Source organism: Cetorhinus maximus, chromosome 7 (genome assembly GCF_964194155.1).
Source record: "Cetorhinus maximus chromosome 7, sCetMax3.hap1.1, whole genome shotgun sequence".
In the NCBI taxonomy this organism is placed as follows: domain Eukaryota; kingdom Metazoa; phylum Chordata; class Chondrichthyes; order Lamniformes; family Cetorhinidae; genus Cetorhinus; species Cetorhinus maximus.
The window spans coordinates 24,647,397-24,791,575 of NC_135885.1; the positions used below are offsets into that span (position 1 = coordinate 24,647,397).

Sequence of the window (144,179 nt, forward strand, 5' to 3'; positions counted from 1 at the left end):
GCAGTGACAGATGTCTTGACTTTTTCCAGGGAGCCACTGAGGACATCACTAATGTTGTTCTGAATTTGCAGCTCCTGTAACGTTTGGGTAATTCTATCACACTACATGATGCTGAGGCAACCAACTAGCGGTGTCACAGATTTAGTTTCTGAGTAAGCTGATAGCTAGGATATAATGGGGCCTCAATATCACTGGACTAGGCAGGAAAATATTGGTCAGGGTTCCGACGTCTGATTATTATCCAGTGATCACGGTTATATGGATGTGTGACCATCAATTGACGAAAACTTCAGACTTTACTCGGATTCCACCCCCTGCTTCCCACACTTTCTGCCCCAATCATAAAGCTTGCCAACTCTTGCTGTCCAAGTACATTTATTATAGGGGCTGCTGGTGTTTGCGAAGTAAGTCAACACGAGTCACTGTCTGCAGATTACAGTGCTTTAAAATATAAAATGATTTTCTGCAGAAAGATGAGGATGCAATTGATGTTTGCTTAATTAAATAGACAGAAGAGGCTGCTAATTTAATATTTTGTGCTTTTTAATCTTTATAGGCTGTATGATGTTTCATCACTGTTCAAAATTTGCTTTGAGTTAATTTGGATAAATCCTGATCCTTATTTGAAGTTTTTGTGAGTTGTTACTCTATTGGCTAAAGGTAACTATACCTCAGGCCAACCAAACATGATGATGTCATTTTTTTTTAGTCTTCCTCGGTAGGGCTGTGGAGAGAGATAATCAGCTAATGTGGATCAAACTAAAGAGAGGGACTGCCAGCTCTTTAAACAATTTACACAAGGATTAAAAAGTCTTATCCTGTCAATGCAATGCTAGTAGAAATTTTAATAGTTACATTGAGTACTATATAATGGATAATTACAGATTTATATTTGTAGTTTGAAATGAGGGACTGCTGAATAGATTTTCAAACAGAGTCCTAAATGGATGTCAGGGAGCCCACATGGCCAGCAGTTTCCCATTAGCATATTCTAGTATTTCCTCTGTATTTGTTGACTTACGAGATCTTTGGATATGCTAATAAAATAAATTTTCTGCAATAATAGCACTGATTTACTTAGGATAGTTGACACTATCTTTCAGAAGTTATGGGGATCCAAGAATATAAATGCATGTGGTGTACTTGAGGGTAAATTTGGTTTGAATTAAGGAACATATAGGAGCTATTACAATGTTGGGTGTATACAATAGGGCACCTAATAATGGGAAGGAGAAAACTGCAGGAGGATGAAAGAACGTTGGAGTAGTGATAATAGAGTAGTGATATTGTCATATGCATATCTTGAGGGGGAACAGTTTCTCACTACTTACCCGTCCATACCCCTCAGGATCTTGAATACCTCTATCAAGTCTCCTCCCAGCCTTCTTTTCTTGAAGGAAAAGAGTGCCCTCCTCTCCAATCTATCCTCATAGCTACAGTTCTCCACGCTTGTGAATCTCCTCTGTACTCTCTCCAAAGCCTTCACATCCTTCCTCAAGTATGGCACCAAGAACTGGATGCAGTATTCCAGATGAGGCCTAACTAGTGTCTTATACAAGTTCAACATGACCTCCTTACTCTTGTACTCCATGCCCCTATTGATAAAACCTAAGACGCTATATGCTTTATTAACTGCTCTATCAACATGCCCTGCCATCTTCAATGACCTATGTACATATACACTGAGGTCCCTCTGTTCCTGCACCTCCTTTAGAGGCTCTCCCTTTATTTTACACTGTCTCATCATATTTTTCCTGCCAAAATGAATTGTCTCACACTTCTCTGCATTGAACTTCATCTGCCACTTGTCTGCCCAATCTACCAACATGTCTATGTCCTTTTGAATTTCAAGGCTATCCCCATCATGGTTGACAACATTTCCAATCTTCGTATCATCTGTAAATTTTGAAATCATACCCTGGACACCACAGTCTAGGGCATTAATATATATCAGGAAGAGCAAGGGTCCCAACACTGACCCCTGGGGAACTCCACTACAAACCTTTCTCCAATCTGAAAAACAACCATTTATCACTACCCGCTGGGAATACCTTGAGATCTCTTCCCTAGATCAGGAAGGAAGGTACTGAGGGTGGAGGTGAAACTCGAAGGCCTAAATGTTTCCTTTGTAATAAAGTAGGACACATTCGTTCAGAATGCTGGAAGTTGTGAGGGAAGCCCATGAGACTTTTTGGAGTTTGTACGAATGAGTCCAAAAAGGAAACTCAAAAAGAAAATGCCACGGGTCAAATTGTAGCTTTAGTTTTCCCTACAGAAAGTTCAATGAAAGCTAAAGTATTGGTAAACGGGATAAGTGGAGAGTATTTCCCGGTTCCCTTGTACAAAGTGCAATTGGAGTGTGATATGTTGTCTGGACTGGTGGTTGTAGGAGTGGTTAAGAAATCACTTGTGGATGGACTTGATTTACTCCTGGGGAATGATTTGGTAGGAGTAAAGGTTATAGCTTTGCCCATAATTACGGAAAGGGAGGCTACAGAGATGGAACGGTTACAAGAACAAGTTCCTGGTATTTTTCCATCATGTGTAGTGACCAGAGCAATGGCTAAACAAAGACCATTAGTAGAAGTCAAAGTAATACCATGAGCAGATGTTAGAGTAGCCAAAATTTTCTTTAAGGATGAGGATAATTCAAAGGAAGTGTTTGGCAGGTCTTCATTAATTGAGGCTCAGAAAGCCGATCCAAAGTTAAACAAATTAGCACAGTTAGCTCACAATGAAGCTGAAGCTGAAGGAGTTCCAGAGTGCTATTGCCTTAAAAACGGAGTTCTCATAAGGATGTGGAGACACCCTCATAGACCTGCAGATGAGGAATGGACAGTTGTTCATCAGATAGTGGTACTGCCCAAATGTCGTAAGGAGATATTGCAAGTAGCAAATGAAATCCCTATGGCAGGACATGTAGGAATATGGAAAACCCAAGCACCAGTTAACAGGCATTTTACCTGGCCAAGATTTCATAAGGACGTAGTGCAATTTTGCAAAATGTGTCATACATGCCAGGCAATAGGTAAACCTCAACATGTAATCAAACCAGCATCTTTAATACCCATACCAGTTTTTGAAGAACCATTCCGTTGGGTATCAGTAGATTGTGTAGGACCATTACCCAAAACGAAAGCAGGACATCAGTTTATCCTTACAATCATGGATATGATTATCTGATTTCCAGAAGCTATTCCTTTAAGGATAATTACAGCTAAGGTGGTAATGGAAAAGTTAACTCAATTTTTCACTTGTTATGGCCTTCCCATTGAAATACAATCCGACCAAGGTTCTAACTTCATGTCTAAAATTTTCCAGGACATAATCAACAGTTTGGATATCAAACAAATAAAGTCTACCGCCTATCACCCACAGACACAGGGAGCTTTAGAGAGGTACCATCAGACTCTCGAAACCATGATTAAGACCTATTGCCATGAATACCCAAAGGATTGTGACAAAGGATTAGATTTCTTACTATCTGCTACCAGAGATTCTCCGAATGAATCTACTGGATTTAGTCCATTCAAATTGATCTATGGTCATGAAATAAGAGGTCCATTAAAAATGATTTCGGAAAAGTTCCTAAAGCAGAAAGGCGAATCCTCCATGTTGGATTACATGTCCATGTTTCTAGAAAGACTCACAGCAGCATGTAAAGCAGCACGAGAGCACTTAAAAATTTCCCAAGCCAAAATGAAAGAATAGGCAGACAAACATGCTACAACTAGAACATTCCAAGCAGGAGACAAAGCATTGATATTGTTGTCTTTGCAGGGTGAACCCCTGAAAGCGAAATTCAGTGGCCCCTACAAGATAGTTAGGAGAGTTAGTAAAGTGACTTACCTGATAGATACTCCGGAGAGCAGGAAGAAGAAATGGTTATGTCACATAAACATGTTGAAGCAATATCATCACAGAGAAGATGATGGGAAAGAGCAAGTATGCCAGGTGGAGGATGACGGAGAAAGTAAGGGTAAGATAGAAGGAGAAGTAGACAGTGCTCAAAGCAAACCTCCTACAATTCAACTAGCCAATACGATAATACTGGGACAGTTAGACACTGTGTTCTCATATTTAGAGGAAAGACCAAGAAAAGATCTAATAAGGTTGCTTAGGAAGTTCTCTACAGTAGAAAAACAAACTCTAGCATTGTTGTTGTCTCTTCAACACTTTGAAGTTTATGTCCAACACAATAACAAAGAAACACTAAGCTACACTGACCATAATCCGTTGCCGTTCATTGAAAAGTTTAAAACGCAAAATGGGAGATTGTTTAGATGGAGTCTATTGTTTCAATCATTCAATGTAAAGATTGTTCACATTGCCGGCAAAGATAATGTGATCATGGATGCATTGTCCCGGGTGTAAAATATTTAAAAAATTAAAGGAGTAAGAAATGCTGAAGATATATAAGATTGTGTAAGGGGGAGGAAGGATGAATGAATGTAAGTCTTGTGTTTTCTTCTCCATGTGTCACATGCTTTGTCATGAAACGCATTTTTGAAATGGCATTTCATCTCTTTTAAGGGTGGAGGCATGGAAGGAACCTATCTTTTTATTTCTGTTTGACTGTTGTAAAGGACATACCTTTTTATTTTCTGTTGGACTATGGATTAGAATTGTAATGGCTGCAGTTTGAGGGATATATCCACTGGAACAGGATGAGAGATATAGACAACGTTGCAGTCCTAGAACAGAGTGGGCCATAAAAGACAGGATGGTGCCGGAACGGATTCCTGGACCAAGGGAGCTGCCTGGCAACAGTGTTTTAATTGGCTCCTGACCAGGTGACCAGGTTTTTGTTTGAGGGCAGTGCAGCTGAATAGCTCCTAGCCTGATAGGAACAAGATCTAAAACCTCTTTCTCTTGTGTGTGGAATTTTCCAGTAATTCCACAATAATCGCTAGCTGGCTTTTCTCCTCATATCTCTATAACCTGCTCTGTCTCTGAAAACCCCTGTCAAGAGGCAAAGGGGAAAATCACTGTTAGAGACATTGAAAGGCAAGTGCTCAACCAGTGAACTAAATACTGAAAGTGCTGGGAGACCACCTCGTGTCATCAACAAGAACTGAAAGGAATTTGGAAGACATTGATCAAAATCAACTCATCGAATCTTGTACTCTAGTTTGGTGCTATTGAACTGTCTTATCCCACCTTTAAAATCCATGTTTTTGTGTATCTTATGTGATGTGAGTGTGTGTGTGTGTGTGTGTGTATAGGGATTTAAGAAGGGGCAGAGTTTAGGTTATAGAGTTAGATGTTAGCAGTTCATATTCCTTTCTTTTGCCACTGGTTAATGACAGTTTGTTCAATAAACAGTTATTTACTTATTATAAGTTTACAAACCCGGTGCTCGTATTCTGTTAACCTAAACTAAACAGTTAGGTAGAATTGGGGCACTCTGGTGATTTAATCAAACTTTTCACATTTGAGGCAGCTCGGGGAACAGTGGGGCTTGATATTGCAGTGCACTATCCCCAGTGAGTCGTGACACCCCACTAGTCACCACCTGCCACTCCAAAAAATACCCGTTTTTTCCTACCTTGTTTCCTGTCCGCTAACCAATTCTCAATCCATGCCAATATTTTAACCCCAATCCCACGTGCTTTAATTTTACATATTAACCTCTTATCAAAAGCTTTCTGAAAATCCAAATACACCACATCTATTCTGCTAGTTACACCCTCAAAAAACTCCAGTATATTTGTCAAACATGATTTCCCTTTCATAAATCCATGTTGACTTTGTCTAATCCCGTTGATATTTTCTAAGGTTGTCTTAGCCTCCAAAGCAAATAGGAGCGTGGGGATCACTGCTGCCCAATAGCATATGACCTTGATCTCGGATTTGAGATTCTGGTCCTCAAATACTCAATACTGAAATACCCGTCCAACTCAGTCTCAGCGCTACCTCAATACAGAGAGAAGTTGAAAAAGCCATCTGACAGCTGAAAAATAACAAGGCCTCTGAAGCAGATGGAATCTCTGCCGAAATTCTGAAACATGGCGGAGATATGCTTCTGGCATGGGTGCACAATCTCAAATCCCTCATCTGGAAAGAGGAGTGCATGCTGGGGCAACTTGAAAGCTGTGATTGCGAGTATATTCAAGAAGGGAAACAAGTTTGTGGTAACTACAGAGGAGTCTCTCTGCTGTCTGCCACACGGAAGGTCATTGCAAGGATCCTCCTCAGCCATTTCCTCCCAGAAGCTGAAGAACTCTTTCCAGTCTCAACGTGGTTTTCACCCATTGAGAGGAACTGCAGACATGATCTTCACTGCGCAGCAGAGAAAAATTCAAGGAATTGCACCAATCGCTACATATGGCCTTTTTCAACCTCACAAAAAACATTTCACTCTGTCAACTGCAAATCCATATGGAGCATCCTCCTCAAATTTGGCTGCCCTCAGAAATTTGTCACCATCCTCTGCCTGCTCCACAATAACATGCAAGCCCTGACCCTCACCAAGAGAACCACCACAGACCCTATCTCAGTGAAGACTGGGGTCAAACAAGGTTGTGGCATTGCACCAACTCTCTTCTCCATTTCCTTCGCTGCAATACTGCACCTCACCTCCAACAAATTACTCAAAGGCATGGAGATAACTACAGAACAGATGGAAAACTATTCAACCTTTGCCTCATTCAATCCAAAATGAAAATCACTTCAACCCTGGTCATTGAGCTTCAGTATGCAGACGATGCTTGTGTGTGCTCATTCAGAAACTGAGCTCCAGGTCATTGTTGACTCCTTCTCTGAAGCAGATGAGAAAATGGGCCTTTCACTAAACACTCAGAAATCTAAGTCCTATCCCAACCAACTCCCATTGCACAACATCTTCCCCCATTGATTAAGATCAATGGCGAGATTCATGAAAATGTGGACATTTTCCATTTCTTGAGAACCTCCTCTCGATGAAGACACTCATAGATGATGAAATTCATGATTGCCTCCAATGCGTTAGCTCAGCCTTCGGCCAACTAAGGAAAAAAAGTATTTGAGGCCATTGTAGGTCAGCATGGACAGGGGTAAAGAATGAGGCAAAAAAGAAATGGACTCTCCTTTGAAATTAGAATACTCCATTAGTGACTCGTCAACCCATCCTGCACTTTTATTACTGGAGTCACACCAAGTATCTATTCTTGGTCCCAAATTCTTCCTCATCTACATGATGCCTTTTTGTGATATGATCAGAAGATATGGGGTTAGATTCTATACTTACACTGACAACACCCATCCCTATACCTCTGCTACCTCTCAACTCCTCCACTACCTCTGTGTTGTTAGCCTGCTTGCCTGATGGCCAGTTCTGGATGAACCACAATTTCTTCCAGTTAAACATTAGGAAGATCGAAGCCATTGTCTTCAGCCCTGCCACAAACCCCATACCTTACACTGATTCTATCCCCTTCTTCAGTAACTGTCACAGGCTGAAACATACTGTTTGCAACCTCAGCTTCCCATCTGACCATCAACTGAGCTTGCAACTCCATATCCTCTCCATCACTTAGATACCTGTTCCCACGACCTTAATATCAGTCTAGCCTCAGCCCATATGCTGCTAAAACCCTCATTAATACCTTTGTCTCTGCAGACTCACCTATTCAAACACTCGAGCGATATACTGCAGATGCTGGAAATTTGAAATAAAAACAGAAAACACTCAGCAGGTCAGGCAGCATCTGTGGAGACAAAAACAGAATTAACTTTTCAGGTTGATGACCTTTCATCAGAGTGCTCTTCCAATGCTCTACTGGCCAGTCTCTGATCCTCTAACTTCCATAAATTCAGCCCACCGAAAACTTTTACCCATCCTGTCTCAAACACCCAGCTTGCTGAACCATATTGGTTCCCAGATCCCCAACGTCTCAAATTTAAAATTCTTATTCTTGTTGGCAGACGGTAGCATCTTGGTAATGTCACTGGACTAGTAATCTAGAGACCCAGGCTAATGTTCTGGGGTCATGGGTTCAAATCCCACTATGGCAGCTGGTGGAATTTAAATTCAATAACTAAAAGCTGAAACTTGAAAGCTAATCATTGATTGTTGTAAAAACCCAGTATTGGTTCACTAATGTCCTTTTAAGGAAGGAAATCTGCTGTCCACGCCTGGTCTGGCCTACATGGGACTCCAGATCCATAGTAATGTGGTTGTCTCTTACCTGCCCTCTGAAAGGGCTTAACATGCCTAGCAATTAGGGATAGGCAACGAATGCTGGCCTTGTCAGTGATGTCCACATCCCATGAAGGAATAAATTAAACGAAAATCCCTTAATGACATTGCCCTTCCTATTTCTGTAAACCTGTCCAGCCCCACAACCCTCCAACTCTGGATTTTTGTGCACTTTAACTCTTGCATTGGTGATCATGCCTTTAGGTTCTAAGCTCTGAAAAGTCTTCTCTAAAGCTCTCTCATTCTACACCTCAGTTTCCTTCTTTAAGAGCCTCCTTGAAACTCACCTTTTTAATCAAGATTTTAATCATCCTTTTTACTATTTCTTTGATTCAACCCTTTTTTTCTGTGAAGCAGTTTGAAATATTTTTCCATGATAAAGGCACCATATAATGCAAATTGTTCTTGTTGATGATTTGTGCAATGAATATTTTATTGAGATGCCATCACAAACCTGATATAGAAATCATGAGATGTGTACATTGAAATTATGAAATGCGTTTGTAATTTTTTTCCTTTCTTATCTTTAAGCTGCACGTGATGGATCAAAACACACTACCATTTACCTCTGTTGGTGTTCTGTTAAAACACAAAATGCTTGTGTAAGCTATTTTTTAGGTCTGACTATAGGGAAATTACTTATTTATTTCACCATGAGTAAAATTGCTCATGTTTAACTTATCATCCTCTAACAGAGGCTTAGAGGTCCGCAACAATTTTCTTTCAAGTTGGCAGGGTTACTTTAGAAACCATTCCTTAGTATGGGAAGAAAGTCATGATTAACAAAAATAACGTAAGGTGATTTTTACTGGTCTTATGCAAATGATTAATCAGCAGTATTAAAAAAGACCTTATTGCATTACTTGGAATGTTTTGTTACATGAATTCTACTATGCATATACATATGTATGTAAATTATTGCTCTATGATTTAGTGCCACACCACATATGCATTTACCATAGTTGTCAACATCGGTGGCAGAGCTAGTTTTTGCCAACTATGGTGGTTGGGAATGTGGTAGAAACTGAACTCAAGGTTTGCTTGACTTGGCAGAAAGGGACCAAGCATGGTAACCGGGAAATGCTGACATACCTTTCAAAGGCCGAGATGGTAGACTTGCAGGCTGAACCTGGAGGCTAAAGACAGGTGGCCGAGGTTCTTAGGAGCAAAATAGAGGCAGTTCACCAAAGTCATGTTGGCTGACCTCAAAATGATCACAACCCCTCCACTGGCTCTGCTACCAGTCAACATTCAGGAAATGTTAAAACTGACTCTTATAATAGGTAAAAATAATCCATTAAATCCATTCAAAAGTATGAAACATTGCTTATTTTTTAAAGAAATGTAGATCATAATTGGTCCCATTGTTATATCAATATAAATAGTTGTCACTCTGAGTGATACTTGGTAGGCCTGCTTTCACTGACTAAGTCATGAACCCCGATTCATTTTGTCTGTGCCTTCTTTTTAATTCAGTCACAGGATGTAGGTGCTGTTGGCAAAGTCATCACTTATCGCCCTTGAGAAGCTGAGGGTGAGCCACCTTCCTGAACACCCACAGTGCTCTTTGGAGGGGAGTTCCAGGATGTTGGTGCAACAACAATGAAGGAATAGCAGTATGCTTCCAAGTCAGGATCTTGTGCGATTTGAAAGGGAACTTGAAAGTGGTGATTTTCCCATGCACCTTCTGCCCTTGTTCTTCTGGGTGGTAGAGGTCAAGGGTTTGGAAGGTGCTGTCAAAGGACCCTTGGTGAGTTGCTGCAGTGGATCTTGTAAATGGTACACAAGGCTGCCACTGTGCAAAGGTGGTGGAGGGAGTAAATGTTGAGGTGGTGATTGGAATGCCAATCAAGCAGACTGCTTTGTCCTGGTTGGTGTCAAGCTTTTTGAGTGTTGTGGGAGCTGCACTCATCCAGGCAAGTGGAGAGTATTCTATCATACTCCAGACTTGTGCCTTGTAGATTGTGGACAGACTTTGGGGAGTCAGGAGGTGAGTTACTCACCGCAGGATGCCTAGCCTCTGACCTGCTCTTGTAGCCATAGTAGTTATATGGCTAGTCCAGTTCAGTTTTTGCTCAATGGTAAACCCCAGGATGTTGATAGTGGGGGATTCAGTGATGGCAATGTCATTGAATGTCAAGGAGCAATGGTTAGGTTCTCTTTTGTTGGAGATGGTCATTTCCTAGCACTTGTGTGGCATGAATGTTACTTGCCACTTGTCAGCCCAAGCCTGGATATTGTCCTGGTTTTGCTGCACTTGGACATCTGGTTCAAGAAGACAGCTCACCACCACCTTCTCAAGGGCAACTAGAGATTATCAATAAAGGCTGGTCTAGCCAGGAATGCCCACATCCCATGAGTGAATTAAAAATACATGAACTGCTTTGGTATCTGAGGGGTATATAATTGTCTTCAGTTGTTTAAGATTGTCTCAGGCTTCCAGCACAGTGATGTCAAATTGTTACGTCACTCTGATTTTCTCTGGTGAACATTTCTGGGAAATAATCATGATGTTTGTTTACTATTTCTATTTCAACAATAGCAGCAACAACCCAGATTTATATAGCACCCTTAACATAATAAATGTCCCAAGGTGCTTCAAAGGAGCATTTTAAAGCAACATTGGACTTTGAGCTACATAAGGAGATATTAGGTCAGTAGACCAAAAGCTTGGTCAAAGAAAGAGTTTTTAAGGAACATAGCAAATAGGGGAAGGAGTAGGCCATTCAACCCATCAAGCATGCTCTGCCATTCAAACAGACCATGTTTGATCATCTCCCTCTATGCCATCAAGCATCCCCACTATCCCCACACCCCTTGATTTCATTGGTATATAATTTCTGTCTTGAACATGCTCAATGATTGAGCTTCCACAGCCTCCTGGGGAAGAGAATTCCAAAGATTCACCACCCTCTGAGTGGAGAAATTTCTCCTCATCTCAGTCTTAAATGGCCTGCCCCTATTCTGAGATTCTGTCCCTGGTTCTAGACCCACCAGCTGGGGGAAACATCCTATCCACATCTACCCTGTCACGCCCTGTAAGAATTTTGTAAGTTTCAATGAGATCACCTCTCATTCTTCGAAGTTCTAGAGAAGACAGGCACAGTTTCCTTAGCCTCTCACAAGACAATCCCACCTCCCAGGGATTTGTCTGGCGAACCTTCTGTTACACTCCCTCTATGGCAAGCAGATAAAGAGACAAAAACTATACACAATACTCTAGGTGTGGTCTCACCAAAAATTAATACAATTGCAGTGAGACATCTTTACTCCTGTACTCAAATCCCCTCACGATGAAGGCCAACATACTATTTGTCTCCTAATTGCTTGCTGCACCTGCATGCTAGCTTTCAGTGACTGTCAGGGGGCTAAGACCTCACTATATTTTTATCATATATATATCAGCATGGCTAATTTGTAAAATCTTTTAAATTGGACAAAGGCTTTAAAATGACTGAAGCCATGGCTGGCTATGACTCATACAAAAGGAATTTCTGAACAGCAGCAACCTCATTATCTCTAAAGAGGCACAAATGTCTTTGAAGACAAAAGGACCGTGAATCCTCTGTTGAACTTATTAATGGGTGAAACATAAACCCTCTCAAGAATCCAGACAATAAATATACACCCTTTGTTCAAACTAAGGCAGAGAAGTGGGAGCCATGTCACATGACATCCCCCGCCGCCTCCCCGCCAATCCAAGCTGCTAGAACCTGTACTATTGCCTTGTGGAACTGAAAAAGGCAGACTGCCATTTTCCATTTACCAGGCAGCAGCAGAAAAAGGGCTCTGTCCAGGTTTTTTTGAATTCCTAGCTCCCCACCTACACTGTTTCTAAAGGAACTTCTGAACTTTTGTACCAGCGCCCACAAGACTAAGTCATCTCTATGTGCCTATCCCTTCGGGGAAGTCATTTGTACTGGAAAAGTGGATTATCCAGCATCTGTCTTCAACCTGCTGACTCTGAGAAAGAATACATCATTGACTTTGATTCTGGACTCTTCATGTGAAACAATAATTCTTATCTTCTCTGTGGTCTTTGCCCTGTACCTCTTTATTTCCCTTATCACTCTTTTATTATATGAATGTACCGGGGACTACATAGTGGCACCCTCTCCCGCGTTTTGAGTGTGTGCAAAATAAACTAAGCCTTTTAGTTCACCCTATCTCAAGTTTCCTGTGCTCTTCTCAGGTGTTTGCCTCATCCTTATCCAGACATACCCTGTACCGTTTTCATTGGTTATTTAACCTGGCATTGTCATAATTTGTTTGTAGTCATGTTTGCATGGTCCAGACTTATTAGTTTTGGTATACATTTATTTAACTTGCATATTCTGTTTGCTCTCAAATGAAGTTTTCTTGCACATTGTCCCTCAATTAGCTTAAAAGTTTCCCTCATTTTCTGGAAGTTTGGTCCTTTTAAAGTTGTGCATCTGGGCATTGGTTTGTGATATTGGTTTATCCTGGCTGTTGTCACATTTAATCATGTTCCACTCACAGTTGCTAAGAGAGGCACTAATTCTATTCCCAGAATCTGGGTCACTTACCATTATCAAATTGAAATGTGAGTTGCCTCTCATGGCACGCCTGATACATTGGGTCAGAAAGAAGCCGTGCATTACATTTACTAGCTCAGTTTCTAGACCACTTGGGTATTCTCAATATATACTAGCTGGTTCAAATTCCCTATTACCATGATTTTTTTGTGGTTTCCACATAGATTCCTCATCTTTTCATAGAGTAGCCTGTCCTTTTTTTTTTACGTTGTAGTCTATCAAATCCCTAGTTATCTTCTCTCCCTATAAATTATGTATTTTGAGCCAGCTTGTAGGAAAGCTTATTCTGTACCATTGTGTCACCTTCCTTTATGTCCCAGGTATCATTGATAGTAGAGTGATTTCTATTGCAACATCGACAACAGCTTGAATTTATATAGCATCTTTACTACAAAAAAAATCTCAATATGCCTTCCATAGGTATAAAGAAAAACAACATCTTTCCTTTCTTATCTGCTTTCTCTACATATTAAAGTGTCAGTTTGTTCAATGGTATCACTCTCACCTGAGCCACGGAAGATATTGGTCCAAGCTGCTTTCTAGAACTGGAATACATCATCTAGTTTGATACTTCAGTGCAGTACCAAAGGAGTGCTGCAATGCTGTAGTTGCTGTCTTTGAATGAGATTTTAAAGCAAGGCCATCCATGCCTGCCTATGTCGATAGCACCAAGATGTAGCTTGGCTGGTGGTGAGAAAGGCCCTCCCCATCAGATCCTTCCTACGTGCCCAGAGTGGGGAAGATACTGTTGTCTATCTCCTTCTAGAATGGGTTTTGTCGCGGTTCATCCTGAGCAGCTCCTGTGATGCATGATTCTGTGCTCTATGGGCTGTTCCCAGGGAAGCACACCAAGATAAACATCAAATGCGGCTGGAGGACCGTCAACCTGGTGAAAGATGCTCTTTGGTCTGCCTGAATCTCACTGATCTTCCAATGCAAAGAGTTATCATCGACTGAGTGCTGTAGACTGGCACATTCCAAGGCCCAGGACTATGTGCTGAGGGACGCACTAAAGCTGGGGGCAACTGCCACAGAGGTGGAATGGGGAAAGGTTGTTGCATCTAAGGCCTTTCAGCCATTGTGCACCAAGGGTCTAGAAACTGTGTAGAACCCCTTGGCTGTATGCCTGAAAAGGAATGTTTATTGTAAATATCAAGAGTATTGAAATTGTATTGAGTCACCTCAGAGTGGAACATGCTGTACGGAGACAAGTTGAATTCTACTGCATTTCCTGTAATCTTTAATTTGAAATGTTTTGTCCTCAGGATGTATGCCTGACGTGGGAAGTATATTGTAAATATCGAGAGTATTAGAATGTATTGAGGCATCTTAGAGTGGAACATGCTGTAAGGCGACAAGTTGAATTTTATTGCACTATCTGTAATTTTCAAGTTGAGTTTTTTTGTAATATACTTCTATAAATTTTATGAATAAAGTATAGTTTTGGAAAAAAAACGTAGATGTAAAACATCCCTCGGTATTATTTGAAGAGTTGACTTGCCCAAAATTCATCTCTCAAGCAACATCACTAAATAGATTAACTGGTGATTTGTCTAATTTGTTTGTCGAGCCTTGCTTTGCTCACATTGGTTGACTTTTTGCCTACAAAACAAGTGACTGAATATCAATTAATTTGCTGTGAAGCAGCTTGAGACACGTTGAGGGCAAGAAAGACACTTTACAAGTACAAGTTCTTTCTTTCTAAAGCCCGTAATATTGTACTTTTGTCTAAAATCACAAGTTAGCCTATCAGTTTCTGAGATTCCACAAGTTTATTTATCATATTACAGATGTCTCTCACATTTGTTATTTGCTCCTTTATTTTCTTTTGTTAGCCTGTTACTTGATCTTTGTCTCTGCTTTTCTGTGTTTTACAAATTATAAAGAGCCATTGATCAATTAAGTGAGTAGGTAAAACTGTGGCAGATGGATTTCAATGGACATAATTGTGAGGTCATCCAAAACAAGATAGATCTGAGTATTATTAAATGGCGAAAAGCTAGGAACAGTGGAGTTCCAAAGTGATTCAGCAAAATACAGGAGTCCAGGTACACAGATCACTAAAAGGCAATAGTCAGGTACAAAACTGAATCAAAAAGGTTAATAGAATGTTTGTCTTTCAATGTAGGGCTAGAAAATAAGGGGAAGAAGTGCTGCCACAGCTATACAAAACCCTGGTTAGATCACATCCAGAATACTGAGACGGTTCTGGGCACCTCACATTAGAAAGGAAATATTTCCCTTCGACAGAATGCAGTGCAGATTCACCAGAATGTCACCAAGATTCCAAAGGTTAGATTATTTACATAGGATCATTGATTATCACAAGAGATTACATTAACCAGGCTTGTATGCCCTAGAATATAGAAGATTAAGGGGTGATTTCATAGAATCATAGAGTCTTACAGCACAGAAGGAGGCCATTTAGGCCATTATGTCTGTGCCAGCTCTTTGTAAGAGCTGTCCAATCTAGTTCCACATAACCCTGCAAATTACTCCTCTTCATGTACATGTCTAATTGACTTCTGAAAGATCCTATTGAATCTGACTCCGCCATCCTTCCAATTCATGCATTCCAGATCTTAACAACCCTCTTTGTGAAGAAAAATTCTCTTCCTTTCCCCACTAGTTCCTTTGTCAATTATTTTAAATGTATTTGTCACCTCGCTATTGACCCACTTTGCCAGAGGAAACAGCTTTTCCCTACTTGCTCAATCAAAACCTGTCATAGTCTTGAAGACCTCTATTTTGCCTTCTTTATCTTCTCTGTTATAAGGAAAACAGTCCCAGTTTCTCCAATCTCTCTCAAGTATCTTTCTGGTCTCTCCCTATAGTCTCTCCAAGGCCTGGACAGATCCTAAAGTAATGTGATACCCAGCATTATACTCAACATTGTAGCTGAGGCCTAACCAATGATTTGTAAAGGTTTAGCATGATTCCTTGTTTTTGTATTCAGTGCCTCTATTAGTAACCCATTTATTTTCTTAATCACCTTCTCAAACTACCCTGCCACCTTCAAAGATTTGTGAGTATGAATCTTCTGCTCTTGAACCCCCTTAAAATAATCATTTAGATTGTAACTATGTCTCCATGTTTACTATTCCAAAGTTTAACAGTTACCCATATTAAATATAATCTGCCATGTCGTTCCCATTTCTCTAGTCTATGTTCTACTGAAGTCTGATAACATTATTCTCATTATTTACCATGGTGCCGAGTTTTGTATCATCTGCAAACTTTGAAAATGTACTTGGGTAATGCACCCTCTGCATTTCGTGTGGTGCATGTCTGACTGGTTTAAATGCACAGGCCCTTTAAATTTTTTGTGTGGCTTGTGCAGGGCCTTCATGGGAAATTTCGTACAGTGCAGCTAAGGGAATTTAGAACACGGGAGCACAGCCTCAGGATGAGGGGTTGACCATTTAGGAAACGAGAAATTTCTTCACTCAACAAGTTGTGAATCTTAGTAATTGCCTGTCCCAGAGGGTTGTGGATGCTCCATTGCTAAGTATATTCAAGACTGAAATCGATAGAGTTTTGGTCTCTCAGGGAAGCAAGGGATATAGGGAGCAGATGGGAAAGTAGTTGAGGTGGATCAGCTATCGTCATATTGAACGGTGGAGAAAGCGTGAGGGGCTGTATGGTCTACTTCAGCTCCTATTTCTTATGTTCGTATGCTTTTTTGTCTTATGTTCTTACTCTCTGTCTTTTATGTCTTAGACAATTATGTAATCAAGTTACCAATTGTTCTTTTAATACCATTTCTGAATAAATCAGTTATGTGATATTTTTCCAGTGAAAACTCCTAATTTACAACATCTACAATCATTTAATTGAGGTATTTAGAATCTTTAAAGGAATTCATTGAAATGAAAATATAGAAACATTGAAAATTTACAGCGTAAAGGAGACATTCAGCCCATCATGTCTGTGCCACACAAAATCCTGCCCAAACACACTTTCAAACATTTGTTCTGTTGTTTTGTAAGTTATGGTACTTCAAGTGCATATCCTAGTATTTTTTTCAATGTGATGAGGGTTTCTTCCTCTATCGCCTCTCAGGCAATGAGTTTCAGATTCCCACCTCCTTCTGTGTGAAAAGATTTCTCCTCCACTTTCCTTCAGTTCTTCTGCCAATTACTTTAAATCTACCCTCCCTTGTTATTTACCACTCTGCGAAGGAAAATAACTCAAATGGCTCAGGAAACCCAAGGGAAAGTAGGGCAATGTGGAGAGAAAGTTATCCGGCGAGGTGACAGGTCACAAAACCATTTAACAAAAATGAGCCTGTCTTATTGATCTTTGTGTGCGCCTCAATCCAACTGAGAGTTTAACAGCTGAGATACAGTCAGTTCCAGTAGCTACCGCCCAGTGCCCCGTGATTACCTCTACTGATGTTAATCCAGCTCCTTCACACTATCACTCAGTAGCCCCAGTGGCCTGTGTTACTGTCTGTATCCGTAGTGATGTTAATCCAGCAACCTCACACTTTCACTCAAAAGCTCCACTTTTTTTCCCTCACTTGTGGGGGAGTCTATGACAAGAAGACATATTCTTAAAATAAGAGCCAGACCATTCCAGAGAGAGGTTAGGAAACACTTATTCACCCAAAGGGTGGTAGAAGTGTAGATCTCTCCCATGTAACAATAGACGCTAGCTCAATTCATAATTTTAAATCTGAGCTTGATGTATTTTTGCTAGCTAAGCCAATTAAGGGATATGGAAACTAAGCAGATGGATGGAGTTAGGATACAGATCAGTTAGGATCTCACTGAATGACAGAACAGGTTTGAGGGGATGAATGGCCCACTCTTGTTCCTATGTCCAAATCATGAAGGGTCTAGACAGATTAGGTAGAGAGTAGGTGGTGTTGTGACGAAAGGTCACAGACCTGAAACATTAACTCTGTTTCTACCCCCCACATCATGGGATGTGGGCTTCGCTGGCTGGGCCAGCATATATTGCCCATCCCTAGTTGCCATTGAGAAGGCGGTGGTTGAGCTGCCTTCTTGAACTGCTGCAGTCCATGTGGCTTAGGTACACCCAAGGTGCTGTTAGGGCGGGAGATCCAGGATTTTGACCCAGCGACAGTGGAGAAACGGTGACATATTTCCATGTCAGGATGGTAAGTGGCTTGGAGGGGAACTTCCAGGTGGTGGTGTTCCCATCTATCTCCAGCCTTTGTCCTTCTAGAAGGTAGAGCCGTGGGTTTGGAAGGTGCTGTCTAAGGAGCCTTGGTGAATTCCTGAAGTGCATTTTGTAGATGGTACAGACTGCTGCTACTGTGCGTCTGTGGTGGGGGGAGTGAATGTTTGTGGACGGGGTGCCAATCAAGCGGCCTGCTTTGTCTTGGATGGTGTCGAGCTCCTTGACTGTTGTGGGAGCTGCACTCATCCACGCAAGTGGGGAGTATTCCATCACACTCCTGACTTGTGCCTTGTAGATGGTGGGCAGGCTTTGGGGAATCAGGAGGTGAGTTACCCATTGCAGCATTCCTAGCCTCTGACCTGCTCTTGTAGCCACAGTATTTATATGGTTAGTCCAGTTCAGTTTCTGGTCAATGGTAACCCCCAGGATGTTGAGAGTGAGGGATTCAGTGATGGTAATGCCATTGAACATCAAGTGGCAATGGTTGGATTCTCTTTTGTTGGAGAAGGTTATTGTCTGACACTTGTGTGGTGCGAATGTTATTTGCTACTTGTCAGTCCAAGCCAGGATATTGTCCAAGTCTTGCTGCATTTGGACATGGACTGCTTCAGTATCTGAAGTCCCCCACCCAGAGTACATTCTGCATCCTTTCCACCCTCAGTGCTTTCTCCAAGTGGTGTTCAAAATGGAGGAGCACTGATTCATCAGCTGAGGGAGGATGATACATTGTAATCAGCAGGAGATTTCCTTGCACATGTTTGACCTGAGACTTCATGGGGTCCGGAGTCGATGTTGAATACTCCGAGGTCAACTCCCTCACGACTGTATACCATTGTGTCGCCACCTCCGCTGGGCCTGTCCTGCTGGACAGGATGCTGATGGTGGTAGTGTGGGGCACTTTTTGTAAGATATGATTTCGTGAGGATGACTATGTCAGGTTGTTGCTTGATTAGTCTATGAGACAGCTCTCCTAACTTTGGCACTAGCCCCCAGATGTTAGTAAGGAGGATTTTGCAGGGTCGATAGGGCTGAGTTTGCCGTTGTCGTTTCCAGTGCCTAGGTCGGTTGATGCCGGGTGGTCTGTCTGGTTTCATTCCTTTTTTTGAGATTTTGTAGTGGTTTGATACAACTTAGTGGCTTGCTTTCAGAGGGCATTTAAGAGTCAACTACATTGCTGATGCAATGTGCTGAGCTGAACTCACAGACTCATTGCTGTGAGTCTGGAGTCACAGGTAGGCCAGATCAGGTAAGGACAACAGATTTCCTTCCCTAAAGGGCATTAGAGAACCAGATAGGTTTTTACAACATAGTCATCTTTTAATTCCAGGTTTTTATTGAATTCGAATTCCAACATTTGCTGTGGTGGGACTTGAATCCAGGCCCCAGAGCATTCTGGGTCTCTGGATTACTAGTCCAGTGACAATACCACTATGCCATAGCCTTCCCCCAAACACCATCGCTTCCCCTAGTCTTCAATACTTTCAGCATTTTGTGTTTTTCATTTCATATTTCCAGTATTTTGCTTTTGTAGAGGGAAACTGTTCCCATTGGAGGACGAGTCAAAAATTAGAGCACACCAATTTAAGGTGATTGCAAAAGCTGCAATGACAACATGAGGAAAAGATTTTTTACGCAGTGGGTGGTTAGGATCTGGAATGCACTAAGAGTGTGGTGGAGACAGATTCAGTCGTGGCTTTCAAATGGGAATTGAATAATTATCTGAAGAGAAAAAAGTTGCAATGCTACTGGGAAGTGGGACTAACTGAATTACTTATACAGAGCTGGCACAGACGAGATGGGCAAAAGGGTTCCTTCTCTGCTGTAACCAATAAGTGTCTTTCTCTGATATAAAATGCGTTATCTGAACTGACCCACAATCGGTACAGATTCCCTCTCGGCTCTCAGATTCATGTTGTTCTTTTCTCCTTTGTGTTTCCATTTTGCTCAACTAGTTAGACCTGAGTCTAAGTGCACACCAAGGATAGGCAATGCATCATTAATAGATTTAAATAAAAATAAATTTAATGGATTTAAAGTATTTTCCCTGTGTTAACTTTGAAACAAATTCATGAAAGCAGAGGTAGAATGAATGACGAGATGTAAAGGGAAAAAAATCGAATAAGTAAAAATTGTCTTATCAGGTTAAGTGCTGCAACATCCATCCAGTCGTCCCTCCAACGAACAGGGGCAAAGATCGCTGAGTGACAGGTGACGTCACCCCGTGGGTGAGATGGTAACGTGGCGCTGCGCCTGTGCGCAGGTCACTTGCCGATCAACCAAACACGAATGCGGGTCCCGCCCCTCTCCTTCGCCACCGATTGGGTGGATGACGTCTAGACGTCGCGCCGTCCCTCCGGCTCTACATCTGTTCATTGGCCAGTCGGGTGGTCAATCAAGTCTCCCCACAGCACCACCCCCCCGCTTCCCCCTCCTCCCTCCACGGGAACAGGAAGTCTTTTCCGGTCATCAAGCTTAGGTTGTCGAGCGGTGGTCAGTATAGTAACCGTGAAGAGACAAGCAAAAAAAAAAAATTGCTTGTGTTGCTCTGTGAGTGACGGTGCCCGGTGGATAATTAACAAAAGAATATATATATATATAGCCAGTCGAATCGTTTCTGAGTTAGGCCTATAACGGTTATAGATTTTAAAACATTATATTCCGGCGGCGCTCGTGAGGGGAAAAGATTTTTTTTATATATATTTTAAATTATTTCTCTTCCGCGCGATGACTTCGGGAGGCGATTTCGGGAATCCGCTGAGGAAATTCAAGCTGGTTTTCCTGGGCGAGCAGAGCGGTGAGTAGCGCCGGCTTTCAATGCCATCATGTTCTCTCCCTCCATTCGGGGCGACAGGATCGAAGGCTGCACCTCAACAGTGTCTCTCCCCCCCCCCCCCCCCCGACCCTCTCCCTCTTTTCTCCACCCCACCCTCTCCCTCTTTTCTCCCCCCCCCCCCCCCGACCCTCTCCCTCTTTTCTCCCCCCCCCCCCCCCCCCCCGACCCTCTCCCTCTTTTCTCTCCCCCCCCCCCCCCCCAACCCTCCCTCTTTTCCCCACTCCCCACGATGGACACACCTTCGACCTGAGGCCCTGGGGGAAATGGGGTTTTGGGGGGGGGGTGCAGAAAAGCATGTTTTAATTAAATAGACTGTTGAACCCTTTTATTAAAGGTTTTGATTGCAACACAGAACACCAAAGAAAACACGCATGCATTTTTAAAAAAAAAACATTCAACCTTTTTTTTTGGCTGTTGCATACATAATGGCTTTTTGATTTGCACTATTGTTGTATTTATTCGATGCACTGCTGCAAAATTTTATCTGCTTAAGTTTTATTTTTATTTATATTACTACTTTTTTTCGCCTAGGATGTCAATGTGGCGGTTGCTACGCAAACCTTTAATCAACTTGTCTTTCGCAGGTATTATTTCAGTGTTAAAACCCACACGGATCCATCCGCATTTCACTGCTGTGTGTTGCTGTGCACCAATTTTACTATTGACTAATCCTGTTTACACAATAAGGGCGTTTTTTTTAAATGGCTCATTGATTGAATCGTAATTGTCCAAAAGCAAGACCTGGGTTTTGGCAACATCTTTGTGCAACTGATTCTGCTGCGAAGGGTGAAATATTTTGGAGGAGATTATTTTACAGGGCTCAAGCCGGACTGATAGTTAATTGAGATCTGGCCTAGTAACCAGTGTAGCGTTATCTTGAGATCCAAACAACCGCACCTTGATTTTTTTTTGTCCAGACCTAGAGTAAGTAATCCCATAATTCTCCTGTAAATGATATTAAACCGCCTAATTCCCACAAACCTTGAATTCTGTAATAAGTGAAATGTGCCTCAGTCACATTCGGCACAGATAATCTGCATTTTTATCAGCACATGAAACGAGCGAAGCTTCCACTGATGTGAAGGCACATCTTTATTGCGAAGCTCGATTATGCAGCAAAGGAACTCCATATTAAATAGACAGATTAATTAGGAAGTAAATATTGCGTTTGATATGAAGCCTCAATATTTGTTTCCGAAATATGATTTGCGGCTCGTAAAATAATATATAAACGTATGATTTGATTTCGATAAAGGTCATTATGGAATGGAAATGGCTTATTGATTTGGGAGTAGCGCTCGCCACGTTTTAATTTTGATGAAACGGTGTGCTGGGTTTTGTGTGTTCACGATGCAGACATTTGTTGCCGTCAGACGAAGTTGAGTAAGAACAATTTTGTACAATTAAGACATGGCCTTTTTCATGAATTGCCTCTCCGACAGTTATTCAGCACAAAAGCCTCGAACGCCTAGGTGTAAAATCGTTATATGTTACCGTTGAAGTGTGTTTTTTTTAAAAGTTTTTTTTGTGTCGTAGTGTGTAGCAATCTTAATATAAAATGTTGACTGTTAAAGGTGTTGAAAATTTGTATTACAGAAGCATTAAAGGCTTCTGGAAGAACAATACTGAAAGCCTAACGTTCACTGGTTACTTTGATTAAAAGAGCCCAGATGACTGGAATCTGGGCGTGGTGAGCTAGTCTCCATCATTCATAGCACTGAATGCACTAGCGCAGGTCGATATTTTATTGTTTCTAGACACTAAAACTAACCACAACATTGTACATCAATGTGCCCTCGATTTTGAGTATTATATCTGAAGGCTGAAGTGTTTCATACCAATGAGATGATTTTAGCCTTTCTTTTGAAATAGGTTCTTATTGCGCACATTAACGCTTTGCAAAATTGTGCAGTTTGGGCAATTTTAGTCGAGTCAATTACAATAACTGATCCACATTAATATTTTCCATTGTACTATAAGAAATGCTTGGAGTTCCAGACAGTTGAGTTAAGTTTACTATAATTTCCCAATTTTTACTCTTCACATAGATTGTAAAATCATTTGTGAAGGCAAAGGGGGAGAAACAGGGGTAGTCAGGGCCTATGTACCTCAACTATTTGTCAAATCATCTTGGGCTGGAGTGGTCATCTGATGGGAGCCTCATTTGATTTGTGTTGATAATATTTATTGTTTTTTCTTTTTGGGTTACCATACACACACCATGAAATATCAAAAATGCTCTTGCTGTGAAGCAATAGGTTGACACAGAATAATCATTTCTTCTATGCAATCTCAGAAGTTAACTCTACATGTTTCAATGGGCCAGTAAAAAATAATACATGTTTACATTGACGCCATTTTGTGCATGGTAAGTGCATTGTTGCTTTTTTCATGAACAAGTAACAGCCCAACCAAAGATCATTCTTGCCCAAAGTTCGGAATATCAGATGAGTGCATGAAAAGCTGCAGAACTTGCTTGAGCAAGGTCTCCATGCAGCACACAGCTTGGTTCTAGCTGCAGGAAGAGACACTCCCTACTCTGCTATAGTGCAGGCTCAATGTTTCCAAGCTTCTGATTCTATGGGCCACGTGTATGTAACGTGGAGCCACAAGAGACACATGTAAAGTTTAAATGAATTTTCACACATCTCAGGCAGCTGATTAGGATTTATTTGTCTGTTGCTTTGCAGTGCTAAAAGCAGCCCTTTCAAGCCCCTCAGCCCAGAAGATTCAAACAGCATCAATCAGCCAATAAATAAATATATGCATAAGTAGAATTGAATTGCCTCGGCTTTGGGGACAGCTCGGACACTTCTGGTGTGGCCCTCCAAACAGCAAGCATGGTGAAGCACCTGTCGGACACATCCTAATCCAAACCAGTTGTTTCACCTGAACTTGCTGGAGGACTTGCAAGCCAGCTCTGAACAAACTCTTTCCTACACACAAAGCCATGTCACAAGAGGAGAAAGCATAGCTGTAACAGTGACTAACCTACAGATGAACAAGGCAGCAAACCCAATCAAAAGAACCATAAATAGGCAGGACCTCTGCCTTCTCAATTCCATACGTCAAAGAACAATCTGTTTCTGCCCTTAATGCATGTTAGTTTCCTAGTAATGGCTGCAATTCCAGGCATAATCTTTTAATGTTCTCTTTCTGCAAGACTACATAATCAAAATATGTAGTGAGTTTACATGTTTGAAATGTACATTTGACAAACTTGAAAAGAAATAAGCATATAGCAAAAAAAATGATCCTTGTTTGGTCCTAGCTAAATAAGTGATTTCTCCAATAACTTAAATTAATGTTGTTTCCTAAGCTTTGCAGCAAGGCGTAGACTTGAACAATGCAGAAAGACATTAATTGATGAAGCTTTCTTTCCTATTAACGTGGCTGAATCTTTGGACACGCAAGGCCATCTTGAAATGTTAGCAGAACTGTGATCTGCTCAGTTATTTAAAGCAGAATTTTCAAGTATGTGATTTTACTGCAGCAGTCATTTGTTTGATCCTGCTAAAATCAACCCAATAGCTCCATTGGTTAGTTCTGAACCTTTTTAAAATTTTAATTGATGGTATTGAAGAATAGTAAGATATGGGCTTGTCTGAAGCTTTCAATTGTCTCTTTGTAGCAAGAGATACTGAATTAAGGGTTGTGACATCCCTTGTGTAGAATAAACTGCAGGCCTGGCTGTCAGAAACTAGCTTGATACTGTATTAGTCAGGACCTTGACACTGGTCACTTGACCAGCCTCTTGGGTGAACTATGGATAAACAATTTCACATTGGAGTGACAGTTCTGCAAAATATCTTGCATCCAAAATACTAACCTGCCTGTGCAGATGCTGACCTACTTAGTGTATCTTCAGTATTTTCTATTTTTGTTTCAGATTTTCACATTTGGCAGATTTTGTTCGTGACATGTATAAAAAGCTATTTTAGGACTTGCTTTCACAATGGGATAAACAAACTTTGAATTTATTTTTTAATGCATGGATGTGCTTATTTTAGCCTGCTTGGTGATTCTAAATTGTATAGTACTTGGATTATTTTAGTTTCAAACTATGCTTGGCAGTTAACTGTCAATCACCATTAACTGATGCATTCTCCGTGGCATCGCCTCTAACAATCAGTGTCCACTTGCCAACCAATCAGCACTCTCTTTTCACACAGTATAAAGTTGTTGCTTCCCCTGACATTGGTATTCTTGCAATTGTCCTGATGAGTGCAAGGTGAAAAGCTTTGACACAATTTTAGTATGAAATAAGACATTTTATTTGTTCTTTTGGATTTAATGCTGAGTTGTGCAGATGATTAAATGCTAAACAGTTGTTTGGATCTCTCAAGGGCTTGGTCTTCACCATAATTGTCAGTGTTTTCAGTGTTTTTTGCCTTTCATTAAATGTCAATTTACTAAGTCATTAGTTCTCATCTCCAGTTGTTTCTAGTTGCATATTTAGGGATAATGGAATCCCAGATCCTTTTGATGTTACAGTCTTAATCTTATCGCGTGAGATTAATCAAACTTTGAAATTCCTGCAGAGGACTGGGACGTGGTGAATGCTGCCTCATTGTTCAATTAAAAGGTTAAGCTTCTTAACCGATGATTTAGTGCCACTTAGTGATAAGAAAACTGCTAGAAACTGTAAAACAGTAAATAGTGAACACTTTTTTAAAAAAAGCTCTTGAGATAAATACATAACTTTAACATGAATTTGTCATGCTTCACTAATTTCAGTTGAATTCTTCAAGGAAATAAGCAAATGCATAGACAGAATTCTATAGATGTGGTATATCTGGACCTAAGTGCTTGTTAATAATATCAGTGGTATTAAGGCAAAGAGATAAGATGGGTAAAAGATGAAAAGAATAGGGGTAAATCAATGTTTATCGAATTGGTGGGATATAATTGTCTTGTGGCCCAGGGGTCCAAAATTTGCCTGCTTTACATACATAAGCACATGGCCAACATGAAGAATGCAAAACAGTGTGCCTGGTTTAGGAAGTGGTTTGATATTTGATAAATGTAGTTCCATGGATGAATGTATAGTATATTTTGGGAGAAAAATTAGAATAAAAGTGTCTTCTGGATGGTAAAATTGTCATTGAAGAAGAGGAACAGATTTATGTGGATGGAAAAGCCATAAAATGGCAGGTAATTGTAGGCTTTTTAGGAACATCGAATATAAAAGTAAGGAGATAATGAGTATGCATGAAGCAATGGTTTGGTCTCAGTTGGAGTATTTTGTACAGTTTTGGGAACTCCATTATAGAAAGGATAATGGAGCCATAGAAGAGGTATAGCTCATTCACTAAAATGATACCAGTGATGAGAATATAGTTATGATTCAAGCCCTGGGAACACTAGGGTCAATTCAGTGGATCCGAGAATGTTGAGAGGGATCAAAGCTTGAAAGAGCCTTAGGGTAAATGAGAAGATATTTCCAATAGTATCAGATTTTATATTGAAGGCACCTGAGCATAAAATTGGTATTAGCAGCATAAAAGGAGATTAAAAGAAATGTTTTCATCTGAAAACTTTTTAGAATGTGAAATTCAGTACCACAAGTGGCTGTTGAAGCAGAGCTCATTGTAATATTTGAGCGAACTGGATAAATACAAAGTAAAATACAAAATGGTATGAGGAAAGAGCAGTGGAATGGGATTAAAATAAGATCTCTCCAGTGTAGAGAGAACATAGTGATTACATTCTGTATGAACATTTTTACTTGTGATTTTCCCTTTATAAATATAGCCTGGTGCTTGAACACTGAAATTTGAATACATGATGTTTAGACAGACATTATCAATACTTTAAAATTCCTGTGACTATCAATGAATATTGTTGAGTTGATTGTACAGTTGGAACAAGAAAAATGTTAGCTTTAATTACATTACAGTTCTCTGAAGAGAGGAAGGCCTGCAGACTTATGAAGATTGCTTAGATACTGCCTCAAGTGTTTATTTCCCCAGTGCACTGGATGCCTTAATTTTATTTCTGAGGCATTTTACATTTATGCTTGTATGGACCTTTACTACACCTGCCTGCCAAACACTGATGAAGGGCTACAGTCAGAAATGTAGTTGAAATTGTAACTCTTGAGCTGTTACAGGTACCAAGGTGCTTGTGCTCAAACTGGTGTTTAGATGGGTGACCTATAATGCAGGTGAGGTGAATTCTAAAGTAACAGCAGTATCTAATGGTAGAAGCAGTCATAAATTGGAGCATGAGAAATTGAGAAAGGAGCCCTGCCACTACATCAGTCCTGAATGTACAAAAGAGCTGAATGCCAGGGATGAGGTGTGAATGACTCCCCTTTACAGCAAGACAACAATTGACCGCACATGGCGTTGAGGAGCCCTGGGAAAATTGAATTCATTGTGAATCGGAAAGAAAACTCTCCACTGGCTGAAGACAAAGGAATATGATTGTGGTTATTGGATGGCAATTATCTCAGCCCCAGGACATTGCTGTAAGAGTTCCCCAAGGTAGTGTCCCATGCCCAGTCATCTTTAGCCGCTTCATCAATGACCTTCTTCCAGCCTAAGTTCAGAATTGGGGATGATTGCAGCGTTCAATATCATTCGTGTCTGCACCCCCCACCCAGGGCTTCAGTTGATAATTGGCAAGTAATATTTATGTCTTACATGGCAGGCAATAACCATCTCCAACAAGAGAAAATCTAATCATCTCTCCATGACATTTAACAGCATTACCATTGCTGAATCTCCTACCATCAACATCTTGGGGGCTAGCATTGACCAGAAACTTAACTGGACCGGCCATATAAATACTGTGGTTAAAAAAGCAGGTTAAAGGCTGGGAATTCTGCACACAAGCGACACAACTCCCAACTCCCCAAAGCCTGTCCACTATCTACAAGGCATAGGTCAGGAGTGTGATGGAATACATCTGGATGGGTGCGTTTCTAACAATACTCAAGAGGCTTGTTTGTTTGACTCCCCTTCCACCACCTTATATAATAATAATTCCTTCCTTCCACCACTGGGACAGTGGCAACAATGTGTGCCACCTACAAGATGCACTGCAACAACTTGCCTGAACTCCTTTGACAGCATCTTCCAAACTCTCAATCTCTACCCACTCGAAGAGCAAGGGCAGTAGATGCGTGAGATCATCACCACCTGCAAATTCCCCTCCATGTCACGCATCATCCTGACTTAGGAACTATAATCAGTGCTCCTTCACTGTCACTGGGTTGAAATCCTAGAACTAACTCCCTCCCAAACAGCAGTGAGTACCTAAACCATATTGACCGCAGTGGTTCCAGAAGGCAACTCACCACCACCACCTCGGGGGAAATTGGGGGTGGACAATAAATGATGCCCTTGCCAGCAATACCCATATCCTTTGAACAAATAAAACTGTCAGAAAGGCCAATGTTTTAAATTAATAAATTGAAAGTTAGATTGAAGATATTCTATTTCCTGGAAATATGCAAGGCACTCTGGATTTATGGCCTGGAGTCACATCTGATCGCTACAGAAAAATTGCCATTGCACCCTCAGTACGTCACGTCATGTTCAGCAAATGGATCGCTTATGATGCTCAGTCATTTAAAGTAGACAAATGTGAATGGATTTGATATTTTTGGCAGTGTTGTTTTGAAGGATGAATGTTGGAGCTGACACCAGGAGAGTTCCAAGATCTTTTATGTTCACCTAAACGGACAGAGCAAGTCTGTCTTTAATGTCTCATTTTAAAGGTGGCACTTCTGATAATGTAGCACTCATTTACTGAACTCCATCAAATTAGATTGCGTCCCAGTTCTTCTGACTCTGGTAACAGTACTAACAATAAAACAAGCTGACAATGATTTGAAGTATTTGAGCTGATTTTTTTTTTCTTGCTCAAGCTCACTTTAATAGATGGAGGGTATTGAGAGAGGGAGAGAGAGAGACAAATGGAATATAAACTGGAGTCAAAATGAAAATGTTTTTGTTTCTTGTCTTGAGCAGTAATTGTTTATTTGAGATGTATTTAAATATTTCTCAATTTAGTCCCTAGATCTCAAGAAGTGTTCCTTAATTATTTTCATGGGATCAATGGAGTTTTAAAATTTCTTACAAAGAATTTGAAATATCAGCACTCTCTTCTCATACAGTATAAAGTTGTTGCTTCCCTGACATTGATATTCTTGCGATTGTCCTGATGAGTGCAAGATGAAAAGCTTTGACAAAATGTCTTTTTTTCAGCAAAACTCAAATTCATTTAAAATCAATATGGTACTTAAAATTATTTAAACTTTCCAGCATGTTCATAAGAATGTGGTCAAATTTTAGCTGACTTAAATACACTAATATGAAATGAGGTATAGTTGCAATCAAAATTTAGTGTTAAATTTTTAAGATTGTGAGATAGGGTGGTGCAAGAGGTTAATTTGTTTCCTGAGGCTCCTATAAAATTACAATATAACAGACAAGGCTACACAAGGTAAAGTATATCTATACAGTACTTATCTCATTAAACCCTGTGGTAGCCTTTAACTCGGTCGTTTTTAAAGTACATGTAATGTGGCCCCACCACTTTCTTGGGGCAACTAGGGACACCAGCTATAACCATATCCTAACAACAAAGAAAACAAATGCTGTTTTTTAAAAAATAGGGCTTAAACTTTAACTTGCTGTTTCCTTTATTTCCCCCCACCCCCAGCCCTTTGCGTGCAGACTTATGTAGCACCTACTCTATAATTGAAACGTCTCTAGACTTTCCAGACAAATTACTATTGGAGCGTGGTGACTGTTTGTAGTGGCAGTGTTCCGTGTCTTTAACATCCTGCCCAGGAGCTGTAAGACTAAGGTTAGTTAATATTTCATGGTGGAGGGAATAGAGCTAGCCAGAGTACTTTCTCCTTTGATTAGTGCTGTAGAACCTTTAATGTTCACTGGAACAAGAAGGTGAAATTTTCATTTGATGTCTCCTTCAAAGGAGGGCTCTTCTGGCACATTTCACTCCTTGTTTGACAAAGGTTAAAAATTTAAAGACAGGCAATTTTTGTGGCCTCACTTATCTGGGACAAATGTGAGCATCAACACAAGAGTCATTCAGCGCTGTTCATAACCAACCAATCTTGATGATTAAATATTAATAAGAAACATACTTGAATGAATCTAAATGGGAAGGCCCAAATAGGTACCAGGACTGGGTTGATTGTAAGGAGCCTGATTATTTACATGCATGTTGGCATTTCGCATGTAACTTTTTAAGACTGCTTGGTGAGTTGGCTACAACTGTTTTATTTTTCACTAGTTTGGTAAACTTTTTATATTTGCAGTTCAGCCTGAGCTTCCTTGCAGTTAAGCATAAACACTGAAAATGTCCATAATGCCAAATATGGTATTCAACAAAAAAAATAAACTTCATAATTTAGTTTTTAAGCATTAATACCATGAGTGGTTCAGATGTTTGAATGAAGGTAATAAATTTTGTTTTGTTCAATTTTAGCATCATCTAGCCTCAACAGAAACATGTGTTGTGTAATTCATTTACTTTCAATGTATCTAACATCTGCAAGTACATTTGATGTCTCCCATTTTCCTCTGACCAACATCAGGAACCATGGCATAAAAGAGAAATTTAAGTTTGCCACTGAAGGGAATTCATGAGCAGGAGTTATATTATAGTTGTGCTTGTCGCTGAAAGTATCAGCGTGTTGTGTAAGTACGAGGCTGTGTAAAGAAAAACCTTGCATTTATGTAGCACCTTCCCGGGCCTTGGGACTGCCCAAAGTGCGTCACAGACAATGCAGTATGCAGTGCATATAACAAATGATCTCTGCAATCTGTCATTCTGGAAGCATATTATCATGTGATTTTTGTTCAATCTATATAGGATCATCTTTCCTTTTTAATGGTCAGTTTCAAATAAGTTCTAGGAAACAGACATATATTGTTTCAAGTCCTTGGGCTATTTTTAAAGAACAAGTAAAACTAAATTGTAGGTGTTGCTTATATCACCATGAGCTACATAACTCTTGGTTACTGATGATGTTGGAGCAGGCTTTTAACTAGGGTACTGCCACTGTGCTTTTTATTGAAATATGATGCAAGTTCTGATGGTTTTTTCCCTAGGCATACCTTGCAGTGGGAAGTTATTTAAAATTGCATAATTTAAGCAGCCTGAGTAGTTAGAAAAATTTTGAATAAGTGGACGGTTGCCCTGTTAATTTCGTAAGAAAGTGTTTACACAAATCTGTTGCCTTGAAATAGATGAGGAAAGAAACTCAAGCATGATGAAGCTGAATTCTTGCTGTTTGTTTTGTTCTGATATTTCAAAGAAGCAGCTAAAATTAGACATGACTTGTCTAATAGTCTCTGCTGATGCTTTGAAAGAGTACCCACTCAGTCTTACCCTCCTGGACTTCCCCATATCCCTCGTGTTCTAGCAGACTATTTCTTCAAAGTATAGAGACCTGAGTTCCTGACCTTGCTCCCTTAAAAACCCAAAAGGTGTGTGCCCTTTAAATTGTCATTTTTTTGTCTTTAGACCTCTCTTCTTTAAGGTCCATTGGGTACAAGCTTGAGCACATGAGTGCCTACCAGTCTAAGCCATTCATCGCTAAATCTGGCATGCCCGCTTCAAATTCTACTGGGACCTGCTGTCTTCTGGCAAAACAGTCTACTGTTCTAAGATAACCTTGGAGGGCATAGATAGCCTCAGGCTCCTTTTGTGTGCTACTCCCTGCCTGTCAAAACTATTCTCTCCTATCTCCAATGACGTGAGCAGCTCAGGAATTTCTTAGTATCCAAAATGGAGACAGTTCATTCAGCTACCTGTACTGCTGTTTTATCTTTCCCTTGTCCATCAAGCCAAATCTTTCCCCAGTTCCACCCTCACCTCAACCCTGAGCCAATGTACCTTGGATTTCTTTTCCCCATACCTACTTATATCCTCTCCAGGCTCATCTTTACCATGTGACCTATCTCTATTCCCTTAACCACTATACTCATCACCTATTTTTACCTCCCTGTTCTGTTATTGTCATATCTTGCACCAAGTTCTCCTTGGCCCTTCATCCCCTGTCCCCACAGCTCTGTTTAAAATTCTCAATCCATCTTGCTGAACCTTTCTGTCCTACTCCCTTGTCCTTAAATAGAACCCTTTTAGGTGCTGTTGTATTAATGCCTATGTGACCATGACAAAGGTAAACTTACCCTCCTTGTCCTTCTCAACCTGCGTGTGGCCTTTGACATGGTTGACCACACCATCCTCCTCCAGTGCCTCTTTGCTGTTGTCCAGCTGGGTGGGACTTCTGTCACCTGGTTCCATTCTTATCTGCCTAATTATATCCAGAGAATTACTTGTAATGGCTCCTTTTATTGCACCATTACCTCTAGTCCTATCATTTCTTGGCTCCTCTCTCTTTCTCATCTACGTGCTCTCCCTCGGTAGCATCTGAAGGCATTAGTTTGCGCGTGTACGCTGACGACACACAGCTCTACCTCAACACCGCCTCTCTCAACTCATCCATTGTTGATAAATTATCAGACTGCTCATCTGTTTGGAAAGACTGAAGCCATTGTTTTCGGACCCAGTTCCAAACTCTAGCTACTGACTCCACCACTCTCCCTGGCAACAGTCTGAGATTAAGCTCATTTGTTCACAGCTTTGGTGTCACGCATCATCCTGAGATGAGCTTCTGGCCTCATTCGTGCCATCACTAAGACCGTCTATTTCCACTTCTGTAATATCACCTGACTTTGATCCCCTCAGCTCATCTGCGGAAACCCTCATTCATTCCTTCACTACCTCTAGAAACGACTATTCCAACTCACTCCTGGTAGGTCTCCCACATTCTATCCTCCGTAAACTTGAGAGCTTGCAAAACTCTGCTACCTGTGTCTTGACTTGCAACAAGTGCCTTCCCCTATACTTATTTTATTTACCAATGTTGCACAAATTCTTAGCATTGATGTTTGATCAGTTAAGCAAATAAATGTTGGATTGTTCAATTTTCCAGATAGTAAGTTTGGAAAAAATGTTCAGACATAACCTTCTTCCGTCAATGAAGGTTGTTTCAACTTCAGGAAGAAAATCTGTTTGAGGCAACAATTTTTGTAGGGAATTATCTAATGAGGATGTACCAGTTAAACGGCATTCTTTGTTAACCTATTTAGGTAAAGATAAACACTGATAGCTGCAGGGCTCTGTACCTTGCAAGATGCTGGTTCCTCAAAATAATTAAAATAGAGTTTGCTCAGTAGGTGAGGTCTTATTGATGGACCTTGTACAGGACTGATGCAGTTGTCATTGCTTTGGCTTCAGTTACAATTGATATCAACTATGACAGGATGACTCAGTACTTGTTACAGAACCCACTCTTGGAAGTCTTCCTACTGCAAATACAACAGGAAATGGGCAAATCGAAGATGTTTCTTGTAGGCAATTATCTGAAGATGTTTAATGTATTGTTTTCTGTTTAAACCTGTTTGATTTAATGCACAGTATTGCTTAACTATTAGTTTGTCTATCACTGTTGACTCTTAAAAATATCTTGTTTTTTATCTTGCTGCTTTATTTGGTGATGACTAGAATAGTTCAGTGATGAGCAGACATGGGTGTGTTAGTGAGGGAAAAGATAGTGACTGTTGTACTACTTCCCCAAAGTGTCTGTGATTCTATGAGGACAAGGCAAAGTTTGGATGAATTTGCATCTTTGGCTTCCCAGTAAACTCCATTAAATCTGTTTTTCTTGGACTTGTTTATATTTGAGTTCTAAGGTGAATTTCATAGCAGTATATATTATCTTGTGATGTTTCTGATTAACTAGGAAAATATTGAGCTTGTTCTGCCCAATGGTGTATCAATATGCAGTGACTTTCATTTAACTTGGTTAGTTGCCTGTACAGAATTGCTTCAGCATTGTCTTCAAGTTCATGCTGATGCAGGTTTCGATGCATCAACTTGATTTTGCATATTTAGATACTCAGAAACCCTTGACTTTATTCTGCCATGCTTTATAATCCTAATTGCATGTAGAGTCAAAAAAAAGTTGCATTTCTATAGCATTTTCCACAAACTTGGGACATCCCAGTGTACTTTGTATCCAATTAAGCACTTTTGAAATATATTCATGCTTGTAGGAAATGTGGCAGCCAATTCAAACGTGCCATGGTTCCGCAAACAGGAATGAAAGATGACTAAGCACTCTTGTTTTAAGTAATGTGATGCTGATTGGGGAGGTCTTGTGGTGCAGTGGTAGCATCTGGGCCAGAAGCTCTGGGTTCAAGTCCCACTTCAGGACTTGATGGCCATGGATGGTGTGTTTATAACATGGCCAAACAGGTTGACTATCTGCCTGTAAATCCTTCCAGTATGCCTGATGGCAGGTGGTAATAGTTATTGATCAGCCATATTGCAGAAGGCAACAGCAAACCATTTCAGTACTTGCCAAGCATAACCATGGACCAAGCCAATGAAAATCCATGGTTGCCAATGAATGCTCTCTTAGGGCATGGTACCTGAAGGAGGAGGCGCATGCTGATTGAGAGAGAAATGTTGACCAGGCCGCCAGAAATCTCTTGTTATTCGAATAGTGCTGTGGGATCTTTTACATTCACCCAAGAGGGCAGATGAGATATCAGTTTAATGTCTCATCCAAGGGACAGCGCCTCAGGCACTGAAGTGTTTTCTTGCACTTTAAAGCACCAGCCTAGATTATATGCTCAAACCTCGAGTGGAACTTCAACAAGCCAACTTCTGACTCTTGAGAATGCTACCGCTAAGCCAAGGATGACTAAGTGGACAAAGAGCAATATTAGATTACATCCCTGCTCTACGAATGGGATTTAACTCCACGTACCCTTAACCATTATAACCCTTCAATTCTCTTACAGGTATGGTGGTGCTCAGAACTGGCAATTTATTTCTGCTTCAAGAACAATAAGGCTTTGTATGTGATAGGGTGAGGGCACCTAATGTTATAGGAACATGGGAGCAGGAGTGAGCCACACGGCCCCCTTGAGTCTGCTACGTCATTTAACTAGATATGGGATCATCTACCTTAGTGCCATTTTCCCGCATGCCCCCATATCCCTTGATATTAGTATCTAGAAATCTATCGTTCTGTCTTGAGCATCCTCAATGACGGAGCTTCCACAGCCCTCCGGGGTAGAGAATTCCAAAGATTCACCACCACCTGAGAGAAGAAATTCCTCCACATCTCAGTCTTAAATGGCTTGCCTCTGATTCTGAGACTGTTCCCTGGTGCTAGACCCCAAGCTGGGGGAAACATCCATCCTTCATCTACCCTGTCTAGCCCTTAAAAAATTTTGTAAATTTCAATGAGATCACCTCTCGTTCTTCTTAACTTGAGAAAATACAGGCCCAGGCTCCTCAATCTCTTCTCATAGGACAGTTCCCCCATCCCAGGAATTAGTCTGGGGAACCTCCTCTGCACTCCCTCCATGGCAAGTGTGTCCTTGCTTGGATAAGGGGACCAAAACTACACACTGCTCCAGGTGTGGTGTAACCAAAATTGAAGCAAGATATCTTTACCCATGTGCTCAAATCCTCTTGCGATAAAGGCCAACATACCATTTGCCTTCCTAATTGCATGCTGCACCTGCATGTTAGCTTTGTGACTTATGAACAAGGATACCCAGGCCTCTTTAGACATCAACACTTCCCAGTTTATCACCATTTAAGGAGAACTCTGCACCTCCGTTGTTCTTATCAGTGGATAACCTCACATTTTTCCACATTATGTTCTATCTGCCATATTCTTTCCCAGTTACTAAACCTGCCCAAGTCCGTTTAAAGCCTCTTTGCATCCTCCCCACAATTTGCATTCCTATCTAGTTTTGTGTTACCCGCAAACTTAGAAATATTACATTTAGTCCTCACATCCAAATCCATTGTTAAAGATTCTGAACGCTTGGGCCAAAGTACGTATCATTGTGGTACCCCACTAGTCACAGCCTGCCAACCTGGGAATGACCTATTTATTCCTACTGTTTTCTGTCCATTAACCAATCCTCAATCCATGCCGGAATATTACCCCCATCCCATGTGCTCTAATTTTGTTTACTAACAACCTGTGTGGTGCCTGATTAAAATCTTTTGAAAATCTAAATACACCAGATATGCTAGTTCCCCTTGATCTATCCTGCTAGTAACATCCTCAGAAAACGCCAATAGGTATGTCAAACATGATTTCTCTTTCATAAATTCCTTTTGACTCCCTGCAGTTGTTATTTTGTAAGTGTACAGTTATCACACCCTTTACAATAGATTCTAGTATTTATCCAACTACTGGCGTCAAGCTAACAGGTCTGTAGCTCCCCATTTTCTTCTCCCCCCTTTCTTAAACAGTGGGGTTACATCTGCAACCTTCCAATTTGCAGGCACCTTTCCAAACCTATAGATTTTTCAAAGATGACCAATGCATCCACTATCTTCATAGCTGACAATTTCAGCACTCTGGGATGTAGATCATCAAATCTTGAAGATTTATCAACTTTCAGTCCCATTAATTTCACTAGTACATTAGTCATAGAGGTCTACACAGAAAAAGGCTCTTTGGCCCATCAAGTCTGTGCCAGTCAAACAAGTACCCAACTATTCTAATCCCATTTTCCAGCACTAGGCCCATAGCCTTGTATGCCATGGCATTGCTTGTGCACATCCAAATACTGCTTAAATGTTAAATTAATGAGGGTTTTTGCCTCTACCACCCTTTCATGCAGTGAGTTCCAGATTCCCATCACCCTCTGGGTGAAAAAATTCTTCCTCACATCTCTAAACCTCCTGCCCCTTCCCTTAAATCTATGACCCCCCTGGTTATTGACCCCTCCACCAAGGGGAAAAGTTCCTTCCTGTCTACCCTATCTATGCCCCTCATAATTTTATACACCTCAATCATGTCCCCCCTCAATCTCCTCTGCTCCAGGGAAAATAATCCCAGTCTATCCAATCTCTCCTCATAACTAAAACTCTCCAGCCCAGGCAACATCCTGGTAAATCTCCCTTGCACTCTCTCTGCATTCTCCAATTCTAAGTTTATACTAATGCTGAAGCAGATCATATCCAAATGCATCAAGACCTGGATAAAATCCAGGCTTGGGCTGACAAGTGGTAAGTAACATTTGCACCACACAAGTGCCGGGCAATAACCATCTCCAGTGAGAGAGAATCTAACCATCGCCCCTTAACACTCAATGGCATTACCATCGCTGAATCTCCCACTATCAACATCCTGGGGTTACCATTGACTGGAAACAGAACTGCACAAGCCATGTAAATACTGTGGCTACAAGAGTAGATCAGAGGCTAGGCATCCTGCGGCGAGTAACTCTCCTCCCTGACTCCCCAAAGCCTGTCCACAATCTACAAGGCACAAGTCAGGAGTGTGATGGAATACTCTTCACTTGCCTGGATGAATTCAGCTCCAACAACTCAAGAAGCTTGACACCATCCAGGACAAAGCAGCCCATTTTATTGGCACCCCATCCACAAAGATTCACTCCCTCCATCACTGACGCACAGTGGCTGCAGTGTGTACCAACTACAAGATGCACTGCAGGAACTCACCATGCTTCCTTAGACAGAACCTTCCATACCCATGAGCACTCCATTTTGAAGAACAAGGGCAGCAAACACATGGAAACAGCACCACCTGGAAGTTCCCCTCCAAGTCACACACCATCCTGACTTGGAAATATATTGCCGTTCCTTCACAGTGGCTGGGTCAAAATGCTGGAACTACCTTCACCACGTGGACTGCAGCGGTTCAAATAGGCAGCTCACCACTACCTTCTCAGGGGCAGTTGGGGGTGGGCAATAAATGCTGGCCTAGCCAGCGGCGCCCACACCCCATGAATAATTAAAAAAACAATCCCTTCAGTTCCTCATTCTCACTAGTCCCTTGGTTCGCTTTTATTTCTGGGAAATTTTTTATCTTTTGCTGTGAAGACCGATACAAAGTAATTATTTAGCTTCTCTGCCATTTCCCTATTCTCCATTATAAATTCTCCCATCTCTGCCTGTACTGGACCCACATTTTTCCTTGTTAATCTTTTCCTTTTTACATAACCTATAGAAGCTTTTACAGTCCATTTTGTCTCTTGCTAGTTTCCGTTCTTACTCTATTCTCCCTTTATCAGTTTCTTGGTCCTCCTTTGTTGAATTCTAAAATGCTCCCAATCCTCAGACTTATTACTTTTTTGGCAACTTTATAAGCCTTTTCCTTTCATCTGATACAATCTTTAAATGTCTTTGTTAGGCACAGTTGACTCACTATTCCTGTTGGGTTTTTGTACCTTAAAGGACTGTATATGTAATTGCCCATGTTCTTTCAATACTAGCCATTGTCTGTACACCTCATACCTTTTAATGTCTTCTTCCAGTCCGCCACAACCAGCTTGCCCGTCATACCTTCATGGTTTCCTTTGTTTATATTTAAGACCCTAGTTTTGGATTGAACTACATAGAATTTTCTATTAAATTTGTAAACTACCATATTGTGGTCACTCTTTCCTAAGGGTTCTTTTTCAACAAGATTATTAATCAGCCCTCTATCATTGCATAATACTAGATTTAAAATAGCCTGTTCCCTAGTTGGTTCCTCAACATACTGCTCCAGAAAACCATCTTGTACACATTCCAGGAATTCGTCCTCCACAGCATTAATACTAGTTAGATTTACCCAGCCTATATGTAAATTGAAGTCTCCCATGATTACTGTTTGCACCTCTAATTTTCAGATTTATACCATGTCCTACATTACCACTACTGTTTGGTGGCCTATAAACTACTCCTACTTATGTTTGCTGCCCCTTGCAGTTTTTTGGCTGTACCCAAACTGATTCTACTTGTTCTTCTGATCTAAGATCCTCTCTTAAATCGTGTCTCACTAATGTACTGATCTCATCCCTTATCAGCGCTACCCCATGTCCTTTTCCTTTTTGCTTGTCCTTCCTAAATGTCGAATATCCTTGAATATTTAGTTCCCAGCCTAGGTCACCCTGCAGCCACATCTCCGTAATGGCAATTAGATCATACCCATTTACTTCTCTATTCGTGCTATCAATTCCCCTATCTTATTGCGAATGCTGTGTGCATTCAGAGTGTCTTCTGTCTTTTTAACGTTATTCTGTATTTTGACTCTTTGATGCTGGCCTTTGTTTCTGTTGCCTTCCATTTTAGTTACTACTTTTGTACTTCCCATTGCCAGCTTTGTTTTTCTCCTATCTGAATTCCCTCTTGGGTTCCCATCCCCCTGACGAGCTAGTTTTAAACCCCCCAACAACACTAGCAAATCTCCCTGCAAGGATATTAATCCCAGTCCTGCTAAGGTGTAACCTGTCTTCCCTGTACAGGTCCCATCTGTCCCAGAACCTATCCCAATGCATCGGAAATATAGAGCCCTCCGTCCCACACCATTTCACCAGCCACGCGTTCTTTTGCTCAATCCTCCTATTTCTGTGCTCACTAGCATGTGGCACTGGGAATAATCCTGAGATTACCTTAGAGGTCCTGCTTTTCAGTCTCTTTCCTAGCCTGCAAAAATCTACCTTCAAGACCTCATCCTCCTTTTTACCTATGCTATTGGTACCAGTGTGGACCAGGACCTCTGGCTGTTCACCCTTTCCAAAAGAATGTCCTGCAGCCACTCGGTAACAAAAGACATTATGGAACACTTTTTAAGAAGACTCTATTCTTGGTATACAGCCTTGCAAGATTACAATTTGATGTATTTGGAGGGGAAGTCTTCTTACTGAGGAAGATTGTACCTATCACAGGGAATCTATTTCTGTTGACAGATTGGAAATTATATGTAAAATTAATTTAAGCTATTGTAGCATTCATGCTGTCTGCCAAGGCTGCCATTTTACATGTTGGCATGCTGAGCAAACTATAAATATATTCCTTCCCCATCTGCAGGCCGTCCCACTTTATAGTTAGCATGTGGTTCAATGACAGTTGCAGAGGCACATTAAAACCATTTGTGTCTCTAGCTGACTTTGAAAGGAGGTGGAATTAGGGGATCAATTCCCTATTTGCAATGCATATGTGAAAGTGCTCAAATTTACATTTAGAAAATGTATGTAGGTGCTTTAGAATGTGATTATTATCCTATCAAAAATGCAGTAATTTTTAAACTTAAGTCATGAAATTGTGCAATTTCAGATTTAAAACAATGAAATGACCTGGATGTGTTAGGAGTATGAAGTAACTTGATTGCTAGTTATCAAACATTTCCATTAACATTGCCAATAATTTGGTCGGATATTTTCTGTGGTTATCAGTTTTACAGTGCTTGATGTATCAGTGGTTTGGACAACATTTTGTTTAATGGTTCGAATATAACACTAATTCTTTCCAAGTCATAGAACAAAACCCCCACCTGTGTTGATTCCACAAATTTCATTTACAACACGCGTGTTATTAACAAATAAATTCTTAAGACCTCTGATTTTCAGACTGTTGCTCGGCAGAAAAAAATAGCCCATTGATTTCAAAGGATCAAAATCAGTTAGCTACTACAGTTAAGAGCAGTAGTTGACCTTTTTTTTTTAAAACTGTTGCTTACATTTTCTTTAAAGGCTTCTGATAACTAAAGTTGAAGAGGTAGATGGGAGCAAGGAATGATATTAGAACTTGGAATTTATGCCTGACTAGTTACCGCAGCAGTTCACATTTGTTTTGTTTCCTGATTTTATTCTATTTCTCTCTTTGGCTTTTTTGGATTAAACTCAAGTCAAGTGCTTGCTTTAGTTTCTGTTCAGGTACCAGAGAGATTTGTGGATTCAGGTACATAACTCTTTAAAAATTAGAATACAAGAGGAGTCCAGATAGAAATCCTCAAAATTGAGGTTTTAAGAGGGAATCTATTACTACTTTGTTAAGTTGGCATAAATTTAAGATTTTTTATTTATTGGGCAGGGTGGGGTGTAGGGATTTCTGGCAAGGCTAGCAATTGCAGCCAATTTGTAGTTGCCCTGAGAAGATGGCAGTGTGGAGAAGGTGTTCCCACTATTTATTCTGTTAGGTAGGAAGTTCCAAGAGTTTGGTCCAAGGACAATGAAGGCATCATTGGTTTAAGGTGGGATAGTATGACTTGGAAGTTATGGTGTTCAAATGTGCCTGCTGCCTTTGCCCTTTTAAGATGGTGGACATTGTGAATTTGGGAGGTGCTGTCAAAGAGTCCATGGAATATTGCTGCAGTAAATTATGCAGCTATAATAGCACATATTGCAGCTATAATGAGGTGGGGGCGGGGGGGAGGCAGTGCAGGGTGGTAGCAAAGATACGCATTTGGATTTGTGGATTAAGTGCCAGAGCTCACTGCTTTGTCTTGGATTGTGACGAACTCCTTGAACTTTCAGCACTACATCCAGGATGTTGTTGGGCCTTTTGCTGTGTTCTGTGTGCTCAGCTGTTTCTTAATGTAATGTGGAGTGAATTAAATTGGTTGAAAACTGACATCTGTAATGGTGGGGGCCTCAGGAGGGGGCCATAAAGAATCATGCACTTGTGACTGAAGATAGATTATGCATATTCCTTATATTTTACACTTGAGCTGGGATTGTTGAAAATGATATAGCAATTTTTCTTAGTTGCTTATTTGTCTACTGTCATTCATGATAGGATGTGGTAGTGCTGCAGAACTTTAACCTCATCTGGTGGTGGTAGGATCGCCTGGCTCTGTCCATGTTGCTTTTGCTGTTTAGTATGCATGCAGTCTTCTGTAGCTACACCAGATTAGCACTCCATTTTCATTCACAAGTGTAAAGGCCAGAAGAATGAAACTAAAACACCTAGATACAATGTCCTGAATGGCTGTTTGATTACCTTCAACTTTCACCACAGGTGCACTATGCTGCAGGGGTTTGCAATCTGCAAGATGCACTGCAGCAGATTGCTTCAACAGCATCTCCTAAACCTGTTCCCATAATCTCCTGGAAGGCACATGAAAACACCACCACTTGCAAGTTCCCCTCCAAGTCGCACACCATCCTGACATGGAAGTACATCATTGTTGGGTCAAAATCCTGGAGTTCCCTCCCTACTAGCTCTGTGATATGTACTTTCATATGGACTGCAGTGGTTCAAGAGGGTGGCTCACCAGCACCTTCTCAAGGGAAGTTAAGGATGGGCAATAAATATTGGCCTTGCTCGTCCCATGACTTAATTAAAAGGAAGGCTAAATCTTTATTAGTTTACAATGGGAAAAGAACATACTATCAGCTTTCTAAGCTGGGTCTTGGAACTAGTAACAATAGGTGGTTACATTTGTTTCAAATTTATTTTTAATGTAATGGTATAATGTTTATCCTTTCTCTTTAAGCTAAAGCCATGTTTTGGATGCTGTTGAATTTTTGAACAAAGTCTGAAGTGTCAGATGGTGGATCAGAGGCACAAATGTTATGAATATCTACAAAACCTTAATCTTATAAAAACTATTGATCCTGAGGTTCAGATTTACATCCAAGGAAATTATTTGTCCTGGTTCATTTTTAGGTTGTTCCTCTCTCGATGTCAGGCCTCTTGTATAGATGAAGTATCTGCTACTAATCATGCAAAAACTTAATTATCTCCACCAGGGTGATTTACATGAATTTCAGCATTTGTAACCTGGTTGCCAGTGGTTTTGATCAAATCAGTCAACTTGTGACAATCTGGTCTGTCCCGAGTGGATTTTAACTTTTCATCGTTAGTGCTTTAATTAAGCCTCCATGTTCATTGTAGAAACTTAAATTGCACATAGGCTCTTCTGTGGAATACTGACCCCTGACTGAGACTTGAACTTTTTGTTTGTAAAATTAACTGGCTGAAGTATATTTAGATTCAGGATATAGTATTTGCCTGTCAGCATCCCAAGTCTGTTCTCTCTGCAAATATCGTATTAAATGCAGGAAATGCTTCTTTTTACAGCTATATCCTGGTGCACCTTTTGCATATTAGCTTTCAAAATTAGGTGAATACTAAACATCTTGAATCAGCTTTTTGTGGGGGTTGGCAGTGGTTGGGGAATGTGAATAGGAGGAGAGAAGGGGTGAAAAAGGACTGTTGCAGCTAATAAAAGTAAAATAATTTGTAAAAAAAGAACTGTTCTACTTCACTCCAGCCAATAGTCAGCCTATCACCTGTTGAAAGGAACAAGCAATGTCTGTGTTTAGCTGCATAAATTTCAGGACAATTGCCCCAATGACTGTTTGTTTGTTTCAAAAGGTTATATTTGGTAATGAATGAATGCCTTCTAAAACTTTAGTTAAATTCACAGCAGCTTCTAAAGCTGTGTAGGAAATTCAAATTGAGTTTCAAGGTCTATTGGCTCATTGTGTGGTGCAGTCGATTAAGTGAATTGAAACTGTTGTTTGTGTCTGAACTAATTTTCCTTGTCGAAGCCTATCACAGCTTCTGCTTTTTTCAACCTTGGAAGATGGCATACTTGGGCTTCTGATCCATGCCTACCTTTAGGTTGTTGGTGTTATGTTTAACTGGTCTTACCATATGGATGTTCTACTAAACAGTGCTCTACCTGAAAACTGATAAATGTGCTGAATAGTTTCTGATTGAATTTAACCAAATGGCTGAGGATTTGAAATTTTATATTTTGACTCTAGTAGCAGTTAGGCATTCAATTGCTAAATGAATCATTGTTTTTACAAGTTTCAGCCTTCGCTCACTGATTGTACTTTTGTCTAAATCAGAAGGTTAATTTATTATTCATTCTTGATGTGTGCATTACTGGTAAGACCAACATTTATAGCCTGGCACTAATTGCCCTAGAGAAGGTGGTGATGATAGCTGCTGCCTTGAATACAACTGAGTGACTTGTTCTGTGGTTTCAAAGTGCAATGAAGAGTCAACCATATTTCAGAATAAGGGATTGCCTAATAAAGGCAGAGATGAGGAGGAATCTCTTCTCTTATAGGGTTGCTAATCTTTGGAATTCTCTACTCCAGAAAGCAATGGAGGCTGGGCCATTGAACATTTTCGAGGTTGATTTGATGGGTTTTTGATCTACAAGGGAGTTGAAAGCTATGGGGGAGTAGGCAGTGGCGTAGTGGCGTCGTCACTGGACGAGTAATCGAGAGATCGGGTTCGATCCCACCATGGCTGTTGCTGGAATTTGAATTTAATCAATAAAAATCTGGACTTAAAAGTCTAATGGTGACCATGAAGCCATTGTCAATTGTTGTAAAAACCCAACTGGTTCACTAATGCCCTTTAGGGAAGGAAACCTGCTGTTTTTGCCCGGTCTGGCCTACATGTGACTCCGGATCCACAGCAATATGGTTAACTCTTAAATGCCTTGTGAAATGGCCTAGCAAGCCACTCAGTTGTATCAAACCGCTAGAAAGTCAATAAGGAATGAAACTGGACAGACCACTCGGCATCGACCTGCGCACCAGAAACATCTAAAGCAAATTCAGCCCTGTCAACCCTGCAGAGTCCTCCTTGGTAATATCTGGGGGCTTGTGCCAAAATTGAGAGTGTTGACTCACAGACTAGTCAGGCTTGAGATTGTCTCTAAGATATGATTCTGAGAGTATGACTATGTCCCAGACACCACTATCGCCATCCCTGTGCTATCAGCAGTATAGACCCAGCAGAGATGGTGGCACAGTGGTATATGGTAGGGAGGGAGTTGTCCTGGGAGCCCTCAACATTGGCTCTGGAGCACATGAAGTCTCGTGGCATCAGGTCAAACATGGGCAAGGAAACTTCCTGCTGATTGCTGTGTACAGCCCCTCCTATCCCCTGCCATCAGCTGACGAATCCTCCATGTTGAACACCACTTGGAGGAAGCACTGAGGATGGCAAGGCCACAGAATGCACTCTCAGTAGGAGACTTCAATGTCCATCACCAAGAGTGGCTCCGAAGCATCACTACAGACCGAACTGGCTGAATCCTAAAGAACATAGCTGCTAGACTGGACCTGCAGGAGGTGATGAGGGAACCAACCAAAAACATACTTGACCTCATCCTCCCCAACCTTTCTGCTGCAACTCAAGACTGGGCACCCATGAGGTGCTGTGGGCCATCAGCAGCAGAATTGTACTCGACCACAATCGGTAACCTCATGGCCAGGCATATGCCCCATTCTATCATTACCATTAAGCTAGCGGATCAACCCTGGTTCAAAGAAGAGCGCAGGAGGGCATGCCGGGGGGGCGTGGTTTGCTAGAGCTGTTGGGGGTTTAAACTAATTTGGCAGGGGAATAACATATGGCGTGGAGGTGTAGTAGGGGCTGATGCACAGACAAGTATAGAAGAAAAACCAAGTCAGTCTGGAAGGCAGAGTATATATAGTTAAGGCACAAGGGAGCATGGCGAGGCTGGATGCCATTTATTTTAATGCAAGGAGTCTTGCGAGAAAGGCAGTTGAGTTGAGGGTGTTGATTAACACCATGGGGATATGATATCACTGCTATCATGGAGATGTGGTTGAGGGAGGGGCAGGACTGGCAGCTCAATATTCCGGGGTATAGTCTTCAAGTGAGATCGGGGCGGGGGGGGGGGTGTTGGGTGAAAGGTGTAAAAAAGGAGGTAGTATTGCAATATTGATCAAGGAGTCAAATACTGCAATAAGGAGGGATGATATCTTAGAACGTTCCTCAAATGAGGCCATTTGGGTAGAACTTAAAAACAAAAAGGGGCAATAACGTTGCTGGTAGTGTACTATGGACCTCCAAACAGTTGGAGAGATAGAAGGGCAGATATGTAGACAAATCTCAGGTGTAAAAACAATAGGGTAATAATGTGGGAATTTCAACTTCCCCAATATTTAACTGGGTTAGACAAAGTGTGAAAGGCTTAGAGGAGGCAGAGTTCTTAATGTATCCAGGAGAGCTTTTTGAGCCAGCACGTAGAAAGTCCTGCAAGAGAGGGGGCAGTGCTGGACCTAGTTTTAGGGAACAAAGCCAGGCAACTGGTAGAAGTGTCAGTGGGGGGGACATTTCGGTGATAGTGACCATAACTCAGTAAGATTTAAGATGGTTATGGAAAAGGACAAAGACCGGAAATAAAGGTTCTGAATTGGGGAAAGGCCAATTTTAATTTAAGACAGGATCTGGCCAAGGTGGACTGGGAGCAGACACTTGTAGGAAAATCTACATCAGAGCAGGAGTCATTCAAAAAGGAAATAGGGTGTTTGCAGGGCCAACATGTTCCCGTAAAGGTGAACAGTGGGACCAACAAATCCAGAGAACCCTGGATGTCGAGGAATGTACAAGATTGGATAAGGAAAAAAAGGGAAGCTTATGGCAGAAAGTGCGCTCAAACAGAGGAAGCCCTAGAGGAGTATAGAAAGGGCAGGGTGTTTAAAAAAGAAATTAGTGAAAAAGGGGTATGAAAAAACACTTGCGGGTAAAATAAAAATCCAAGGGCGTTTTGTAAATTTAATAGGGGCAAGAGGGTAACCAGGGAAAGAGTCGGGCCCATTAGGGACCAAAGAGGCAATCTGTGTGAGGAGCTAGAAGACGTAGGTGCGAGTTTTAAATGAGTACTTTGCACCTGTATTCACTATAGAGAAGGACTATGTAGATATAGAAATCAGGGAGGGGGACTATGATATACTGGAACAAATTAACATCGAGAGGGAGGAGGTATTAACAGTTTCAGCGGGATTAAAAGTGGATAAATCCCCAGGCTCAGTTAAGATGTACCCCAGGCTGCTGTGGGAGGCAAGGGAGGGGATTGCAGGAGCCCTGAGATTAATTTTCAAACCCTCTCTGGCCACAGGAGACGTACCAGAGGACTGGAGGACAGCTAATGTGATACCATTATTCAAGAAGGGTGGCAGGGGTAAACCAGGGAACTACAGGCCAGTGAGTCTAACATTGGTGGTAGGGCAGCTTTTGGAACAAATTCTGAGGGATGTTAATTTCCACTTGGAGAGGCAGGGATTAATCAAGGATAGTCAGCATAGCTTTGTCAAAGGGAGATCATGTCTAACAAATTTATTTGAATCTTTTGAGGAGGTGACTAGATGTGTAGATGAGGGTAGTGCAGTTGATGTAGTTTACATGGACTTCAGGAAGGCTTTTGACAAGGTCTCACATGGAAGACTGGTCAAGAAGGTAAGAGTCCATGGAATCCAGGGCAATTTGGCAAATTGGATCCAAAATTGGCTTAGTGGCAGGAGGTAGAAGGTGATGGTCAAAGGTTGTTTTTGTGACTGGAAGCCTGTGTCCAGTGGCTACCGCAGGGTTTGGTGCTGGGTCCCTTGCTGTTTGTAGCACACATTTATGATCTAGACATGAATGTAGCAGGTTTGATCAGTAAGTTTGCAGATGACACGACAATTGGTGGTTGGTAAATAGTGAGGAGGAAAGCCTTAGACCATAGGATGATATAGACGGGCTGGTCAGATGGGCAGAACAGAGGCAAATGGAATTTAATCCTGAGAAGTATGAGGTGATGCATTTTGGGAGGGCTAACAAGGCAATGGAATACATGATGAATAGTAGGACCCTAGGAAGTACAGAAGATCAGAGGGGCCTTGGTGTGCATGTCCATAGATCATTGAGGGCAGCAGGACAGGTAGATAAGGTGGTTAAGAAGGCATATGGGATACTTACCTTTATTAGTCGAGGCATTGAATACAAGAGTAGGGAGGTTATGATGGAGCTGTATAAAACACTAGCTAGGACACATCTGGAGCACTATGTGCAGTTCTGGTCACCCCACCAAAGGAAGGATGTGATTGCACTGGAGAGGGTGCAGGAGATTCATCAGGATGTTGCCTGGGCTGGAGTGTTTCAGCTATGAAGAGAGACTAGGTAGGCTGGGGTTGTTTTCCTTAGAGCAGAGAAGGCTGAGTGGGGACCTGATTGAGATGTACAAAAGTAGGAGGGGCATAGATAGGGGAAAAGTTTCTTCCTATCTACCCTTAGTGGAGGAGGAACTAACCAGGGGCTATAGACTTAAGGTAAGAGGCAGGAAGTTTAGAGGGGATTTGACGGAAAATGTTTTCACCCAGAGGGTGGTGGGTATCTGGAACTCACTGCCTGAAGGGTGGTAGAGGCGGGAACCCTCAACATTTAAGAAGCATTTAGATGAACACTTGAAATGCCGTAGCATACAAGGCTTCCAACCAAGTGCTGGAAAATAAGATTAGAGTAGAATAGGGGCTTGATGACTGGTGCAGACATGATGGGCCAAAGGGTCTTTTTCCATGGTGTAAAACTGAGTCTACAAACCTGTGGTGAGACCTCACCACCAGACTCCCCAAAGCCTGCCCACCATGTACAAGGCACAAGTCACAAGAGTGATGAAATTCTGTCCATTTGCCTGGACGAGTGCTGCTCCAACAACACGTGAAGTTTGACACCAGCCAGGACAAAAGCAATTTGCTTGATTGGCACCCCATCCTCAAAAAAAAAAAAAAAAAAAAATTCACTCCCTCCGAATTGACGCACAGTGGCAGCAGTGAGCACCATCTACAAGATGCACTGCAGCAACTCACCAAACCTCCTTAGACAGAACCTTTCAAACCTACGACTACTACCATCTAGAAGGACAAGGGCAGCAGACATGAAGGAACACCACCACTTGCAAGTCCCCCTCCAAGCCACTCACCATCCTGACTTGGAAATATATTGCCGTTCCTTCATTGTCGCTGGGACAAAATCCTGGTACTCCCTCCCTAACAGCACTGTGGATGCACCTACACCACATGGACCGCAGTGGTTGAAGAAGGCAGCTCATCACCACCACCTCAAGAATAATTAGGGATGCGCAATGAATGTTGGCCTAGCCAGCAGCACCCACATCTCATGAATAAATAAAACAAAAAGTAGGAATGTGGAGTTAAAGCCACAATTAGATCAGCCGCAATCTTCTTGAATGGTGGAGCAGGCTTGATGAGCTGAATGGCATACTCCTATGTCTTATGTTATCTATAGTCTGCTTAGACCAGATCTGGCAAGGTTGACAGATATCCTTCCCAAAGACATTATTGAACCAGGTGGATTTTTACGACAATCTGGTAGTTTAATGGTCACAGTTACTGATGTTATCTTCCATATTTTAGTTGAGTTTATATTCCCCAGCTGCTGTCATAGGATTTGAACTTGTGCCACTGGGCTATTAGTCCATTCTTCTGGATTATTAGTCCACCAATGTAACCACTGTTACTGAGGGAGTACTACACTTTTGATTGTCTTTGGATGTAGTATTAAACCAAGACTCGTCTGCGGTTAATATAAATGGTGCCATGACATTACTCAAAGAAGAGCGTTTAGAATGTCAAAGCACTACCAAAGCAGTTTAGTCACTTATCTCACTGTGGGATGTCATTGTACAAATTGGCTGTTATATTTACCTACATTACAACAGTGACCATATTTCAAAATGAATGTGGAACGTCATGAAGGTGTGAAATGCATTGTATAAATTTTTGAGCTAAAAGTTTACTTTTGTCTCACATTTGCACCCTGTTTTTTTTAAATAAATAAACAACCCTGGCATTTAGTAACCTAAGGTTTTCAGGAAGGTTACCTCTGGGAAGAAAAACACTATGCACCGTATTTGGAGGCCTTTGCCTACAAAAAGCCTTAAGCTTAAGTTTTTGAGTTTTGCAGATCCACCACTATAATCAGCTGTTTACATCAACTCAAATTATTGAGAGATTGCAGTTTATTCCTGTTCTATTTTATGCAAAATAAATTACTTTTGTTTTTCCTATAAATAGTTTTTCAGGAGGATTTCGTCCTCAATTTTCCATCAATACACAAGAGTAGAGGAGGCTGAAGCCCATGGCAGTAAGCACTGTCATGCCTTCCGAATGTCTAGTCTTGCTCCCCTTTTTTTTTAAGTATCTTGGATACCATATCTACTTGAATCTCTTCAGATATTGTTTCTGACCACTGGCTCTTGAAAGCCTCATAAATGCAATTTCTGGCTTCTGCGAAGCACAGATCACCAATTTACAAATAAAGTGGCATTGGTGTCTTGTTCATATATTTGCTTAATTTTCTTGCAAATTGTAGCTTTTTTCTACTGTTTAATATTTGTGTGGGGTTTAACATCTTCAGTTTAGCAGAAGAGCTAAAGGGGGCAGTAAAAAGATTTTCAAAATACATTTGAGGCAATTTCATAGATTCAGCGTTTTGATAGCTATTTGCTGACGGCCAACTTTTGATTGGAAGCTTGTTGAAATTGGTGACCTGTAATTTTTGTGCCTGTTCATAGAGGTGTTCATATTTCTGCCTTTTATATAAGGTACATATGGATCACTAGTTTGCTATATTTGCTTGGAATGTGGTAGAATTATTAATATATTGTCCTGGAGAGCTCACAGGGCAACATATTTTTTGAGCTGTTGCAGGCCATTGGGCTGTGAATGAGTTTAAATCCCATCCCTAATCGACTTGTACTCTACCATAAATGGATGTGTTGAGCATTTTCTCGCTCTAGAAAGAAATTTCTAGAAAGAAACCTATGCTTACCCCTTTTGGGTGAAACTCAGTCCTTAAGGCTGCCTGCTTAAACCCACCACTAATTTGTTTCTTGAGTGTATGTTCTGATTGGCACAGTGAGTTATATTTTAAATTTATTTGGCCTGACTTAATGTGATCCGAGGTTTTGCATGCAGGTATTCTGGTAAGTCTGCAGAAGACCATGGAAGGAAAAATACATCACAAACCCAGCCCAACATGCAATAGAAGAGACATAATGTAGGAGCCATACATACTCGTGTAAAAGCCTACTCTAGTTTTTCAAGGATCCAACTATGATTTGGTTATTAATGACTTGCAATTACTACGATTCATAAATTTAAAAGGCCCTTGCAGGAACTTTTTGATTTTCCCTCTGCCAATTTTAATAGCAGTCTCCCAACCAATTGAAAAGACTAATGTGTCACATAATCTATGACAATGCCTTAAATAATAACAAGCGTACAGCTCAATTTAAACTGGAGAAAAAAAGTCTAGAGTGGGTTAACGAACATCAGCAATATCACCTCTGTAGCCATCAACTCAATACCCTCAGAAGTGAAAAAAGATGGTATTCCACAAATTCAGATCAGTGCCAGATGGTGCACAAGATTCATGAAAAGGCATGATTTAGTGCTGCCAGAAAACAAAAATACACAGTGCCTGCCACCTGATCTCAACGATAAACTCACCAAATTTCAACGGTTTGTCATCTGACATTGAGAAAAGAGTGTGTATCGATCTGCATTAGAAATATGGATAGAACACTGATGACATGACCATGATTGGTGAAGAAAATTGTCCTTGTAAGGAAGACTGGCCATGAGAAGTCGTAGTTCACAGTTCATCTTGTATGGAGGATGGCACAAAATTAAAGCTAATGATGAAATTCAAGCGAAAAATTCTCCCCAACGAGAGATTTCTGAAAGCGTTGTCATTGGCTCGATGGATGAAGGTAGTTGCAATGAAGAATCAAAAAGTATGGAATTTGGAGCACTGAGCAAAGAAAAAAATTTGCTCACCTGGGACATGTTCAATCCCACCTCGTCAAAGATGTAGTCAGTGTTGTGAGATTGACCAACGCTGTGACAGTTATTCCTTTCTGTCTTGCATGTTATTCAGCTCTTGGATATGTGTACAAGTGAACCTCAAGGACAGTATCCGAAAGATGTGGAACAATTGGATGTTGGAAGGTGAAAAAACATTCACTAAGGGCAGAAATATGCGAGTACCTCACTAGCAACATTGTGTCAATGGGTCATAGATGTATGGAATGAACTTGATTGCAATATTGTAAAAAAAACACTTCTAAAATGTGAAATATCGAACGTGCTCGACAGTACAAAGGGTGATTACTTGTGGGATGATGCCAAAGTTAGTAATTCGACTAGATAATTGGGACGTATTGTTTGATGATTTGGATGGTGATTGGAGGGATTTCAACATGAAGTTTTGTGGTTAATCTGTTATATACTTGCATTTCATACATCCATCCAATGCAATATATGTAGTTTGTAATGTTACATGGTATATGTAAATAATAAATTTTTGTGTTGTTGGTTTTTACTTTATTCCATTGTGACAGTCTTTTTTGGATTTCACTTGGACCCACACGTCAACCCCTCAAAAGCATTACCTGTGAAAAGTCAACCCCATGATTTTTGGCCTAAAGAATTGGCCTCAAAAATTTGACTCTTGCATGAGTATTTGCTGGCTAGATGTAATTGGATGTCATTGGTAAGAAACCAGATCAACCTTTTGGTAATGCTTTTTATAGGCTGTAAATGTACCTGATGTAAATTGTGTTCAAGATGTACATTGCAGGCTATGTTTGAAATACTTAGCAAAAATGTAAGGAATTGTTTTGACTTGGCTTTTTATTTTCTCGGTATTTTCATTTCAACAGGAATTGTGCTTAGTTTGGGAATTTGGATTTTTTAGCCTAGTAGAGTCTCCATTTTTCACTGAGGTGTGTTTCCTACCTAGGAATTGGAAGTAGAATATTGTACTATTAGAGGAGTTGATAGTTCAAACCAATCTCATCTGCAGCCCTTGCGTTGGAACTTTCCAAAGGTTTCTGCCACAGCAGTGAAATCAATGTCTCATTTGTTCCCTGTGTGACTTGTAACCAGGCTGCACTATCCCTCCTTATACTTCGGCGAAGCTTTAATAAATAGAAACTGTTTCCACTGGTAGAAGTGTCCATAGCCAGGGAATGCAGGTTTAAGGTAGTTAGTAAAGGAACGAAAGGGTGATGAGAATTTTCTTTTGAGATGATCAGGAATGCACGACTTGCAAGTTGGTGGAAAGGGTTATATAAATTAGGGAAAAATGTTGCACAACAATGAGGAAAGAGCAGGAGAGTGAGTCTAATTGCTTCACTCTTACAAAGTGCCAGTACAGGCACGATAAGCTGATGGTATTCTGCTGTGCTGCTTAGTTCTAAGAATATTGACCTGACTGCAGCCCTTGTGCTTGCCCATACACCTTCCTTCAACATCTCTTCTCCATTGACCAACTGAGTAAGACTTCTCTTGCCTGATTCCATTCTTATTTATCCAGTCATAGACAGAGAATCTGGGTCAAAATCTTGGAACTCCCTCCCAAACAGCACTTTGGGTGTACCTACACTACATGGACTGCAGCCATTGAAACATAGAAATTAGGAGCAGGAGTAGGCCATTCAGCCCTTGAAATTGGAGGTAGAAGATGATAACTCACCACCACCTTCTCAAAGGCAATTAGGAATGGGCACTAAAATTGCTGGTTGAGCCAGTGATGCCCATGGCCCATGAAAGAACAAAAAAATCTCTTGCAGTGACTTCCCATGATTCTCGCACCATTACTTCTGGTGTCCTCTGTGATTCTACCATTAGTCCCTTCCTATTTTTCCTCCACCTGCTGCCCCTTAGTGACATAATTCAAAAACATACGGTCAGGTTCTGCCTGTGTGCATAACACTGTGCTTTACCTCACTGCCATCTCTCTTGACCTGTTTATATTGTTAGGTGCTTAGGCTTAAATATTTGACATCCGGTACCTGATAAGCAGAAATTTCCTTCCAAGTGAACATGGGGGAAGCTGTGAAGCCATTGTTTTCAACCCTAGCCACCAATTTCATTCTCCGTCCCTTATCAATATTTTAAGCTGAACCAGACGATTACAACCTAAGCATCCTATTTAACTTGGAGCAGAGCTTCTGGTCCCATACCTGCTTCATCACCAAGATTGGCTGCCTCTACCTCCTTAATATCGCCCATCTCTGCTCCTGCCTCAGCCCTCTGCTATTCAAAATCTCATTCCACACTTCTCTTACCTTTAGACTCAACTGTTGGTTGCATTCCTGGCTCGCCTCCCAGCCTTCACTCTCCATAGACTAGAGCTCATCCAAAATTGGTGCATATATTGTCACTTGCCACAAGCCCTGTTCACTCACATTTATGCGCAATCTCAGCCCCCATCTCTTTGGCTCGGGGAGTTGGGGGTGGTGCCTTTCTTAACTCGAGGGGGGTGGGGGGTGCAGGGGGTGCCTTTCTTCGAGACTTAGTGGGGTGGGCCACCTACACTCTTGGGGGAGCAGGGTGGAAACTTCACTTTCACTCTTGGAGTTGGGTGGGTGTGAGGGGGGAACTTCACTTCCATTCTCAAGGAGGATGCTCTTGCTCTCATTGGGGAGGGGGGCTGGGAGATGATGGCCCTTCTCACCTTTGTTTTCAGTAGGGGAGTGGCAGGGGCGCTCCCTTCCCTTTTGTTGTCAGGGGGCCCCTCTTGCACTCGGGGGTGGGGTGGATGCCTTCTTGTCTTTTGCGCTCAAGGTGTTGGGGCATTCTCTTTTTCTTGTGTGGGTTGGGGGAGCCCCTGCTCTCCCAGTGGTCCCTCTTCTCTTTTTCACCCTCTGCGGTGGGGGTGAGGGCCACCTCCTCTGCTCTTGAAGTAGGGCACCTTCTCTGCCCTTGGAAGAGGGGCCCCTTCTGCTCCACTGTCTAGGGGGAGATGGGGGGGTTATTGTTGGGCCCGGAGGAGTGGGATTATTAGGGGACCCCCTTCCTTTTTGCTTTCAGTTTGGGGTGTGTGGCCCCCCCTCCCATTTGTTCTCGGGGCGGGGGAGTGTCCTGCCCCCTTTTCTTTTGTTCTTTTCCTCTTCGTTGTGAGGAGGATTAGCAGGAACCCATTCTCTTTGGCTTCTGGGGTGGGGGCTCCTCTTCGCTGTCGGGGTTTTTTGGGGCGGGGTGGGGGGATGCTGCTGTGATAGGGGACCCTCTTTCGCTTCTTTGGGGTGGAGGGCAGAGGCTGCCCCCTCTTGCCACAGCCAATTAAAGTGTCCAAAGTTGGGAATGCCTGTCTTTATATACTTGAATATAGTTTTCCTTTCATTAACATAAAACAGTGTAATAGCTTTATTTCATTCTTGGTTTCTGCTGTTAGAGGAGTTTGAAAAAGTACCTGTCTATAATTTGGAATCTAATGTGGTAAATGGATCCTTGCACATTACATCGTGATTGCAGTGGATTAATTTTTTTATATTGCAGAGTACTTTTTTGCCATTTTTGTCTTGCATGCTGTTCAGACATCTTTCATTATATATTAAATATTTATGAAGCTCTCCTTTCAGCCTGCTGGCCTTTTTTATTTGCTCAGTTGATATATGCAACAGTCACAAAATAATACTGTGAACAGGCTTTTCTACTCTTGATTTCTGCATTGAGTAATGTTGAATAGGTATACATTTCTCTAGTGTTGTGTTACTGAGTACTTTCATAATGTTTGTGTGCTGAGTTACCATTTGTCTCTGTTTCACTTGTTGGTTAAGAATGACATCTATGAAAAGATGCTGTGATGACTGGTTAATGCTTGATTTTTTTTTGGAAGGGTGGGGACACAAACGCAACTAAAAGCATCTTGTATGTAGATAGCATCCACTTAAAATTATGATATTGTGAAATGGATTCCAAATAGAAGTGCTTGGTGTAGGCAGTAAATTTTAAGGTGGGGTAATTGCTTTCATGTTATTGAATTCCTCATCTTGGTGCAATATCTTGCTTCACTTTGCCTTTGTTCTCTTCTAGCCCTCCTGCCTACCTCAAAAAAATTTTAACTGTTCACACCACATGTTGATTCATTCCTAAATGTACCATTGTTAAAATGAATCAAAAGCCTAATTTTCTGTAACTTATATGTTACTTAAAATTACTTAATTTCGAGATGTTTTCCTTCTTTTCCCATTGGCTTTTGCCAGGCTACTAACAGTGCGGCTTGCCACATGGCGATGTACAAGTGTGACCTGGAGTTAACAGCTAAATTGTTCCATTTTCCCTGTTGGGGTAATGCCTGTACTCCACTAGGTATTTTCCAGTTAGAGTTGCTATTCAGTACATGGAAAATTCTACATGAAACTTGTGACTTACCACTCCTAGGTGCAGTGCACCAAGATAACTAATTTGTCATACTTCATTTATTGTGTATTACAGGATTGCAGTAAGTTATCTCATACTAGGATACTGAATGACCTCTCTTACTACCTGCTGGTCTGATCTCAGTTGTATTCTTCTGGGTTGTAAGGAGGAGACTGTGTATTTTGTGGAATATTTGAAGGATAGAAAAATAGCTTCCTTTTACTTTGATCAAATTAGTTTGTGAATGGCTATGGTACAAAATGGTATCCAAAATATGAAGTTTATATTTAAAAAATTGAGTTGTAATCATGAAGTTCAATTATGGGGAAGCATAAAATTCAGCAAACTGTTTTGTCCCACTGATTCAACAGAGAACCTATTAATACAGCAATAACACTGACTAGCGCATTAGATTTACTCAGGATTTAGTTGTATTAGAAAATCTTGCACAATTTAGCAAATACTGTTAAACCATTATGGGTTATAAGCATTTGGTCCTGATCTCCCTACTCATTATAACATTACTGTAGAACAGTGCTTCATGAAATGAGAAATTGCTTTACAACAGAACTTTTAACCAATCTAATGAAGACTGGACAATTTAGGTAATCATGTGCTAGTTTTAGACCTGTAGAATACTAGTAGTACACTAACTTTAGTGTTAAATCTGTTTGACATTGCACTGGGTTTCCTAGGATTCTATTACCTTGAATATTCCATACCATCACTTCTTTTAAACTTTTTTATAACAAGATCACAAGCAACTGCCAGTTTTCATGAATTTTGGAAGTGCTCCTTCTCTCCTACTTATTTTCTGGTGAGGATTGGGAGAAGAATTGAGATTTCCAGTTATTCACCAATTCTAATAAACCAGTAATATTTTTAGTAGCACAGAAACCCAACTGTCTAGTTTCTCTTGCTGAGATAACTACTATGAAACATGACATGGATGGATTAAAATAACACCTAATGGTCCAGCTAAGGTTGCAAATGCCAATCTGTGATTTTGGCACAGTGGAGCATGTATCCCATTTATTTGTAAACATGCTGTCAGGCAGTGGTGTAAACAAGCTGTTGGATCATGTGGATTCTTGTCGAATGCTTGTTGAGTGGTGACCGAGTTGGTGCTATTGATAGAATTGATCAGACACTTCTTAGGTAGAAACTCTGTTTATTTACAAAGGTACTCAGCAGCAACTAAACATGTGCCTACACTTCAAACTCTATCCTTGCACTACTAAATACTAACTACTGAGGTAGCTCACACCACTCTACTATTGGATACTAAGATCATGTGATCTTCCTTTATAATATTCTTAGAGGTATATTACCAGATAAAACCATAATTACCACATCCCTCCCCTTTTACTCAGAAATACCCTTTATATTTACAATTACAATTTTCTCTAAAAAGCAGAATATTTACACTGATAAGTAACTTACAAATTGAGTCTTTTTGGGGGTTTCCTTATGCGTGTAGAGGGTCTCCAGCTCTACAACTTCAGATGCCTTGTCAGGGACCTCCTTTTCCAGAGTTGCCTGAACATCAGATGCTTCATTGGACACCCGCAGATCTGTATTCTCCACTCTTGAAGGAACATCAATTATGCCTGTACTGGGTTGAGTTCCCTCAACAGGAAGGGCTGACCCGGTCGTGAATATTGGTGGAATCATTTCTTGGTGCATTCTTTCTCTTCCTTAGATGATCCACATGTCTCCGTGTGACTCGGCCTTCCACCTCCACGTGGTAAGGTAGAGGCCCAGTCACGACACTTATTTCACCTGGTAACCACTTTGGTCCTTCTCCAAAGTTCTCATACCATTTCCTCTCTCAACAACTATGCTAGTAATGTCTAGTTTTCTGACTTCGATGACTCCTTTCCACACGCACACACACACACACACACACACACACCCCCCCCCCCCCCCCACCCCCACAAATTCAACATTATTGGTTTAGTCTCGTCCTGAGATGGAATTTCATCAATAATTCTGTAGGTGTGACACTTGTTGTGAGGGGTGGTTCCATATATATGGAAAAGAAAACGTGCTAGCTTGGTTGCTAAGGAATCTCCAGTTAATTTCTTCGTGCCTGCCTTTTAACCACCCTTTTGGCCAGTCCATTTGGGGAAGGGGGGGTAAAGTGGAATTTTTCCATTAGCGATATCGTTGAGGCTGATAAATGGCTGAAACTCAGCACTCATAAATGCCATGCCATTATCAAAAACGACCACTTCTGGTAGTCCGTTGATGGTAAATCTTTGAAGTAACTGCTCAATTGTAGCAGACGACGTTGGTGACTTCACCTCATGTATGTCCATCCATTTTGAGTGGGCATCAACAATGAGCAGAAACATTGACCATGTGGGACCTTTCATGGGAACAATGTGTAACCACACCCATGGTTTCCCTGGCCACTCCCAAGGGTGTAATGGAACTGTTGAAGGTAACTTTTGCAGTTTGACATTGCACTCAATTCTTCACTAAACTCTTTATTTCACCATCCATCCCAGGCCACCATAGAAAGCTGCGAGCTGTAGTCTTCATTCAGGATATTCCTGGATGTTGCACTGTGTAGTTCAATTAGCAATGGCTCTCTTCCCTTTCGAGGTACTATCACTTCTGCCCCCACAATAAGATGCCATCCTGGCTGGTTATTTCATGTCGTCTGTTAAAGTGTGGTTCATTTAGTCAGATACAGGCTCTTGTGACCAACCATGAAGCACTTGTTCTCGCACTTGAGATAGGACAGGGCCACTACTTAGGAAGTCCCTGATCTGTCGAATGCCTACCGGCAAGGAATCTAAGGAATTTAGCAATGAAACAAGTTCCTGTGGAACTGAGACTTACTCATCATTTTCTTGTAAGCGCATCGGCGTTTGCAATTTGACTGCCAGGCCTATGAACGAGAGCATACTCATATGCTGCCAGGATTAAAGCCTTATTTGTGCTTCCTTTCTACGTGCCACCTTCTTTCCAGCACTGACTGCAATCTTGCCCTTTTTTTGCTTCAGGATTGGTCAGACTACTGTCAGAAGCAAGTCAACTGTTGAGTCTCCCAAAATGTCATCATCTGTCTGCTTCTCAAAGTTCTGTGACCTTTGCCTCCAAAGCTTCTTTAGCTTCATGTAGCTGATTCTTCAGCTCTTCTATCTCTTTTTTGTATTTATTTGCTGCCTCCTGGAAAATTAAACATTGTTGTGTCTTCTCCGCCAACTCATCCTTCAGCTTATTCAGAAAAGTGCTGAATTCTTTGTTTCCCTTCATACTTTTCCTGAGATACAAACCTAGACCTGAGGGAATCTTGTAGTCTGTGAAAGTCTTTCAGCAGGTTTGTTTTCTTCTTTTGGAGGTTGCTCCCTCATCGCGAACTCTGTCCTTAAGCATGTTTTCTTCTAATGTTCTTCCATCTTTTGGCTTAAGACAGCCTGCCTGTCTTTATACACATCTTCTCCAAAACAGTGATGCTGCCTGCTTCCTTTTTGGAATCTGGCCACTCCAGGTTGATTTCCCTTAGCCAACTTTGTCCTGGATGTATTGGTCCTCTGCCTCTCAATACCAACACTGGCAGCCTTACCGATTGGCTTCTATAATGGGCAGTTACTCTACTTTTGCCTTTGACTTGGATGTCTTCACCCGTGTATGTTTTTAATTGGGCAGTGTTTCTTCTAAATTTATGTTCCCCAATATTCAGATATCTGAAGGTATGTTCCCCAGTTTCTGTTGTGGAAACTCCTGTGTCCACTTCTATTCTAACTGGTCTGCCATTCACTTTCACTGTTACATATATTGGTCCTGTCTTTCCGACCTTCAAATTAAATAACGAGTAAATATCTGAATTTGTTACTCCAGGCTCTTCTATGTTGTAGATCTCACTGGGATTTTTTTCTTGTTTAAAAGTCTGCTTGACTCTTTCCTTACACTGTCTCATTATGTATCTGTTTCTATGACAAAAACATTGTTCTTTTAAACTGCCAATTGTTGAAAGACCGCTTGTTCCCACCTCCTATTGAAATTATTTCTTGTTTTTGCTGATAAGTCATTTTTTAAAATTTCCCTGCTAGTGGGTGCTGTTTCCCGTCTCTCGCCAGAGCCTTGCATTTTCGCGCCCTTTTTGGCGGGGGTTCCCGTCCCATGTGGAGGACGGCGCCATTTCGCACACCCTGTATGGCTTTTGAATCTCTTACTGTGCTTTCCATTGCTATCTCTAGCGCCTTGAAATCCAAATTTGTTCTGGATGATTTCTGGATCGTGTCCTCATTCACACCGCACACTAAACGATCTCTAAGCATGTCGTTTAAGGATGTACCAAACTCAATGTTCCGTTAATTGCTTCAAGCTTGGCATGTAGCATGCAGCTGTATCCCTGGTGTTCTATTTCTTGAGTTAAACTTGAACTTTTGCATAGTCACAGGGCTTTGGTTGATAATGGCCCCTCACGAGGTCCACCAGTTCATCAAAATTTTTCGAATCTGGGGCACTGGGGTACCATCAAACTTCGAATCAAGCCATAAGTTTTATTCCCACATGTACTTAAAAGGATCGCCTGCCTCTCTCTCTCTCTCTCTCTCTCTCTCTCTCTCTCTCTCTCTCTCTCTCTCTCTCTCTCTCTCTCTCTTCCCCCCGCCCCGTAATCTTGTTTGCTTGGAAAAAGAACGTGAGACGTTCAATGTAGTGAGACCAGTTGTCCGTTGCTGGATCGAAAGGATCAATCATTCCAAATTACAGCATTGAGAGGAATTACTTCAAAAATTTGAATGGAACTTCTACTTGCAATTACTGTGCGAGGCATGGTGCCGATTTTGTTTCTCTTGATTTCTTCTATTAAACTTATTTTATCCTTGTCGCCAGTTTGTTGGATCCATCGGATCCTCATCGCATGCTTGTTGAGTGTTGACCGAATTGGTACTATTGATAGAGTTGATCAGTAGACACTTCTTAGGTAGAAACTTAGTTTATTTACAAAGGTACTCAGCAGCAACTAAACATGTGCTTACACTTCAAAATCCCTACACTACTAAATACTAACTACTGAGGTAGCCCACACTACTGTACTATTGGATACTAAGATCATGTGATCTTCCTTTATAACATTCTTCTTAGAGGCATATTACACATCAGATAAACGATTATTACACACAAGCCAACACCAATGCTTTCGTTGGCATAAAAATGATTTCTTAAGGTGCCAGAATATACAAAAAGCTGCCACTTGCAGTAATTTGGTCAGGTTACCTATTTTGGGTCTGATTTGAGAAGTTAGCCCCTCTGGACCTTCCTGACATTGAAGGCCACCTGGACAAACTTGCACTAATTATGCATGTGTTGTCAGATCTGTTGTGAGGCGTAATATAGCATGAGCATTGTGTGTCTGTATCATAATGTCTATACCAGTGAGCAGGCATAAAGTAAACTAATTAACAATTTTATCTTTCCATCAAGTACAAAGTTAAGTTACAGATTTTAAAAAGCATGCGCCAAGCTCATCTTGTTTTCATTAAATTGCCCTGCTTGAAATTTAACAGTTTTGTACCTTTTAAAATGAAGGCAGCTTTTTTCCATCACTACGACACTGCCTATGTCTTAGTTCATGCTACCCTCATTTGAATGCTTGTTTTCTTTTTGTCCCACAAGCAGTGGGCTTTCCAGCCTCAGATCTTCACAAACCTTGGCTCATCTAAATGCTGCAGCCCATGTCCATGTTTGAACCAAGGCTATAATGAAGTCAGGATTGAGTGATCCTGGCGGAACCCCAACTGAGCATCAGTGAGACGGGTATTGCTCAGCAGGTGCCACTTGATAGCACTATTGGTCCCTTTCCATCACTTTACAGATGATGAGGAGTAGACTGATGAAGCGGTAACTGGCCAGGTTGGATTTGTCCTGCATTTTGTGTACAGGACATACGTGGGCAATTCTCCACATTAATGGGTAGATGCCAGCATTGTAGCTGCACTGGAACAACTTGGCTAGGGGTGTGGCAAGTTCTGGAGCACAAGTCTTCAGTACATTGCCAGAATATTGTCAGAGCCCAAAACCTTTTACAGTATACAGTGCCTTCAGCTGCTTCTTGATATCACGTGGAGTGAATTGAATTGGCTGAAGACTGGCATTTGTGATGCTGCAGGACCTCGGGAGGAGGCTGAGATGGATCATCCGCTTGGCACTTCTGGCTGAAAATCGTTGCAATGCTTCAGCTTCCTCTTTTACACTTTTGTGCTGGGCTCCCCCAAGATTGAGGGCAGGGATATTTGTGGAGCCATCACCTCCAGTGAGTTGTTTAATTGTCCACCGCCATTCAAGACTGGATGTGGCAGGACTGTTGAACTTTGATCTGATCTGTTGGTTGTGCAACCGCTCAGCTCTGTATATTGCTTGCTGCTTATGCTGTTTGGCATGCAAGTAGTCCTGTGTTATAGCTTCAACAGGTTGACACCTCATTTTTAGGTACGCCTGGTGCTGCTCCTGGCATGCCCTCCTGCACTCCATCGAACCAGGGTCGATCCCCTGGCTTGGTGGTAATGGTGGAATGGGGGATATGCTGTGTCATGAGGTTACCGATTGTGGTTGAGTACAGTTCTGCTGCTGATGGCTGACAGCGGCTCATGGATGCCAGTCTTGATTGCTAGATTTGTTTGAAACCTATCCCATTTAGCACAGTGGTAGTGCTCCAGAACACTAATGCTTCCATATAATGATTATTGGGTTTTGCTTTTGTTTTGAGGCATGCCTTTTGCATTCATTAAAATATTGGGCTTTCTGGAAAATTTGAAGTGATTATGTATAATGTTAAATATACTGCTGACTGCATGTAATTTTGATGAGGAAACTTGCTAACATGCACATGTCTTTTGAAGTGACAATGATTAATCAGCCAAGCATATTATGGAAATGATAAAAATAAGTTTATTTAGGTTAGAACTCATCACTTCAAAAAAGACAAAATGAGGTGTTTTGGAGTGGAACAGTGGAAAAGGAAAAAGGGGGGAGATTAACAAAGATTTTGGGTGCTAAGGGGATTAAAATATATGGGGATAGTGTGGGTAATTGTAGATCAGCCATTATCTCGTTGAATGGTGGAGTAAGCCTACTCCAGCTCCCATTTCTTCTGACCAAATCCAAACTCCTTTTTCAGCAGTTGTCTTATTTCCATCTGCCTGTGTTCTCAGTTCTTCAAGCATCTGACCATTCTATTTCACACTGACTACATGTGATATAGGTTGGGAACCACGAAAAATGCTTTTGATAATATGGCAGAAAACCATCCTGATCAATGAATTTCTGACTAAGGAAGGGTGACTCATTTGCCAAGGATGGAATTTTACTACAGTGTAGATTTTCTCATGAACTTTATTTACTCTACTTTTTACTTATACAGATGAACACACTTAACACAATGTTCACTCAGAAATTAGCATTGGATTTTGATTTTTTTTATATTTTCCAATGTGTTCATATTGTATTAGAGTAATTTTTCACAAGCATCTTTTGTTTAATTACATTTTAACTTGTAGGTTGCACCAGATCTGTTTTGTGCAATATGAATGCTTGCTTCAGCAATCGGCCAGTTTAAAAAAAAAACTGAAATGGTATCCGTTTGAGAAGCTTTTGTGAATTGAGTTAATAATTTCACAATTCCCATTGAGACTAATGAATGAAACAGTTGAAAAATTATTCATTGGAAAGGAATACGCTATACCAGACAATTTTTATTTGCAATACAGTTGCTTCTTGGCCTAGCTGTGCTGCTGCCTCCTGAATGCAATTTTTTTATCTTCCCATTCTGTTGTACGAGTTCAAAACTTGTAAAGCAGGCTTACCTTACAACAATTATAGAGAAATACTGTCATAATCTTAGAAATTTCAGCAACTTCTGACCTGAGTGCGTGCAGCAACTCGTCGTCATCATTGTCATGTGCAGCAACTAGTTCCACAACACAGCTATCCAAGTCGATGCCATTTCCCTGCTCTTTCCCATAATCTTCAATATTTTAATTCTTTATAATACTTCAATTGGCAACCTCATATGTGTATTGCAACCTCTGTTTCCCTTACACCATTGAGAATTATACCATTTTGGGTATATTTTAATTTTTATCCTGAAATCTATCATTTATTTGACCTTCCAGTCAAGCACAGTTTTTATATAGCCCTTGTACATTTCCTCATTTTTCAGCTGTGTTTTCGGTTACCTTATTTAGGTGAGAGAATTGCATCAACAGGAGTATCCTATCTTCAGAAGGCAGTCATCATTGTTGACAGCATATCCACCAAGTTACCTTGCAGTCTGGGTTGCAAATACAAACAAGGCTGTTTCAGGAGCTTTCCACTGGATTCCTTCATTCAGTGTTAGTGAGTGTTTGACACCATTACCATCCTGTACTGGCACTTTATATTTTTGGTCTGATTGGGTTCATCTACTTAACCCAAACCTCCTAAACTGCAAAACTTACTGACATTAATATAGCTGGGACTTTTCAGTGAGGAAGCTGCTGCTATTGCAGTCAGAATACCTTTAATTTTAGTCTATCCTTTCTGTATTGGAATGCAATGTCATGTAGTTAGCTATGTAAACATCTGCCTTGCAGCAAGTAGCTCATAAACCAACCTAGAAAATGAACAGCAAACTAACCAGCAGCTACAAAACGTTGGCAACTCAAAAAAAAAATGCAGTGGCATATGGCTTGTAGATTAAGCTGCAGGCATACCCAAATTCTTTCACAAGCATTGGAAGAAAATAGATGTGAAGGCTTGAAGGAGGGTACAGACATTGAAGCATAAAGTTTGCCCCTTCCCCTTCTTCCCCCCATCCCCCCTGAATTACTTTGCATTTTCCAGTATTTTTTGAGCCTACAGCGAATAGGCATTACATTTTTTTGCTTTCTAAATAACTAAAACTATTCTGTTTACAATTTGGATTTTAAAAAAATTTAAAAACCCTTTCCGCCCCTAGCAGCCAACTAAATCTATCAGTGAAAGACTATTTATTTGTTTAAACTAACAGCAAATTAAGATTCAAACCTGGTCTGATTGTCCGTGCTGTTAGAATTGCGGAAGTTCCTTTCAAATACAGTTGCCACCACCTCCCCACATGACCTCTCCTAGTCTATGAAAAGTATTGCATTCTGGTTACTGCTAAAGAGCTTTAATATAACAATTAGGGAAAATAAATGACCTGTTGATAACCTAAATGCCAATCGGACCACCTGGCCGCACTCCACATACTCCGAATTCCTGTTAATAGTATGCATATTCAGCTGCTTTGGATTTCATTTGCAGCCACAAGAGTTAATGGAATTGTCTGGTTTTCTTCACGATTTAGTCTCCAATTTAGTAGGAAATTTTACCCAAGCACAACCCACATTGCACTTTTGTAACCAGCAGACATATTTTCATCCTGGGAGCTGGGGCTGGATTTGGCCCCAGAGGTGAAAATAATGTTGCACCTCTTGCCTCTCCAGCAAATATCTTGGTCTAAAAAAAACTACAGTTGCTTTTAAAATCAGATGGTCACTGGGCAGCAACTAGTATGCTGCTTTCATATGTACTTCGTTGTGGCCTAACATGTTTTTAATGAAAGAATCTTTTTTTATTCATGCATGGGATGTGGGCATCACTGGCTAGGCCAGCATTTATTGTCCATACCTAATTTCCCTTGAAGGTGGTCATGAGCTGCCTTCTTGAACCGCTGCAGTCCATATGGTATAGGTATACCCACAGTGCTATTAGGGAGGGAGTTCCAGGATTTTGACCCAGTGAAGGAACGACGATATATTTCTAAGTTAGGATGATGAGTGGCTTGGAGGGGAACTTCCAGGTGGTGGTGTTCCCATCTGTCTGCTGCCCTTGCCCTTCTAGATGGCAGTAGTTGTGGGTTTGGAAGGTGCTGTCTAAGGAGCCTTGGTGAGTTCCTGTGGTGTATCTTGTAGATGGTACACACTGCTGCTACTGTATGTTGGTGGTGGAGGGAATGTTTGTGGATGTGGTGCCAATCAAGCGGGCTACTTTGTCCTGAATGGTGCCAAGCTTCTTGATTGTTGCTGGAGCTGCAATCATCCAGGCAAATGGGGAGTATTCCATCGCACTCCTGACTTATGCCTTGAAGATGGTTGATAAGGGCAGTTACTCTCACCCCACCTCTGGAGTTCAGCTGCTTTGACCATTTTGAATCAAGGCTGTGATGAGGTCAAGAGCTGAGTGACCCTGCCAGAACCCAAACTGAGCATCAATAAGCAGATTATTGCTAAGCAGATGCAGCTTGATAGCAATGTTGATGACTCCTTCCATCACTTTACTGATGATTGAGAGTAGACTGATGGGGTGGTAATTGGCCAGGCTGGATTTGTCCTGCTTTTTGTGTACAGGACATACATGGGCAATTTTCGAGATTGTTGGGTAGCTGCTAGTGTTGTAGCTGTGAAGGAACACCATGTTAGGGGCTTGGCAAGTTCTGGAGCACAAGTCTTCAGTACTGTTGCCGGAATACTGTCAGGTCCCAAAGCCTTTTGCGATATCCAGTGCCTTCAGCCATTTCTTGATATCATGTGGGGTGAATGAGGGGATCTCATAGAAACCTATAAAATTCTAACAGGAGTAGACAGGATAGATGCAGGAAGGATGTTCCTGATGGTGGGGGGAGTCCAGAACCAGGGATCACAGTCTGAGGATACGGGGTAGACCATTTAGGACTGAGATGAGGAGAAATTTCTTCACCCAGAGAGTGATTCGCCTGTGGAATTCACTACCACAGACAGTAGTTGAGGCCAAAACATTGTATGGTTTCAAGAAGAAGTTAGATAAAGCTCTTGGGGCGAAAGGGATCAAAGGTTATGGGGAGGAAGTGGGAGCTGGCTATTGAGTTGGATGATCAGCCATGATCATAATGAATGGCGGATCAGGCTAGAAGGGCCGAATGGCCTCCTACTCCTGTTTTCTATGTGAATTGAATTGGCTAAAAAACTGGCTGAAAGGAGGCTGATGTTAGGAGCAGCATTCGTTGACTTCCACCTTGCTCCATGGGCTGAGGCTCTATTCCCAGGTTCAGCCAACCCAGGTTTTTGAAAAAAATGTGGGATAAGATGTTTCAGCTGAGTACTAGACCTTTAACTTTTAACTTGTGATCAATATAATAGTACATAACTAAGTTAACATAATAATTTTGGACTGAATCTAAGTTCAGAAGGTAGGACTCGATAAAACAACTTGAGGTCTAGTGACCATTACAATCCATTTAATTTTCTGTATCGTTTCAATATCTGAAAGGGATAGAAGAATAAAATTTACACTTCCAATTGGGAATTACTACTAAGCCGATGAGACACTTTCTGGATTTTGATTTAAGTGAATGAACAGAAGATGAGCAGTTTATTTTCAAGAAACAAGAAATAAAAACTGAATATGGTGCCTGGAATTTAAAATGAGAGTCATTTTAATTTTGTCAAATTATTGATTTTCAGTCGTGGGTTTCCGGCACACTCAAAGCAAGAGGACGCCATCTCGCAATGCTTTCTAAATATTTTTGCTGCTGCATTGAACATTTACCTTGAAGATCCATTGCTAAGAATGTATAAGTGCTTCTCTATATTCAGTATCCAAGGAATTGGGGGCAATTAATAAATTTGTACTTTTTTTCTTTTTCAGTGGGGAAGACTTCATTGATAACTAGGTTCATGTATGACAGCTTTGACAATACTTACCAGGTAAATGCTTAATTAGTAAAATGCTTTCATTCCATCTGCCATGATATAAAATCTGAAATTTTGTTGCTTAAGACATTTTATTTTACAATGACTTTGTTCCCCTCAGACAAAATTATTTCTGTATAATCTGCTCATGCAAGACCAAGAATGGCTAATTAAATATGAAGGGAATAATCTCACTGCCTGGTGCCTTTACAGTTCTTAAAAGTCTTTCACTTTATTCTGATTACTAGATTTTTTTCCCTCACACCCATGCTCTGTTTTTGGGTCACGTACTAAGAAACTTTGCAGTTTTGTTTAAATTGGCAAGGCAGGAGGCGAATAATGCTTTTGGGAAAGTCAAAAAACTCTACTCCTTTCCTTTTAATAGCCTTATACCGAACAGATTAGATTATTTGGATTCAAAATTGCTCAAATATGTATAGAAATGTACAAATGCATATTATGTCGTCTTGCACAATCATCACCCTTCCTCCAGCCCAAACAGATGTACGAAACCACTTAAATCATTAATCAAATAGATTAGATACAGAAAATGAATTCTGTTAATTGAAGTTAAGTATATGCAGGTAGAGGGCATTGATTGGAGGGTTACCTGAGCACACATAAAAAGACACTTACTGACACAAGTTGAGCAGAGTTAGGCTGTACATATCTGTTAATGTTTCACTCTGAATAAATCTATCCCAAGTAAAGACTGGCTCTGGATTTTTCTTTCACCAACTAGCTATCGGGAGTATAAAGTAAATGACTTACTCTATTTGTTGAACCAATTTACATAAAATTGCTGCTAAATTTGAAACATAACTGCAATATTCAATTTTAAAAACTAACTCCTAATGCAATGTTTGCAGGTTATTGTACAAATACAGACACCTAGAAAGAAGAAATAAGACCTCAATATAGACACAGTCTGTCCAAATTTTCAAGCAAAGGTTACTGTCTTAAGTATTAATGGTGAAAGCATCGCCTCACAATCCCCTCCTGCCAACCTAATAATCCTCGTCACTGATGAATTTTCTCTGCTACTGGCAGCTTACTATCCTTGGAATCCCAAGGCTCTACTGTGAATTTTGATGAAAGATCAGCCACCTGAAGCGCTAACTGTTTCTCCCTCCACAGATGCTGCCTGACCTGCTAAGTATTTCCAGCATTTTCTCTCCTGTTATATTTGTTGGCGCTAATCTTCATTACTTTTAGATAGTAATTTCTCCCACAAGCATCAGTGACCAAGATCTGAAGCAATATTTTAGGATATTTTCATTAACAATCTCAAGCATCTCTGGAGTTGGCACAAACAACTCAAACATGAGCAATTGTATCACTTATGGATTTTATGCCATCATAGTCAATAGGCTGGAAGCTCCAGGTTCAAGTTTCACTTCAAGACTTAATGGCTATGGAAGGTGCATGCATAACGTGGCCAACAGGTAGATCCTCCCAATACATCTGATGGCAGGCAGTAAAAAGCGGGAGAGTTTCCTGGCCAGCCATACTATAGAAGGCAACAGCAAATCACTGCAGTACTTTGCCCAGCATAACCATGGACCAATTCAATGCAAGTCCATGGTCACTCATGCTGTCTTAGGGCTTGGTACCTGAGGAGGAGGAGTCAACAAGGGCATCATTATGGTTTGTGAGATATCTTAAAAGGTGGGATATCCTTCAAGCCCATTTTGGCCACCTAACAGCTTCAGTTGTGGCATTCACTGTTGCCTGTTTCCCCTCCCCATCTGTGTTTTTTTGACCTAAGGTTACTTCTGAGGTTGTCCCTGTCCACTCAGGTTCTTAGTGCCCGTGCTATGAGGTATAAAATTCCACCATCCAAATGTGACTGGTACCAATCACACATACATCAAAGATATCACCAGTCAAGTTGCTCATATCTGTTATTACTATACCCACTTTTTTTTGGTCCTAGCCCATTGATTCTTTACTTTGTCACAATTCCTTTTCTTAAAAAAAAATCCATTGGTACACTAATTTATACCATATGCACTTGAACTGTGAAATAGCTGAGCCAATTAAAGCTCTCAAATTTGGTTTCCCTTTAGAGAGCATTTTGAATTGTGTAACACTGGATAAGTACTTGTGGGTATGTTTTTGACAGTGAGATGATTTTAAGCATATTGATGTGTAATGTTTCTCTAAAGATTATTGTCAACAATACACTGGGTCTTTTCTAACAGTTAAGCACTTGCAAGCAGATTTTCTGCAATTTTCAAAATTCAACATGTAATTCTGTTTGAGCTCTTTGGAGAAGATATTGATACGTTTTTTGAAAAAAAGCTTTTGGCATTTTCAGCTCAAATGCATTATAATGTAATGGGTTCTCCTGTCAGCAGTTTTTTCCCCCCAAATTAAAAGAAAACTTTCCCCCTCTGTCTCTCCCAAAGGCTCTTGCAGGGACTTGATTTGGGCTCAAACCCTCTAGCATATTGCTTAGCTTGTTTTAATTCTTGGTTAGCCAGTTTAATCATAGAAGACATCTTCACCAGTACCAATTCTGTTGTCAACCATATCCACCCATGTGTTTTGTAGCTGAGGCGAATTGTAGTGAGGTGATTGCTAATTCATGTGATCAGTTAATTCACCATAGACCTGATATTGAAATTAACACCTTGTCTGTATGGTTTGACATTACACCATTTCCCTTTAAAAGTGGGGGTAAATACAGTATATCCTGCATTGCAATCCTTTCCCTCTGGCTTTCTTTCAAGTTAAACAAGATCAATATTTTTTTTAATTTTCTCATCCCAGTTTGATATGTTTATAGATCTCCATGTGGCATTATAATCCATCTAGCTTCTGTCACATTACAATAGTGTTTTTGTTGCAAAATAATGTAAGTAACCTTTTTTGAAACAAATTGTACCATAGTGCAGTGGATACTGATTTCTGCTATTCTTTAGCCATTAATGACGTTGTATTGAGCCCTGAACTATTGGCAGTTTTCCACAATTGCTCATTCAACAACCTGCTGTAATATGGTAACAAAGACCTGCATTTATATAACATGTTATGTCTCGACCCTCAGATGTACTTAATTACACAGGGTTGTTACCTTTTGCCTGCATTGTTTCAGTTTACACACAGCAAGAATCCCCTATATGATGCAGAGCCTATCCAATTTTTTTTTGGTGATGTTAGTTGAGGGGAATATTGGCTAGGGAACCAGCAGAACTTCCTATTCATTGGATAGTGCAGTGGCATCATTACATCTATCTGATGGATGCTAAGGATAATTGTGAACGTTTCCTGAGACTTTATACTCCACAGCAAGTAGCTGATTAAACCCTAAACCATTAATAGATTCAGGTTTTCTGTATGCAAGCTGATGGAATGTTCTGACTCAGCATTAGAGTAATTGATAAACCCCAGTGGCATTATAGAACTGGTGGCTTACATCACACACTAATTTATTGTCTAACCTAATGGATTCAGCAAGCTATTGCTTGGTTTTAGAATTGGTAAATGTGAATGTAACCTTTTGGGAACAAAATTAGAAAAGGAATTTCTTTTGAAAGTACAGTAAATATTAAAATGAATCTTTTTTTATTCTTGGGATTTGGGTGATGCTGGCAAGGCAACATATATTTTTAACTCATTCCTTTTTGCTCTGATATCAACAGTCAACAACATTTATAAGACCAGATCAGGTAGGGGAACCAGGTATCCTTTCTGGAAAGGTATTAGTGAATGAGAGGATTTTGCCATGGTGGACTTTAAGCTCTAACTTCTATATTGCTAGCTCAGTAACATACCTACTACATTACATGAGTAAGCCCAGTCAGTGCCATGAGAGAGAGATTTCTTCCCAGCGAGGAGTCTTTTAATTTTTTTTAACTTTCACTTTCAGCATTCCTCATAACATTTGATGCTTCAGCAGAGAGCTTTCTAAATATTAAATTATTGAATGTTGACGTTGAGAGTGTAGACGTTAATATGGTAAAGGCCAACTGCTACTCAACTTTCATAGCTTGATATTCTAATTATTATTAATTCTGTCTAGTTTTAAGATTACATTGCATTAGTCGATTCATTAATGTTTGTCTCGTTCTGATCTCCGCCAAATTTTTCATTTTGCAATGTATGTATTGTAACTGCTGTCATTGGCTTATCTTGGTAGACTTCCAAAAAATAGTGCCTTGATGAAATTTAATTGAAAATTTGAAAAAGGTGAACTGGATTAAAATGCTTTTTTAAATGTCTGACAGTTTTTCCTCGTGCCTCCTGAAAATGTTCAAAACCTTTAAACTACCAAGATTTTGCCATCGCCTGCTATTGTAACCAACCCAAAAGTCTTCCATTTGGTCACCAGCTGTAGCGCGTTGTCAGAAAGGGAAGAACTAGTTTAATTCAATGTGACTGTTCAAGAACAATGAAGAAGATGGTGGGGGGCTGAAATGAAAAAGCTAAGCGTGGGGACCAGACTTGACTAAATCAAATTTTAGTTTTGCATGTGCTTTTTAGAGTGGATTACTTGGAGGGCTTTATAGATCAATAAATGCATTTTCTGCCAATAGAAAAATGACCATCTGGAACACAATTATTGCAGTTTCATACATGCCTTAAGTGTAGGTTTGATAAATTGAGCAGCTGATCGTATCTCTTTTTTGTCTTGTATTATAGTCATTAATTTTACCCAGAGCCAGTTCATATCCATTTATAATTTCACCATTGAAAGAAGAGGGAATACTTGGTTGGATTCAAAAGTTTTTTTTTCACTTTTCACAGTTTATTTTTAACAAAACATTTACAGTTTAGTTTCCATCAACATTAATTGCCTGCAGACCTTTGTAGGATGTGACAGGAACATAAGTTACCAATCTATAGAGTTTGTTAGGAGAGACCTCATCGCGTTTTCTGGATAAACGCACACGAATGTGATATGGAACATTCCTTACACCTTTTAGCCCAAGCAGTTCGTACGAGTATCAATTCAGACATCTGGAGCACCCATCTCCTTCACTGCAAATTTACGGACCTCCTTAAGGGCAAGAGGAGCGCGTCTCTTAAAACCCACGCCATGGATACGCTTGTGCACGTTTATTGTATATTCCCTGGTAACCACCTCATTGATGGCAGAACGGCCCCCTTTTTTCTTTTCACCTTGCACAGATGAGCATTAGAAAAACAAAGGGTTAAGCAAGCATGAGGTTTCAGCTGAAGTTGTTAGCACCCTGGTCAGCAGCAAGTGTAATTTTGACCTGTTTCTTCAACAAAAAAAGCCTAAATAAAAATATGAATGCTTCATTTCTGTTAAATTTAGCTTTTGCTGAAGTTATCCCTTCTCGTTCTCATGACCTGTAGTGCAGTCTTTGACACAGTTGACCAATGTGACCACACTATCCTCTTCCAACACCTCTCTGCTACCATCCAGGTGGGTAGGCCTTTGCCCACCTGGTTCCACTCTTATCTATTTAATCATGGCCAGAGAAAAGCATGCAATGACTTCCTTTTCTGCTTGCACATAGTTACCTTGGGTGTCCTCTAAGGATCTATTCTTGCTTCCCTCCTATTTCTCATCTACAAGCTGCCCCTCAGTGTCATCATCCAAAAACATCTTTCCACCTGTATGCTGGCAACACACAGTCCTACTTCTCCACCTCTCTCAATCCCTCCATTGTCCATAAATTATCAGACTGCTTGTCCAACATCCAGTACTGGATGAGCAAAACATTCCACCAACTAAATATTGGAAAGACAAATGATTGTCTTCAATCCCTGCCACAAACTTCCCTCCCTAGCTACAAGCTCCATCTCCCTCCCTGGCATCTGTCTCTGGCTGAACTAGAATGTTTACCATCACCCAGGCTGCCAATTTCCACCTCAGTAACATCATTTGACTCTACCCTGCCTCAGCCTATTTTCAGCTGCTGAAACTTTCATCTACACCTTTGTTACCTCTAGGCTTGACTATTCTAATGCACCCCTAGCAGGCCTCCTACATCCTACACTTCCATAAACTTGAGGTCATCCAAACTCTGCTGCCCATGTGCTAACTCCAATTCCTGTTCACCTATCACCCTTGTACTTACTGGCCTAAATTGGCTCCTGGCTAAGCAAAGCCTTGATTTTAAAATCCCCATCCTTGTATTTGAATTCCTCTATTGTCTCACCCATCCATTATCTCTGGGTTCCTCCAGCTCCACACCTCTAAATTTGGTGTCATGAGCATTCCTGATTTTAAATCCCCCATCTATCCTCCCCGAATATCTCCTTATGTGATTGAGTCTTATTTTATATTGCCGCTATGAAGCACTTTGGGATGTTTCCTTACATTAAAGAGTCTATACAAATACAAGTTGTTACAGTATATTTCAATTACCTCGAGTGTAGGCTAAATACGTACAATGTGAGATGCCGTTTACTTTGATAGACATTGCTTAACTTGGAACTCCCTAACAGCCCTGTGGCTGTACATACACCAAATGGACTGCAGTAGTTCATGCAGACAGCTCACCACCACCTTAAGGGAATTAAGACCTTGTCAGTGATGCTTACATCTATTAAAGAAGTTTTAAAAAATTGGACATCTGAATATCCCAGAAATATCTAAATCAGGAGTTGAGAGGGAGGAACTTAAAAAAAAAATTACAATCATCAGGGAAGTGGTACTTAGCAAATTGTTGGAACTGTGGGTTGACAAGTCCCCGGGTCCTGATGGATTTTATTCTAGAGTCTTAAAAGAAGTGGCTAGTGAGATAGTTGATACGTTTGTTTTAATTTTCTAAATTTCACTAGATTCAGGGAAGGTTTCATTAGATTGCAAAATATTTGAAAAGGAAAGGAGACCGAAAGCCGGAAACTAGGCCAGTTAGCTTAACATCTGTCATAGGGAAGATGTTAGAAGCTATTGTTAAAGATATTATAACAGGGCACTTAGATAAATTCAAGGTAGTCAGACAGAGTCAGCATGGCTTCGTGTGAAAGGGAAATCATGCTTAACCAATTTATTGGAGTTCTTTGAAGAAGTAACAGGTGCTGTGATAAAGGGGAACCAATGGATGTACTGTACTTAAATTTTCAGAAGGCATTTGATAAGGTGCCTCATCGAAGGTTATTGTGAAAATAAAAGCTCATGGTGTAGGGGGTAACATATATTTGTATGAGTAGAAGATTGGCTAGCTAACAGGAAACAGAAGGCTTAAATGGCTAATTTTCTGGTTGGCAGGATGTAACGAGTGGTGTGCCAGAGGGATCAGTGCAAGGGCCTCAACTCTTTACAATTTATGTAAATGATTTGAATGAAGGGGCTGTGATGGTATGGTTGCTAAATTTGCTGAGGTAGGTAGGAAATTAAGTTGTGAAGAGGGCGTAAGGAGGCTACAAAAGGATATAGATAGATTAGGTGAGCGGACAAATTTCTGTGAAATGGAGTATAATGTAGGAGAATGTGAGGTGGTCCATTTTGGCAGGACGAATTTAAAAAAAAAAAAGCATATTGTTTAAACGGTGAAAGATTGCAGAGCTCCGAGATGCAGAGGGACCCGGGTGTCCAAGTGCATAAATCGCAAAAAGTTAGTATGCCGGTGCAGCAAGTAACTAGAAAAGCTAATAGAATGTGATCGTTTATTGCAAGGGGAGAATTGAATCCAAGAGTAGGGAGGTTATGCTTCAATTGTGCAAGGCATTGGTGAGACCACATCTGGAGTACTGTGAACAGTATTGGTCTCATTTAAAGAAAAATCTAAATGCATTAGAAGCAGTTCAGAGAAGGTTTGCTAGATTAATACCTGGAATGGGCAGGTTATCTTATGAGGAAAGGCTGGACAGGCTAGATTGTAACCGTTGGAGTTTAGAAGAGTGAGAGGCAACATGATTGAAACATATAAGATCCTGAGAGGACTTGACAGGGTGAATGTGGAAAGGATATTTCCCTGTAGGAGAATCTAGAACTTGGGGTCACTGTTTCAAAATAAGGGGTTCCCCATTTAGGACAGATGAGTATAATTTCTTTGAGGGTTGAGACATTGGAATTCTCTTCCTCAAAAGGTAATTGAGGCAGTGTCCTTGAATATTTTTAAGGTAGAGATAGATAGATTCTTGATGAGCAAGGGGGTGAAAGGTTATTGGGGGTTGGCAGGAATATGTGGTTAAAATCAGATCAGCCATGATCTGATTTGAATGTCGGAGCAGGCTCAAGTGGCCTACTCTTCCTAATCGTATGTTTGTATATATGTTTGTAAATACTTAATTAACATATGCAGACTCAGCATAAATTCCAACCATCTTGGAGCATTATCACCATGCACACCATCAAACAGTTTAGTTAGTGATAAATATTCAACAATGTGGGCATGTTCTAGAGGTTGTTATCACAAAAGCCCTATAGATAAAGATTTGAGACATGATGTCCTTGTTTGTGTTGAGTACAATTGAGAAGTGCCTAAGTATGAATCCTGATGGACAGTCTGTCAGGTCATAGAGGTCTACACAGAAAAAAGCCTTTTGGCCCATTGGGTCTGCGCTGGTCAAGCAAGTACCTAACTATTCTAATCACATTTTCCAGCCATAGCCTTGTATGCCATGGCATCGCAAGTGCATATCCAAACACTTCTTAGATGTTATGAGAGTTTCTGCCTCTACACTTTTTCAGGCTGTGAGTTCCAGATACCCACCATCCTCTGGGTGAAAAAATTCTTCCTCACATCCCCTCTAAACCTCCTGCCCCTTACCTTAATTCTATGCCCCCTGGTTATGGATCCCTTCACCAAGGGGCAAAGCTCCTTCCTGTCTATGCCCCTCATAATTTTATACACCTCAATCATGTCCCCCCCTCAATCTCCTCTGTTCCAAAGAAAATAACCCCAGTCTATCCAATCTCTCCTCATAATCAAAACTCTCCAGCCCTGGCAACATCCTGGTAAATCTCCTTTGCACTCTCTCTCTGCAATCACATCCTTCCTATAATGCGGATTCCAGAACTTCACGCAATACTCTAGCTGTGGCCTAACCAGCGTTGTATACAGTTCCAGCATAACCTCCCTGCTCTTATATTCCATGCCTCGGCTAATAAAGTCAAGTATCCCATATGCCTTCTTAACCACGTCATCTACCTGTCCTGCTACCTTAAGGGACCGGTGGACATGCACACCACACATGCACACTCTGATCCTCAGTACTTCCCAGGGTCCTACCATTCATCGTGTATTCCCGTGCCTTGTTTGTCCTGCCCAAGTGCATCATCTCACACTTATCCGGATTAAATTCCATTTGCCACTGATCAGCCCATCTGACTAGCCCGTCTATCTCCTCCTGTAATCTAAGGCTATCCTCCCCACCATTTACCACCCCACCAATTTTCTCTGGGGTAGAGAATTCCAAAGATTCACAACCCTCTGGTGATGTGATTTATAGGAGCATCTGCTGGTCATTTACATTGACAAGTTGGTGAGGAAAGGTCAAAAGAATCAGGAAAGGTTATATTCACATAGAGGATCATATTGGGTGTCTGTTAAATCATCAAAAATATTATAACCCTTTGTGATTTTGTAATAGCTTTTGTATTTTGATGGAACTAAATCCATTTTTTATTTCTCTCCCACTGTCTGCAGGCAACCATTGGAATAGACTTTCTGTCAAAAACTATGTATTTGGAAGATCGAACAGTAAGTAACTTAAAAATATTATTTTTGTTCATATTTGAAGACTAATTTTGAAAATTGATTTATTTCTGGAAAGTCAATTCACTGATCAATATAGATTTTCCAAATTCTATCCATGTACTAATTAAGTAGGACAATGGAGATAGTTGTGCTGGAGGAAAAAGCAGAGGTTATAGGAGTTAAACTTTTTCTCGTCTTGTATGAAGTGTCCTGATATTGCGAGGAGGTGGTTGCCCTATTTTTAGCAAATCCTGTTTAAGAGCTAACAATTTCAGCTGTGTTATAACACACTGTTTTGGAGTCCACTTTTTCTTTTCAATAGCTATTGCATGTGGAACATTTTGTCCCCTGTGAAGTGTAGTAACTGACAACTGCTGGAAACTACTATCATAGCAATTTCTGATGAAGGTTAAATGACGCTCTTGGGAGAGGCTGGTGCACTTTGGACCAAGCTTATCAGTTGTGTCTGGCATTCAAGTGTGGGAATGTTCTTAATTCCATTTGGTGCATTCAGAGTGGATCTTTTTAAGCCAGAAGTCCTGCCATGCCAGTCCTCCCAAGAGCCTGCTTTTATACTGCAATAAATGAGCATGCCTCCTTGTACAAGTTAAAACTTCTATGAAGTATTTCAGCATGTGTTGGCAAGAGAGGAGTGCATATTCCTGTTTCTCTGTGATCGCTTAAATTAAATGAAAATTAGATGCTCCCTTGTACCGTTTGGTTTTGCTATTATCCCCCAGGTGGTATATAGGCTATGGATTCAAAAGCCTTCATCTTAGACACTGGACCTTAAATTCACATCTTTGTTAATTTTGGTCAGGTTCTCCTCCTTCCATAGAATGTTTTCTACTAAACTGCGTCACTATCACCATAGACAGTAAACTTTTCTATGTCAAAAGCAAAATATATTATTTCTATGTATTCTGTAAATTTCTAGGATATAGTTGTGTAAAAGTATTTTTAAGATGTTTAACAGTTCCTGATCTTGCATTGCTGATTGCATTTTGCTCTCGCCCATATCAGATGATTTGTTTAGTGATCTTTATCTTCGGCCTCCAGTTGAATTTGAGACCAACAAATGCTGTGGTGTTTTCTCTCCGGTATTTGTACCACCTGACATTCCAAACTCTTAAGTATTATAATCTTTGTTATGGCAATGTCCAGGCTCCCTTCCAAATGCAAAGTGAACTTACATTCTTTTAAGAAGCAAAGCACTAAGTCAGAAAAAGAAGCACAGTCTAGCAAGATTCCATACAATCTTGTGGCTTAGGAGAAGCTATCTCTGCCCTAGGCTTACTGTTTCACTTCAAGCCTCCTCAAACCTGATGGATTTCTTTGAACTAATCATCATAATCTTGACAGTTATTTTCTTCCGAACAAGGTGTGTCCTTGTTATAGCCCTGAACCTATGTCTCTCTCTATTTAGCTTCTCTTCCATCTTACCTGTGCTATCTTTTCCATGTTCTCTCCAAGCTCATCTTATCATTGATATTTATCTCCTGCTGTCTTGGTGCAATTTCCAATAAACTGCTGATCATACTTGCTGACATTTCAAATTATCTCCTCCAAGTACCATACCCCTTCCTTTCAAAATTGCTGTCATCACCCCCAACTCAAAAACACAGCTCTCTTGATGTCTCTCTTGGCTAACTACAGACCCATTTCCAATTTCTGTTGCAATATTTCCTGCAACTTCATGTTTTGATCCCCAGTCATATTTCTGCCCCTGCCACAGCAGCGACACATTCCCAATCAAAGCCATAAATGCTATTCTCTGGCTGTGGCCATGCTGCATTATCCCACCTCGACCTCCTGTGCAGCCTTTGACATGGTCAGCCAAATCGTCCTCGCTCAACCCTTTCCATTGTTCAGATCAGTTTGGGTCTTAATTTATCTGATCATAACAGAGCATCTCCAGTAATGGCCTCTCCTCATACCCTTGCACTTTTACCTTAAGCTCTCCCCCCATTCTTTATCTACATGCTGCTCTTTGGTAACATCACCCACGCTTATGGTGTCACCTTCTACATGAGGACTGAATAGATCCATTCTGCATCTCTGCCGCCTCCATAAATTTTCCACTTTCTCTGCTAGATTGTTCTCCAACATCTAGCCTTAAATGAGCTGCAGTTTCCTTAAATAAGCCTTGGGAAGATTAAAGCCATTACTTTTGCCAAAACCCACTACACACGCACATGCCTGCATCCTGCAATTGACAGTGATCATATTGTGAGGGATACGATCACGGAATCCTTTCATGATCTTAGCCCTCCCCATCCATAACCACTTTCAGCCCTACAATCGCTGCTGAACACTGATCCTCCTTCCCAGCTCCACCATTGCTGGTTTGTCTTCAGCTGCCTAGCTTCCTGGTTCTGGGATTCTCTCCTCAACTCTCTCTCAATTTCCCTCTTAGACCTATTGGAAACCCACCTTTTTGACTGAACTTTTGAACAAATTAATATCACTCCCTTTGTCTTAGGATATAGTTTTTGACTGCCTCTGCAAAACACTTCGGATGTGTTTGTAAACAATAAAAGGCCCTATATAAATGCAAATTATCTGCTTAGTGGTGTGGAAAATCTGCTCATATATTGCCTTCACAGCTGCTTCCATGTTGGCAGCAGAAAATCACCAGCATCTAAATCAATTTGGCTTCAATTGATGTCTGGAGAGTCTTACTGTTGCATTCAGCGTAGTTGTTGATTTCCCCCTTTTTCTTGAGTTTGACACTAATAAACACTATCTATAATAAGGGGAGCTGGCTTTGACCAGCAAGCCACCTCAACAACAGAACTCCCTAGTTTAAGGAGCCAGTAATGGCCTGGAACATGACTATAACTATCTTTTATGAAATGTTTTTCAATGCTCTGTTCAGCAATAGCGAATCTTTGGTATATGGAAACCTTTGTGTACAGTCATTTAGGCACCCCTTTCAGTTCAGGAACATCTGCCTTGGCTCCGGTAACTAACATTAATGACTTTGTGCTGCCCACTTGGCTGAAATAAGTGGGTTCTTCTTACAGGACAGTTATTTCCCCAGAGAGACATTGAGTAAACACTCTCCAGAAAGAGGAGAATGCAGCATTCCTCTTTTGATCCAGATGATTTAATGACTAATTATTCTACGCCCACACAGCTGGGACTGGGATTTGCCATACCTTATCCAAGTGACTATTGTGTGAGCCTTAATAGTCAATATTGGCTATTCAACTGTAGGAACTATCACAGCTGAGCTGGATTATTTTCTTGCTACTATGGATACTTCCAGGAGTAACTGGGCTGAAGCAGAGGCACCCACTTTGACCAGTTTCCTTGCTAACTTAGGAGTACTTAGTTCAATTGTAGCATTATTGTTCCACCCTAGCTACGATTGCCTGATCTGTGCTAAGCAAGGTCTTGAACCAGATACTGAGCCTCTGATGCTTAAGTTTTAATATGCAATGCAGGTGAACGTTTGAACTTTGGCAGCCGACTCACTGTATCTTGCTTGCCATTTCAGTGGAGCCCTTAGACCACAGCTGACATTTTATTCATTGCTTGTTCAGGAAATGGTGATGCTGAACTTTACCTTTGAAAGGAATATTTAATTTTACTTTTACTGACTTCTAGCTTTTGAAAGCCAACCATATTTACAAGCCAAGTAATTCCTCTTTCTTGTGTCATCCTATTGCTAAACAGAATGCTTCTTACATCGTTCCTTACTGGGACTGGGCCCATCATGACAAGTAAATGCTTATTCTCCTTTGTCTCCAAGACAGTTCCCTGGAAAACTTGCATGCTTTCTGCAAGTACTGCTTGTCATTTTGGAGCTACTGTGCTTCAAGTTTAGGTCAATAATTGTACTTGGTAGATCAGTGATTGAGGAAAAGCTTGGGGAATGTCTACTCCAGCTGCTATCTTTATTATCCTTGGGCTGAATTCCTAGGTGGAGATTGACCAACTTTCATCCCGCCCCTTTTTTGTTCTGTCTGACCTTGTGAATGGTAGTAAGCAAAACCAAAATTAAGTTCCTTATAGTCTCCAAAGAATGAAAACTACCTCTAGGCAATGGATTGGACAAAATGTAGCATCATAAAAGATGTTGAATATCACCAGGTGATTTTTCTTCAGTCACTTCCCACCAGATGACCATAATTATTTGTGGGAATTTTGAAAACAAGAGCAAGGAAATAGCTATGAAGTAATATCCATTGACCTATTTTGATATTGTTATGCCAAAGTACAGTACTGTCATCTGGGGCTTAGATTTTGGAAAATTAGCTCTTTAGTTTTTGAAACTTTTACATGAAGTATAAAGCTGGAAATGTTTAAATGGGGTGATTATTTTCAGATTCTGCACTGGGGCAGTGGCCCCAAAAAAATAGGTTGTCATTTTTTTGGGAATTGGGGTGAGGAAAGAAAGATAGGATAGGTTAGATTGAGTAGAAATAAAGTTCAAATGTTACTGCTTTTCTTAAAGTGGGAAATGAAAAGAAGTTAAGAATTTTTTCTTTAAATAAAATGGTACAAGATCTTGACCTTGGAGTAACTTTTTCTGAAACTGTATACTTCAGTGCCCCGGTGTAAAAGCAAAATTTCCAAAATTAAACCGCTAATTTTTCAACATTTCAAATGCTAAATGACAGTACTGTACTTTTGGTGATAACAGTATCAAAATAGGTCAATGGGTATTGAGTTATACTGATCAGCACTATATCCAAGAAATTTTCACAGTCCGCTGCCAAAATATATTTTGCAGTTAGATTTGAGTGCATATAACTTAGCACAATTGGAAACTGCTCAGATCCTTTTTGCTCTGCAGCCTTTATTCTGCAGATGTTGCTATATTTATGTACAGTAAAAGCATTCACATATACTACCATATTGATGAATCTGGACAAATCCGTGCTTTCCTACGGTGACACGTGGATTTTAATAATGCTGATCAGTTGACCTGCCATACTATTGGGTTGGTATTTCTGTACTTTGGGAAGAGAAATTGCATCACAAAGTGATACCGCATTCTATTATGGCAACTTAACATTCACGGAATTTTGAAATGCCTGATTATTAACATATGCACTGTCACAGTATGTCACTGTGCTTAGTAGCAATGACTCCTGTTCGAACAGTCTAAAAAACTGTGCTGGAACTACTCTAAACCCAGATTATTCTGGATGGGGATATTTGAACACTCTTGGGAAGACAGGTTTGTTTTATCATTTTTATACTTTTTATTAAATTGCTTTTATATAACTGTCAGTGGAATGTCTGCACCATCAGCTCCCAAAGTGAGTTTCACACAGCTGGCAGTATTTGTTAAGTCCAACATCCAGGAACACCCAAGCTGTGTTTGACCTATATTTCAGCACTCCGTGGTGCATCCAACCCATTGACACCAATATAAAAGGCATCTTAAATTGATATAGATGGTATTATTTGCAAACGACAGAACTATGGAATGGAGGTGATTCTAAACGTTTTGCAGCCATTGACACCATACCATCTTGAGACATGAGGTTAACACTGATTTTGCAATGGCCGGAGACTATTAAAACCATTTGTTTTTAGTCTCTGCATTAGCTTTTTTCTTTCTCTCTTCCTTTGCTTTGTGTGTTTTAGTGCTTGCCATTAGTTTTGTTCTCTTTGACTTTTTTTCCCATCCTACAGATACGGCTTCAGCTCTGGGATACTGCAGGCCAAGAGCGTTTCCGTAGCCTTATTCCCAGTTACATCCGTGATTCAGCTGCAGCTGTAGTAGTTTACGATATCACAAGTAGGTATATAAAGTTTTGATGATTAAAAGGGAACAGCCCTTGATGTTCTTATTCCTCCCTTTTCTTGCTGTTGTTTGCCTGATGACTAGGTGCGGTTGCAGTTATGGGACACAGCAGGTCAGGAGCGGTTCAGGAGCTTGATTCCTAGCTACATTCGTGACTCTACTGTTGCAGTTGTTGTCTATGATATTACAAGTGAGTGGGGCCTTTTGCTATTCTAACATTGGCTTCTAATTGGCATGTGCATCCCCTGTTGTCACTTGCATTATAGCATAACCTCCTCAATCAGCCTGTGAAGAAAATCTGGTTGTGTTTCTGGTGACTATAGTTATTTGTTTTGTCTTGGGTTAAACCAAATAGAGCTGGAATGTTGCGAGTGATTTTAAAATTTTCCAGCTGGTGTGTAGGAACAATTTTTCAAAATGAATATAAGTGGGGAAAAAAAAACTTTTCAGTTCTGCAAGCTGTCTGATTATTTTGGAAGTTGAAAGTTCTGTATTTAAGCTCTGGCTTTTTATACATTTTTAAACATTTATTCTCGATGGACGCCACTCGCAAGTCCAGCATTTATAGCTCCCACTCTGAACCGTTCTAGTCCGTGTTGTTAGATAGGGAGCTCCAGGAATTTGACCCAGCAGCAATGAAGGAGTGGCAATATATGGCCAAGTCAGGATACGAACTTACAAACATGTGAATTAGGAGCAGGAGTAGGCCATTCAGCCCCTCGAGCTTGCTCCAACATTTGATAAGATCATGACTGATCGGATTGTGGCCTCAACTCTGCTTTCCTGCCTACCCCCATACCTTTTTACTCACTTGTCAATCAAGAATCTGTTTAACTCAGTTGTAAAAATATTCCATTACCCTGACTCCACTGCTGTTGAAAGAAGAGAATTCCACAGACCAACGGCCCTCAGAAAAACTTTGTCCTCATCTCCATTTTAAATGGGAGACCCCTTATTTTTAAAACTGTGCCCCCTAGTACTAGTGTCTCCTACAAGGGGGCAACATTCTCTCAATGCCCTGTCAGTTCCCCTTGGGATCTTATGTTTCAGTAAGATCACCTCTCATTCTTCTAAACTCCAATGGATATAGGCCCTGCCCCTCATAAGATAACCCCCTCATCCCAAGGATCAGTTGAATGAACCTTCTATGAACTGCTTCTAATGCTATTATATCCTTTCTCAAGTAAGGGGACCAAAACTGTACATAGTACTCCAGATGTGGTCTCAACAATGCCCTATGCAATTGTAGCAAAACTTCCCTACTTTTATATTCCATTCCCCTTGCAATAAACAACAACATTCCAGTTGCCTTCCTGATCACTTGCTGTACCTTCATACTAACGTTTTGTGATTCGTGAACCAGGACACCCAGAGCCCTCTGCATTGTTGAGTTTTGCAATCTCTATCCGTTTAAATAATATAGTGCTTTTCTATTTTTCCTGCCAAAGAGAACTAGTTTACATTTTCCCACATTATACTCCATCTGCCAATTTTTATCCACTCGCTTAACCTATCTAAATCCCTTTTTAAACTCTTTGTTCTCCTCACAGTTTACTTTCCTATCAATCTTTGTGTCATCTGCAAATTTAGCAACCATATATTCTGTCCCTTCATCATTGATATAGATTGTAATACTCGAGACCCCAGCACTGATCCTTCTGGCACTTCATTGGTTATAGCTTGCCAACTCAAAAATGACCCATTTATCCCTACTCTCTGCTTCCTGTCAGCTAGCATTAGTATCCATGCTATTATGTTACCCCCTACACACGAGCCCTTATTTTGTGTAGTAACCTTTCATGTAACACCTTATCAAATGCCTTTTGGAAGTCGAAGTACAGGTTCCGCTTTATCCACGTTGCTTGTTACTTCCTCAAGGAACTTTAATAAATTAGTCAAACATGATTTCCCCTTCTTAAAACCATATTGACTCCACCTAATTGCATTAAAATTTTCTAAGTGCCCTGCTATAGACTCAATAGTCGATTCTAGCATTTTCCCTATGACAGATGATAGGCTAACCGACCTGGAAATACCTGCTTTCTGTCTCCTTCCTTTCTTGAATAGAGGAGTTATGTTTGCTATTTTCCAATCTGATGGGACCCTTCCAGGATTGGGGGAATTTTGGAAAATTAAAACCAATGCATCTATTATCTACGTAGCCACTTCTTTTAGGACCCCAGGATGAAGTCCATCAGACCCTGGCGACTTGTCAGCCTTAGCTCTAATAGTTTTCTCAGTACACTTTTCCTGGTGATTTTAATTGTTTTAAGTTCCCTCCCTTTCATCTCGATTTACAAGTACTTCTGGGATGCTATTTGCGTCTTCTATAGTGAGGATAGACACCAAATATCTGTTCACGTTTCTGCTATTTTCTTATTTCCCATTATTCATTCCCCAGACTTTTTCTCTATAGGGCCCATGCTCACTTTATTTACTCTTTTCCTTTTTAAATACTTGTCAAAACTATTTCTCTCGCCTTAATTTTTTTGCCTTTCTTTGCTGGTTTTTAAATACTGTCCAATCTTTTGAACTACCGTTAATCTTTGCAGAATTGTATGCAATTTCTTTCAATTTAATACTACCTTTAACTTCCTTAGTTAGCCACAGATGGTGCATTTGTCTCTTGGAGCCTTTCTTTCTCACTGGAATGTATATTTGCTGATTGTTCTCAAATGTCTCCTTAAATGTCTGCCACTGCATTTCTACTGACCTACCCTTAACCAGCTCATCTTAGTGAGCTCCGTCTTCATATTCCCTTAATTGCTTTTATGTAAAACACTAGTCTTGGACCCACTCTTCTCTTCTTCAAACTGAATGCGAAATTCAAACATGTTATGATCACTGCTACCTAGAGGCTCTTTTACTATGAGGTCATTAATTAATTCCGTCTTATTTCGCAGTACCTGGAATAGCCTGCTCTCTGGTTGGTTCTAGTAAGTGCTGTTCTAAGAAACTGAACTAAAGACGCACAATGACCTCGTCTTGCAGGCTACATTTGCCGATCTGATTCAGCCAATCTATGTGGAGATTAAAATTGCCCATGATAATTGCAGTGCCTTTCATAGAAACCCCCATTATTTCTTCCTATATACCCTGTCCTACAGTGTCATTACTGTTAGGCCTTTAAACCAATATCACAATTGACTTCTTCACTTTACTATTTCTTATTTCTACCCAAACTGATTCTACGTCTTGTTATTTAGAGCTAAGATCATCTCTCACTATTGTACTACCTTTTTCTAGTTTCCTGTCCTTTTGAAATGTCAAGTACCCTTGAATATTCAGGTCCCAGTATTGGTGACCTTGCAACTACGTCTCTGTAATAGCTATCAGGTCATAATTTATTTCTATTTGGGCTGACAATTCATCCATTTTGTTACGGATGCTATGCGTATTTGCATAAAAAGCCTTTAGCTCTGTCTTTTTACTATTTTAGCAAACTCTGGCCTTATCTGCTGTCACACTCTTAAGTTTGTACGCTCTGTCCCTTCCTGCCATGCTCTGATTGTGATTACTATTGTTGCTACTTTGCTCTCTTGCCTTTACCTTTTTCCTTTAATTTACCACATTTTTCCTCACCTGATTTCCCCCCCACCCCGCCCAAAACACTCTTAAAGTCCTCTCTACTGCCCTAGTTATACAACTCACCAACATTGGTCCCCGAATGGTCAGGTGAAAACTGTTGCAACAGTACAGCTCACTTTTGCCCAGTACTGGTGCCAGTGCCCCATGAATCAAAACGTATTCTTCCCACACCAATCTTTGAGCCATGCAATGAACTCCCTAATCTTATTGACCCTACAACAATTTGCATGTGACGCAGGTAATCCAGAGAATTTGGTTTTATGGTTCTACTTTTTAATTTAGCCCCTAGCTGCTCATATTCCCTATGCAGAGCCTCTTTCCTAGTCCTATCTATGTTGTTGGTATTCACATGGACCACGGCAACTAAATCCTCCCCCCTTCCACTGCAAGCCCCGAGCAGATGTCCTGAACCCTGGCACCAGGCAGGCAACACAGCAGTATGGACTTGCACTCAACTGCAGAGAACTGTCTATCCTCCTGACTATACTTTTCCCAGTACCACTACATTCCTACTTACTCCCCCTGCTTGAATGGCATCCTGTACCACAGTGCTATAGACAGTTCGCTCATCCAACCCACTCATCCATACAAGCTGTAACAACCTCAAATCCATTGGACAGTTGCAAGGGCTGAGGTTGCACCATTTCTATCTTCTCAGTCACCTTACCTGTCACACTAGCAGTCACACCCTCCTCATAGAGTCATAGAGGTCTAAGGCACAGAAAAAGGCCCTTCGACCCATCGAGTCTGCGCCAGTCAAACAAGTACCTAACTATTCTAGTCCCATTTTCCGTCACTAGGCCCATAGCCTTGTATGCCATGGCATCGCAAGTGCACATCCAAATACTACTAAAATGTTTTGAGGGTATCTGCCTCTACCACCATTTCAGGCAGAGTGTTCCAGATTCCCACCACCTTCTGGGTGAAAAAATTCTTCCTCTCATCCCTCTAAACCTCCTGCCCTTACCTTAAATCTATGCCCCCTGCTTATTGATCCCTCCACCAAGGGGAAGAATTCCTTCCTATCCACCCTATCTATGCCCCTCATAACTTTATACACCTCAGTCATGTCCCCCCTCAACCTCCTCTGCTCCAAGGAAAATAACCCCAGTCTATCCAATCTCTCCTCATAACTAAAACTCTCCAGCTCTGGCAACATCCTGATAAATCTCCTCTGCACTTTCTCTAGTGCAATCACATCCTTATAATGCGGATTCCAGAACTGCACGCAATAGTCTAGCTGTGGCCTAACCAGCGTTTTATACAGTTCCAGCATAACCTCCCTGCTCTTATATTCTGTGCCTCAGCTAATAAAGGCAAGTATCCCATATGCCTTCTTAACCACCTTATCTACCTGTCCCGCTACCTTAAGGAACCGGTGGACCAAGGTCCCTCTGATCCTCGGTACTTCCCAGGATTCTACCATTCATCGTGTATTCCCGTGCCTTGTTTGTCCTGCCCAAGTGCATCACCTCACACTTATCCGGATTAAATTCTATTTGCCACTGATCAGCCCATCTGACCAGCCCGTCTATATCCTCCTGTAATTTAAGGCTATCCTCCCCACTATTTACCACCCCACCAATTTTCATGTCATCCGTGAACTTACTGATCAACCCTCCTACATTCAAGTCTAAATCGTTTATATATACCACAAACAGCAAGGGACCCAACACTGATCCCTGTAGAATCCTGTCCCTGACCACAGACCACATCAGACAGCCCTATCCTAAGGGAGTGGCTGCCTCCTGGAATAAAGTGTGCAGGTAACTTACCAAAATGCATCAAGGAGGGGGTGTCTGTAGCTCAGACTCCAGCTCAATAGCTCAATGAGCCGAAGCTCCGTGAGCCATGGACAGTTGGTGCAGACACTATGGATCCCACTGGTGTCATTGAGATTCCACATACCGCAGCTGCAACACACCATCTTCATTGCATTTTAATTAACTGATTATTTATTTACTAATTAAATTTTTGTTTAGTCTTGTTTGTGCTTCTATTCTTATTATTTCAATAAATGTTCTACTTGCCCCAATTGAAATACCCGAGTTTAGATAGGATATATAGGAAATACTCTGCCAATCACCTACCTGCTTCCCTGTGATGTCACACATCAATCATTGTTTCTGAACTGGGCTCTGAATCCACAGACTGGAGAGGCTAGCTCCTCACACCCCTGAGTCTCTCCAATTTCTATGGCTCCTCACACCCCTGAGTGTCTCCAATTTTTATGGCTCCTCACACCCCTGAGTGTCTCCAATTTTTATGGCTCCTCACACCCCTGAGTCTCTCCAATTTTTATGGCTCCTCACACCCCTGAATCTCTCCAATTTCTATGGCTCCTCACACCCCCTGAGTCTCTCCAATTTCTATGGCTCCTCACACCCCCTGAGTCTCTCCAATTTCTATGGCTCCTTACACCCCTGAGTGTCTCCAATTTTTATGGCTCCTCACACCCCTGAGTTCCTGAGTCTCTCCAATTTTTATGGCTCCTCACACCCCTGAGTCTCTCCAATTTTTATGGCTCCTCACACCCCTGAGTCTTTATAGATGGTGGAGAGGTTTCAGAGAGTTGAGAATACACAGCCTCTGAGCAGGTCTAGTAACAACAGCATTTACCTGGCTGACACAAAATTCTGGTCAATGGTGACCTTCAGTGTAAATGGTGAGGAATTTGGCAATGAAAATGGAATTGAATGTCTAGAGGAAGTGATTAGATTCTCTTGTTGGAGATGGTCATTGACCAGCATTTATATGGAGTGAAAGTTAGTTGCTGCATATGAGCCAAACTTGGATCTTGTCCTGGTCTTTCTCATGTGAACATGGACTGCTTTTTTTTTGAAGAATTCCAAGTAGAACAGCATGCAGTCATCAGTAAACAGCCCCACCTCTGGCCTCATGAAGGGTTGCTATTGATATAAGGTAGTTGCGCCCAAGGCCCTGCCCTGAGGAATTCCTAAAGCAACATCCTGGGCTGGAGATGATTAGCCTCCAACAACACAATCATTATCCTTTGTTAGGTATAACTTCAACCACTTTAGTGTTTTTTTTCCCTCTAATCCCCATTGACTTTAGTTTTACTAGGCTTTTTAGTGCCATGCTTTGTCTCATGCTATCTTAATGTCAAGGGGAGTCACTTATCCCAGGAATTCAGCATGTTTTGGACCAAGTAAAGACGTTTGTCACATTATTGGCTGTCCTTTGATCAATGCAGAGATACCTGTACTTTGCTCTGATTACTTGGCAACGGAACTGGGAGTACTTACTTCTATTTAGGGAGAGCCTGTTAATACATCCTCCTGTATAATTGTTAACAAGCGTGAACAGCGTGTTGGGTTCTTATAAGATGCACAGATGACATTACACGTAATGTTGACATTCTGGCTAAAACTAAATCTCAACCTAAATAAGTCACACTGGAACAGGCAAGCAGGATTAGGCCATTCAGCCTCTCAAATCTGTTGTACCTTTGGGATCTAATCTGTGCCCTAACTTTACTTTACCTACCTTTTGATCCATATCTCTTAATACCCTCCTTACCTCATAAAAACTTGACCTCAGTCTTCAAAATTTCAGTCAACCCAGCATCCACAGCCTTTTGGAGGAGTGTTCCAGATTTCCAGTCTTGGTCATCTGACATTGGCTGGCCCTTCTATATACTGTACTTCTAAAGGATTGAAATGCTTCTGTTTTCTTCACTGGTGCCATTTTTGCACTGATGAAGCAAGTTTTTATTGCATCAAAATTTCAAGGTGCATCATTTTATCAAAATATGGGCTTTCTTTCCTTTGTTTTTCATTAGGATTTGAATTTTATTAAGCGATTTTGAGACCTTTTGAACCTATAGTTTTGGTGCAATTTTGTTTACCTTGTACAATTATTAATATGGAAGCTTTAATCAGTACAGTGAACTGGACACAGTACCATGTTTCTGATTTTCCTCTTGTTGCTAATGAATAACACACTTGCATAGATATTAGTGACCAAGGGATCATACACCCAAAGATAACCAGTTATTCTATGGCAATTGTTTTGTACAAGTATTGGACTTTCCATTATTTCTGGTCATCATGCTGACTGTTTGCTGCATCCAGGCTTTTCGCTTTCTATTGAAGCACTTAGGTGTGCATGAAGCAATAGGCATCTCTTTGTAGATAGGATAAAAGGTTTATGCAAGGCCTTTAGAATTCTGCCTTTAAGAAAACCCATGGCCCAGGTTCCTCTTGCAGCCACCTGCAGAGCTTGTACTATCTTGCTTTAACTAAGCCTCACTATATCGGATTAAGGTTGCAGGTGTCAGGATGGCTTGAAAATGTAGGTGCTAAGTCCCGCTTATTAATGTTTCTATTTGCCTATATAGCTTGAATGGGGAAGGTGGTTTCTTGGCTTAAAGAAGGAAATTTTAGGAAGAATATTTATAATTCAAAATGCTCCAATTTATGTTAGCTTGAAAAGATTTTTTTTTGTACTGCCAGTGTCCTTGCTAGCGTAGAAATGCTGAGGAAAACACTTTCTTGCTAAATGAATCTGATGTTGCAAATGGAGGGAGTTCCATCAGAAGCAGCATGGGTTGCAACTACACGTTGTTCTGCGATTATCTGACGATTATTTGGCTAATGCAGCCAAATGAGAATACACATTTTAAAGAGTTTAGCTTGATTTCTCTATTCTGGGGCCACCTATTCAGCGTTGTATTCCAGAAAGCCGCTTGGTGAAAGAGGGATACTGGAGCCAATCTTTACTCAGTCTTATATTTATTTACAGAGTGAAACATACAAGCTTATATCTCCCAACTTAACTCCCAATAGTTTCTGCAAGTGTCTCTTTATATATACTCAAGTAAAACCTCCTACCCCTACCACTTCGAAGGACAAGAGATACACGGGAACATCACCTGCAAGTTCCCTTCAAAGCCCCACATCATCCTGACTTGAAACAATATTACTGTTCCTTCACTGCCGCTGGGTCAAAATCCTGGAACTCGCTAACAGCACTGTGAATTTACCTACACCACGTAGACAACAGTGGTTCAAGAAGGTGGCTCACCACCACCACCACCTTGTGGGCAATTAGGGATGGGTAATAAATGCCAGTGACGCCCACAGCTGACAAAAGAAATCTTTAAAAATGTCCTCCATCTGCATGTAATTAAACACAGTTAATGCACAATTAGCACTCATTTCTCTTTCTATTTATTCCTTGTATGGAAGATGCTGACTTTTACTAGCATGCTATCACATGGTTACCAGAAGCCCTCCAATATCTCTTACAAGTGACATTTCTTTGTGAATGGGCCTAGATGGTGTTAAGTTGGCGGGTTACAAGAAAGTGGGTGGGAACATTACAGCAGAGCTTGTCTTCCTCCCTTCTAACATCCATGCAATTCAGTGTGGAGGTAGACTTGGTGAAGGTGGAAGTAGCTGTGATTGTAGTCACGGCTGTCTGCAGAAGTTCTGCAATTTTTATATATACGATTACAGATTTTCAGGCCAAGAAGCAGCATGTCAATTGGGGGAAAAAAATTCTTACATTTTCATGTGTTGTTATCAATTACTCCCAAATCTGGTTTAGCACAGTCAAATGTGCAATACAGCTCCTACTCCAACAACTTGCCTTAAAACCAGCCCTGGAGCACCCCCTTTTCAACAATATGAACATTGTCATGGATACTCATACAGCCAATTTTGTGCTGAATTGTGGGCAATCAATAAATTAGTGAGTTAAGGCTACACATTTATTTTGTGTAGAATTTTGCATTTTAGAAGTAGCGGAGCCCTGTCAATCTAAGGTAAGACTTAAACTCTGGAGCCAAAGAGGTGACTCACTCAATCCGCCACGTAAAAATGGGATGGAATTTACACTGTCAACATGAAACACAACCATTTTCATTTAAGGCTAGGACCAATGTGAAGTCTGAATTCTGCATGTTGCCTCATACATAGCTGTGTTGCCATTGTACTGTGCATGTGTGCATGTAAATGTTGCTTTCGAGATTGAACTTGATTGGAGTAAATGTATTGTACTGAGAAGTGGTCCTGTAGTATATTATGAATTCATTGGAATTATCGTCATATTTTTAAAGGAGCACTCCAGGTAAGGTTCTGCAAATATGATCACTGGAACAAGCTCAATGAAAAAAAAATGCATGCTAACTTTCTCTCCTTTTGAATCAAAACATTCCCTTCCTTGAATCTTCTGGTGTTGAACACCATCTCTGTAAGGACTAAAATAGCCCAGGATGACTCATCGCTGCCTCCAGTACCCCTTCCTTTCCCTTTGAAAATTTCCAAAATGGCTAGGTTTTGGTAGGATCTCAGAGCATTTCAGTTGAAGTGAGAACCTCTGATGTAGAGGATCACATGCATGATACTTTGGTGCAGTATACTGGGGCTATATTCTGCTTAGTTAAACTTTTCACATTTGTGGTTAGGTTGCTGATTAAGGCCAACATAGTAGAGCTATGGAAACTGGAGGTTTTCTCACTTAGTTTCATCTCCCAGTTTTCTTGCTTCACTTGAAGCAAAAATTAACCATAGGCCTGGAAACAGACATAAGAAATGTATTATTTCTACATGCAAATTTGGACTTGCTGTGAGGATTGTTGGCCAGTCCATAGGTTAACTGCATTAAATTGAGATTAGAAAATTTTCCCTGCAAATTCTTGAGCTTAATGCGTATTGAGCTCCTGGTGGTGGTCTTTTTAAAAATGTAAGTACCCCAAAAAAGTTTTTAAATAAAGTATCAAAAATAAGTACTGGGACAAATGTCTCAGCGTAGTATATTTATTAATATTTCAACAGAGAGCTTATTAGTTCATAGCAGAATTAAAATATATCTTTTAGCCCTGCTCCGATTAGCACTCTTCCTCGTTTGTTTTGATCTGACTCCATATCAATCTCCATATACAATAGTATGCTGCCTCATTACCTTCAAGAAAATAATGCCCTTATTTGCTCAGTTTGGCCAGTTTATATTTTCCCATTCTGTTTTCCTGGAACGAAGAACTGGGGATATGGGCAAATTGCATTTTTTTTACTCCCATTACAAATTCACTGTTGTAATTGCTGCCTTGTAAAAGTTTTTAAAAAAAAATTTGACATGAATTTTGAGTTTTCAATAATGTTTTTTGGTTTTCAGAAGTTACCAATGTAATGTTAACTACATTTGTATTTTTGCACCTCAGTGTTTGTCTAGCCTAGGGCAGTTGGGTATTAGTTGAATCCTCACTGGCGTTCTGAAGCATTACCAATCCTGGGCGCAAGTTCTACATTTAACATTGTGATCAATACCTTGAACACATACATCACCTTTTAATTTCATGTGCCGGTAACTTGCATAAACGTGTGGCCTTGTTTTCTGAAAGGCTGTCCTGATGAAAATATCCAAGCTTAATTCTTCCAGATGCCTCATCATGGAAAGGCTCCTGAGTCTTCCAGGATTTGTGCAACACTCCGGTTCTGGTTACAAGTTTGCTTGACTGAGTTCTTCAGTGATCTGATGCTACTTGACACTAGAATCAAATGTCTTCAACTTTGGGCTTAAAGTTTCACTCTACAATTCACATCAGATGAGGTGGTAAGTGGGGAAAATGCTTGTTGCTGCTTCTGCCTTCACCTCTTACACCCTCAATGATTTATTGATGTCCCCACCGTTGTTGGGAACCTCTGGTTTCTACATCAAGGGCCACGAACTCCTTCCTTTTAAAACATTTTCTAAATTGTAATGTTACTGCAGATGCTGTAGAATTGCTTGCACAATAAAAGTGGTCATGTCAGACCTGGAAGAGTTTCTGAATGTGCAAATACAGAAGTTGGTGGCTCACCTCTCCTGATTCCAATTTGCATAATGATGCCAGCAGGCAGGTAATTTGTCTTGTTAGTGTCATTTCCAAATTAATGTTTTGAGAGCAGTAGGGACAGATTTGCTGTACTATTAGGCAGGCAAAGCAAATTAAGCCCAGTACTGACAAAGTGTTGTATACTGGGTGCATACATATGTGATGCAATTATGCCGTAATGGGAAGAATAGGTTTGACATAGGTAGACTTAGAGAGTGGTTTGGAAGAAATAGTTACTTTCAAAACCGATGAATTGGCAAAACAATTTAAAAAAAGAAGTGGTCAGTGCAATAAAATATGTGTCAATAGAGATGAGGCTAAGTCTTTATAGTGTAATGATCAGAATGGAAAAATTCAAGGTTCACACACCAGAAACAAGGCAGTGAAGGCAAACCCCTTTTGTTCGAATATATGAACATAGGAAATAGGAGCAGAAGTAGGCCAATTGGCCCCTCGAGCCTGCTCTGCCATTCAATAAGATCATGGCTAATCTGTTTGTTTTGAATTCCACATTCCCACTTACCCCCGATACCTTAGATTCTTGTTAGGCAAAGGAATCGATCTACCTCCGCCTTAAAAATATTCAATGACCGAGCCTTCACTGCCTTCTGAGGCAGTTACAAAGTCGCACAACCCTTTAACAGAAAAAAATTATTTTAATCTCTGCCCTAAAAAGTGACCCCTAATTTTAAAACACTGTCCCCTAGCATCCTTTCCATATCCACTTTGTCAAGACAGTTCAGAATCTTGTGTACTTCAATCAAATCACCACTCACTCTTCTAAACTCTAGTGGAAACAAGCCCAGTCTGTCCAACCCTTCCTCATAAGACAACCTGCTCATTCCAGGTATCAAATCTAGTGAACCTCCTCTCAACTGTCTCAATGTATTTACATCCTTCCTTAAATAAGGAGCCCAAAAGTATGTAAAATATCAAATATTCCACTTTCAACATATTTATATATTCAAAGTAAATCAGGTTAGTAAGGCCATAAATTGGTGAAAAGTAATTTAAGAACAGTATTCCAATTTCTTTGAAGGGTGACAAGTGTTTGAAGTTGCACATATAAAGGGGACGGCAGATCCTGAACTGGAGAGTTTTGGAATGCAATTTAATGAAACAAAAAACCTTTTCTCATCCCTTGACTGTGCTTATGGCTTGGGTGTGGATCATTAAGTTGTCTTCAACTTGGCAAATGCACAATATATCACTGGACATACTTTATTGGGTGCGAACAGTTCACCGGCCCAATCCTTTTCACTTAAAATTTTGAGTTTTTTTAAAATTTGAAATCACTGAATAGTTTTATAATTGGTTTTAACTTGATTCTTACTTGTTTAGTTGATGGATGTATGGCACCAAGCTGTTATGTTGATGAAAGCTGAGTGCTCATTGCAGATAGTTTGCGTTCTTTTTAGAAACAAAGATTTAGTTTACTCATTATTCAGCAGTGATGAGAATATTTGACTCAGAATGCTAATCCTAGAATTTTACAAGACAGTTTGAAGCTAACTGGTTGGCTCCCTCTAAAAGCCATTCACTTGGCCTCTTTTCTGTGCTCCCTCATTTTTTAAAATATAATTTTGTCTGTATCCCCATCCCTTTTAAAATCTGTAATAAACTTTTCCTTTAGTGATTTTTCTCATACACTTTCAGCATATGGAATGCTTTATGGGGGAGGGGGGGATTTTTTTTTTTGAACCTTTCCACTGTTCTCCTGGTGATTTTAAATTTATGCCCACTAAATAGAGATTCACTGACAAGTGGAAATAGCTCTTAAGTTAAAACACCTTATGACCTTGAACATCAGTCAGATCATTTCTTGATCTTCAAAAAAAAAGTTTATCATCTGACAGTTCTAGATAGGTCTTAAAGGAAGATACCCCCAACTATTTTCCCCTATGGTATAATGAACAGCATCCTGTTTTGTATGTGGAAATTGAAATGCAGTCAGGAGGAAGATGAAGGTGAGTTGTTTAATATTTCCTTAAAGGTTTGGTCTTTGTTGGAGAAAGGATTCAAGATAAATGATGGAGTAGGAAACTAGAAGCATGTTTCCAATCATTCATGACTTAAAACAAATGTAGCAAGGCTGGAGATTATCCTGGTATTTGCGTACACATGAAATTCTGTATTTGAGGGTGTCAGTTTAATAAGATCATTTGGGAAATGTCACTTAGCAGTATGACCTAAAATGGAACTTTCTTTTACACCTGCCAGCTCCTCTGTATCCTGTACCTAGTGTCTGGTCCAAATGTGTAGCACTGCTTCTGAAACATACTTAATTGAAAGTATCCACAGTCCAATTTAGAGGGAATCCTCTGGGCCTGTCCATTTTTTGTGTGAGGGGATGTTTGTTTCATTTATTTCTGGTTTACTTTTGATGTTGATGATTATTTGTGTCTTGTACAAAATAAAGCACTTTATGTCGCTCTGACAGTTTTTGAAGGGAGTGGGAACTCTACAATTTGTACTTTTATCACCGTTTAATTTTGTTAATTTCTCGTTTTGTGTTAGCAATAATTTATTGATGTAGCAGTTTAATACATCAAGTTTTCATGTGCATGTTCACATCAGTAATTCTTCAAGTAAGTTGCTTATTGATATTGGTCTTTTTTCCCTAGCTGATTTTGTAGAAAAGAAATTGGTGGGATTTTCCAAGGTCACTTCAGTTGATTGCTATTTCTTGCAGCTGACCATTGTAGTGTTAGAAAACAGGAGGAATCAATTATAGTCACCAGTTTGAATTTCTTTAAGTTCCCTGCTCTGTGTGTCTAGCTTTGTCTCATTGGACACATTTTTTTACAAACAAATTTTTCTTTAATGCTGGGGCGAGTTTGTATCTAATACTCTCTTTTTAAAACAAAAGATGTAAACTCCTTCCAACAAACCACAAAATGGATCGATGATGTCCGAACAGAGAGAGGAAGTGATGTTATCATAATGTTAGTGGGAAATAAGACAGATCTTGCAGATAAACGGTAAGATCTTTTTCATTAAACTCAGCAAATGCCAACTGTGAAACTTCCAATGCTAGAAAGCAATCAGTTATCTTCCACATACCAACCCCCAAGGTTTTCATCAACTTTCTGTACTTGTATAGTAATTACCCATAAGTGTTTAATTCCAGGCTTGATTAGTAACCTGTTGTCTGCTTAACCTTTGTAAGTGGAAGATTTCTGTAATTTGTTTGCAGACCTATAGTCAGGCAGTTGGGAGGCTTACTTTTTCGACTTCTCCCAGACCCACCACACACAATTATATCACTGCTTCCAATCCCATTTCTAATTAGTCCATAGCACCTAGACTGTTTCATTTGAAGTAATAAAATATTGTACATCATTTATCAGAGCTTAGTATCCTTCCTCGTCTTCCTTACATATACTGCTTTCAACACTTACCATTTCATTCTATACCTTTCTAATGTATCACTGCTCTTATGAGTCCCACTTAGCTGTCCTAATACAATCACTAGAAAGAAAAATTAATGTTGCTGTTAGTTGTACTTGCAACTACTACCTTTAAATATTTGGATTTTATAATTGCCTACTGACAACTTTTTAAATAGAATGAGATAGATAATGACCAGCACTAAAATTTATTGGAGCAATTTTGAAACTTAACATTTTTCCTTAAAGGTACAATGCAATTTAAAAATTCACAATTACTCTCAGCAGCTCTGAGCGTATTACTTTGATAATCATGAGTTGCCATTGCTTTGGTGGTCACTAAGGAGCATGACGACAATTTAAAAGCTTGTTACGATCCAAAATTTTGAAGATGCCGTTTGGAAAAAATACCTTCTGAAATGGTTCTATTTAATGTAGCTTTCTACAAACAGAATTTCAGTACCTTTGGAAGTTAATCATTGAGGTCCAAATTACCACTTTTGGTACTCACATTTTCTTGTGACAATGTCTGTTAATGTTAGTCACTTACATAAATATGGGACTTTTAATAGCTTTTGCCATTAGTTACCTCTACATGATAGAAGTAAAATACTGTATACAATTCTGTATTGCTTTTAACATGCAGGAAGATGTCTCAATTATTTGGTGGCGAAAATTAATAACATTAAGCACTGGAAGGGCACCTCAATGGAGACATAGATATTCACTAATCTCTAACATTTTGTAACAATGTTGACATTTATAAAATTATTCCATAATGTAACAGCTGTTCATTACTGTGCTGTAGACTAAAATTAATGAGGGATGTACATATAGCCCTTGTCTGAAAATATATTTGGAGAATTGTCTATAAGTTATGGATCCTTGTTCTCAAATCACACACCTGAATTTGATCAATTCTAGAAATTTTAGATGCCCTTTTAAAGATCCTTATTTTGGTATCTGAACAAATCACTTTCATTTGGGGATTTCTTGTTTGGCCAGAAACTTGCTACCCTGTGCTATTTACATAAAATTGGTTACAGTAACATTTTTAAGAGCATGTGCTTGTCAGTGAGATTCTATAATTTTGGCTTTTACCAGAAGTCAGACATTCATTACTTTTGATGCAGCTTTCTATGTGCTTAATTTAATATGAAGTTACTTTATTAGGCTAGTATGGTCTATAATTGGAAGAATTTGTTTTTAGTTTGGGCCATCACTAAAATTCATTGTAAATTGTTTGATCATCTGCAGGCAAGTTGCAATCGAGGAAGGAGAAAGAAAAGCCAAAGAACTGAATGTAATGTTTATTGAAACTAGTGCTAAAGCTGGCTACAACGTAAAACAGGTGAGTGAGCACTAAGAGTATGCTGCGGGATTTGCTTGTTTCTGTGGCTACAGTAAGACCAAAGCTATTTTTGTATTTGTGACAGTGGAATTTTTCAGTCAGGAGTTAGAGTGCAGATTTCATGTAGTCAGAAACAATCCCCATTGTTAGCCTATGCAGTTTGCTAATGATAGCCTCCAGGAACACCAGTTTTTCATTCATCTTTCTGGATTCTTGCTGTAACAAATTGGCAAGTGGGGTTTTTGCTATCTGCAAAAGATCGGCACTTTGGGACTCAACATTGCAAAACACCTTATTGAGTTGGATATAAAAGCAGCTGAAGACTAATTTTTTTTCATATCATTAGATTGTTTACTTGTTACATACACTTAAAAACCATTTTGAGGTTCCCACCCACTTTTATACAACAAATGAGAAATGCTGTTTGTTTTGTCCCTCAGCTATGTCTCTGAATAGTATCTCCTGGTGAATGTTTCATGCACAAGCAATAATGAATATCCAGGGGAATTTTTTCTTTTGCTGCACTGTAGAATTTTTAAAATTCATTTTTTAATTAATTTATGGGATATAGGCATCGCTGGCTTGGCCAGCATTTATTCCTATCCCTAATTGCCCTTGAGAAGGTGGTAGTGAGCTGCTTTCTTGAACAGCTGCAGTCCCTGTGGTGTAGGTACACCCACAGTGCTGTTGGAGAGGGAGTTCCAGGATTTTGACCCAGTGACAGTGAAGGGACGGTGATATATTTCCAAGTCAGGATGGTGAGTGGCTTGGAGGGGAACTTCCAGGTGGTGGTGTTCCCATGCATCTGCTGTCCTTGTCCTTCTTGATGGTGATGGTAGTAGTTGTGGGTTTGGAAGGTACTGTCTAAAGAGCCTTGGTGAGTTTGCATCTTGTAGATGGCATGCACTGCTGCCACTGTTTGTTGGTGATGGAGGGAGTGAGTGTTTGTGGAAGGGGTGTCAATCAAACGGGCTGCTTTGCCCTGAATGGTGCCAAGCTCCCTGAGTGTTGTTGGAGCTGCACTCATCCAGGCAAGTGGAGAGTATCCTGTCACACTCCTGACTTGTGCCTTGTAGTTGGTGGACAGATTTTAGGGAGTCAGGAGGTGAGCTATGTTTGTAAAATGTAGCCTATACACCAAGCAAAGACTGCAGTGTTGAAATGTATGTCAAAGATACGCTACAATGTCAAGCAGGTTGAGCTTGTTGTATTCCTGGTGTTCCCATTTGTGGTGGTGTTTGGTCATCCTGTCTTCTACCAAATGATTGCATGATTTCTCTGTGAAGGAATCAAGAAATTCAGGGTCTTGCATGAGATTGCTGTTTAGTCAGTTTGTTTGAAACTCAAATTATCCTTAAGCATTTTGGCCCCAAACACTGCTTACTTGCTTTAGATTGGCTGCTTTTGTAACTCTTTCAGAATTTTACTTTTGGTTACTTGATTAAATGTTTGACAGTCATTCACTTTCACAGAAATCTCAGAATTGTTACAATGCAGGAGGCGGCCATTAGGCTCATTGTGCTAGTAGCATATTTTCAATAAATTACAATTTCTTTACTTTAAGACACTGGTGGAAACAAATTTTAGGACTTCTACTTCTCGTATGTTGCACTTGATGTTTGTTCCCTGATTAAGCTTTAGCTTTATGGTTCTGAACCAAATAAACAAGTCTGCAATTCTGATTTTTTTTATCCTTTCTTGCTTTATTGGGCTAATGTATTAAACCCTTGCTCCTGAGAGTTATTTGTGGAATACATCTTTTAAGTTGCATTTTTTTTCTTGCATAGCACAGTATTTGCAGTTTTATTGAAACTTAGATCATGAGATATTTATTGCTTCCTGCCAGGGCCAGCGTATCAAAAAAAAAATTAATTTCTACTCAGAAATTCTTGGTACTCAGTTCTTTTACTTGCACTAAAACGTGCTGCCTGTTTACCTGTGTGCTGCCAAATCAAGAGAAAGATACCAATTCTCTGCTGCAGAAATTTTTAGGATGGATCTTGAATAAACAAAGCAGGTTCAGATTATGCTATGTAATAGTCCTGCTTTGAATTTTTATTGAAACATAGGGTGGGCACTAATGCTTTTCATTGCCTTTGGTACTGGGGTTTTTATCATATAGGAAGCCAAAGCTAAATTAGGATTGGTTTGACCACTACAGTTTCTTAATTATGAATGTTTTCACTGGGTTTGATAATCATTGCCTGATGCCTAACAGAACAGAAATGAGGATCTTTCAGAGAGATTTGGGGAAGATAATACCTGGCTGGATGTGTGTAAATTTGGGCTGATTGTCCTGTACTTACACTTGTTTTGCGCTGATTTATTTAAGGCTTCTCCAAGTGTAGAGCCTGCTCAAGAGCACAGCCTTTCAAATCAGAATTGTTAAAACACTCCCATACTCCAGTTCCCCACCCACCCCTTAGCCTCATGGCTGCAAGGAGTTGAGATGGAGCAGTCAGCGGGGTAGCTGCAATTAAAAAGTCAACAAAAGGAAAACTGAAAATCATTCCAAGCATTTGCATGTCATTGAACTGAAGGCAGACCTCAAGCAGTATGTCTTCAAGGTACATGTGATGCCAAAGGGACATGATTTCATCAGGATCACACTGTGCAACTAGGCCTTTCCACTCACCTCGGTGATGGATTTGCGGTGCAGCTGGGAGAGCTGGTTCCTATTGCAACCTGCAAAAAAAGGTAGGTACATAGTTTTTTAATGCACGAAGTGGCGAACACCTCAGCTTTGCTGCTGACCACAAGGTCCAGACCCATATTCCTAGTGGTGTTTTTTTATTGCCATGCTGAGTGCTATTTTTGGCTTTCTTTTCTCAGTGAGGGGGACGCATGTTACTATTTGCTATGTGACGTTTGAATTTCAAAGAATGAAGGCTTAATGGTATGAATCATTGGCAAGCTGAGGGTTCCACAATTTATCTCTGTCCGTTATGCACACAGACTTGTGATTTATAACTCTATAAGGTTGTAGAGATTTAGGCCCTGGTGCAAAAGAATTGAAAATTGAAATGGTGAATTTACACAATGCTTTTTATTGGGATCAGCAGTGGTGTTGTACCCAAGAGGCTAAATCAATAGAATGCTGTTTCTATCTTTTGACAAAATCACTGCGATAACTGGCTGCCGAAGAGTGGGTTACTGCTGTATTGACTTTTTTCCCCCCTCAGGGCAGTCTGCCAGAGGCTATATAGTTCGTGTAAAGAATTGTAGATGTTTACCTGTTCTTCCCTTTTATGCAGAACATAACCACCTGGCTGCACCTGTCTTTTCCTTGTGCGTTTTCTGAAGGAACCCATGCAGCCAATTCTCAAATATGCTTTCTGAATAGTTTTTTTTCCAAAGAGCCTAAATTGAATATATTAAAATCAATTAATTGATTAAAATCATTCTTGTATTTAAATTGATACCTTTTAAGAAGCTAGCTTTCCTTTTATTGTATGAATTTGAAGCTATGGTGGAAATGAATCATTTCCAGCTGCATTTTCATTGTCCTGAACTAAGTGCTTCGGCATATGCTGGTGTGCTGTGAAAGGTAAACCTGGCATACAGGTTTACCTTTACAGGTTCGATAAATGAAAAACCTGAGTGCTAATATTTGAAATAGAAACAAAACTCTGGAACTGCACAGTAAATTGATCATTGAGAGAGAAAGATGGATTAATATTTGGACAAATGGTGTTGAGAGTTCATTTACTAAAGGCTCTTGTTTGGAGGAAATATTGGGCTGTAACTTCCTCGGAGTGGCAATCAGCGTTGGATTGCCATTCCATGCCCACTTAACCTACGCCAAACTACTTCTGTGCCTATCTCGACCGACCTTCCAACTAAGGCCAGGCGAGATCCAGTCAGCGCAGCTGTCTCTTAAGTCCACTGCCATCGGATTGAAGGAGGACACGCACCCTTTTTTTTACAACACTAGCTGCCGTAAAGCAGGTAAGTTTAAAGGCCCTATTGAAATTGACAGGCCAGGGAGAAGCTAAGTGCCTAAGGTAAGTGAGAAGGATTTTGGTGGGGGGAGAGGTGTGGAGGGGTGTTCGGAGGTCGGGTGGGGATGGGGGGAGGGGGTCGGATATCGGGGGTGGTGTGGGGGGAGAGTCAGACATCAGGAGGGGGTTCAGCAGGCCAGACATTCGGGTGGTGGGGGGGACTGGGGGATTGGAATTTCGGGGGTGGGGGTGGGGGTGGGGTTGTGGGTTGGACATAGGGGACTGGGGTGTCGGATCGGGCGGATAATAGTCAGGTCCATGGGGGAGTGGGGTGGTGTTGGGTGAGGAGTCCTTGTGTTTGGGGGGTAATTCCGTGGGGAGAATCCCATGGGGGTCGGTGGGTGGGGAATACCGTGGGGGTGGTTAGTTAGGGGTGGGGAGTCCCCTATGGTGGGGCGATCGGTCTGGGTTCTTACAATAGTTACCCAGAAGTTAGAGGTTTTAATTATTCTAACCTTTTCTGGGTAACTATTGGTATAACACTGGCAGAACCATCTGAAGTTTGCGATATAAGCCACATTTCTGGATGGTTCCCAGTTTAGTCCAATTGTCCAGAGGAAGTGTGCACTTCTGGGCAATTGCCGTGCAAACCCTTACATGGGAACTTCACAGTGGGATTCCCCAGTGCATCTTTGGGGTACCCCTCAAATCTGTCGCTGGGGAACCCAGCGGTTATGGCTCATTGGCATTTGCATTTAAATCTATCTGAATTGGGAAAGATTTCTGAGAAGGTTTGCAATTTTGACTTTTTTTTCAAATAGTCAGTGCAGTGACAGTTGGCACAGTTTCCATAGGAAGTAGATTTGAAGTAGTGCTGTACATTTCAAACTATAAACATGCTGCACTAGAATAAAGGTAATAATACAGCTGTTTAGGGACACTACAACCTAATCATATGTAACATTTATACATGTGTTTGCACCTGCGTAGATTATTCTTTAGTCCGCAGCAATTATATGTTTGCCTTTCAATACCTGACGATTCAGATCTTTCAAGTTTCTCTGAGCCAACTATCAGCAGACCTTGAGTTTGCAACATGGAATATGCCTCCTTGTGGGTCAAAACTTTCACTATTCAACACTGCATATTCTCACCATTTCACAGATTTAATGCTTCCGTGACCTTACAGAGAATGACGTTCTGGATACTAGGATGGCACTGAGTATTTCCATGGTCCCTGCTGTTCAGGTGACCACTGTAAATATACTATCTCTTCCCATGGTATCCCCCTCACTTGCAGAATAGAGTGAAGATTTACAAAACAGGCAGACATTTGGAGAGTGGATGTGGTTTGTGTTAGCAAGCATTTCAACTATGCCAAACTGCATGCTGTGTGATAGGTACTTAAGCTTTCAAAGGATTGGGCCAGGGCAAATTTGAGGGTATTTGGACTTGGCACCATGAAGTACATACCCACAATGACATGCTGCATTGTTTGACTTTAGCAATGACAGGGCCCAGCCTGAAGAAGTAGTTTAGCAGAAAGTCATTTTGAATTACCTTCAAGTAGACAAATGCAGAGATAGATCGGTCTTTCAAAAGTGAAGGTTTTATCTTACTGAACCAGGTTAACTGGCAGCTTTTAACATGTTGTTGATCTCCTGGAATGGGAAATCTTTCTACAACTTCTATCTGTTTCTTACACCTAGGGTCAAAGATTATGTAGCCATTTTAGTGATCTGTTACTGACCAAGAAAACTTTCCATTCTAGTCCCCATAAAGACAAGTATGGAAGCTATACAGAATGTTGCTACTGAGCAAGATTCAAGCTTATGAGCAGTCTTGCTGTACAGTGCGAATTCTTCAAGTGTGGTTATCCAGAAATTGATTGAAAGGTTTGAAAACTATGTTTACTCAAGCAAGAGAACACATGCCTTTGGAGGGCCAGATGGTTATGCAGTGTGCTTGTGTCTCCATTTTATAGCCTGTCTGTTGAACGCATCAGACTTTTGAACGCAATTTTATCTGCCCCAACAGAAAATTCAGTTTAGTGTCCAGTGGTGTCCAAGTTTTAGGAAGAGTTGAGGCTATTTGACAGTGTTGCATTAGGATTCCAGTTTTGCATCAAATGTGCTTAAATTTATTTCATTTTAAACTTCTGGCTTTGCGTGATCTAAATTTCTTGCTTTTAAGGTAGTGCTTGTTCTTATTAAAACCTTTGAGTCAGTGATATGCTGTATTTGGCATTTGGTTAAGAGTCCTGAAACTATGGCCAGGATTTTCCGACCCTGCCGTGGCAGGACCCGCTGCAGGGGATGGGGCAGGCCTGCCAAAAGTCCATTGACTTCTGGTGGGACTGAAAAATCCAGCCCTACATTTCGTTGTTGACATGGTGCCCACATCTTATCTACAACTCCATGCTTCCACACATTTAAGCAAATTACCATTTTATATATAAATTGTTGATGTTCTACATGGAACAAGACCATATTCATCATTCGATGCAATTAGTTTTGATAGGAAAAGGACTTTACTAAGCCCATTACTAAGCAAAGAGTGAATTGAGTTTTATTGCATCTCTTAATGCTTTCATTAGCCGAGAGCCAGCATAGTAAAAAGAATGCTATTTTGGTGTCATCAATATGAGGAAGCTTTTGCTCAGTGTTAACTACTTGGCGTGACAGCTATTTTACTAAAATTTTCATTATCTAATGGATGAAGGCAGATGCTTTGTGGCTGTGCTGAAGTTATCAACACTTAGGCCATTAGAATTCCCACCTTCAGTTTTGCATAACAAAAACAGAATTACCTGGAAAAACTCAGCAGGTCTGGCAGCATCAGCGGAGAAGAAAAGAGTTGACGTTTCGAGTCCTCATGATCCTTCAACAGAACTGAGTAATATTAGGAGAGGGGTGAAATATAAGCTGGTTTAAGGTGGGGGGCGGGGGGGTGGGGGGGGCGGTTTTGCATTGTTTTTGTAGGGAGGTGCTAAACACTGAACTCCAAGGCTGAGGAAACGTTTGGTAGCAATGTTCCTTCAGGTTAAGGTTAAATATCTCGGTCAGTGCTCTGTGCTTCAATATTGGTTCCATCCACTGACACACACACTGACATTTGCTAATTGTAGATGATTTCCTTAACTTAAGTAACAAGTATGCAGTTAATGAATACTCCTGCGTATAGCCGTTCAAATCAGTAAGACTTCAACAGTAGTTTTTTTGTTCTACTTAAAATATATATCTTTCTGTTCTTCATTTATTTGTTTTCAATTGATCAGGAAAATTCAGGGTTCCTTCGCTTTGAGATACTTTGGTGATTTTTGCAGGTAAAGCTGGTTGTATATAGTCGCATAGGAGTGGGGTTAATAGGTCAAGCTTTTCAACAATTGATTGGAGAATAGGGGTCATCCCTGCAGTTGTTCCTTGAGGCCTGGAATTGTTTATCTTATGGATCTGCTCTGCTTCTGGAGGAAAAGATTGTATCACTTGGATGAATACTGGGTACTGTCACATAGGTTCTTTCAGAAAGTGATAGACTAATTACAAAATGTTCCTTGGCATTCTGAACACTTGCAACTAGGACAGACTTCAAATTTGCAGCAGAATGAGAAAAGTAGTTCCACTATCAAGTTAAACTTGAATTTTGCTGGTCAGGGTTATCAGATCAGGAGGCCTGCTTGCCTCACTGAACCATGGCAACATTTCGACCAACCAAGCTGACTTGCCAACCATTCAGCACCCTTTTCTCCTGCAATATAAATTGTTGTCCACTTTGAAATTTGGCATTCTTGTGTCTGTCCTGATGAGTGCAAGGCGAAAAGCTTCGACAGCATGTCTCTCTCTTTTCAATAATACTCAAAATATTTTCCTTATCGCCGTTGGTTCTTTGGTCATTCACCTTAAATCGGTTTCCTCTGGCTCGTAACCCCACTTCTTATGCTAACAGTTTCTCCTTAGCTACTCTGTCCAGACCCCTCATGATTTTGAACACCTCGATCAAATCATCTCAACCTTCTCTAAGGAGAATAGCCCCAGCTTTTCCAATCTGTCTGTGTAACTGAAGTCCCTCATCCTGGAAGCCATTCTTGCAATTATTTTACTGCATCCTCTCTAATGCCTCCACATCCTTCCTAAAGCGCACTGTCCAGAATTGGACATGATAAGCCAGTAAACTAAACTAAACTAAATTTTTATCATGTCTTGCCATTATTTTCCTTGTTTTTGTACTCTCTGCCTCTATTTATGAAGCCCAGGACCCCAAATGTCTTTTTAGCCACTTTTTCAACATGCAATGCTGCCTTCAACTATTTGTGCGCATAGAAGCTTGGGCCCCTCTGCTCCTGCATGTTCTTTAGAATTAAATCTTTTATTTTGCCTCTACTCATTCTTTCTACCAAAATGTATCACTTCTTTGCATTAACTTTCATCTGCCACCTGTCCGCATATTCCATCAGCCAATGCCGCCTTGAAGCCTGTCGCTATCCTCCTCCTCAAAGTTCAAAGTACTTCCGAGTTTTGTCATTCACAAATTTTGGAATTGTGCCTTGCATCCCCAAGTCTAGGTCATTAGTATAGATCAAAAATTGACTCCTGGGGAACCCCACCTTCCTCCATTACAAAAAATATCCACTCACTGCTACTATTTCTGGTCACTCCAGAATAAAAGTCCATATAAAAGTGAATGTGTAAGTAATTACCTGTAGTAGTTTTAGTGCACAAGGAAGTGTTCTTGATATGAAACACGCTGTGCCTTCTGGTGAAGCTTGGATTTTACCAAATTGTTGCTCAGCTGGAGAATTTCCTGAGTAGTTTTACTCAGGAGTTATAAAATATTCCAATATTTGTGGAGCAGACTTAAATTTGTGTGGAGGTATCCTTGGGCCACAATTTTTGGTACGATATTTGCTTGACCATTGATTCCTTTAAAATTGGTTGACGAAAGGTAAGATTTACTAATAAAACTTGTAACATTAGTTGGGGTTTTTTTGCACGGTGCTTGTAAAGGCAAGTACTAGTAGTTTCTAGGAAATTTATGCCACATGTAGCAGATTATTCTCAATGAGTCCATTATACTTTTCATTTAAAAAAAATTGAATAGTATTTACAGTGATATGGGAGTTGCAGAAATTTATCCTAGTTGCTTAATTGACATTTTGTGGCTTGCTGATCTCTGAAGTTTTGTTTGTGAATCTTCATGTTTACTGAAAGTTGCAAAAAAAAAAACAAATTCAAGGTGCTGAATCGTCTACTCCTGTTCCTGTGTTCTTGTTACTAATCATAATCTAAGCTTCACCACTGCCCCCCATCCCTTCTAGTTTTCAGTCACACTTTCTACAGTTTTCTGTAAGCTAAATGGCTAATATAATTAAAAAGACAACTTTTAAATAATCTATCTCTTTCCTCAGCTTTTCCGACGTGTAGCTGCTGCCTTGCCTGGAATGGAAAGCACACAGGATAAGAGCAGAGAAGACAGTATCCTTTTCTTGGATTGTTGTAATAAAATTTGGGCTTTCTTACTGAATTTTATCTGTTCAGTTTAGTAGAATTGTGGCTTCTTGTTGAAAAAAACAAGGCAATCTTGGCAGAGCACTTGTCTTGTTCTGCATTTATAAGCTTGAGTCTTACAGTATTAGATGTTTTTTAAGTTCCTTATGTTCTCCAGATAATTCTAGTATTTACAAACAAGGAAAGTGGAATTTACATGTACAGCAAGTCATGTACATTGAAGAAAATTCAGTAGCAATCTTTAACTGGACATTGGCAATGTGAAGAGGTTCAGATGAAATCTGCTAACTAGGCTGCAAGGAATTGTAAGCTGGCAAATATTGAGTATAAGTCAGCAGTGTATTAACTCTGCACAGTAAAATTTGTAATTTATAAATCAGAATTTTTAAAAACATGCAGGTGATCAGCATGTAGTGCTGCATAGCAGAAAGGAAAATGGTGAATGGTAAGCCTTAAATAGGTCGTCGGGGCAGTGAATGAGAACATAAAACCCTGCCATAAATTTGCTTAATACAGGTAAAATTAATTGCTTGGAAATTAGATTGAGGACAAAACAAACTGATTTAAAAAAAAAATGTAAGATGGGTGACCTGCATCCTGCTAAATAAAGGAATAACTATTTGTTACCCCTAGGACTGCATTTTCCAATCTTTATTCATAAATTTTAAATTGGAGATCAATTAAGATATTTATCCATACTCAGAAGGTCTGACAAAGCAGGACTAAAATATTTGGGCTGTAATCACAAGGGAGCAATGGATCTCCAATGATAACTTGAGAGTGCCAGAAGATAAACAGACGCTAGAGTGGAGTGAATGGAGGGAAGAGGAGTAATGAAATGGGAGTTCAACAGTGGGATTTGATGTAGGTAGCAGGCTTGAGTCAGATTTGGTATCTGTTAGTTTCTTAAATTGTCTCCAGCACTAACGCAGGAGTTTGGTTCTGAGATTTGAATTTTTTTGGTCAAAACCATGTCACTTCAGAGCTGGGTTTTTAAAAAAATAATCAGCACATGCTTTGCAAGTATATTTTGGGGTGGTGGGGGTTAGTATTGAAACAGGATTTAATTTGGCTTTCTCATTTTGTAATCATTACAAAGGCTTTGTTTAAAGAGGAAAAGCTTTAAATTTAGAAGTAGGTAATGTATGAAAAGTTTCCTTAACACAGTTAACTTCCAGTGATTGATATAAAACTGGAGAAGACCCAAGAGCAACCAGTCAGTGAGGGAGGGTGCTCTTGCTAATATCGGCTCTACAGGCCACTGCTTATTTGTCATTACCATCCACCACAGTGTGAATATTGGCTAGTAATCTTACCCTGTTGGTAAAGTATTGCAATTCATCATTGCTGGCTGTCTTGTAATTGATCTATTAGCTTCACTAGCACAAACGTGGAGAAAATGTCAGTGTCTTCATTGGAAATAAATACAAAAAAATATAATTGCCAAAACTCAACTTGCATCAGTTTACTTTTAATCAGAAGACACATTTTGTTTGCGTTGTATAATATTGCACTTTTAATGATGGAATTCTGTAACTGTTTAGTGTAAAGGACAGTTTATGCAGATAACATCCGAATGCTAAGTGGCTTTATGACCGTGACTACATTATCTGAACAATGAGACACCAGTGAATTAGACCTTTTTAATTGTTTTAAAGTGATAGGTTTCTCATTGTGATCTATTGATAAAAACTAAATTTCCCAAGGGTGCAAAGAGAACTAAGAAATTAATTTACTCCAAACATCACTAGCAACTTTACAAAAACCTATTAGTTTTAACAGAAGTTCCAGTATGCGATGTAACACCCAAATCATCATGTGCATGATTCATCTATAAAGCAATTTAAAAAAAATAGTTCCATTTTAGCACTTTCTGAGCCCAACATCTTTTATAACGTTCTGTCGAATTGTTTGGTTGTATACTAAGATGGTGATGGCCACTCGGATGTGCATTTTCAAATAATTATGCACTATTTCCAGCTAAAGCAACTTGCATTTGAATGGGCAGAAAATGATCAAAAATAAATCTTTGTGCTGTGGAGGGTGGAAAGTTCTCTTTGCTCACTTGCGCACATTAATAAAAAAATGTCATCTAGCATACAGAGATCTCCTCTTCAATTGTGCATTTGAAGGAAGGAAAACTTTCACATGCAGGACTTGTAAAATTATGCATCTTTTATGCCTTTTTGTTCTAGGGCTTCCATATTGGTTAGGAGTTTGTAATTCTGCGTAGCTTGACTAACCTACCTGGATAATATGATTTAGCATTTTTATTTAACTCGATTGTTTATCTCCCTACTTAATTTATTTCTGTACTCCAGTTTTTAATCTTTTAGATAAGTGTGACCAATTTGATTAGCTTTTTCTGTCATGTTAGGTTTTACTCCATAGAACACAATAGCTTTATTTTATTTGATGTTCTTTCTGATCTATGTATCTTAAGTATGTTTAGACTAACTGGTTGCAGGGTGGAGAGACTGTTTCCAGTTAATGCTGTACACCACTTATTCTGTATTTCCTATTGGAGAAAGTAAAAACATGGAACTGTGTCATGCCCTCCAGTTAGGATTTTGCATCCTTTAAGTGCCTACACCCCATGCATTGTTAAAGTAGGGCTGCAGGTATGGTTGGTCTCACTGTTGCTAAGAATCATAATTCTGCCTTACTTTTGGTGTGGCATACACAGGCATAGAGATGTCCTGGTCTTCATGAGACTTGACCCTGTGTATTAAACTTTTGCCTGGAAATAGCTACTTCCCTGCCCTGCATGCCAGAGCTGTAATGTACTGCCGTTATTTGTTTATTCATTGTTGGGTTACTAATTTTTTCATAATTTTGCTACTGAAAATACTCAAGATGGTGTGGCTTGGGGTTTTTTTTCTGTGTTTTTGCCATCTGTATTTTTTATGTAAAAACATTTTTCTTGGGAGTACAAGAAAATAACACTAAATGGATTCTCCATGCAGTCTTTTTCACCAAAATATCTAAACTATTATTCAATCTCAACTGGGGAAGTTCTTTGACCAAACAAGAGCATGCTGATTTTTATCAGAACTTCTTTATACACTGACAAAACTAACGAGCTTGTGGACACTGTTTCAAGATCAGCATTTTTCTCTTAAGTATGATTTGAAAATGATTTCACAAGCTGAGCTGTCAAGGCTTTCTGTGGTGCAGTAGTGTGCAGTTTCAGTAGTACTGGTTTTTGAACAGAATATGGCTTACTTGGCTTGACTGTTGTACCCATGCGACTGTATATTCATTACTACTTTTGCGTATGTCTTGTTACTATGATAACCCTTGAAGTTAAGAAAAAACGGAAAATTTTGTCCTGGAATATCACTAGTACCTCAGCTCTGTTTGATAATGTAAAATAAAAACCCAAAGCCTGAACAAAATAAACACCTGCCTATTCGAAGTACCTAACTGGTGTTTCTTTTTGCCTCCTATTTCTTATGGTCTAAACTCTGAATTTGAAAGTGGTCTCATTTTATGGAGCAATTATCATTTTTGACATGTGTTTATTAGTAGTCTTGTACATCACTCACCTTGTACATCACCATGAGGGCTGTAGAGGGTGGTGGAAATTGAAGGGAATGTGATCAGAAATGAGCAGACATTTTAAATGGGTCATAGATATTTGTAGTGTGCTGGGGTTACTGCTGCATGTTCATAAAACCCAAATTTAGAAGTGTATTCCATATCTGAGCTTTGACATTTTTCACAAAAGTGAAAACTAAGGTGCTTAGTTTACTAACAAGATGTCCTTTCAGCATCAGGCCAACATGGAGGTCATTTTGGCAAGTTTTTCACATTTTATAGTGGTGCATGATTTATGATTTAGTTTATCCACATAGAAACAGAAGTAGGCAATTTGAGTCTGTTGTACCATTTTGTTAGTTATAGCACCTCTATCTTGTAATCGCAGTTCCTATCCCTTCTTCAAATACCTGAACATCCTCACTTATATATCAAGCACCAATTGATTCTGCATTATTCCTTTTGGGTAGTGTGTTCCACATTCAGGCCTTTTATGCAATTTTGCATTCTATTCCCAAGCTTGTGCCCCCTTTATGTTCACATGTTCTAGATTTCTCTACTAAATAGCAAAGTAATTATTTGTTCTCTATCAATTCTCTTCATAGCAAGCCATGATATGGGGCTCGATGAGTTACTTGTCACTTAATAGTTAGTTATGTCTCAGCAGCAGCATATTTGTACATGCATTCAGTGTTGTGCGAAAATACCCAGGCACAGATATGTTGGTGCTTTTGTCAGGAAGATATAATAATTTTTATAATGTTAAATTTATTGTAGAGTAATAGCGGGGTCTGTGTCTAAGGCCAGAATTTTTCCCGTGTTGGGCGGGCTCGGTGGGAGCGGGTAGGGGCTGCCTCGGAGGTTGAAGCGCTTTTGCAAAACATAAACGTAATAAAAATTTATTGAAACATGTCCCCTCGTGTGACTGTGTCACAAGATGGGACATGTTTTTATTTTTCTGAAAAACTTTTCATTTCTAAAAGCTTCAGGAAACCTCATCCTGCTCATGGATGAGGTTTCCTAAAAAACGCAAAGGCTGCATGGCCTTTTAGCCTGCCCATAAGGTTGGACGGGCAGCGTAAACTTGAAATTAATTACCTAGTTATAGGCCTTAATAGGTCTTTCAATTGTCGGTGGGTGTGCAGCCTGTTCCAGTGCACGCCTGCTGAACGAAACATCGCGAGACAGCACGATGACGGGACGCACGCCCAACGTCGTCATGCGTCATTTGACGTGCTGGCATGTCAAGCCTGCCCCCGCGCGCTGACTGAAAAATCCTGGCCTATGTATGTCTGTGTGTGAGAGAGACTTAGTTGAATTAAAGGCAGCGGGTCAGAAGGCTTTGATGTAACAGAAGATAAGCTAGGTTTGAAATGTTAAGCAGGTAAACATAAATATAAAGGGAACAATTGCATTTTAAAATAAACCAGACTAGATTGAATTCAAAGGAGGGGTGAAATGTTTCACCTAGCCAGGAGGAGTTAAGAAACAGTGTATTTATTTTTCCCAAAGATTACTGGTAAAATTGGTACCGCGAGAGATTTTTATTATTAAAAAAGTAAAGCCCAAAGACATAATGAAACAATGGGAATTTGCATTCAATGGGGAAAACATGTATAAAGGAGTGAAGGTTGTGTGTAAGGGAAGGCATTCTAAAACACATGTGAAAAGCCTTCAGCAGCTACACCTCAAGCTGCTGTCTACAAAACTGAAGTTAAGAAAACTCACTTTGAATTAGGTTGTTCAGGGTATCGTGTTTCTTTGCCTCGGCCTTTTAAAATCTGTGTGTCATACTGTTGCCTTAACGAAAGTGTAACTAGGAGTTAGATTAACTAGGGGATATAGAAGTTATCATAGCAGTTTGTAGATCTGTGTGTACTGAAAATCATTTCTTCTATTAATAAATGTTATATTTAGTTTTGTAAGAAACCTTTAAGACTCAGTGGTCTTATTACTACTGAATTCAAGGCACGCATGTCGAAATTTATACAAATTGCAAAACCGTTGTGGCCGTTGTTTCAAGTTTCCCTCTGGAATTTGGGCAGCTCAGCATTTACCATCGGCTGTGCTACAACACTTTATAGATTAACAATCTCACTGTGGATTAACAAACTCATTGCTGTTAAAGGCTTCATGAAATGCAGAGCATCTTTGCAACCTGATTTCACCATATGCAAATAAATTTATCAAGCAATGTCCGCGTGAACTAACTTTTTATTGAGCTTCAGGTGAAACCAAAGGAACATATTGGTATAGATCTTATGTTAACAAACATTATTTGTAATATGTTTAAACAGTTTAAATAAAAATAAATGTTAATGATTTGCAGCTGTCCCAGAATTAAACATATTTGTTCAAAGATTTTTAGCATTCGGCAGCAATGATCTGTGGAATACAGGTCTGCAGAACCTCTGTGGTCATAAATAGGAGGAGTAGGCCATTCGACCCATCAAGCAGTTCTGCCGTTCAATAAGATCATGGCTGATCTGGTTGTGGCCTTAACTCCACTTTTCCTGCCTGTCCTCCGTAACCTTTGACTCCCTTGTCGATCAAAAATCTAACTCTGCCTCGAATATATTCAACGACCCAGCCTCCACTGCTCTCTGTGGAAGAGAATTCCAAAGACTAACCCTCAGAAAAGAAATCCTCCTCATCTCCGTCTTAAGCGGGACACCCTTATTTTTAAACTGTGCTCCCTAGCTCTTGATTTCCCCACCAGAGGAAACATCTTCCCAGCATCTACCCTATCAATCTCCCCTCACCATCTTATGGGCAGGATTTTATGTTCCGCGGGTGGGCATGTGAGGGTCAGCAGTGCACCCGCTGACAATTAAGAGGCGTATTAAGGCTCTTAATCAAATAATTGAAAGCTATTTTTCGCTGCCTGTCCAACCTTACAGTTGGCAGGTGGCCTTTGGATTTTTTATGAAACCTCATCCACGGGCGGGATGAGTTTTCCAGCAGTAATTTTTTAACAAGTAAAAATTTTTACACATTTTTAATAGTTCCTGTTCATGTAACTGAGTCACATGTGGGGACATGTTTCTCTCATTTTTAAATTATTTATTTTTGATTTTAAAATTCCTCAGCTCCCTTAGGCAGCTCTGTGCCTTCCGGGGAGCTTTCAGTGTACGCTCCCCCAAGCATGTGCGGATTTTAGCACTTGTACTCCTCCCGCCCCCGCCCCGGCAGCGCTGAGCTCCTTGGCGCGCCTTTCATGCTGGCTGGCTGTTAATTGGCCAGCCAGCATGAAATCGCGGTTGGGGGCGATTGCAGGCAGTGGACCGTTTCCCAGCCGCTCCCGGGTCCGCCTGCCCGACCAACGGAAAATCTTGCCCTATGTTTCAATAAGATCACCTCTCATTCTTCTAAACTTCAATGAATATAGGCTCACACTGCTCAACCTTTCCTCTTAAGACAACACTTTCATCCCAGGAATCAACCTAGTGAGCCTTCTCTGAACTGCTTCCAATGCAAGTTTATCCCTCCTTGAGTAAAGAGACCAAAACTATACACAGTATTCCAGGTTTGGTCTCACCAATACCCTGTACAGTTGTAGCAAGATTTCCCTATTTTTATGCTCCATCACCCTTGCAATAAAGGCCAACATTCCATTTGCCTTCCCAATTACTTGCTGTATCTTCATGGTAATTGCGATTCATGTACAAGGACACCCAGAACCCTATATACAGCAGCATTCTGCAGTCTCTCTCTTTAAATAATGTGCTTTTCTAGTCTTCCTGCCAAAGTGGACAACCTCACATTTTCCCACATTATACTCTCCATTTTTTTGCCCAATCAATTAACCTGCCTGATTGCCTTTGTAGACTCTTAATCCTGTATCATCAAGTTTGGCTAAAATGCAGTCTGCCCCTTCATGCAAATCATTAATATAGATTGTAAGTAATTGAGGCCCCAACACTAATCCCTGTGGAACTCCATTAGCTGCAGTTTGCCAACCTGAAAAATCACATTTATCCCGACTTTCTTATTAGTTAGCCAATCCTCTATCCATGCTAATTTATCACCACCAATGCCGTGAACTGTTGTGCAGTAACCTTTTATGTGACGCCATATCAAGTGCCTTTTGGAAAAGCAAATACATTACATCTACTGGTTCCCCCATAACAACCTTGCTTGTTACATCCTCAAAGAACTCTAAATGGGAAACCCTATTTTCCTTTCACAAAATCATGTTGTCTCTACCTGATTGCATTGAGATTTTCTAAAGGTCCTGCAACTCTTTGCTTAATAATAGATTCTAGCACTTTCACAATGACAGATGTTAGACTATCTGGCCTAGAATTTCCTGCTTTCTGTCTCCCTCGTTTTTTGAATAGTGGTGTTACATTTGTGGTTTTCCAATCTGCTGGGACCTTTCCAGAATCTGGGGAGTTTTGGAAGATTTCAACCAATGCATCCACTATCTCTGCAGCCACTTTCTTTAAGACCCTAGGATGCAAGTCATTAGATCCAGGAGATTTGTCAGCCTTTAGTCTCAATAGTTATGCTAGTAGTTTTTCTCTAGTGATCATTGTTTTAAGTTCCTTTATCTCTTGATTTCCTACTTTTCTTGGGATCTTTTCTGTGTCTTATACTGTAAAGACAGAAAATAATTGTCCAAAGTCTCTGCCGTTCCCTTGTATTACTTGTATTACTGTATTAATTCTCCTGTTTCACCATCTAAGGGACCAACATTTATTTTAGCTACTCTCTTCCTTTTTATATACTTGAGGCTTTTACTGTGTCTTTTTCTATTTTCTTGCTAGTTTTCACTTGTATTCCAATTTCGCCTTCTATTTTAGGCATCCTTTGCTAGTTTCTAAAGTTTTTCTAATCTGGGCTATCACTAATCTTCACAGCATTGTACATCTTTTCTTTCAATTTGATATCATCCTTAACTTTTGTTAGCCATGGATAGTGTGTTCTGGTAAACTACTTAATGGAATATATGAGAGTTATGAAATATCTACTTGAATGTCTGCTCCTGTTTCACCTTTTAACTTATTTTCCACTTTCATTCCACTTTAGCCAACCCTGTCTTCAGACCTTTGTAATTGCTTTCATTTAAGCTTAATATCCAAATTTCTCACCCTCAAGCTATCATGTATGATCACTTTTACCGAAAGGATCCTTTACTAGTCTGGATTTGACTGATAGTGGTGGTTTTCTGACACAACAGTGGTATTTAGTAATAAATAATCTTTAAAATGTTCTACTTTGACACCATTCTGTTCTTTTCAGTACTTCTGGTTATCTGAAATTGTCTGATCCATTTGTTTTGTGTAATCAAGGCTAATTTATCTGAAACCTGATTTAAAAGCAGATGAGAATGTATTTAGGTAAATCCTTGAGCAGAAATAATTCATACTAAATATCATGGCACTAAATATTTTGACCCTTTTGGGGAATTTTATCTGTAGTAGGATGTCCCTTCATGTGGGGGGTGGGTAGACAGGGGAACAGATTTATCAGTCCACAGTCATGGACTTAGTTTGGGGTGCAATAATTCTTGATTAAAAGTTAATGAAGCAATGGCACCCTTGTGCTTTACAGAACTGCAATGGTGAAAATGAGAAATAAGCACTTGAGACTAATTATCTCACTAATCATGCATGCGTGTCCATGACTTGGCAGGTTCCAGTTGCACAAATTACTTTCAAAAATCGAAATATAATTTACTGACTTTGAAAAGTTAATAATATGGATATCTTGGTACAAGAAAATTGCAGCAACTATTGAGGTTATCCCTGCTGAGAATCATGGGAAAACTATTTGCCAGTGTTCCCCTTCTCAGATGGCAGATCTTGACTGCATCTTTCCCGAATCCCAGTGTGGTTTCAGAACTGGAAAATCCGCAATCGACTACATCATAGTCCAGCACCTGCCAGAGAAATGCTATGAACAAAGGACACTATATATTGACTTCATCAATCTCATCAAGGCATTCAGCCATGTGAGCAGAGGCGGTCTATTTAAGCTGCTGAAGAAAATTGCTGCCCACTGAAGCTACTCAGTGTGGTCTCTTTGCATAACAACATGGTGGGTAAGGTCTGCTATGATGGGACAAAATCGGAACCTTTAGGTCTGCAGCAGGGTCGAACAAGGTTGTGTTCTGGTGTAGACACTGGCATATTCCTGTCTTTGCTGGTGTCCTATGTCTTCAGTTTATCTACAGAGGGTGTCTACTTACTTGCTAGATCTGATTGAAAGCTGTTCAGCCTTTCCTGTCTGAGATCCAAGACAAAAGTGCACCTGTCTTTTATCAGATTTGCTCTTGTGACACTGCCACACGAGCCGCCCATAATGAGAAACGCCTTCAGTGGCAAATGGACATGCTTTCTCATGACTGCAGAGAGTTTGGTTTGACCGTCCTATTCAGGAAAGTAAATGCTATGGCTTGGGATTTTGCCATGTCACCATCTATCAGTCTGAGGCTGGAGGTTTGATAATTTCACATATCTAGGCTCCACAATAACCAGCAACCTATAACTTGAAATCAACACGTACGTTGCAAAAACTGCAGCTGTTATGTTCAAGCTGAGTGAGAATGTTTGAAGCGACAGCAACCTGACTGAGAACACCAACTGAGAGTCTACCAAGCCTGTGTCCTCACTACACTCCTCTACAGCAGAGACCTGAACAATGTATGCTGGGCAGACCACGAACATATGAACAAGGAACAGGAGTAGGCTGTTCGGCCCCTTGAGCCTGCTCCACTATTTAATAAGATAATGGCTGATCTAATAGTCACCTCAAATCTGCATCCTGCCTATCCCCAATAACCTATCACCCCCTTGCTTACCAAGAATCTATCCACCTCTGCCTTAAAAATATTCAAAGACTCTGCTTTCACTGCCTTTTGAGGAAGAGAGTTCCAAACACATGACCCTCTGAGGGAAAAAAATTTGCCTCATCTCCATTTTAAATGGGCGACCCCTTATTTTTCAACTGTGACCCCCAGTTCTAGATTCTCCCACAAAAGGAAACATCCTCTCCACATCCACCCTGTCAAGACCCCTCAAGTTGTTAAAGGTTTCAATTAAGTAACCTCTTAGTCTTCTAACCGCCAGTGGATACAAGCCTAGTCTGTCCAGCCATTCCTCATAAGACAATCTGCCCATTCCAGGTGTTAGTTTGGTAAACCTTCTCTGAACAACTTCCAATGCATTTACATCCTTAAATAAGGTGACCAATACTGTACACTACTCCAGATGTGGTCTCACTAATGCTCTGTATAACTGAAGCATAACCTCCCTACTTTTGTATTCAATTCCCCTTGCAATAAATGATAACATTGTATTAGCTTCCCTAATTACTTCCTATACCTGCATACTATTGCAATTCATGTACTAGGATGCTCAGATCCCTCTGCATCTCAGACCTCTGCAATCTCTCACCATTTAGATTGAGTTTTTTTAATTTTCCTGCCAAAATGGACAATTTCACATTTTCCCACATTATACTCCATTTGCCAGATCTTTGCCCACTCACTTAACCTATCTATATCTTTTTGTAGCCTCCTTTTGTCCACTTCACAACTTACTTTCTTACCTATCTTTGTGTCATCAGCAAATTTGGCAACCATTCCATCCATCCTTTCATCCAAGTCATTGATATACATTGTAAACAGTTGAGGTCGTAGTGCTGATTCCTGTGGCACACCACTCATTACATTTTTGCCAACCTGAAAAAGACCCATTTATGCCTATTCTATTTCCTGTTAGCCAATATTCCATCCATGCCAATATGTTACCCTCTATACCATGAGCTTTTATTTTCCACAATAACCTTTGATGTGGCACTTTATCAAATGCTTTCTGGAAATCTAAGTACAGTACATCCACCAGTTCCCCTTTATCCACAGCACATGTTACTTCCTCAAAGAACTCCAGTATGTTGGTTAAACATGATTTCCCTTCCACAAAACCATGTCAACTCTGTCTGATTACCTTGAACTTATCCAAGTGCCCTGCTATAACTTCTTTAATAATAGCTTCTAACATTTTCCCTATGACAGATGTTAAGCTAACTGGCCTGTAGTTTCCTGCTTTCTGTCTCCTTCCCTTTTTGAACAATGGAGTTACATTTGCTATCTTCCAATCTAATGGGACCTTCCCTGAATCCAGGGAGTTTCAGAAAATTAAAATCAGTGTATCAACTGTCTCACTAGCCACTTCATCCTCAACGTTCAATTCATCTGCCATTTCCTTGATTTCCATTTTCTATAGGACCAGTACTCACTTTGTTAACTTTTTTTTAAAGTATTTATAGAAACTCTTACTTTGTTTTTATATTCCTGGCTAGCCTTCTCTTATACTCTAATTTTTCCCTCCTTATTAGTCTTATAGTTATCCTTTGCTGTTCCTTATACCCTGTCCAATCTTCTGACCTTCCACATATCATTGCACAAATATATGCTTTTTCTTTAAGTTTGATAATATCTTTAACCTTTCTCGTTAGCCCCAGATGGTGTGTCCACCCCTTGGACTTTTTCTTACTCTGAATGTATCCTGTGTATTCTGAAATATCCCTTTAAATGTTTGCCATGACATCTCGATTGACCTATCTCTTAACCTAATTTGCCAATTCACCTTAGCCAGCTCTGCTTTCATGCCCTCATAATTGCCATTAAGTTTAAAAACCAACACTCTTGGACCCACTCCTGTCTCTCTCAAACTGAATGTAAAATTCAATCACATTATGGTCACTGCTACTAGGGGTGCCTTCACCATGAGATCACTAACTAATCCCATCTCATTGCGTAATACCAGATCCACTATAACCTGCACTCTGGTTGGCTCCAGAACAGGCTGTTCTAAGAAACTATCCCAGAAACATTCTATGAACTCATCCAGGCTACCTTTGCCCATCTGACTTTTCCAGTCTATATATAGATTAAAATCTCCCATGATTATCGCCATGCCTTTCTGACATGCTCCCATTATTTCTTCCTTTATGCTCATCCTACCATGTGGTTACTATTAGGAGGCCTGTACACGAGTCCAAGAGACTTCTTGTCTTTACCATTTCTCATCTCCACCCAAACTGTTTCCACATCCTGGTTTCCTGAACTTCGGTAATCCCTCTCTATTGTGTTAATACCATCATTAACTAACAGAGCTACCCCTACACCTTTTCCTTGCTTCCTGCCCTTCCTAAATGTCCTATATCCTTTAATATTCAGGCCCCAATCCATGTCCTCCTGCAGCTATGTCTCTGTAATGGCTATCAAATCTTACTTATTTTTTTCTATGTGCACTTTTAGTTCATCTGTTTTGTTTCAGATGTTTCATGCATTCAGATACAGAGCCTTTAGTTTTATCCTTTTATTCTTTTTATAACCTCTAGCCTTATCTGTGGATTTACTGTTAAATTTGTACTCTATCTCTTCCTGTCACAGTCTGTTTTTCATTTCCTGTAATAATATCTTTCTCTTTTGCCTTGTCTCTATTCTTTGATTTACCACATCTTCCCAGTTTTGATCCTTTGACCCCACTATTTAGATTAAAACCCTCTCTACTTCCCTAGTTATACAGCTCACAAGGTGTTCCCAGCATGGTTCAGGTGTAGACCGTCTGAACGGTATAGATCCCACTTTCCCCAGTGCTGGTGCCAGAACCCACTTCTCCCACACCGGTCTTTGAGTCATGCATTCATCTCCCTAATCTGATTTGTCCTATGCCAATTTGCACATGACTCGGGTAATAATCCAGAGATTATGACCTTTTGAGGTTCTGCTTCTTAATTTGGTGCCAAGCCCCTCATACTGACTATGCAGAACCACCTCCTTTGCCCTATTGATGTTGTTGGTACCAACGTGGACCACGACGACTGGGTCCTCCCCCTCCCACCGCAAGTTCCTCTCCAGCCCTGAGCAGATGTCTTGAGCCCTGGCACTGGGCTGGCAACACAGCCGTATGGACTCACACTCTTTGCTGCAGAGAATGGTGTCAATCCCTGTGACTATACTGTCCCCTACTTGCACCACATTCTTTGTAACTCCCCTTGCTTGAATGGCTTCCTGTGCCATGGCTAGTCAGCTCATCCACCTTACAGCCCTTACTCATCCAAACAAGCTGAAAAAACGTCAAATCTGTTGGAAAATTGCATGGGCGCAGGCTCTTCCACTCCTGCCCTCTGGGCCCCCTTACCTGCCTCACTTACAGTCAGACCCTCCTGTCCATGACCACTGACCAAATCAGAAGACCCTATCCTAAGGGGTGTGACCACCTCCTGGAATAAAGTGTCCAGGTAACTTGATGTGCTTCATTGTCTGCAGCTTGGCCTCCACCCCATAACCGTGAGCTGAAGTTCCTGCAGCCGAAAACACTACAGATGTGTTTGCCCTGGATCACAACGGTATCCAGAAGCTCCCACATCCTGCAATTGCAGCACATCACCTACCCTGCCATCTCCAATATGATAAATATTTGCTAATTAATTAATTATAATCAATAAAGCCTACACCTCCCAATAGGTTTTGGCACTGGGAGTAAAATTTACAATAATAAAGCCATACAGTACTTAAAATACTGATAAAATTAATACTAGTTACTGGTTTACTGGAGGCTGAAAGAGAGAAGAAAAAAGCACCACCTCCTTGTCCCCACTCAGCACGTTTTACTTGCAAGTACACCTTACCGAAAGCCCCCGGCCCAAATTCCCACTTTGAACCAAATTCCCAAATATACTCACTCGGTCTCTGTCTCGCTCGGGCTGAAGTCTCCCCTCACTGACCGTGCGGCTGGACAGTTTCTACCTTCGGACGTATATCTTGGCAGAACAAGGTCAGCAACTTGAGTTCCTGGAGTCAGCATACTCTCACTACTAAACTAATGATGTCTGGGTTAGCTCAGCCACACTTATTGGATAACTGATGGCTGTATATCCAAAGACATTCTGTGTGGTGAATTGGCCATGGGTTACGACCTGCTGGTGGTCCATACCTCTGCTACAAAGGCACCGGCAAGTGAGATGTGAAGATGGCAGACATTGATGCCACAACTGGGAGATAGACACTGATGGCCCTGACCTCTGGAGACTGACTGACTAACTAACTGCCTGGAGGGGCATTGGAAAAAGCAAGCTGAAACAAAAAGCTCAGCTGGCTGTGAAGAGGGCCCAGAGAAAACAGAGGTTGGTGAATCGTACCACATTGGCCCACTGGCTTTCTTTGCAGTGAATGTGGCAGACACTGCCGTGCCAGAGTGGGGCTCCTGAGCTACACCAGGTGATTAACAGAGTTGACCACCAAGGCGCAAACCATCATCTCATGAGATGGTAGGCTGCCAAGGAAGGTACAAGAAAATGCTTGAAGTACCATCAGCAGCTGTAAAGACAACAGATTAAATGACTGTGGTAGTAAACTCTATCTGAATAGCTTTGCAATTCTGTCTCGAAATTTGTCCAGAAACTTTAAAGGACTGTCGTCTGTATAAACAAGTGTTTCTGACACATTGCAGGATTTTGAGATTTACATTGCAAACAATGCTAACACTAGACCCAGAGTCTCCCTTTCGATCATTGAATATCTTCTCTGTTGTATTCAACTTCTGGGAAAAATTCCCTATTGGTTTCTCAATTCCAGTGTCATGTTCTTGTAACAGTACTGCCCCAATGCCAATATCGCTTGCATCAACGGCCAATTTAAATTGCTTGGCATAATTGGTGCTGCCAAAACTGGTGTCATAGTCAATACAATTTTCAAACTGTCAAATGCTTTGACACTCCTGTGTCCATTGAAACTTCTTGTTCTTTTTTAATAGTTCAGTCAATGGAGCAACCACACGGCTAAAATTTGGTACAAATTTCAGGTAAAACCCACTCGTACCCAGAAATCTCAAAACTTCTCATTCTGTTGTAGACACGGGGAAGTCCACAATAGCCTTGACTTTCACATCTCTCACAGCCAACTTACCATGCCCAATGGTACGGCCTGGATATGTAACTTCTGTAAATTCACTTTTGCCAAATTCATTACCAAATTAGCTTCTTGTAATCGACAAAACAATTCTTCCAGATGTTGCAAATGCTTCTCCCACGTTTGATTGAAACTATCAAGTCATCAACATAAACAGCACAATTGCTCAGTCCTGCAATTACTTTGTCAGTCTTTAAAATGTTGCAGGTGCATTTTTCATAACAAATGGCGTGACTTTAAACTGATACAATCCATCAGGCATCACATAAACCAATATCTCCTTTGCTCTCTCTGATAATGGCACTTGCCAATATCCTCTTAGTGAGTCAGTCTTTGATAAATTTTGATTGTCCCATTTTCTCCGTGGTATAGGATATGAATCCGCTTTTATCACCGCATTCACCTTTTGATAGTCCACACACACTCTTTGTATTCCATCCGGTTTTGGTACTAGCAAATAGGTAAACCCCAGTTACTGCAACTAGACTCAACTGTGTCATTTCGAAGCATGAATTCAATGTCTTTCTGTACTTGTGATAACTTTGCCGCATTTAATCTATAAGGATGTTGCCTTATCAAAGATGAAACTTATACACACACATCGTGTGTAGCTAAATTTGTCCTCCCCAGCTTATTCCCACAAATAACTTTGTGTAACTACAATAGCTTCTCTAAATCACTTTGACACGTGTTTGGAAGGTAATTCAATATTACATTTAAATTTTCAAGTACTCCTTCATTACCCAGTTTAATTAGAGGAAAATCAATTTCAGAATCCTGTACTTTTACCTCTTTCTCTTCATCTACCACCACTAATACCTCTTATTGGTCCTCTTTTCTGTCAAAGTACTTTTAAGCATATTTACATGACACACCCTCTGCTTCTTTCTTCTATCTGGAGTATTTATTAAATAATTAACTTCACTCAGTTTCTTTTCAATCCTGTAAGGCCCACTAAACCTTGCCTTTAATGAGTCACCCAGTACTGGTAACAGGACTAGCACTTTTCCCCCAGCAACAAAACTACAAGCTGTAGCTTTCCTGTCTGTCTTCACTTTCATCACTTGCTGTGACATCTTTAAATGTTTGCTAGTCAACTCACATGCTCTGTCCAATTTTTCTCTGAAGTTTGATACATAATCCAGGAGAGTAGTTTCCGAATTTTGACCCAGCAATTTCTCATGAATCAGTTTCTGTGGTCCTCTTACCTCATGACCATGGACTAGTTCGAAAAGACTAAAACCAGTCGATGCATTAGGAGAATACCTAATAGCAAATAAGAAGAATGGAATTCCCCTTTCCCAATCCTGTGGATAGTCCTGACTATACGCCCTCATCATAGTTTTTAAAGTTTGATGCCATCTTTCCAAAGCCCCTTGTGACTCAGGATGGTAAGCTGTTGACTTGAACTGTTTTAACCCAAAACATTCATTACTTCCTTAAACAGCTGTGACATGAAATTTGAACCCTGATCTGTATTTCTTTTGGTAAACCATATCTTGTAAAAGGATTAGTCAACTCTTCAACTATTCTCTTTGTTGTAATATTTCTCGAAAGATATCACTTCAGGAAACCTTGTAGACGCATCCATTATTGTAAGTACTGATTTCCACTTTTAGTCTTAGGGACGGGTCCTACACAATCATTACCCTAGTCAAAGGGTCTTCAAATTCCGGAATTCGATTTAAAGGTGCCAGCTTAATCACTGCTTGTGGTTTCCATATCACCTGACATGTATGACATGTTCTACAGAATTTGACTACTTCTCTATGCAATCCAGGCCAATAAAAATGTTTTTGCATTTTTGCTTGTGTCCTTCTAATTCCTAAATCTCCTCCCATTGGAATTTCATGAGCCATTCTAAGGATCTCGTTTCTGTACCCGAATGATATAACAATCTGATACACTTCTCTCCAGCTTTCATTGGCTGCCATTTTCTCATTAAAACATTACCCTTAAGGTAATATTCTGGAATACATTTCTGCCTGATTGAGTAAGCTGTCTGATATAACTGTCTTATCTGTGTATCCTTATTCTGTAACTCTACCAACTGTCTTGAGCTAAATACCTCAGCTGCATTATCCTCAATTCTTTCTTCCTGAACAATCTTATCAAAAACAGTGTCAGCTAATTAGACTTCAACACCTTTTCCGTGCACTTTAACTTCCTGTTGCAACCTGTGAACCTATGATCATATCACACAATCCGGAAACAACCCAGGATGCTCTCTCTGCAACACTTCCGTGGAAAACACTTCCACAGGCTGCTCAACTACCATAGGCATCATCCACATCTGTGACCCAGCTATATCATTACCTAAAATAAACTGAACCCCTGCAATGGGTGATTTTTTCACTAATCCAACAATCACCTCACCTGATTTCCACTCACTGTTTAAATTTACCTTCCACAATAGAATAGGGTTAGCATCTCCATGAACCCCACTTATTATTATCACATGTTCCTGCAATACTCCCTCTAAACAACAAATATCACTATCCCACAACATTAAGGATTGACTAGCCCCCGTGTCTCTTAAAGTTTTAACATCTTTACCTACTCCACCCTGTACACATGGAAAGACTTTCCATTTACATACAAAATATTTAAACATTTCTGCAACCTGCACCTCAGAACTCTCTTGGGTAAATTGTGAATACATCCCCACTTCTTTACCTATCATTGATTCTTCCTGTTTCACCTGTACACAAACCAATGGTTTTTCCTGTGCCTGAACCTCAGAACCCGCAGTACTTTTACTTCTAGAACTTTTCTGCACCCCAATAACTCCAACAGATTTCCCCTGTAATTTCCAACACACTGACTTTGTGCATTCAACTTTATTACAATGAAAACACCTTGGTTTTTGAGTGTCACTTCTACCCTAAGCACCTTTCTTTTTAGTCTGAGAAAAAGCTTCCTGGGAATTTCCATCCACTCCTTCTCTTCCCTGACTACCCACCTTCCTTTCACCTTCCCACTTTCTATCCATCTCAGATTTTAAAGGGTGACGGAAAAAAAGCTTTAGATCTATGAATTAACTCAATCGTCAGCTATCTCTGCTGCTTGTCTTACTGTTTCAACCCTCTGCTCCTCCACATGAGTTCTCACTACTGAAGGAGTTGAATCTTTAAATTCTTCCAAAAGAATTACTTCTCTAAAAGCTGCATATGTCATCTCTATCTTTAATGCCCTTATCTAAATTTCTTTGTTTTACACTCTCAAATTCAATATAATTTTGCCCAGGCTATTTTCTCATATTCCTAACTTTCTGCCTGTGTCCCTCAGGGACCAACTCATATGCACTCAAAGTATCCTTTTTTTAACCACATCATAGTTCACTGACATTTCTTCTGACAGTGAAGCATAAACCTCATGTGCTCTACCCACCAACCTAGATTGTAATAACAATGTCCAGTTTTCTTGTGGCCATTTCACCTGTTTAGTTATCTTCTCAAATGAAATAAAGATTTAACATCTCTTTCTTCAAACTTTGGAAGAGTTGTACAAATTTAAAGATCTCCCCACTCGGTTCTGATCTGGAAATAAGTCTTTCCGTACCTCTGGTGTCTCTTTTTTTAACTGCCAGCATTTTTAGCTGGAATTCTCTTTCCTCCTCTTTCTCTACCCTCTTTTTCTAACCTCACCATTTCTAATTCCCTTTCCTGTTTTCTTTCTCTCTTCTGCCTGTTCCCTTTGAAATGCCCTTTCTCTTTCCTTTTCTTTCTCTGCCCTTTTTCTGCTTTTGCCCATTGATTATTTAGTATTTTTGGAATGCTGTTAGCATCTTCCACTGTGAAGACTGGTGCAAAGTATTTATTCAACTCCTCTGCCATTTCCTGGTTCCCCATTAATATTTCCCCAGCCTCATTCTCTAAGGGGCCTATGTTCACTTTGGCCTCTCTAGATGAGAACTTTAGGGTAGCCTACAGAAAAATGTTGATGAGTAAGCGAAATAGAATGCTTGGTGCATTGGGTAGTCTGCCAGAAAGCTGTGGTCAATATCAAGGAGCACTGGGAAGTCCAATGGTGACGTTGCACAGAGCTTGGAGCCCATTCTCTCCACCGTCAAAGTGATGGCCAACTGTTGAAACACTTGTGGACTCGACCATGATGCAGAGCCTGATGGTTAATATCTCAGCTTCCATTGCAGCACAAGCAGTAGGCACCCAACGTCAGAGTGCTACAGTAGAAGCTCATACTGCTCAAGGTTAGCTTGCTGCCATGCACGCTCAGACTGCTGCCATGATCGATCATGTGGCTGTCAATCACTTTGTGGTGCAGCGGGGCTGGTAGGGTTTCATAGCAGTCCAACAATCTATCTTCCAAAAGATTAGTAGAATTGCTAAGACACTGCCTAAGGGAGTGGCACTGGCTCCATGGAGCATGAACCCACTGTCCTCTCTCAGGGATACAACAATTTGTACTGCCATCACTGCCATTCCACCAGTGCCTTTGCTGTGGCCTGTAGCCATGCAGCCAACACAGGCTGCTGACATTCATGCCAAGATGTTGCAGTCCACAGCCAGGCCTTTTAGGCCCAAAGCTGCTCGAGGTTCAGAGAGGGATCTGGGTGTCCCAGTGCATGAATCACAAAAGGCTAGTATGCAGGTACAGCAGGTAATTAGGAAAGCTAATAGAATACAAAAGTGGGAGGTTATGCATCAGTTGTACAAGGCACTGATGAGACCACATCTGGAGTACTGTGTACGGTTTGGTCTCCTTATTTAAGGGATGTAAATGCACTAGAAGAAGTTCAGAGAAGGTTTACTGGACTAATACCAGGAATGGGCGGGTTGTCTTATGAGGAAAGTTTGGACAGGTTAGGCTTGTATCCACTAGAGTTTATAAAGAGTAAGAGGTGACTTGATTGAAACCTTTAAGATCCTGAGGGGTTTTGACAGGGAGGATATTTCCTCTTGTAGGAGAATCTAGAACTAGGGGTCACTGTTTAAAAATAAGTGGTCGCTCATTTAAGACAGAGATGAGAGTGTCTTTGGAACTCTCTTCCTCAAAAGGCAATGGAAGCAGGGTCTTTGAATATTTTTAAGGCAGAGATAGATAGATCCTTGATAAACAAGGGGGTGAAAGGTGATTGGGGGTAGACGGGAATGTGGAGTTGAGGTTACAGACAAATCAGCCATGATCTTATTGAATGGCTGAGCAAGCTTGAGGGGTTGAGTGGCCTTCTCCTCCTAATTTGCATGTTTGTATGTTTGTAGAGGTTGTCCCCTAAGGCTATCTGGAGGATTCCTCCACTGAAAGACACCAGCCCTCCACTAGCTATGTTGCACTGTAGCACTGTGTAGGAGCTCTAGGATAGGTGAATTATCATTGAAAACAGACTAAGGGAATGCACAAGGGTGATTGGTTGATTTTTGTGTGCAATATTGCACGACTTCTTTTAAAAATTTAGTTTGGAATATTAATTTTATGGTGGGTTTTATTTTTGCACAATGCCAAGCAGACACTGATGACCATAACAGAGGGAAGATAAAGTGAGACACAAAAACAGAAAATGCTGGAAATACTCATAAGATCAGGCAGCACCTGTGAAGGCAGAAACAAAGGTAATGTTTCAAGTCGCAGAATTATTACAGTGCAGAAGGAGGCCATTTGGCCCCTCATGTCTGCACTGGCTCTCCGAATGACCATTTCACCTAGTGCCATTCTTCTGCCTTCTCCCTGTAACCCTGCATTCTTTACAAATAATCATCTAATTTCCTCTTGAATGTCTTGATTGAGCCTGCCTCCACCACACTCCCAGACAATTCATTCCAGACCCTAACCACTTGCTGTGTGAAAATCTTTTTTCAATAACCTATTTTGCTTTTGTAAAGTGTAAGGTGAATAGGGATTTGGGTTTGCAGTTACTGCTTATCACAATTGGATAAGTTTTTCATGGACAACCCAGGCCAAAAGGGTCTGTCTAGGTTGCCTTCTCCTGTTACTCTCCTTCCTCTTCTCCTCATTTCTTGCTCCTTGGCTGCTTGCCATATAGTTGTGGCAAGGATTGTCACTTCATGATGCCAAGATTGTGCAGCTTGCAGCAGACCACTGCAAATCTTGACACCCTTTCTACTGAGGACTACGGGGTCCATCAGAGTAGTCCAGGCAGCAGAAGCATTGTTTTAACATGCCAATGACCTGCTCTATCGAGTGTCGTGTGGCAGCATAGCTTTCATTGTATGCATGATGCACACATGTGCATGGGTTGCGTACTTGAATCATCAGCGATGTAATTAGGGGATAGCCCTTGTTGCCCAGTACCTTTTGCTTTGCCGTGGTGACTCAATTACAGGTGGCACTTCAGACTGCTGCTGAACAAAGGCATCATGGTTGCCGCCAGGAAAATTAGGCATTGACCTGCCCTGGAGAAGCCTTCAATCCTAGCAAATCCACATGCTCATTTTGCCTACTTGACTTTGGCACAGATGACTTGCACGGTGTTCCTTGCTGAGGTTCAGGTTGGAGATTTACTCCCTGAATAGCCAGATGGATGTGATATCTTGCCAAGAGCCCTTCTCCCCTTCCTCCTCCTCATTCTTCCAGCAGCTTTTCCTGCTCTGCGTGGTCTCTGTTCATTCTCCAAATCATGCTGTATTTCAAGAGGAAGGACTATGAGTGCACACATGTCCGGGAGCAACTGGTTTATACAGAAGCCTTGAAATCAGAAAACAGGCTGAAGCACTTGCAACAATCTTCAGCCAGAAGTGCCAATCCATCTCGGCCTCCTTCAGAGGTCCCCAGCATCACAGATGCCAGCCTTCAGCCAATTCGATTCACTCCATGTGATATCAAGAAAGGGCTGAAGACACTGGATACTGCAAAGGCTATAGGCACTGACAATATTCCGGCAATAGTACTGAAGACTTGTGCATCAGAACTAGCCATGCCCCTAGCCAAGCTGTTCCAGTACAGCTACAACACTGGCATCTACCCGCCAATGTGGAGAATTGCCCAGGTATATCCTGTACACAAAAAGCAGGACAAATCCAACCCAGCCAATTACCACCCCATCAGTCTACTCTCGATCATCAGTAAAGTGATGGAAGGGGTCATCAACAGGGCTATCAAGCGGCACTTGCTTAGCAATAATCTGCTCTCTGAAGCTCAGTTTAGGTTCCGCTAGGGCCACTCAGCTCCTGACCTCATTACAGCCTTAGTTCAAACATGGACAAAAGAGCTGAACTCCAGAGGTGAGGTGAGATTGACTGCCCTTGACATCAAGGCAGCATTCGACTGAGGGTGGCATCAAAGAGCCTAAGCAAATCTGGAGTCAATGGGAATTAGAGGGAAAATTCTCTGCTAGCTGGAGTCATACCTAGCACAAAGGAAAATGGTTGTGGTTGTTGGAGGTCAGTCATCTCAGTTCCAGGACATCACTGCAGGAATTCCTCAGGCTAGTGTCCTAGGCCCAACCATCTTCAGTTGCTTCATCAATGACCTTCCTTCCATCATAAGGTCAGAAGTGGGGATGTTCGCTGATGATTGCACAATGTTCAGCACCATTCGTAACTCCTCAGATAGTGAAGCAGTCCATGTCCAAATGCAGCTAGACCTGGATAATATTCAGGCTTGGGCTGACAAGTGGCAAGTAACATTTGTGCCACACAAGTGCCAGACAATGACCATCTCCAACAAGAGAGAATCTAACCAGCACCCCTTGATGTTCAATGGCATTACCATCACTGAATCCCCCACTATCAACATCCTGGGGATTACCATTGACCAGAAACTGAACTGGACTAGCCATATAAATACTGTGGCTAAAAGAGCAGGTCAGAGGCTAGGAATCCTGCGACGAGTAACTCACCTCCTGACTCCCCAAAGCTTGCCCACCATCTACAAGGCACAAGTCAGGAGTGTGATGGAATACTCCCCACTTGCCTGGATGAGTCTAGCTCCAACAACACTCAAGAAGCTGGACATCATCCAGAACAAAGCAGCCTACTTGATTGGCACCCCATCCACAAACATTTGCTCCCTCCATCACTGATGAACAGTAGCAGCAGTGTGTACCATCTACAAGATGCACTGTAGAAACTCACCAAAGCTCCTTAGACAGCACCTTCCAGAACCACAACAGCTACCATCTAGAAGGACAAGGGCAGCAGATACATGGGAACACCACCACCTGTAAGTTCCCCTCCATGTGACTCACCATCCTGACTTGGAAATATATCGCCGTTCCTTCACTGTCGCTGGGTCAAAATCCTGGAACTCCCTCCCTAACAGCATGATGGGTGTACCTACACTGTGGACTGCAGTGATTGACGAAGGCAGCTCACCACCACCTTCTCAAGGGCAATTAGAGATGGGCAATAAATGCTGGCCTCGCCGACGCCCACATCCCATAAATAAAAAAAACTTTCAGCACCTGCTACATTACTTCTGTAAATATTTCAGCTTGAAACAGTTATGGAAGGTATCAATGAATTGTAGGATTGTGGGAACAGGTAGAGGAAATTAACCAGCAGTTAACCTATAAGTAGTTGATGATCCCTTTAAATAGCACTGCTTGGGGGCCCTTCCTCTTGCTAAACTTGTTCAGCTGTGTGAATTTATGAGAAGGTATCACTAGAGTGTGGAGGTGTAAGATGGCACTGCTGGCATCAAATCAGGGGTTACACGCTGATTGGCATCATGAACTGCCTGCTCTTCATATTCCCAGTGCAAATTCACTGTGTTCATGCTAAAGTCTCACCAATATAGCGTCCAGCGTGATTCTTCCCACAAGTATCATTTGTGCTGTGTCTATCACTTTTGGGCTTGTTATTTTGACAATGATCTTTTCATTTTATTCAAAATCCATTTATGAAAGTGAACAAATGTTAGTGATTTTAAAAAATAGTCTGAGAAAGATACATAGGACATTAGGAAAGATATGAAGTGCTTTTGAGAGGGTGCAGAAAAGATCTCCCAGTATGTTTCCAGGGATGTGGGACTTCAGTTACATGGATGGATTGGAGAAACTGGGGCTGTCCTTAGATAAGAGAGGAGATTTGACAGGGGTATTCAGGACCATGAGGATCTCGGCAGATGGGGAAAAAACTTCCCATTGACAGAAGAGTCAAGAAACAGAGGGCACTAATTTAAGGTGATTGGCAAAAGAACCAACGGCGACAGGGGGAAAACCTTTTTTTTATGCAGCAAGTGACTTGGATCTGGAATGAATTGCCTGACAGTGTGTTGGAGGCAGATTCAATCGTAGCTTTCCAACAGGAATTGAATAATTATCTGACGAGCAGGGCTACGAGGAAAGGGTTAGGAAGTGGGACCTGCTGAGTTGTGCTTGCAGGAAGCTGCCACAGGCGTGATGGGTCGAATGGCCTCCTTCTGTGCTGTAACCACTCTATGATTCTATGGAAGCCGGCAGATGGTGCTGTGTTAGCATCTTGAAGGCTGATCCTGTAAGGCTATTTTAAACTGCAACATAAGGAAGCAGATTTGTGTGATGGTAGAAACATCCTGTCAGGCCTCTAACAGCTGGAAACATGTATGATTTTGACTGCTATGATCTTGCAAAGACAGCAGTGAGGTCTAATTAGATATTTGAATTTATTGCCAGCAGCATTTTATACCTGAAGTGTATGGGTAATGCTGCCATTTTGCAGATGCATGTGCACAAGGTGCCGAAACTCAATACACTTAAATGCAACCTGACCTGAACAAAATGTATACTCTCCAAACCCCACTGGATTCCAGCTCCTTTAAGTAATTGTAACAACTGATTCTGCTGCCTACACTAATTCATTAAGCACTGTTGTGTGGCCAGTGGAAAACGGGCCACAAATTAATTCAAGGTGAAATTAGTCACTGACTATACCAGGATGAGGATGATTCCCCTCAGTGATTCATTGATACTGTGCTGTGCAGAAAGTCATTATGTAGTCCAGTTAACTTACAAATGATAAAAGCAAAGAACTGCGGAAGCTGGAAATCCAAAACAAAAACAGAAACAGAAATACCTGGAAAAACTCAGCAGGTCTGGCAGCATCGGCGGAGAAGAGCACAGTTGACGTTTCGAGTCCTCTTACAAATGATATTTAGTTATGAGAACATCCTAAAAATTTCTACTTCAAACTTGAGAATAGTAATAGAAAATAAATAATTGAAAAAGATTACCAGTTTATTTTAAACAAAAATTGTACAAATATACACAACCTCATACTTACCCTGGGGTTTATGTGAATCAAGCATTCAACATCAGAACCATCGTCTGCAACCACAGCACTGCCTATCCTCCAGATGTACCTGATTCCTATCAACCAGAAGTACAGAATATGTGTTCCAAATTGTGCAGTCATTAATTAGCTTCTCCCCGAACTCTGGTCCGAGTTTCGTTTGACTTGTTTTCTTCCAGGGACACAAGCACGCATTTTCTTGCTGACAGGTCCCTGAAAAGAATCATTCTGGTTTAACCAATTTTGTTCTATAATCCTTTCTAAATGGCAGCGACAGATTTCCCAGCATGTAAGGACAGAATGCAATAATATTGATGCCCTCGTGGATTCTTGGAGAAATTTGCATATGCCCTGACAAACTGTTGTTCTTTCAGATATCTCTGACTTACTGCATTGTTGCCTGCAAGGCAGAGAAAGCTTCCGAGATGTTGCCGCAAAGGTGAGATGTAGACTCAGTTATCTTGACCTATCAATTGCTGCACATTTAAGGAGTGAAATTAGGAAACATTTTTCCACACAAGATGTTGTGAAAATCTGGACTTCTCTTCCTCTGTGGGTGCTGAGTCAATTGAAATTTTCACGCCTCAGTTCTCCATTCTCCTTCTCCCCTTCCTTCTGTGTTGTTGCTCAGTGGGTACAGGTGCCACCTGGTATCAATGTAGAATAAACAAGTGGGTGAGGGAAAATGGAGCGGAACTGAGAGAGAAGAGACTTGCTGCAACCTTACCTATTAGTCTCCTGGAGTTGTACTGTAGCAAAGATCTACAGGGTGCTTTTAAACAGTCACGTCATTTTGGCATTTAAATTTCCTGGTGTTTAGCAGCTAACACTTGTGAAATATCGCATTTCTTACATGTTCATGTGGAAGCAAATTACTTTGCTAGCCCCTTGCTGGTAAATGGTGCCAATATAACGTTATTGAGGAAATTAAGGGACTATGATGTTTGATTTTTAGCTATTTTAAAACTTGTCATTATTATTTTCCATTATTTGACTACTGGTGCCATTCTTAGCTTCCAAGGTGCTAGTCAATGCACTTCGCAGGATTTATTTCCATCTATTTTTGATCTTGTGCCTCTGCAATACAGTCAAAGCTTTAAAGAGATGTCTCCAACATGTTATTAAAGTCTCATTAACTGCAAAAAATCTCAAGCTGCTTCTTAATGTTCATCTGTAGAAGGTGTCCTGCTCCCAATAACTCATCAATGGATTGGAGCTTAAATACCTGCAGTGCCGATGGGTAGATTATGGTGTCAAACTCCCAAACAAATTTTAGCTGCTTTAGCAGATTTTATATTCTGCTTAAAAAGATACCCAGCAGCAATGATTTACTGATAAAAATCAAATCTCTCCCTTAAGCTTTTTCTCATCCCATCCTAGCCCAGAACTCAGGCCTTTCTTTATTTTCTTTCCTATCTCGCCTAATTCCGTCTCTGAACTCACTTGGTTCCTAAGAACCTCTTTGTTGCAGGGTGGCCGAGTTGTACTATTAGTGATAGAGTTGATCTGCAGACGTTTCTTGGGTGGAAACATTAAGTTTATTAACAATATACACAGCAGCAACTACACGTGTGCTTTCAATTCCAACTCTATCGCTGAGGTCGCCCACGCTACTCTCCTATTGGTTACTGCAGATCATGTGATCTCTCCAAAGAAGTATTATTCTTGAAGGTACATTACATACTAAATAAAACCATAATTACTACACTCTTGCTCCTCCTGTTCCTCTCTCTCTGTCTCGCCTATTCCCACTAAACTACTGACCACCAAATTCCCTTCTTGGACCCCATGCTGGCTGACATTGTAAACTGTTTCCTCTCTCCAGGTACTGTCACCCTTCCTTCAAATATGCTATCATCAGACTCCTCCTCAAAAACACATCCCTTGAAGCCTTTGTCCTTTTAAGATGGGACACGTATCTCCAAATTCTTTTCATTCTTCAAAATCTTTGAATGTGTTGCCTCTCAAATCCATTTCCATATTTTCTCACAGCTCCATGTTTGAACCACTCCAATTAGCTTCCTGTCATTTCCGGAGTACTGAAACATCCCTAAATAAAATCACAAAGGACTGTGACTTTGACCCTGGCGCATTGCCTTCAGCCTTCTTGACCTCTCTTGACCATGCCATCCTCTTCCAACATCTCTTCTCCATTGCCCAGTTGAGTAGGACCATCCTTGCCTGTTTCTACTCTTACCTAATCATCTCATGCAATGACATTGCTTCCTGTTCCCACACCAACAATCTGCCTCTCCCAACATCTCTCACCCGCCCATTAACCCTGTGTTCGCTGACCTACAGTGGCCCCTTATCCACCACTGCCTCAGTATTAAAGTTCTCACCCGTGTGCACAAATCCGTCCATGTCTTTGCCCCTCCCTGTCCAAGTCCTACAACCTTCTGAGAACTCTGCGCTTCTCTAGTTTTGACTTTATGAATCCTCCATTCCCTTCACCCAACCATTGGTGATTGTACCTTCAATCATTTAGGCCCTAAGTTCTGGAATTCCCTCAGTAAACGTCTGCTTCTAGGAATAGTCCCCAGCAAAGATAAGTCTGGAGTGGAGGGGTGGAGATGGCGGGAGGGGAGGTGGAAGTGGGGGTGGGGGGTGATTTTTCAGAGGCAATCGCAAAGTGAGAGAGAAATCCTGAGTATGGAAGCTACTCTTGCTCCTCCTGTCACAAGAAAACTTTAAACAAATAACTTTACGTTAACCTTCTACTGGGCCTGCTGCTCCCTGGGGTCCTGATAAGGCCAGCACTGGTTACCAAGCTGAATTAGGTAATCAGATCCCAACATCTTCATTTTAATAAGGATCATGCCTTCCAAAACTGGTAGGCATTGAAGGAATGACTGGAAAAATTGTGGCACTAAGCTAAAGGGTAGTACCCCTGCCTCTATTTTAATCCCATCATGCCTCCTTCTCATTGTGGGTTAAAATCGGCTCTTCTGACTGGTGACATTCTTTTACAATTGTACATCCTTTTTCTAACCTAACCATTCCAACAATTAAATATTTTTAAAGTGGATATTCCAACTCGGAGCTGAAAGTTGAAGGATGCGTATTCACACCCTGAATTTCCTGCATCATTAATTCCTAACCATTGAGGTGCCACTGGGGTAACCAAAAGCATCAGTCTGGGGTCGGATTGGAAATCATTACTCATCACCACCAACAACTGCGCCCCTGCCTCCACCACACCGCCCCCATCCTCCACCAAGTCAACCGATTACAAGACAACATAGAATCATAACATAGGAGGCCATTCAGCCTGGTAGTAGTGGTAATGTGTTACAGATTACTCGGAGTCCCAGCTGCTGTGGTAGTATGCACTTTTCATGTATGTTGTCGTCTGGAGCAATGGATTGTGATGGTACAGACTTCAACTTTCTTTATATCACATGACTGACGAGGCATCTCTCCCGCTCTTACCACTTGCCATTGGCGTGTTGGAAGGTATTTACAGGTTGATAATCAACTTCTGACTCAGAGGCAGTGATGCCACCCACTGCACCCCAAGGGCTTCCATGCACCCTGGTAGAGCTATCCAATTAGCCCCACTCTCTTTACCACATCTCTATACACAAACAGAAAACTGCTATAATTTCTTTGGTCCTCCTTACTGAGGTGCAGCATACATCTCATAGAGTCATAGAGGTCTAAAGCACAGAAAAGGGCCCTTCAGCCCATGGAGCCTGCGCCGGTCAAACAAATACTTAATTATTCTAATCCCGTTTTCCAGCACTAGGCCCACAGCCTTGTATGCCATGGCATCGCAAGTGCACATCGAAATATTTGTTAAATGTTATGAGGGTTTCTGCCTCTACCATCCTTTCAGGCAGTGAGTTCCAGGTTCCCACCACCCTCTGGGTGAAAAAATTCTTCCTCACATCCCCTCTAAACCTCCTGCCCCTTACCTTAAATCTACGCCCCCTGGTTATTGATCCCTCCACCAAGAGGAAAAGTTCCTTCCTGTCTACTCTATCTATACCCCTCATAATTTTATACACCTCAGTCATGTCCCCCCTCAATCTTCTCTGCTCCAGGGAAAATAACCCCAGTCTATCCAATCTCTCGTCATAACTAAAACTCTCCAGCCCAGGCAATGTCTTGGTAAATCTCCTCTGCACTCTCTCTAGTGCAATCACATTCTTCCTATAACGTGGACTCCAGAACTGCACGCAATAGTCAAGCTGTGGCATAACTAGAATTTTATACAGTTCTAGCATAACCTCCCTGCTCTTATATTCCATGCCTCAGCTAATAAAGTCAAGTATCCCAATATGCCTTTTTAACCACCTTATCTACCTGTTCCGCTACCTTAAGGGACCGGTGGACATGCACACCAAGGTCCCTCTGATCCTCGGTACTTCCCAGGGTCCTACCATTCATCATGTATTCCCGTGCCTTGTTTGTCCTGCCCAAGTGCATCACCTCACATTTATCCAGATTAAATTCCATTTGCCAGCCCGTCTATATCCTTCCGTAATCTAAGGCTATCCTCCTCACTATTTACCACCCCACCAATTTTTGTGTCATCCACGAACTTACTGACCAACCCTCCTACATTCAAGTCTAAAATCGTTTATATATACCACAAACAGCAAGGGACCCAACACCGATCCCTGTGGAATCCCACTGGACACAGGCATCCTGTCACAAAAACACTCCTCGACCATCACCCTCTGCTTCCTGACACACAGCCTGTGGAAAATAGGAGCAAATCTAAATAAAATATCTTATGAAATAAAAAAAAAGAACAGTATTTTCATTGTTCATAATGCAATCTGCTGAATTGCTGGAAATTAAATCAAGCTGTGTACGGAAGGGTTGCTATGGCAAATCTGTTCCACTAGGAGTCTCCTGTTGCCTAAACAAAATATGCTTGTTCATCTAATCCTCTCTTATGTAGTTGATGTGAGTTCCCTCAGGGCCAGACTGGGTTTATTGATTTGTGTGTGTCAACATCTTTCAAAGAGAGAAATGAAACACGGCATCAAGTTTGAAACACATACGCTAAAGATGGAACATACCACACCTGTCAGATGTACACAGACCTATTTCCACTGCAACATTTAACCATTCACTCAATTCCTACATTTGAAGGGATTTGTTTTTATTGCTTTATTTCCAATTGGTCACAAAATATAGACTTCACCCAGGCAATACCATTGAGAGCAAGGAAGTGGACAGGATACAGTGGTCCCACAAAAGCAGATACATTTGAAAGGATAGACCATCCAATTTTCATGCACACCATCTAGCAGTTGATGATGGACTGCCAATGACAGAAATCTTGAAACATGTTAACTTCCCTTTCTGCAAATGCCAAGGGGTGGGATGATTACTTATAACAATTGGTACAGTCAATAATCTTTTAGAGATTGATAAATACTAATGTAGGTGCAGAGGTGGCTGAACAAGGTGTTTCGTTTATTGACTGCAGTAACTGAACTAACAAAAAAAGCATGGACTCTGCAGTTCCACAATGCACTAGCTTGCAAAGTAAAGCAAGCTCAACAAGACATTAAAAAGACATTCAACACATAACATATTCCCCCCCACCCTATTGAAAATGTCAGTTTAACAAAACACTTTCTGAACTAGGGAAAGAGGATAGACTGACTCTATGCCAGCTGAACCCATCTCAAATCTCTGACTTAATAAATTCAGACACTCAGGAGGTCTTCTCTCCCCGTGTGGGTTACAGTGGACTTCCGCCGCTTTGATGGAGACCGATGGCAACCCAGGACCTGCAGCGGAATCCGAAGCCGCGTCTAATGCAGGCGAAGGCGGGATGATCTCAGCTTCAGTCGAGCTAGACTGAGGAGGTGAGACTGGAGTCGGCATCCTTTGACTTGGAGATGGCTCTTCCATCAGAGGTGTATCCTTAGATGGTGCTTGGCTTGGCAACAGTTGGTCAACATGTCTCCGCCAGGTGAGATCATTCACAGTTTGGACTGTGTATGAAACAGGTCCTGTCTGAGCGGCCACCACAGCGGGAACCCATTTAGCTCCGGTAGCATAATTACGAGATAGAACTTCTTGTCCAGAAAAGAAAATTCTTGGCTTTGATCTTGGTGCTCTTCTCTCCACTTGGTCGTGCTGTTGATCTTGCACAACTTGTGTTTTTGTTGGTCTCAACAGATCAAAGCCAGTGCGTAGTAGCTGCCCCATTAGTTGGAATGCTGGAGATGCTTTAGTCGTAATGTATGGCGTGTTTTGGTATGGCAGCAGAAATGTATCCAGACGCTTTTGAATGGAGGAATGTCCTCATGCTGAACTTAAAGCATGTTTCATGGTTTGAACAAATCTCTCAGCTAATCCATTGGTGGATGGGTGGTCTGGTGCTGAGGTGATGTGATGAATTCCGTTACTTCTCAAAAAATTCTCAAACTCCTGCGAGACAAACTGAGGTCCGTTGGCGGTCACGAGTTGTTCCGGTAACCCATAATAACTGAACACTTTCTTAGCCTTTGACAATGTTTTGGATTGGGGGAGAGTGGATTTTAGTAAAATAAGGCAGGATCTGGCCAAGGTAGACTGGGAACAGTTACTTGTGGGGAAATCTACAGAGGAGCAGTGGGGGGTGTTCAAAAAAGAAATGGGGAGGGTACAGGCTCAACATGTTCCCTCTAGAGTGATAGGAAGGAGTAACAAGCCCAGAGAACCATGGATGACCAGAGATATTCCGGTTACGATGAGAAGGAAAAGAGAGGCTTTTAGCACGTACAAGGGAAGCAAATCAGCAGAGGCATTACTGGAGTACAGACAGTGTAGGGTGGAGTTTAAGAAAGCAATTCGGAGAGCAAAGAGGGGATATGAGAAAGCTCTGGCTGGTAAAAGTTGGGAAAATCCCAAGGTATTCTGTAAGTATATCAATGGGAAGAGGATAACCAGGGAAAAGGTAGGGCCCATAAGGGACCAAGGGGGGCAATCTATGGGTGGAGCCAGAGGACATCGCTAGAGTGTTGAATGAACACTTCATGTCCGTCTTCACCCAAGAGAATGAGGATGAAGGTATCGAACTTGGGGAGAGAGACTGCGAGGTTCTTAAGCAAATTGATATAGGGAATGACAAGATATTGGAGGTGTTGGCAGGCTTAAAAGTGGACAAATCTCCAGGTCCAGATGATTTGTGTCCCAGACTGCTGAGGGAGGCAAGGGAGTAGATCTCAGGGGCTCTGACCTGAATTTTTAATACCTCTCTGGCCACGGGGGAGGTGCCAGAGGACTGGAGAACATCTAATGTGGTTCCACTATTTAAGAAGGGTTGTAGAGATAAGCCAGGGAACTACAGGCCAGTGAGTCTCACGTCAGTGGTAGGGAAACTATTGGAGAAAGTTCTGAAGGAGAGTATCTATCTCCACTTGGAGAGGCAAGGTTTGATCAGGGATAGTCAGCATGGCTTTATCAGAGGGAGGTCATGCCTAACAAATTTGATTGAATTTTTTGAGAAGGTGACCAGGTGTGTAGATGAGGGTAGTGCAGTTGACGTAGTTTATATGGATTTCAGCAAAGCCTTTGACAAGGTCCCACATGGGAGAATTATAAAGAAGGCAAATGCACATGGGATACAGGGTAATTTGATAAGGTGGATTCAAAATTGGCTTAGTTTTGGGAGGCAGAGGGTGATGACAGAAGGATGCTTTAGTGACTGGAAGCCAGTGTCCAGTGGCGTACCACAGGGATCTGTGCTCGGTCCCCTATTATTTGTCATTTATATAAACAACATAGATGACTATGTGGGGGGTAGGATTAGTAAGTTTGCAGATGACACAAAGATTGGCCGGGTGGTTAACAGTGTGGTTGAGTGTCTTGGGCTACAGGAAGATATAGACGGGATGGTCAAATGGGCAGATAAGTGGCAGATGGAATTTAACCCTGAAAAGTGTGAGGTGATACACTTTGGAAGGAGTAATTTGACAATGAAGTATTCAATGAACGGCATGGCACTAGGGAGTTCTGAGGAACAAAGGGACCTTGGCGTGTGTGTACATAGACCTCTGAAGGCGAAGGGGCACGTTAGTGGGGTGGTGAAAAAGGCATATGGGACACTTGCCTTTATCAATCGAGGCATAGATTACAAAAGTAGGGAGGTCATGTTGGAGTTGTATAGAACCTTGGTGAGGCCACAGCTGGAGCACTGTGTGCAGTTCTGGTCGCCACATTATAGGAAGGATGTAATTGCACTGGAGGCGGTGCAGAGGAGATTCACCAGGATGTTGCCTGGGATGAAGCATTTAAGTTATGAAGAGAGGTTGGATAGACTTGGGTTGTTTTCGTTGGAGTAGAGAAGACTGAGGGGCGACCTGATCGAGGTGTACAAGATTATGAGGGGAATGGACAGGGTGGATAGGGAGCAGCTGTTCCCCTTAGTTGAAGGGTCAGTCACAAGGGGGCATAAGTTCAAGGTGAGCAGCAGGAGGTTTAGGGGGGATGTGAGGAAAAACTCTTTTACCCAGAGGGTGGTGACAGTCTGGAATGCACTGCCTGGGATGGTGGTGGAGTCGGGTTACCTCACATCCTTTAAAAAGTACCTGGATGAGCACTTGGCACATCATAACATTCAAGGCTATGGGCCTAGTGCTGGTAAATGGGGTTAGGTAGGTAGGTCAGGTGTTTCTCACGTGTTGGTGCAGACTCAATGGGCCGAAGGGCCTCTTCTGCACTGTGATTCTGTGATTCTGATTCTGTGATTCTGTGAATCTCAGCTGTAGTAGAGGACATCACTGAAATTTCTGGCCATTTGGAATGAGCACTCACAACCACCATGAACATTGTTCCTTCAAATGGCCTAGTGAAGTCGACGTGGATGCGCTGCCCAGGGTTTTCCGGCCAATCCTATGGATGGAGGGGGCCAATTGAGGCATGTTTCTCACACTCTGACATGAAGGACAAGATCTTGCCTTGGCTTCAATGTCTTGGTCCAAGTCAGGCCACCAAAAGTAGTTTCTTGCAATCTCTTTCATGTGAGCTATTCCACAGTGTCCAGAATGCAGTTGGTCCAACACTGGTTTCCTCAATTTGATGGAATAATAACCTGCATGCTCCAAAGCAAACATCCTGAAGTGACTGATAACTCCATCCTCCTGGAAACATAAGGATGAAGCTCAGGTGAAACTTGGAAGTTCGGGGAAGAGTTGCCATGCATCATAAGGTACATGGCTTTGGACAATGTTGGGTCCACTTGAGTGGCCTTCTTGATTTGAACTGAAATGATGGGTATGTCCTCCACATGCGCAAAGTAGAAAATGTCTTTCTGAGCACTGTCCACATGGCTGACTGGTAGCTGCAGCCTCGTGAGGCCATCCGCATTGCCATGCAAGGTAGATTTTCAATATTTGATGTCATATGTGTGAGCACCCAACATCAATGCCCAACACCGCATTCTGCTTGCAGCTAAAGAAGGGATGTCTGTGTGTGGACCGAATATTGAGGTGAGTGGTCAGCAGCGTGAATTTCCATCCAAACAGGTACTGGTGAAATTTCTGTATTTTGAAAAGGATTCCCAGTGCTTCACGTTTGATTTGAGCGTATTGGCTCTGCTTTGCTTAAAGTCCATGAAGCGAAAGCTATGGGCCTCTCCACACCTGAGGGCATTATGTGTGAGACAACGGCCCCAACTCCATAAGGCGATGCATCACATGCGAGTTGTAGAGGTAAGGAGGGTTCAAAGTGCATCAGAACCTCGGAAACTGTCAGCGCTGCTTTAGCCTTCTTGAACACAGCATCACAGGCTTCTGACAATTTCCAGGCTTTGTTCTGACACAGAAGCTCATGCAAGGGTTTCAGCAGGGTTTGCAGCTGTGGAATAAATCTCCCGTAATAATTCATCAGCCCTAAGAATGAGCGAAGCTGGCTGGTATTCTGAGGAGTTTGACCTTGGAGGGTGCTTTGTGAAGCCCAGTAGCATCAATGACGTGCCTCAAATATTCCACAGAGGCTGAAAAAACTCCCATTTGACTTTGCAAGCCCATAGGCCATACTCCTCTAGCCTTTGTAGGGTGGCATCCAAACTCTTGAGATGATCTTCATCAGTCTTGCCCGTTACCAAGATGTCATCAAGGTGGCACTGAACTCCAGGCAAGCCACTCAGGATCTGGTGCACGGCCCTCTGAAACAAGGCTGGAGCTGATGTAATTCCAAAAGGCAAACGGCAATATCGGTACAGTCCCTTGTGTGTTGTGATGATAAGATATTTTTGTGACTTCTCATCAACGTGCATTTGTAAGTAGGCCTGGTATAGATCTAGTTTGCTGAATTTCTGTCCACCAGCCGGGCCAGCAAAAAGGTGCTCAATATGGGGAAGTGGATATTGTTC

The 144,179-nt window shown here is 40.9% G+C and overlaps 1 protein-coding gene and 1 pseudogene across 2 annotated transcripts; one reads left to right on the plus strand and one right to left on the minus strand.

Annotated features, from left to right (window-relative positions):
- The first annotated feature begins 20,319 nt into the window (after window positions 1-20,319).
- Window positions 20,320-111,626, plus strand: rab6a (RAB6A, member RAS oncogene family). Of its 2 annotated transcripts, none has more exons than XM_078545230.1 (8): window positions 20,320-20,677; window positions 67,162-67,220; window positions 76,781-76,834; window positions 82,484-82,589; window positions 96,890-97,001; window positions 98,667-98,760; window positions 108,106-108,172; window positions 109,384-111,626. In XM_078545230.1, exons 1-8 carry the CDS (start codon window positions 20,608-20,610, stop codon window positions 109,446-109,448), a joined length of 627 nt encoding a protein of 208 aa, XP_078401356.1. In that variant the 5' UTR covers window positions 20,320-20,607; the 3' UTR covers window positions 109,449-111,626. The 2 variants fall into 2 exon arrangements, with proteins under 2 accessions (XP_078401356.1, XP_078401355.1); XM_078545229.1 differs by lacking the exon at window positions 82,484-82,589 and adding an exon at window positions 82,680-82,785.
- On the minus strand, window positions 71,977-72,854 carry LOC144683078 (large ribosomal subunit protein eL31 pseudogene; annotated as a pseudogene).
- Window positions 111,627-144,179: the final 32,553 nt, after the last annotated feature.

What these genes read in the sequence shown, in the direction of transcription:
- rab6a (XM_078545230.1), top strand. Translation starts at nt 20,608, where the DNA reads ATGACTTCGGGAGGCGATTTCGGGAATCCGCTGAGGAAATTCAAGCTG. An exon ending in TTTCCTGGGCGAGCAGAGCG is followed by an intron (nt 20,678 to 67,161) that starts GTGAGTAGCGCC and finishes TTTCTTTTTCAG; the next exon opens with TGGGGAAGACTTCATTGATA. An exon ending in GGATAAGAGCAGAGAAGACA is followed by an intron (nt 108,173 to 109,383) that starts GTATCCTTTTCT and finishes GTTAACTTCCAG; the next exon opens with TGATTGATATAAAACTGGAG.